Source organism: Vidua macroura, chromosome Z (genome assembly GCF_024509145.1).
Source record: "Vidua macroura isolate BioBank_ID:100142 chromosome Z, ASM2450914v1, whole genome shotgun sequence".
Lineage (NCBI taxonomy): Eukaryota > Metazoa > Chordata > Aves > Passeriformes > Viduidae > Vidua > Vidua macroura.
In genome coordinates, this window is record NC_071611.1 from 24,910,625 (window position 1) to 25,032,520 (window position 121,896).

Genomic DNA, 121,896 nt, shown 5'->3' on the forward strand with positions numbered 1-121,896 from the left:
GAGATGAAAACAAGGTTTGAAATACCAAACCTTAATCACTGAGCATCTCGAAAACAATAATATAGCCAAGCTGAAAGCAATCCCCCTTTCTGATGATCTAAAAGGTCAAATGGAATGTTCTGTCTCACCCCCCAATGTATGGTTCATCCCATACCTGTAACCCTCCCCTGAAGTATCCGATGTCTGTAACCCCATTGGCCCAAGTCCTGTCCCAGCCCACCTTGAAGCCCCCTGATAAGGTGTGGCCAAGGGACCGGACGCTCTCTTGGACCTTCCTGCTGGGACAACTACCTGGCACTCTCTCTCTCTCTCTCTCTCTCTCTCTCTCTCTCTCCCCACTCTCCCTGGGCCTGCCACGAGTTGCGGCTGGCAACTCTAAGCAGGGCCCTTCACCCTTTACAATAAACCATATGCTCTAAAGACCTGGCTTCAGAGATCCCTCCTCACCACCCATCCAGACCGTCCAGGAGCCCAGCAGTCCCCGCACCAGCCCACCCTGATGATCTCTCCTGCCCTGCCCTGACACAGTTCTGGTACACTTGCAGTCACACTGGTGCCCCAGTGTGAGTTCAAGTGTGAAAATGAAAACCGAGAAGGGCCAAGATACAACTTTAGGAGAAGGCACAAAGCCACAGACAATGGAGGGAGCACTTCCATCAGTAGGACATCCAGGGTTCACTGTGGTGGGTCACATTAAGTGAAGAACATCATCTGCACGGGATGCCAGCTCCAAGGACAACTCTTACATAATGATGGGATTATGGCTGGTATCTATGGTTCAGATAAGATCTTTTAGGGACATGTAGTCTGCTGCAAAAATGCAAAATTGTTTGGTCAAGCACAGGTTCTGACACTTTGCCATTGAATGAAAACCTGCTGTGGGCTTCAAAGGGAGCAGTAAAAGGTCCCTCCTGTCTTTCTCTTGCTTTGACCAAGGATGATAAAAAACACCCAAAGCAGCAGCAAAATTAACACATTAGGATGCTATCAGCAGAATGTGCAGTTCTGTGTTCTGTCTTCCAGGCAGAGCAGCAGGGTGCCAGTAGGGGTTTTCTGCATCACAAACATTGTGGAAAAATTTTCCCATCCTTTCTTTCCCAAAGCTGCCTGTTTTCCAAACAGTGATTGAGTGCTGGCAGTATGTTTCTGAGTGCTTGGATGTGAGCAGACCTGTTTGTGTTGATGCACTGCAAGGTGAAAACTATGTTTTGTTTTCAGAGGATGAAAATGACAGTTTCAGTTCTCACCTTCTCAGTCCGGAACTTCTTTTGCTGATAAGTGTTAAACAAACTGTGGGTATACCTGTAACTGTTGCAATTATTGCTGGGTCTTTCCAAAAGTCCTAGATTTTCTTCCTCCCACACGCCCATAGAATTACTGGGATTTTAAAATCTTTTTCAGTTTGCTATAAAATAGAATTTGGGAAAGTTTTGAACGCACTTGTACTGCTCTATAATCTGTGCCATTGCCCTTCTGCTGAATGGCTGTCCTCACCAAGTAACAAGCAGTTCAGTCACAGCATTTACATTATGCTTACCCTTGTCAGTGCCTGATAATAGCAATAGTTGTGGCTCCACATGATTTCAAGGCTGGGTGGAAAATGTTATAGCAGAGACAGGTCATATAACATCCCATGCTGCCACTGCAAAGCCATGTTCTCTCATGCCTCTAACATTTACCAAAATTTTGTTTCTGTCACTACATGTCTGGTGAGAATCTGGCCACACTATATCTCCATCATTGGAGTGGTTGTGAGGTCTGTGGGTTGTCTCAACAATCTGCTGTCCACAGCAATCTCCCTGCCTGTCCCTGAGAATCTTTAGCACACTGAAAAATTAAAGGACTCAGTTTATGCATTACATTTTGACAGCTGAAGATAAAAATTCTGCTACAGACTGAATGGTTTAATGTTTAGAGGCAGAAAAAAAACATAAAAAAATATAGCAGGAAAAATTTTTAAGGTAAATGTGAATTTCTTTTTAAAAGTTTGGTTTGATTTATTTGTTTGCTTGCTTTCCTGCTGTAGTGCCTTCACACTCCCAGAGGTTTTAGTACAACTTCTGAAATCTGCACTTTGGCCCTGCAATTAGAAGAAGGAAAAGATAATTTGAGTGGATGGATTTTTTATTTTAAATTTGATTGAAAGGCTCTGCTGTGCTGACTTAAACCAGAATATTTGGCCCAACAACTTAGTATAACATCACAGATGGCATATTATCTGTGATCTGACAGTCATTTGCTATTCCATTATGGTGCAAACCACAGTTTGTTAAATAAGATATAAAAGCTACAGTTTTCTCGAGTTCCAGAAAAATGAACAGATGAATTCTGAAAATAATGAAGTACAAGGATGAAGTGATTATGTTCAGCATTAATAATAATAAAAAAAGAATGTGCATCCTAAGCAGAACTTCTGTATGTCTTTCTGCTAGAGATTGATGGCACAGATAAAACCTAATGTCATAGAGAACAGGATTTCCTTGAGCAATACAAATGAGAAAGACATGCTATTAGAGCAGCATTGCATTCAGTCAGAAGGTCAAGATCAGTGTAATGTTTTCCATTGAACAAGATCAATCTTATATAATATATAGTATATATATCAATGATGTATAGTATATAGATATATAGTATATATTTTTTTTTATTTATATATATATATATATATTCCTGAGCCTGTACATTTCACAAACAACGTAGAACTTTGTTGGCATGCATTACCTATGCCTGTGTAGAGTGTACAGCCTGGAAACAGGACAAATGCAGATCTTAGGAGTCTGAGGGCTTTGTGGTAAAGCTTCTGAGATAGTGTCAAACCTGGCTCTTAGCCCAGGAGGTACCTGGATATAAAAGTGATGGAGATGTAACTACATGGAGAGACTCAAAAAATAAAAAAAAAAAAAAGAGAAAGGAGCTCAGGCACTCCAAGGCAGCCACATTTCACATCAGGTCACAACATAAGATAAGCAGTGGTAGAAAAAAAACAACCTCTGAGGAATCAGAAGCTACTGCTGTTCCTGTCCCAGGTCCCAGTAATGGTCCTAGTAACCATAATTGTTTTCAGGCAGGCAAACATAAAGTTCCCCTTTCTCACCTGGATGTTACAGAACACCTTGGTCAAAGAATCTCTGCTCAGAATTACAAAAAAAAGTTAAGACAACTGTAGAGGAGAATAAATGCGGTCCCTCTCAGAAGAAAATATCAGTGAGCAAAAGGATAAATAAAAAGTTAATTTGCTGAGAGCACCTCAGATCACAAATCCTTCTGCTTACTGGAACATATTTAGTGTAAGTCCATGTAGGTAGTAAAAAAAAAGTAAAAAAAAATTTGAAAAGTTATGTAGTCCATCAGTTTTGCTGAATGGGAAAGGAAGGGAAATTTTCCATGTTTCTTTTGCTTCTGTGGTTTTTTCTTCTTTTCTTTATGACTCTGCTGTTCTCTTCAGTTTTGCTTGTCCTTGCTTGGATCCTTTGAGCCTCTTCAGGTCCATACTCCAGGCACAAAATCTGAAATTTCACTCCCAGTGTGACAGAATGAGTGCTTGCTGAGGGAAGTATCTTCATCTTTCAGATCGCGTCTCCTGTAATCACAAAATATGACAGGCCTGAAACCATTCCATCAAAAAACCTAAGTGTGACTGTTATAAAATTAGCTACAGGAGGAATATATACCTGTACTTGGGTGTACATGTGTACATTTTAGACCAACAGAGAATTAACAGATTTGAAGCTGATATTGTTGATTATTGAACCTGTTTCATTACTTCTTATTGCTCTGAGAAAAGCACTGTATCTCAAGTGCAAGTCACAGAGGTAAATAATTGGATGTCAATGTCATCTTTCTACATTAAAGATACATTATCATTTTGTTATTTCATTATCACTTTTCCTCCTTTTTGTTATTCTCTTTTTTATAAGAATGTTAGGAAATATCTAAAGGAAACATTTCATTTTTTTCTTGATTAAAATTACCATAATCTTAGCTTTGCAGCTAAGTGAATGACTGTATTGATTGCAATATGTGCTGCGCTGCGCCAAGTCTGAAAGTCAATCCTTTAGCAGTCAGTGTTTAAAGATAATTTTTAAGGTAAATCTGAGGGGTTTTTTTAAAAAGATCTGAGGTAAGCATTCATCTTGAGTGAGGTGTAGAGCTGGGGGCACCTTCAAGGAGCATGAGGAGGTGGGTGAATACATAGCTTCTTGTCTACCCCTTCCCTTACAGACACCCACCTCTGACAATTACATGAAATTTACTTTAGAAACATCTTTGGAACAACAAGGTACAAAACCACAGGGGATGTCTTGTAATATTTTCTTAAGAATAGCTGCAGCTGGTTTTCTCTCTGATTGCCTGGGAAAGGTATCTAGAAAGACCTTCAGAAGGCAGTCTCCTCAAGCTCTCACAATCTCAAAGTTCTCTGATTCATGATTCATTATTTTCTTTCTGTAGCTTGTTGTTGTTGTTTGATTGGGGTTTTTTGATTTTTCTCATGCAAAGCACTCCAAGTGACCAAGTTCAGAAAATGTGCTTAGTGGTTAGAAAAAAAGCAAGAGCCCAAGTGTCCAGGTTCTGTGTCCCAGTCAGGCACTGACTCAACTTGGGTGATTCATATAATTCCTCATGTTTCATTTTCTTCCTTATACAACAAAATTACTTACTTCCAGACTGCTGTATTAATGCTTAATTTATTCATGACCATGAAGATCTTAAAATCATCAAACAAAGGGCATTAAGTAAATGCAACGTTACTGATGTTGTCCTTACTTATTATTCATTGTAACTGAGAATGGAATGAAAGCCAAATGTTAGGATTAAATTGTGTTGCTAAAAATAGCCAAGTAAGTGTATTTCTAAACTTATAATTTCAAGGTTATCTATTTTCCTTTAATACTAAGAACAGATTTGACCTGCAAGAATTAGGGCCTGACATAGTCAACCCTCCTGCACATAGGTAAATGCACTGTGATGGAGCAGTTACCTAGATGAGAAAGCCAAATTACATCTTCATTTTGAAGAAATGGTGACTGAAGGAAAACCCAGAGAGTGAGATCTGTACCATAGCTGTACAGAGGCGTTCCCAAGTTCAGGAACCCATCCAGCAGCCCCCAGATCTCATCACAACTCTGAAGCCATTGGGCAACAGAGGCAGCACAGTGAGGGCATGGCACAGCAGTGGGGGCATGGTACAGCAGCGAGGGCATGGCAGGGCAGTGAGGGTAGGGCAGGGCAGCTCCTGCAGGCAGGGCAGGCAGGAAAGGCTCCCCTCTGACCATCTAAGAGTAGCAAGTTGAGTCAGGAAACAGATCCAGTAGCTGGTAATAAAGAATAAAGAGGTCCTTTCAACCCCTGCCTTTTCAGCATACTAGACTAAGCTTCCTCAGATATGGTATTGACATGCCCTGAAGCTCAGTCCCATATACCTGTGAGGGCCACTGAACCAGCCATGTCAGAGGCCTGCAGACAGACAGACAAACCCGCTGATGGGTCTCCAGCTCTCCAGCAGCTCTCCAGATCACTGGCTGCCAGGAGTGCTGATGGCTCTCCGTGAGGCTGGGGCAGAAACTCTGCCATGATTGAGGAACTGTGGCACCAGGTTAAGGAACTACAGGAAGAAGTGAACAGGCTACATAGTATTCAAGTTGTTTTCAGAGACATAGCCTTAAGACTTTCAGGATTCTTGAACCTCCCTTTAGTGGAGAAGCAGATAGACAAAGAACTGCAGGGGTTCTTTGACTAATTAGTCAAAGGACTGTTAGCAAAGGGTCTGTTAAAGATGAAAGCTGGAAGCAGGTCATGGCACATACTGGGAAGAAGGTTCCTCCACAACAGGTTTGAGGCTCTGGAGCTAGAAGACAGCTGATTAGGAGGGTGAAGGTCCATCTGGAATTGTGGAGCCTCCTCAAATAATACCAACTGTACCCCACATCATGATCTCCTCTGTTAAGAGGAAAAGAAAGGTAGTTTTAATAAGAGATTCCCTTCTAAGGGGAACAAAGACATGCAGACCCTGAACTCACAGGGAAGTCTACTGTCTCCCAGGGGCTCAGATGAGGGACATCACTGGAGAACTCTCCAGTCTAAATAGGCCCTCTGATTACTATCTGCTATTGATTGTTCAAAATGGAAGTGACAAAATTACAAAGAGATGTCTGAGGGCAAAAAAAGAGACTTCAGGGCCCTGGGACGATTGGTAGAGGGATCAGGAGCACAGGTAGTGATTTCCTCATTTTTACAGTAACAATGAATAATATTGCTAGGACTAGGCAGATATATGAAGTCAATGCATGGCTCCAAGGTTGGTGTCAGGGGAAAAAGTTTGTGTTTGTTGACCACGGGATGATATACTCAACACCTGGTCCCAGATGGGACACACCTATTTTAGATGGGGAAAATTGTTGTAGAGGCTCTAATGGGGCTTGTTGGCAAAGCTTTAAACTAGGTTATAAGAGGGGAAGTGTCAGAACCAACAATGAACAATGGGATGGTGTGCCAAAACTTGAGGAAATGAGCACTAACGAGATGCCTTAATATGCTTCACCAGGCATTGACTGCAACATACCACACTTGAAAGGTTTCTGCAATAATGCACAGAGAATCAAGAACAAACAAGAGGAGCTCAAACTTTGGCCCAGTCCCAGAGATTTGACATCACTGGCATAAATGAAATCTGGTGGGATGATTCCTGTGGCTGGAATGCTCTGATGGATGGTTACAGGTTCTTCAGGAGGGGTAGGCAGGCAGGAGAGGTGGAGGGACAAAGGGGTGAGCTCCGTACATTCTAACCCTTCTAAAGTATATAGAAGACTTAGAATGTATGGAGCTCACAGTTGGGAATGGCACAGTTGAGAGCCTCTGGGTAATAATCAAGAGGCAAACAAATAATGCCATCATGGCAGTCTGCTATAGACCACCCAGCCTGGATGATGGTGCTGATGATTTATTCTTTGAGGAACTAAGGGATGCTTCCAAGTCAACTGTCCTTGTCTTTATAGGGGACTTCAACTCATCAGAAATTAACAAGGTGCATCACACAGCTGGTGCAACCTGGGCCAGAAGGTTCCTAAAACACCTGGATGACAACTCAATGGAACAGGTCCTCAGAGAGCAGGCTCAGAAAGATGTCCTTCTTGATTTACTGCTTGCCAAGAGCAAGGGTCTTGTTAGCGAAGTGGAGATTGGTGGCTATCTTTGCCACAGTGACCATAAAGGGGTCGAGTTTAAAATCTCTGTTGACAGAAGGAAAAGCACCAGCAAAACCTCAACTCTGGACGTAGGGAGGGCAGACTTCAGGCTGCTCAGGGAATCAGTCAGTAAGGTAACCTCGGAAAATGCTTTTGCAGATTCTGGGTCCCATCAGTCCTGGTCACTTTTTAAACATCACCTCCTAAGGGCAAAGGAGCAGGCAATTCCTAAATGTTGGAAGTTAAGCAGGCAAGGCAGGCCAGCTTGGCTGAACAAGGATCTTCCCTTGGAAATACAGCAAAAATGGAAGAAGGTATATGCCCAGTAGAAACAAGGTCAGGTGACATGGGAATAATACAAAAATGTTTCTCATCACTCTGGGAAGAAAATTTGTGCAGACAAATCTCAAGTGGCCATAACTGAGGAGGACAGTAAAAAGTTTTTAAAAATATATTTATGGCAATAGGCAGTGTAAAAATAGAAGCTTATTACAGGATGAAGATAGTCACATCACAGACAGTGACACAGCAGAGGTGTTTATGCATTTTTTTGCCTCTTCAACATAGAAGATGCATCAAGAGAGTCTGAGTGCCCCAAGCTGGAGGACCGTGACTGCAAGAATGATCAATTCCTGTGCAGGATCTGTTGCTCCAGCTGGATTCCTACAAATCTATGGGGGATAATGGGATTCATCCAAGAATATGCAAAGAGCTGCTGATGTCATTATAAAACCTCTCTCAATGATTTTTAAGCAGTCTTCAGAATCCAGAGAAGTTTCAGCTGACCAGAAGCTGGAGTGCATTGTCCCAGTTTTCAAGAAGGGAAAAAAGGAGGACCCTGGAAACTACAGGCCTGTTACAGTCTCACTTCAGTTCCTGGCAAAGTTATGGACAAAATTATTCTGGGAGGTATTGAAAAACAGGATAATGCAGGATAATGCAGTCATTGGTCACTGCTAAAACAGGTTCATGAGACAAAAGTTCTGCTTAGCAAACCTGATTTTCTTTTACAAACAAGGTAACACATCTAGTTGATTAAGGGAAGCTAGGTGATGTAATCTTCTTGGATTTCAGAGACTGTGTGCCACAGAATCTTTCTGGACAAAATGTCCGGCACACAGCTGAATAAACACATCAAGCATTGGGTGAGCAACTGGTTCATGGGTCAGCACAAGGATTTACAGTGAATGGGATAACATTAGACTGGGGACCTGTCACTAGTGGGGTTCCACAGGGCTCCTCTTTAGGCTTTGTGATCTTCAATATCTTCATTAATGATTTTGAATGCAGGACTGGAAGGGATACTAGGCAAGTTTGCAGACAATGCAAAACTAGGAGGAACTGTTGACTGTCTCAGAGGTAGAGAGCTCCTACAGAAAAACTAGACAAAGTGAAGGGCTGGACAATCACCAGCTCTGTGAAGGTGAACAAGATTCTGCATCTGGGTTGGGCAGCCCTGGATGTGCAGATAGACTGGGGAATGAGATGCTGGAAAGCAGTGTCACAGAAAGGGACCTGGGGGTCCTGGTCAATGGCAAGTTGAACATGGTCAGCAGTGCCCTGGCAGCCAGGAGGGCCACCCCTGACCTGGGGACATCAGGCACAGCACGGCCATCCAGGCAAGGGAGGGGATTGTCCTGCTGTGCTCTGCTCTGGGGCAGCCTCACCTCGAGTGCTGGGGCAGTTCTGGGTGCCACAATAGCCTAATGTAAGGCTAGAGAGTGTCCAAAGGAGGGCCATGAGGGGAACCCTTACAAGGAGCAGCTGAAGTCACTTGTTCTGTTCAGCCTGGAGACTGAGGGGACACCTAACAGCAATCCACATCTTCATCATGAGGGGAAGAGGAAGGGCAGGCACTGACCTCTTCTCTGTTATAGTACCCAAGGGAATGGTCTGAAGTTGTGTCAGGAAAGGTTTAAGTTGGATATTAGAAATAGGTTCTTCACCCAGAGGGTGTTTGGTCACCAGAACAGACTCCCCATGGAAGTGGTCACAGCACCAGCCTGAGAGAGTTCAAGAAGCATCTGGACAACATTCTAAGGCATGTTATGTGGCTACTGGGGATGTTGCTATGCAGGGCCAGGAGCTGGACTCAATGATTCCTCTTGGTCCCTTCCAGCTCAGGATATTCTGTGATTTTGTGATTCTGTGATTCTGAGTTGTACAAGACTCAGTGCTAACTTTAGCCATTGTTTTTGAAATAATATTTTAATGTGAATCCAAGTGTTCTTTTTTTTTTTTTTTCCTTTTTTTAAAGTTGCTTAAACTAGAAGACAAAGAAGAAGAAAAAAAAAAAAGCTGGAAATTGATTACTCACCTAGCTAAATCTTTTCAGCCATGTCACTGCTGGATCCTCCCTCTCTAAGACATAGGAGAGAAGTTATCTATCTCCCTTTTCACCAGCCTTCTATAGGCCTCTCTGTCTTCCATTCAGTAGGACAAGATCAACTTCCAGATCTGATCACTCACAATGATCCTACAGAGCTCCATGATGGATCTTCAACACAAGCCCTTTTCTGCTTGTTCTGGTCATCATTTAAACCCAGCTGGCAATTAAGACCAACTCATCTGCCCACTCACTCCCTCACTAGCAGGACTAGGGAGAGAATCAGAAGACTAAAACTGAGAAAACTCATGGGTAGAAGCAAAGACATTTTAATGGGTAACCAAAAGCCACACACACAAGCAAAGCAAAACAAGGAATTCAGTCACTATTTTCAATGGGCAGGCAGTATTCCCATTCCATTCCACACAATGGTGGTTTGGGAAATGGCATCTCTCCAAATGTGCTATCCTTCCTCCCTCTTTCCCCAGCTTTATTTGCTGAATATGATGTCATATAATATAGGAAATCCCTGTGGTGCGTTGAGCTCAGCTGTCCTGGCTGTGTTCTCTCCCAACTCTTTGTGCACCCCCAGCCTTCTTGCTGCCAGGGTGGTGTGAGGAGCAGAAAAAGCCTTGATGATGTGCAATGGCTGCTCAGCAATAACCAAAATATCCCTGTATTATCAACACTGTTTCAGCACAAATCCAAAACATGGCCCCATACATGCCACCATTATGATAATGAATTCTATGCCCAGAACTTGGACACTGCTTAATGTTTTGTTGCTCTTTACATCTCCTGCTCTGCCTCAAATCAGTCTCATCCCCTCTCTTCTTGACACCTACAAAAGCCTATCTCTTTCTTAGAGCTAAGTTACTAAGTCTTTAGCTCTTTAGGCAAGATCTTTGACCTTGTAATTCACTATCTGACAATATTATTTTGTTTATTTTGTCTTACATTAATTGTCAATTTTTTGTTAATGAAGTCTCTGTTTGTATGTAGCTGCAAGTTTTGGGACATCATTTGGTTTTGGTTCTCTAAACAGGAACATTACCTCTAGGCAAGAGAAGAGCACCACAGCTGAACAGATATCACTGCTATTATTTACAGCAAGGCTTTGGGAAAATCACTGTGGAATGCAAAAAAGAAATAAACAAGTTAATGGAAAAAAGAGAGAAATAGGAATAGGACAGAAGAAGACTAAGACAGTACAGGAAAAAGGAAGAAATATGAGACAAAAAGGAAAGAGCTAAGCTGAAATTGAAGTAAGAACAACAAGGAACCTGGGGAAAAGACAATATGAAAAAATCAAGTCTCTGGAAGCTCATTTCACTGATGCACCACTATATAATCAAGTTGAGCTGATGGCTGTTAGACATTTTGCCATGTTTTTTCTCTTCCCTGTAGAGACTCATAGAAGTATTTCCATCGGCTTATGAGCACAGCAGCCAACCTGGATCCTCTCTCACAGTAGCCTTGTCCTAGAAGACTGGTGGAGCTCGACACCAGAGCCTCCCATGTACCCCTGTGCTTCCATCCACACACTCCATTTACTTCTTGGCACAGCACAGCTATTTTTTATGACACTCTTTAGTTTGGATGTTCCCAGTCTTTCTTCCCCCAATTTTTCCTGTACAAACAACAGATTGCATTGCATCTGATATGTCGATTTGATCTACAAAAGGAAAAACAAACCCATAATCCAGCTTTTCTGATCCTTCTGTCAGGTCTCCCATGCCTCCTTTGCCAGATGTTTTTTCTTGGACTTCTTCCTAAAGATTTCTATTTCATTTTCAGTACAGCTATCTACCTTGGCTTTCTATTGGCTATCTGTGTTTCTTCTACATTTCTTTACAAACACCCTGCTAGCTCTTCCAGTCTGCTTAAAACAGTGAGACATTGCTCCCATTTCAAACACAGGGAAAATGAAGGAGAGAAATTGTGAAGTTCACAGAAAACACTGCCTGCACCAGAGCACAAAACCATAGTATGATCTCTTATTATTACTGTAACAAATGTTCTGTGTCAGCTTCTCATTCCCAGATTTCTCCCTCTGAGTATCATGCACACAAAGACTTCAGTGCCTATGTATTTTGGTCATAAACAACTTTGAGCCTGGAGTGCAGTGACATTCATAAGTTAGGAGACACTCAGTGAACTCCATATTGCCTGGCAATACGAGTACAAAATCAACTACAAGTACTGCACCCTGGGGAATTGAATAAATTGTGTTTTTTCACTCTGCCTTTTTGCAGGAACAATGCAGTCTTGAAGACGTGAAAGGCTCAGGTTGGTGGCTTGGGTTTTGGTTGTATTTTTGACCAAATGGAACTGGAGAGAATTTTCAACAAATAGCATGGCAGAGTAAAAGCTACTAATTCAGCTTAAAATACTTAAATATAGAGCTAATTTATATAGATGATTATTTGAAATATTAATACCTGTGGAAGTATGTATTTGTCAATCAAAAAACTTAAGTTCTTTTTTTGGCCAAGTTGTTTTCCAAAATGCTGTTGTGACTGCTACAGAATTAATTTGCTTCCACCCCTCTAAACAAAAAAACAAACAGTTCACACATATGCTCCCTTCTATCTGAAATAAAAAATTCTGCTATATGTTGATTTCAACTCAAAACTAAAGCCTACCAGTTTTTACACAGAATTCTCATTATATGAGCTATTCCCATGGTAGTTCATAAGTAAGATTGCCTTTTTGCATGCTGTCCGGTTTAGGGCAAATCTGGGAGGAAACCTCCAAAGAGGTCCATCTAAAAAACAGATTCAATTCAGGTGCTGGAAAAGTCTGCTTTTTCTCAACAAATATTACAAGCACTTGGAAAGCAAATTATTTGATCAGATGATGAGTAATGAAGTACATATTATGAGCAGGTTGGGGGATATTTGTCAGCAGTTGTTTTTTTGCTTGGACCTACAGTAAGTACTTTTGCATTATTAGAAAAGAAGCAGTTAAAGTTATCACCTGCCTGACAATATACAATTGAGTCAATTCTGTAGTAAAATCACCAGCGCTTGCAAATTCCCACCAATAATTTGACTGTATAACAACATTTATATATTTATTTAATGAGTATTCAGACTAGTTCAGTCCCGTAAAGTCATTGCTTTGTGATCAGCTTGTATTCACTCTACTGGAATTCATGTTTAGCCATATTCTCAGGTTGCTCCAAGAGAGAGTGATGCTTGCCTAGACAGCGAATGTCTTGAAATTGGTACTACAAATGGCATAGATAAAGACTTTTTGGCTAGGTTATTCACCAAATGCCTGTGTTCTGGTTCAAGAATCCAAACTTTCATTTCCTGATAAAGAACTGAAAAACATTTCCTATTGTTTTCTTCATTCTATTTTACTTAAGTTTAGAGTAAAAATCCCACCAATTACATGCAAATGTGGCCGATGGTACTTAATTCTTCAGAGCTGCACTGCTTAGCTGTTTGGTATTGATAAGCCAAAGCAAATTTTTGGCTGTTTGATTTGTCTTTGTAACGTGGGCTTGCACGTGGGTCAGCAGTCAGGTGGGAACATACCAGGATGGTCAAGGTGCTCCAAGAGGTAATGGTTTCATTGGCATCACATAATGGTGAGACACATGGCCAGAAGGCAGCAGTGAGACTCCTGTCTCCCCAGACCCTTCACAGTAAATCCTCTCCCAGGTTCATCTGAAAAAAGGGACCATAAAGGTTCTTCCCATACTTTATTTCCTTTGTTGTATTTACCCAAAACACGATAAATACACTCAGTATTTACATTCATCCATCAGTGAGTTGTATGGAGCACCCATGCTGAAGTATCTCTAGAGATCTAAATACACATTGCTCAAAGCTTTATTTCAAGACCAATATACATAATAAATACTTCAACTATTTTTTAATTTCTAAGTCCCTGTAAGGCAGCTGAAGTGAGGATCTCCTGTATTTGTACAAAGCCCCTCTCTCTCACAGTCAGTATTCCTCTTCCCTGAGGCTTCGAGTTGTGATTTTATTATTTATAAAGAAGCTCAAGGATCTCTCAAATGAACAGAAAGATAGTTCCTCACATCAGGAGTTCACAATCTAAATAATGAAGCCTTGGGGTCAAATCTACTGCTGACACAGACTGCACAGCTCCACTTCATTTAGCTGAGTTGTACTTGCACATTCTAGCAACAAAAGCTTAATCTTTGTGTTCATAAAATCAGGTGTTGCTACTGAAATACTTTTGAAACTGAATTTGATTAAATGGTTTTACAGCAAGAGGAAAAGACTGCTTATCTGTTGAAGTGTCCTCGTTTATTTCAATGAAGTTGCATAACTAAGATCTGAAATTACAATTTTAAAAGCTAAACAATTATAAGCCTGCTTCATCAGGGGCATATAAGTTAAAAAACAAAGTGTTTACATTGTTCTTCTTTAAGTGGAAAAGCCAGGGCTACAGATTTAAAAGATATAAGAAGATTAGGCTAAAGCAACACTCTATGGTTCCAAGTGCATATGTGAGCCAGATCACTCTTTGTGATGAAGTGAAACTTCAATTTCTCTTTAACAACTTCAACCATATTGATCTGTCTTTCAGCCTATCCTTTTGCCATTAACCTCAAATAAGTAAAAAGGCCTTACATTCCTTATATTCCATCAATTATCCTTATATACTTAGTACCACAAGTATAAGCACTAAACTTTGAAATGTGTTGTTAATCATGGGAATTAAAGTTTTCTCAGTATGCAGACCACAGACAAATAACAGATTTTAGGTATTTCATACTTGCAGTGAAGATACAAAACCATAACTCTCAGGACTGCTATCTCCATAAGGGAAATAATAGAATGTACGCAATATATTTTCCAGATCAAATTTTCACTGTTTGACCATTTTGGATAGTCCTTGGCTTGCTTAGTGATTAGTGTCTTTTTTCTGCAGTAAAATTTATATTTTTTTATTTCTCTTTACCAGATCTTCATGGGACATCACTGCTCAAAAGGACACATAAACCAGACTCTGAAGCTATGAAGTGTTAAAGGAGAACAGTCAACATCTGTCTCATTTTGGTGGAGTGGCCTTTGGCCCCTGTTGGGGGGACACAGTCAGGACCCAGACAGAAAGAACAGTGCTTATCTCTGTTCAGCCCTACCTCAACATGATGCAGTTGAGAAGTTCCTAGAAGTCACTACAGATGATATTTTGCAGAACAATTTCCCCATGTTTTGCTTTTTATTTCTTCACAGAGAGTAGGAAGGCTCTAACACACAGCCCTGCAGGAAATCCCACTGAGGAATGGCAGGATACAGTGTCAGAGGGAGTCACTTCCATGGGGAGCTGCTAGCTCTTTCTCTGAACAAAGGAAACAAAAATTATATAAGTCTCCCTTTTTCATTCTTAGTGCACTTAGAACCACTCTCAGAGAATAACAGTAGAATCAAAGCCACATAGCTCCTGCTCCTGTAATCTGTGTCCAGGTGATGGAGGCTTTTGCCTCTGAGTTCTGAGCTAGCATGACAAATGTAATGCTTGCATATAATGTGAATATTCTCAGCCATTTCTGAGATTTTCAATAATCTCAGAATATTGATATCATATCTTTTCCTCAACAGTCATACACTAAGTCAAGAATGACAAGCACAATCACCAAACTATTTTAGATTCTTCTATCATTTTCACATACAATAATCTTATTAATTTCCTTATTGACCACTGAAGTAGGATTTTTATTACTTAATGTTGCAAAATACACTAAATAAAATGAAAACCACCCTTAACAAGGCTTTTGTGAATTTATTTCAATTACAAAGAACATAAGTTTATTGCCCTGAGATCCACCTGCATATTTATATTGTCAGATGTTTTTATCAGAGGCTTAAACAGACTGCATAACAGCTGTGCCTCTCTCCCAGGCTGTGCTCTGGGGTGTGGCTTCTCCCAGACCCAACCACTTCCTACTCGGTTCATCGGACTGATCTCAGCGTGACAATTGTACTTTATCCATCAAATCTAATGAGATGCCAGGGTCCTAAAGAGCAAGAGTGAGATCAGCAAAACTTATCTCTGAGTAAACACAGCTTTGCTAGCTGGAGTATACTCACCAAGGACCTTTCTGCATCCTTGGTCCACTTCCATTTGATGAAATTAGTTCTGCACTCCCTCATGCCAAGTCTGAACTTGTCTGTGGTCAGATGAGTGCTTTGTCATATAGCTATGAACAGATTTCTACATCTGTAACTGTTTGTAGGCTCTGACCCACAGCTTGGTGGAATCACCACATTCCAGACAAGTTTTTAGATTGTTTGTTTTGAAGGGTTTAACATACTTGGCATCTCAGCTACAGTTTTTGGCTACATTAATTTAGATATCAGTTGCTGCCACCACTTGGTCACCATGATGTCATTTAAACTAGAATCTAATCTACTCACTACAAAGTCTCCAGAGTAATTCTAAATTGGTTCAAAGTGGCTTGGAATTGAGCAAAAACATGTTTATTCTCATTGACAGCTTTTGAAATAATTTTCAAACTCAATCCTCTTGCTCGTATACCTAATGTGACCTGTAAACACATTATGTTATTAGAATGTCATTGCAGATTTTGCTTTGATCTATACATTTCTTTTCCTGCAAGTTAGATCAAAGCCTACAGGATCAGAAACAAATCTGAAGGGAAAGAAAAATAAAGAGTGGACCATTTTTGTTAAGATATATTGCTACATTTAGTTTATTGTGGGGGGGGGAGAGGTAGTACTCTTGTGCAAACAGTGTATAGGTCCAACCCACCCACAGCTAATTGTCATGAAGCTCAAGAAAACAGCAACACATAAGGCCTCCACTTATTTTATGGGTAACATGTTGTACTTTCAGTCAACTTGTAAAAGAAAACAAATACTGTTTTTCTCTAGAAATCTAGATGGACTAGAAAAACAATGGAGAGATGAGCAGAAAAGCCAACAAGTTCTACCAAGTGGATATTGATTTTACCTCTCTCTGAACAGTGTCCAGGAATTAAATAACTGAACCATGAGGTTATAGCAAGCAGCTGAAACTTCTTAGATCTATATATAATCAAGTTTGTTTTCAAACTTTTTCTAACATATAGATGCAAATTAAAATGAATGAGAAGATGTAATAATTTGCAGAAATATATTTGCTATTGTGTTCTAGCAACACTTATAATCCATGCTTCTGGACCCTGGGGACCTGTAGACTATTTCTACAGTTCCCAAAAAATGGAATTAAGGATGTCATCTCTGCAGCCAATAGGCTTATTTACTCCCAACATTCTCTGCAAAATTTTGAGGGATCCTGAAACTGTGCCCAGTGAAATTGTAAGCCTCCATTTTATGCTACTTCAAAATTAGGGTATCTTAGACAAAGCATCAGAAATAAATACAGAAATAATTTAAAGTTTGAATTGCTGGAGGCCCCTTTTTTAAGGGACCAGATTTATACAGCGGTAAAACACACCCAAGTCCCCAGGGACTCTGTGTGAGCAGCATCCCTGCTTGCAGGCAGTGAGACAAGTTCTTCCCCTGTGGATCCTGCCAGGACCCCTGCCAGCCCCCAGGATGCAGCTTATGGTGTCTCCTGGGTCCCTAGCTCCTTTCTCAGGGCACCAAGCCCCTTCTGCCGGCAGCTCTGCTGTGGCTTCCCCCGGCTTCCCAAGTCCCGCTCTCGTCAGCAACACCCCGGAGAGCAGAAGAGGTGTGGGCACTGACGTGGGAGCTGCCACGCTGGGGCGGCCGCGGGTTAATGGGCTCTGAGTTCTCTGCTCGCACATGAGGCACACGGACGCCAGCTCGGAGCGTCTGAGTCTGTCGTGCTGAGCGTGCCAGCAGCATATGGTTTTTGTGTTTCACCTCAGCTGGGAGTTGCGTGGTCTGGCCAAATGTCAGAAACTGTGTCAACAAATGTACGGATTATTTTTTTCTCTTACACAGCAGAGCTGTAACAGCTGTGTTCATGTTTACTCAGCATGAGCATAACTGCGTTGCAGTGACTAGAAAACTGGGGGAGTTGGTTCAATTTTTGGTTTACTTTCCACTTTTTTTTTTTTTTAATAGAGAGGAAAGAATGGCTTTAACCTCCCTAGGAACACAAACGCTCTTCTCCATTCCTGATGACAATTCATCACTGCTAGATTTTTTTTTAAGCTGCTTGAAGCACATAATCAGATTTCTAAGAATAGAGCATTATTACATCTTATGCACTTATCCAAAATACAGGAGGTTTTCCGAGTGTCAAAGGATGGGATCAGTTGCTAGAAAATGTGATGCTTTTAGAGTCATTGTTTTTTACATGGAAATAGAGCATTCTGTCATGCACAGAAGAATTGGTGTAAAGCTTATGCACCGGTGCTACAACTTCATTGATATTATTTTTCAAATGTTTTCTTGCTATACTCTATTTTTTTTATCTTGAAAGAGAAAGAAGAATCCACACCACTCACATTTTGACACAGAGAAATATTAAGTTATATGCCCATTCCCAAAAGCCTCATTTTTATGAGCATAAAATAACTATTATCTATTTTATAACATATAATTGTATATATAAATAATACTATAATATGTAATAACTATGTGTTCCTAGAGTATTTATTTTAAATAGAATTTCTATTATTCTCATAATTCTAGCAAATTTTTTTATTACAGTCACTGTGAATCTCTAATTGTGTTTGTAGAATTTGTCCAAGCTGGTTTTATTCAACTTTTTAAAAGTAATTATTACTTATTATATGAAAGAAAATTTTGTGAGTATTTAAAGTAATATCACATTATGTATATTACTGGCTATATGATAAGTGAATGACATAGGAACAGTAGCATCAGTTTCTCTATTCATTCCAGTGCTTGGAGACACTGATTGGTTTTGCCCTTTGCATTGTACAAAATATGAGTACCTCCAAAGAATGAATCCTCATAATCTAATCTGATCTCATGGAAAGGTGTTCAGTCATACAGACCTTTTAAGAAATACTGAATTAATACAAAAATGTGTCAGATAAACAACTATTTCATCTGAATATCACACACAGAGGAATATTTTTGATATTACATTACATCCATTAGATCCCATTAGAGGGACACTTTATTAAACCCAAATATTGTAAAAGTGATAAATTTATTATTCTATTGTGAAAAAAGATGGAAAACAAAAAAGTGTTTCAACTAGAGGAGGGAAAATTCATTTTTCTGTTTTTATGTGCAGTGAAAAACTGCAATATTTCAAAGTAATCCGATCATTTGATGAAAAGTAGTGGGTGAAAAAAATAATAAAGCAATTTCCTATAAAGTAGTGATTAATTTCTTTAAAAGATATTTTCACTATTTGAGTTCAGAATAGGTTTACAAGAGGAAAGCCATTGTCAGTAAATAGTGATATTCCAGCTAAGAGAATGACCCTCAATAGTCTATCACACAGCAAAATCTAGGACAGCTTTGAGTCCTAGAAAGTATTTTTTTGAATTTTTTTTCAGAATTTCAGCTTATATATAACTGATTTGTGTTGTCATAAGAATGGTGTTAAGTACCTCCAACCCTAAATTTCCAAGAAATAATTTTATTTGTGAATTTTGTTTTAGACTATGAACTGCCTTAGCAAAATGTGCCAAGTCTGGCTAATCCACTAAATACTAATCTGCAGAGAAAATACTTTCTCTTGTTACTCATGCTACAGTTTGTATCTGGTGAGTTAGATCTCCACACGCTCCACTTCTGTGCTTCATACAGAGCTAGTCCAGATAACTTGCTCTTCTTGAGAAGACACTGTGATTTCCAGTCCCCACTGGCAGAACGAGTTAACTCACCTAAAGGTAAAACTTCTTGGTGCAATATAAACTCGGTCATAAGAGTAGCTGGAACATAGAAGCTGCTCAACTACAATCATGTTGGACTGTTTTCCTTAGCAATGCATCAGACAGAGCCTTACAGTTGTACAAGCCAACACAGGAGGTGTACTGCACCTTTCCATGGTGAGGATGACCAAAAGGAGATGAGCAGGGTTCTGCACAATGGTTGATCTGAAAGCTTTGCCAGTGGATTATCCACAAAGTGGGTGGGGAACTTAGAATCAAATCACCGGCAGGCAGCTTTGAAAGCACTCTGGCTTTGAAGTAGGTGGCATGGTTATGTTACCATTCTACCTACTTTTGTTGTTGTCTGAGACACACATGGTTGGGCACTAGGCTGTGCTCCTGCTTCTGTGCCAGATCCCAAGCTGAATTAAACATCATCACCATTGAGGGTATTGGTGGATAGCAATGACAAAACTCCTACTGGCCTTCGCATTACAACCATTTACATTGTCTAAATCCTGGAAACATGGGAGTATTGTGATCTTTATGGGCATTAGCAAGACAGGAGAATGGGGAGACTGGAGGACATGGGGTTAATAGGAATATGAAGATGATTCAGTAGCAGCTTTGTCAGAGCTGCTACAGCTGTTCATATCATTGCTTCTTCTCTTTAGCTGGAGAAGAGCTTTCATGATTAAAGCTCTTCATTCTTCCCTGCTGGTGTAGTCAGCCTAAAAGATATTCTTTCATAACATTCCAAGACTTAGAGCAGCAGCAGCCTTGCCTATAATTGGACTAAATCCAGAAAACAGCTCTTAAACCACTCCATGTAACAGCAGCCAATTACACATACCAGTTAGAAAATTCACACAACGTAGAGATCATCCAAGTGCTTGAGTGTTCTGCTACTGACAAATATATTCAGTTGTTCCATTTTAATTTGCTGCAAAATCTTGGCAGAGCTTAAAATGTATTCACTTTCAGACTTGGAGTCACTACAGCCTGGGGTGGGCAGCAGATAAGGCTCCTTTCACAGGATACCTTTCAACACCATCAGTGCTTTTCTTTGGGATGTTGAGATATGACAACAGTTTGAGGACAGTCTATTGTTTTTAAGTATTTATTAGGTTGTTTATTATGTTAGGAGTAAGACAGATTTTTCTGCTCTTATTTCACTGTTTTCATAAATTTAAAAAAAAATCACTGCTGATATGAAGTCAACCTTAATCAGAATTTCATTTAATACCAAAACTATACTTTTAATTCACTGATTTCCTGACAATTTCCTTAAACTAGAAGCACAGTAGGTGTCTTCCTATTTCACTCTAGGTGAAATGCTTATGTCTAGCAATTACAGAGAATTCTGAGGCTATGATTTGCAATAGTTGTTCTGCAGGAGGACTCACAGTAGCTGTTAAAGACTTAAATGTTCACATTTCATTACTAAGACTTTTTTATTATTTTTATGTTTTCTTGACCATGCAATGCAGTCTCTGATTCAACAGGCAAAATACTATTCATTTCAAATCAGATCTGTGCATTAGATGTTTTAAAAAAGAAAATGGTTAGTCAAACCTTTGCCATGTAACAGTTGATGGAAAGACTTTATTGCATCCTTGTATTTGTTAAGACCAGAGGAAAAAACTGTGCTATGGAGCTGTGTACTTGGGAACCAGGGTGTTTAAATGATAACTCAGATGAAACCATTTAACTAAGCAGTCACCACAAGTACAGCCTAAGGATCTTGGTGTTCTTTTTTACTATATGAAATACTATACTGCCACTTAAAATCCTCATTTAAAAAGAACTGTGTGTTGTAGCATCATAGGAGTCACCTATTGAGGCCCATTACATTACAGCAAATATGGGGAATGTGACTTATAGACTTAGACTTAGACTTACATATAAATAGATAGATGGATTGATAGATGGATAGATAGATGGATAGATAGATATGATATGCAATCATAGTCACAAAAGAAAAATGCTACCTTCTTAAGCTCCTGATAAGAAATCTAAGACCATGAAAGTTAAGAAAAGCCATTGAGATGGAGGGGATTTGACAAAATATCAAATAATTTCCTCATCTATTTTCCACAACCGTACATTCAGCTATTTTGAAAGCTATGTCCCATTACAAACAATCTGTGCTTCCAGCCTGTTGGTGTCTTCCTGATTTATTCAGCTCAGTGAGAGACAACCAAGATGCTGGCATTTATTTCCAAAGTCACTCCATTCCCTTCAGAGCTGTGAAAGCCAAGGCATTGCTGCTGAATCACAAAATGGTTGAGATTGGAAGGGGCCTCTTGCTCAAAGCAGGGTCACCAAGAGGAACCTGCTGAGACCATGCAGAGTTTGGGTTGTGTTTATCCAGAAATAGAGAATCCACAACCTTCCTGAGCAATCTGTCCACTGACTTGTGTATCCCCTGCAGCCTTTATTCAGATTAGAAGTTTCACGGAAGTCACCAGAATATTCACTTCTAGTCCCATAGACCTGAGATGGGAAAATATGATGTCAGCAAGTAATTTTGGGGTAGTGAGCAGTCAGCTAGACAGACAGCATAGTCTCAGGCAGATATACTACTGACAAAACACAGGAACCAACTGGCAACATTAAGTGTCTAGTATTAGAAAGTTTTTTAAAGACTTTTAAGTCGTGTGGGAAGAAGCTACAATATATGAAGGAAAAGTATATTATTACTATTATCTCACTTGACTGATAGTTGCATTACAGTTGACCTATAGCACTGGCTTTAACCCTTTAATCACTGTATTTAATTGCTATATACTTTCAGAGCTGTTTCATCCTCAGTCCAGCTGGTCCTTGGTAAGAGATCTACAAGGCAAAAATATGAACTGTTTCCTACTAAAAACTGTGTAATATGATGTCTAAATACTCAATCTCTGGGTAAACATTCAGCTTCTATAGCTGTAAAAGGGATCTTCTTGACCATACAAGTGGTTGCATTCTTAAACTGTCTGTCTATAAAAGCTTTTCAAACCAATTTTTTTCTATTTTTATCATCCTGGAATTTCATAGTGCTTTGCAACAGTTGCAGCAGAACTTGACATCTATTTCTCAGAATTAGGAAAGAAAGGTCTGTAAGCCATCACTGTAACTCCTGATAACAACAGCTTAGTAGAAAATACCAGGATTTGCTCTACATATGTAGTGCTTTAAAAACAAAACAAAACAAAAAAAAAACAAACAAAAAACAAACAAACAAACAAACAAACAAAAAAGCTAGTAATTTTAAAGTGTCATTAAAATTGTCTTTCTGATTTTTTGTTTGAGGTTTTAATGTCCATTTTTAGTGTCATTCCCAGTTATGGACCAGTTACTTTTGCTACAGCTGTTTTAAAATAAAATTTAAACAAAATAAACTATCACCTGCTATAGATACCAGAAAATAATCCCATTGTAGTAAAATGGAATTTTAATGTGATTCAGAAGAAAATGTATTTTTTCATGAAAAAAAAGTGTGAAAGATTGCTGACATTTTCTGAAAAACATAACTTTGACCTAAAATTCTCAGATGGCTGAGCTAATTAACAATTCCTGATAATGTTTTCTAAATCTGAAAATGACAGCACAAGAAGCATCAACTTTCCTTTTAAGCAAAATATGTAATACTGGTATCTAAATCCACTTTAGCTGGAGATATAACTGAATTCGTATATACCTGTATCTAGATCAGAGCACAAATATTTCTCTACAATAAGCTACTCCCACATGAAATGTTTTCAACTGTATTAGAAATATGATCAACACTGTGTCTATCTTTTGCTGAGGATTGCAACAGCCTCTTGTGGAAGGTTTACTTGTCTCTGCAGAACAGACCTCTCAGATACAGAAGGCAGCAGTACCTCAAAAGCAGAAGGCATCATCCATAAGTCACATAAGTCATAAACCATGTGGCGTTAAGTCACACTCGCTAAATCTAAATAGCAGGAGTTTCAGTATAATACTATTTCAGTCCACATTTCCACTCCTTGAGGGGCTGGAGCGTGGCCTTTGGAGCATGTGTTTATGTGGGTGTGATATTCAAACTCAGCTTTTACACCAGGAGTTTCAGTGCTCATGTCCATTTTAATCATTTATGGTCATTTGCTATTGCTTCAAAAAGCCTCACAGGTCTTTCATTTTTTGTCAGCTTCAGAATATGGTGAGGTGTCAAACCCAATTCTTCTCACAGCTCCTGCATGTCTGTAGTTTGCCATCAGAAGAGATACTGAACTTAATCACTATGCAATTTCCATCACCAAAATTTAAAAAAAAAATGCTGTAGGGATTCTTATCTTCAAATAGATGGCAAAGAAATGCAAAACAGTGTCCTTCAGCAGCACAGGGTGCTGCAGAGTTTCATGGTAATTGCTATGTTTTGTGCTGGGAAGCTGTACTTTATGGTAATTGATTACATAAAAATTCCTCAAAATTTGAAGTCAGGTTGAAACACAACAGAAGCTTGCTTTGTACATGGCTTCAATTTGCTGATTACATGTAAAATTCTACAAGCAATTGTGGTAGGTGTTGGCTACTTTACTGCCGACACTTCCATCTGAACACCAGTACTTCGAAGTTGGTGAGACCCACAGCAACAGGAAGAATTCATGAGAAAAATGCTCATTTGGTGGAGACCCACAGCAACAGAAAGAATTCATGAGAAAATGCTCTGGATGCACACCTGAGTATGTGCACATGCACATGCTAGCAATCAGGGCTCCCTGAGCATGAATCTCCTAAGAGGTGGCTTGGCATCTCCTCCCATGGGTTTTGGCAGACCTGGCCTAGCTCTCTTACAGCCCGGTAGATTGTTGGTTGTCATCAGTGGTAGAGAGCCACACCAACCCGCATCCCTGCTGATGGTACTGCAGGTGGCAAGTCTCTGGTGCAGGGACAGAGTTGCATGGCTCAGGGCATAAAAATCTGACATTTTTCTGGAGATTGTTGTGGTGGACCACATCTGCAGGATCCCTGCTTCTAAACATCTCTCTGGAAAAGGAAAGAAGTTGTCAAAGTTATTTGGAGAAGAGTAAGACCTCTAAAAATGCAGGCCTTTGGTCTCACCTTGGGGATGTGCTAATAGGAAAAACAATCTTAAACAGTTCTTGATGATATAGCAATGGGAAATTACATTAATGCTTAAACACTTAATAGAGCATAATATTGAATCGTTGAACAAACATGCTCTGTAGCTGAGGGAGTCTATGCACTTTCAGCTCATCAGTATCTATGTGGGCCCCAGAACCGGTATGTACAAATCCACCTTTGCTCAAACTCAGGTGAAGGATGAGGGTCAGGATGAGAAGCTGAGATGAGAGAGAAGAGATGGAAGGGGACCAAGAATGTCACTATCCTTACAAAAAAGATGAAAATAGTTTTCCTGTCATCACACACCAAACAGATCTCTGGTGATGGCTTGAACATCCAGAACTAAGGATTACATAAGTAATTGCATCAGGACAGATGTGAAGTTTCTATACTGACTGTCCCAGTTTTAAGAATACTAGGCATTGTTCCCTTAATGTAAATAACTGCATATATGAATTGTCAAATTATATATTGTATTTTATGTATTACAGAAATTATGTATTGATATCTCATAATTGGAGCTTTAAGGTATATATTGTCCAAACATGCAAATAGATATCTGATTTTCTTACCATTTTCAAAAAGTAGTGTAGGTATTCACACGCCTGTATACCTTGGCAAGGGCAGTGATGTAACCTCTGTTTGTGTAAATAATTGTAGTGGTTTGAGCCTGTGTAACATAGTTGAAAAAAAACAGAGATCACAGTAAGATAAAAATCACACAGCACAGCTTGGTGGCACCAAGTTTGCCCTTGAAGTGCTGCTGTTTAGATTGCTTTTTTCTTTACTATTTTACAGACAACAAAAAGATCAGTGAAGTTACTGAAGCAGTAAATAAACAAGAAATAGAAAGGATTAAAAAAACCTCATAATTTCTAATGAAAGGAGATAGTCAATATATTTGTGTTTCTCATTAAGCCAAAACTTATGGACAAAACAACTCATCTAAACAAAAAAATTTTAAAAGTTTGTGTGGACATATGTAGATATGTGTCTGCATACCTCCACATGCACACAGGGACAGATACATATAAAGTACGTGGAAGTTTCATGTGACAGGCTTAATCTGCTTGTATTGATGAGATCAAGTGGGAGATGAAGTCACAGAAAACAAATTGGAATAACAGGTTTCTCATTCACAGACCTGCTACAAGGTGTTTTGAAAGTCATTGTGTTTTCCTCTTCCTCTTTCTTTTCTATTTAGATGCTAACATAAGCCCCAAGCTCTTGACAGAACTTGCTGCATAGCTACAGAATGCTTTACTCTGTGGAATCTCAAACTAGTTGGAATCTCTTGGCTTTCATGTAATAACAATAACAGATAAACCCATGTTACTATTTTCATAAATACAAGTGCATTTTCAATAACTGAATGTCACACTGTCCTGGATATTTTGCAGATGAGTTGCACTATGCCATGTGAATTTAACGTTATGTCAAATTATGGATCTTTGCAAGACTGCTCACGTACTGTGAAAGGTTCAACCAAATGAACAATTAAGGTCCCTTCCAAAACAGGCTGATTTATGATGCCATGATTTAGCAAATGAAATTTGGATCCCTATATGGTGAGTGACCGCAAAGATTGAAGCAGTTGGCCAAGTTCATTCCTCAGGCGATGGATTTCGGACTGTAGAACAAGTTATTTCATCCAATGTCTGCGGATATAAGTTTACCTATTCTGTTTTACAAAATGTTCACTAAGAGCAACTAGAGGATTTCACAGAGTAACATGAAATGATGAGCAATGATGGGAAACAGAATGGAGGTTGTCATACTGGGTTAAATTTTTCATGAAATGCAGCTTCTATATAAATGTTATTTCTCCTATTGGTCTCAGTAAACATAGTGATAAAGATAAAATTGAAAACCTGAATGGATTTCTGGGCCTTTCATTTTCTGAATTAATTTAATTTTCTGAATTAATACTGAAGAGGAAATGTGTTTGAAAGTTCTTGTTGCCCCTAAACAGGACATTTGGAAAGCTAAACAAGACAATGGGATGAAGTAGCAGACTGAATAAAAAGGAGCCAAATAAATTTAACTGATGGAATGAAGAAAAAATGACATAGTAGGAATTCCTCTGTGCCTGGATCGTCTCAATCTTCCTGGATCTCTGAGTCTAATTTGAGATATTGGTAGTAAACCTCAATCATCCTCAGGAAACATCTTCAAGTTGGTGAAAAGTACTGTAAAAGAGCTGTCCAACAGTTTAAATAGCAGACTGTTTAAAAACAAAATCCAGATGTGTAATTAGGTGACCTGACAAACTATTTGTCTTATTTTTCAGGTGCATTGAAAAAGTACATAACCTTTCACAAGAGTTAGCAACCAAGATAGTTTCAACAATTAGCTTAAGTGAAGGTATCTACATCTGTGCAGTCATTTCATTAATCAGGTTTAACATGTTATCTGCAAATCAGGATTCAAGCAGTTTGTGTTTACATTATCTCTTTGCATGGGTTCTCTCTCTGAAAAAAAACATGTTTCACAAAATGTTGAAGACGGCTTCTGTTTACGGTTTTGTGATTTGGGTGAGTGCTTGGAAAGCTAAGAATGCCAGACTTCCTCAAAAAGAAATGCATTTTCACAGACAAAACCAATGACTAGGTTTTCAGGAAGAAGCAAGAAGGAATAATGGAGGAAATTTTTCCACATGCTGTCTCTAACATGAGACCTTTCTCACATCCCTCTCTACTATTACTAGGCAAAACCAAAACTTATCATCACTGCACCTAACAGCTTGACAAATATTCTTTCTTCTTCTTTGCCAGTAATACCTTACCTGGCTGCAGACACACGATCCATTGCTCATACTGTCTCTTTGCTACCTAAAAAGGTACATTTGTTTCATCCACAGTTTCAAGTAACGCAGAGCACAAGTCTGTCCACTTGTTAAGACCAAGCAAGGCTGAGAGCTGCTTCTGTCTGTAGAGTCCCTGGGAAGTTGTGTAAACTGGTACCTAGTCAGGATTCTGGCCTCCAGACAGAACACTGGTCATGTGTCACTGCCCAAATGCAAGGCATTTTTCTATCTTTCTACATTTCTGTATGATGCTATAGAGCACTGCTTGCCACCAAGATACTGCTCCAGTTGGTTTCGTTCTGCAGAGGTTATCCTGCATGAAAATTGTACTTCAAGCTGTGCCCTATGTGGGTGACTTTGAGCACACCCATTTGTGTTCAAAGGGTGTGTTCATGGGTTCAAGTATTAAAAAAGGTTTCTATTTCTATTCTTCTGGTCTACAACACCACAAGCTTTCTTTGAGAAGCTCACTTAGATGATATATTGAACTCCAGGAGTTGCAAGTGCCCTGAGCAGATGTCACCCCTTGCCCCATAAACTAAGGTCAAAAGTTAATATGATGGATAGATAAATTTCCAGGTCTGAGCCATACAGTGAAGATTCTATTGGCCTCAGAAGTTCAGAGACCATAAATGTCTCTGACAGCCATTAGGAAACACCTGGCACAGGGAATTAAATGTAGGCTGGGTAAGCAAGGTATTCAGGAAAATTCAGACAGGCCAAAGTTCCCTGTACTTACAAAAAGTGAACATGGCTGTTGTCCATGATAGTGATAGAATTAACTGAGACAATTTGCTGTTTTAAGTAATTTACTGATAGTTGCAATGATTCTTCACTGACATTGCATTACCAGATAAATTATTCCTCATTTACAGTAGGAGCAACTGGCTGTTCAAGCCACTCTTCCAAGTGGGTAGAAAGCCAGCCAGCTGCTTTGACAGGCATGCTGTAGTCTCTGACTCCTGGATCAGCATATCACCCTAGGAACCTCTAGCTGAAATATGATGAGCACAATCTGCTTCATGTTAGTCCCAATTACAGATAACCTGCCATTACATTTTTATTATGCAACTCAGAGAAGTTTGCTCCTCTACAGCACTTTGTCTGATACATGAGTCTTTCAGAGCACAAACTGCCTATTGAGGTAAAGGTCGAAATAAAGAATTGGTCACAGCTGTACCTTTCACCTCTGAATGAAATGTGGGACATTTCCAACCTCAAAGCTCTACTAGGTTGCATGTTGTCGTGATGTGCTACTGTTGGCAAGGCTTGGTGATCAGTGTAGCGTAGGCCTCTGTAAATGCCAAGGCTGCAAGCTGATTACAGTGCTGGAGCTGTTGAACTGTTGCCAAAAAAGCCATGTCTCTACAGCTATTGCACTGCTGTGCACTTGTTAAAAGGTTTGGGGTCAACTAGACAAACTGTTCATTTCTTTTACTCACATATTACTCAGCTAAATAGCAGTTTTTTCTGAAATGATTCTAATGTTTTCAAGGGTCTACTCAAGGAGTAACTACTACTGAAGATGACTAATAGCAGTACAGTTTGGGGCTTTGCTCTTAGTGGTATTTTGCAGCTTTAGAGATTTCTCTTCTTAAAATCATGTGGACATTTTGTAGCCAGTTTCAACATGACTGTGTGAGTATTAAATAATTAAAAATGAATGCAGTGATATAGAAAATTATCCATTTATGCCCTGACTATTTAAGAACTCTGTTCATCACAACACAAGAATTTTCTACAAGAATATTGCCCAAGGGTGTTAAAAATTTTATCTTTAGAGAGTGTTACCATGTATGTTTTGTGAGCTACTTTAGTCAGCTGCTTCTTGTACCAGTTTTGACAGACATATGGCAAAATTTGTCCTTCTGCCCAGAATGCAAAATAAGTCCCACTTCACAGACTGGCTTTTCTCTCAATCCTTAAAGATTTTTCTCTTAATGGTTGCTGTTATAGTACTGTACATAACTTTCATGTGTATCTATCATATGGAAGGCTTCAAATCAAGTTTTTAATTTGTAATATTGTTGGTCTGCTTCAATAGAAATTAAACAGGTATTCTACCATTAGAAGGTGTTTCATATGTTTCTCTGCTCTCAAAAATAATCTCCTAAACAGGTCCCTGTATCTCCACATTAAGTACTACCACTGTAAATGTCATTGTTTGTAAGAGCAATTGCAAAAGGAAAATATATAAGCTGTGACAGGGAGGGCAGTTGTTTTGTTGCTTAACTTAAAATAGAGTGACAAAACTTTCTAAGCCCTTCCAAAAAGCCCTTTAGCAGAGGATTTATTTCACAATATTTTATTTCTTTGGGTAAAATAAACCTGTGTTATGTGCTTTTAGATTAAATAATTCCACATTAAAATGCTATAAACTGACCTGCTGTTGACTCAACTGCAGGAAATCAGATTTTTAAAGTGACATTCACAAAACTGTTAATAAGCAGAATAGCAGTTAGAACTTCAGCACTTACACTGAGAGACTGAAATTCATTTCTGTCAGAACCCAAGGTGTCCCTCAGACACTCTTGGATGTTCCGGGTCCAGGTCAGAAGCATCTGAGACCCTGGCAGGCAGCCGGAAACCCCTGTGGTTTTGAATTTGATCCATGGAACAATTTACCAACCTTGCAGGAAGAACAAGAAATCACAAAAGTTTAGATATTATAGTAGAAATAGTCTCAAAGTGAAAGGAAGGATTTTTGAGTGCTATACAGGGGGGGTTTAGGCCTTGTACAGAGGGGTCTGAGTTTTGTACATGGGGGTCAGAAGTTCTAAGATGGAGGGATTTGGGCGTGCCCTGTCCTCCTTCTTTCTCCTTCCTATCCTCCATGTTCTTGGTGATGTTGGCACTCACAGATTGGTTTAGAGTAGAAAGTCACTGCTCAATATAGGTAATAGGCATTGGGGAAAAACTATAAACATTTAATACACAATGTGTGATATAAAAGATGGCACCAGCCCTTGGGTGGGAGAGACGAAGGGAGACAGAGACGGAGAGAGAGACAGGGAGAGATGAATGGAGACAGAGATGGGGAGAGAGACGGATAGAGACGCAGAGGGAGAAGGAGTCAGAGAGAATGTCAGGGAGTGTGTGTGCCTTGAGATAACATGCAATAAACTAAACTACCTTGAGACCGGACGACTGAAGACTACTGAGTCTTTCTTTGAAGGCCCGGGTTGGAGGAGAGACTTTACCACCTCCCGGGGTCACCCCAATCTGGGGGTGAGCCCCGTCACATTTCTAGTTTTAGAAGGGAGGCTTGAGGTACAAAAATACACAATTTCTGATGACAATTGGTATGAAAGCATACTCTTACATTCATGTATAATTCTTCTTTTTGCTGAAGACATGTACCATACTAAAAAATTCTAATCCGTTCAAAATACTGGGGCCCTACAGTGGTTCTTCTTGTATACATTAATAGCTTATATATGGAGAATTTTACATTTCTGTTTTGATCTTCATGGGTACTGCCATGAAATAAATCATAACAAAGTGAATTCAGCTGGGCAAATTCTGTGAAACTATGGGACTGGGGCACAAAGATGAGTGAACAGAGGTTTTCATGTCCAGTTTGTACCTGGCTAACTGTGCATATGCAGAATCTCTTTGGCTCAGACTCTAAGCATTGCAGCAATACAAATCAACAAGACTAGTGGATGCACTATCTTTTCTGTCTGTATTTCAGGAATAAGCATGATATTCAGGAAGCTTTTATGTGCTGGTCAGATGCCTTACTGTATCCAGAGTCAGGATGAAAATCGTGTTAATCAGCGACACAGAGAAAATAATCAAATTGTGGCAACAGAAGGTCAGTTTTACTTTCCTGCTAGATGAAGTGAGAAACACAAAGGAAGCATTATCCTTGGTACATTCTCAATCTCTTCCTTATTCTGACTCTTAACTTTCAAAAGCCATAAATCATTGTCAGAGATTCTGAGGTATTTTTCTTTTAAAAAGTCTCCTTTAAATACTCATAAAATATTTAATAAATCTTCAGTCTGGGCAGTGAGCCAAGAAAATGTCACTAGGCAATGCTGCAATCCAGTTCAAGACCGCAGCACAACTCCAGTAGATCATTAGACTATGGTGATACAGAAACTGAGCAAATGGCTGCAGACAGGAGTCTCTGTCCCGGAGGAGGAAGGGACGCTGTACCTTTGCAAGCATGTAAGCAAAATTCAAAGGACATGACTGAACCACAACCCATGATGCAGATTTCTAGTAGTCGCTAATAACACGTGTTTTCTGCATAGGTATACCTTTCACTATATTCCTGTGCAAAAATTGTTCTAAATGACCAAATTATTTCTAATTTGTTAATGCCACATACATAACATACCATCCCACAGATAAAACATAGCTTTGGATTAACTTCCTAATGCATTTCCCAAACTACATTTGAACATTTAATCTTTTATTCAGCCCCATCTTGTGTTGCATTCAATCTTCCCCACTCTCAGTACAGAGTTGTCAAATATGGCAGTGTAGCATCAGATTATTTCCTCTCCAGTTTTCTGATTTTGTCTCTGTTCATACTGCCTTCTTGCCTTCTTTCTATTTAGATCTTTTTCAGAGACCCAGTTTATTTATGATCTCACAGACACAGTAATCAGCTGTCTTCACCGCCCACATATTTAAGATGAAAAAAGTAAAAAGAAAAATGGTGACATTTTCTAAGGGAGTGTCAGAACATTCTAACTTGTCTACATTTATTTCCTAAATAGCTCAGACAGAGACACTTAGGTTTCATTTGGTTTGTTTTTTTTTATTATTTTTGTGTTGTTTGTAGGGGTTTTTAATACAGAAGTAATTTTAAAAACATAATAATAATAGAATTATTATTCAGAAGAATACAGTCTAAAAATTTGTGTGTTCTATACAGCAGTCATGTTGCATTTATATATGTTGCATAAAATATATATGTTTATAGCCTGTGAATATATAAAGAAATTTTTGTCATGAAAGTCCCTGCCTTAGAGAGTTTATAGTATGAGGCTTATGAATGTGTATTTTTCTGTTCTTTATCAATACACATAAAATCCATTGCTTTGATGCCAGTCTAAGAAGGTTTTTCTGGGAAATAAGATATGTTGAACTAGTTGAGACAGCGAGGACTCCCTCATCTAAGCCCTTAAAGAGTCTGAGGACCTCTGTGTATTCAAAGCCTGCAAATCATAGAAAACCTCTTCAGTGAATGGCAGCATAATTTGTCTTTTTCCAGAGAATGTTATCACAGTTTCTAAGCACCTGCTGGGAAGATTACCAGCTGGGAAAATAAACCAAATGCTGCCATGAGAGTATATTTGTGACACATTTTGCACCTCTCTGCAACTTTATTTCATTGTTTCATCACCCTTTCTCATCTGCTGGGGATGACGTGAGCCCTTTGGAGCCAGCTGCTTCTTCTGACAATAAGGAGGACCATTAATACGTAACTCCTGCTGCACAACTCCAGTTATGACTGCAAAGACAAGTCATCCAGAGTTTTAAACCATGGAGTTGCTAACACTGTAACTTTCTGCTATAGCAAGAACACAGTGTTCTATTCTGGGAGATGACTGTTTCCCCAAAGAGTTCTCATTTGCCTAATGCATTTGCTGAAAGATAGGACATTATCAACCTACTCAGAAAATGCAGGAGTGGTGTTATTTCTCCAATATGCATTATTCATTCAGAAGGAGAAAGCTTTTCTTGTTGAAAGGAAGTTTGTTGGACTGAGTTGATGTGCCTATTACTAATAAATAACTGAAACATTATTTTAGTCATCTAAACAGAGAACAATGCATTTTATTTGTTTAAAAGCCAGAGCCAAGAGAATAACCAAAGGTTAATTTTGGTAAAAAAAAAAGAATACAGTAAATTCTACAGAAATACAAGTTTGTTGCAGCACATTTTTATCTGTAGAAAGGGAAGGGAGGAAAAAAAAGAAACTGTGTTCTGACAGTTTAGAGTACCGAAATTCTACTTTTGAAACTACTCTTTGTGAAAACAACAGGGCATAAAAGCCAGGCAAGAGAAGGCCAGGATCAACCAGAACAGCATCATAAAATGGTTTGAGTTGGATGGGACATTAAAGGTTGTCTAATTCCAAGCCCTGCCATGGGCAGAGATGCCATTCACTAGATCAGATTGCCCAAAGTCCCATCCAACCTGGCCTTGAACAATTCTGGGAAGGGGCATTCATGGCTTCTGTGGGCAATCTCTTCCAGTCTTTCATCACCCTTTGAGTAAAGAATTTCTTCCTAACATCTAATCTAAACATATTTGAGTTTCAAACCATTACCTCTTGTCCTGTTGCTATCTGCTCATATAAAAAGTCTCTGTCCCTTGTTTTTATAAGCCCCCTTAAGGTACTGAAAGGCTACAACCGAGGCCTCCCCAGAGCCTTCTCCAGGTGGAACAATCCAGAGAGTCTCAGCCTGTCTTCATAGGAGATATGTTCCATCCTTTGGATCATCTTTCTTGCCATCTTCTGGACCTACCCCAACAGGTCCATGTCTTCATTCTGCTAAGGACCCCACAGGTGGATGCAGCATTCCAGATATGGCCTCATGAGAGCAGAGTAGAGGGGGAGAATCCCCTCCCTCTCCCTGCTGGCCACTCCCTTATGGTGCAGCTCAGGACAGGATTGTCTTCTGGGCTGTGAGCACACACTGCTGGGTCACATCCACGTTTTGCCCAGGAGAGTCCCCAGGCCCTTCTCCACAGAGCCACTCTCAATGAGTTCTTCCCCCAGTCTGTACTCATATCTAGGACTGCCCTGGCCCAGGGGCAGCACTTTACACTTGCATTTGTTGAACCACATGAGATTCCCATGGACCCACTTCTCAAACTTGTCCAGGTCCCTCTGGAGAGGATCCTGCCTTTTGAGTGTCTCAGCTTTGTGTCATCTATAAACCTGCTGAGGGTGCACTTGATGTCACTGTTGATGTCATTGATAAAGAGCACCAGACCCCAGACCTCTGTCTGCCCTGAGAAACACCACTCTTCACCGGCCTCCACCTGGATGGTTCACAAGAGCCATTGACCACAACTCTCTGGCTGTGTCCATCCAGCCAATTCCTCATTCACTGAGTAGTACATCCATCAAGGCCATTTGTCTCCAGTTTGGAGACAGCATGTCCAGTGGGGACTGCATCAAAGGCCTTCAGAGGCATAGGTAGATGACATTGGTCAGTCTTCCCTTGTCAAAAGTTGCAGCCATTCCCTCACAGAAGACCACCAGATTGGACAAGTGAAATCATACTGGCTGCCTCAGATCATGCCCTTCTATGTGCCTTAATATATCTTCTAGGAGGATCTGCTCCATGATCTTCCCAGACACAGAGAGGCTATAGTTCCTTGGATCTTCTTTTCCTCCCTTTTTAAATATGGAAAAGCTGTTTCCCTTTTTCCAGTCATCAGGGACTTCATCTGACCACCATGACTTTTCAACTACAATGGAGAGTGGCTTGGCAAAAATATCAGCCAGTTTGCCAAGGTCCCTGATACATCCCATTGAGTCCCATTGACTTGTGGCTATCAAAGATTATCAGAGCCAGGCAATGGGCTGCAGAACAGGCTCTCAAGTGTTCATTGTTACATCCCTTCATGCTGGATGGCAGCAGGAGCCAGAAGTTCAATAGATCTATTATGGTTTAGAAACAGCAATACAGCTGCCCTTTCCCCCACAGTCGAGACAGACAAAAGGCAGAGATTAAGGGTTGAGATAAGAACAATTTACTGAAATCAACAATAAGATGAGAAAATGAACTGAAAAAGCATAATATTATCCAAAAAAAGTGTACAAAGAGAGGGTGATTTACATGCAAAATATGCTCACCCTGACCCACTGTAGTGCATCCTCAAGACAATGCTCAAAATAGTGACCCAATCCTCCCTGCCCACGATTTTCTTTCCAAATGCAATTGACACACCCCACCTTCTTGGAAATGAGTCTCTCAGTTCCACCCCAGCCGGTGTGTTCATGGCATAGAATAACAACCTAGACATGCCCACATGGCTGCAGGCTACATCCTCGCACGGCTAATATGGAAAAATTAACTCTGCCCTGGAAAAAACAGGACAGTATCTCACAGGACTGTGATTTGGCACTGACGGGTTTAACATGTGAAGTATTTTTTTCACATTTTACAGAAGCATAAATTTGGTATCACTTCCCCTGTCACAGGAAACCAACTGCATAGAAATTAAATGCTTTTCTTTTTGTCATGCTATCTTAACAGCTTTTTACTATTCTGCTTTTCTTAATTAATTCATAGGTAGAGCTTGAAAGTGTGGGAAGAAATATTTGAAAATACAAAGTGAATCTCTTCTCCAACATTATTTAGCTGAGGCTTTGATGGGAGTTCAGAGAGACTGGAAAGGCTTTTGTTCCCTCACTTTTACACGTTCAGGTAGTACAAACCTCCTCTCTGTTTTGTGCTACTTTGAAGAGTGCAACATAAATCTATCTCTCTGTCAGTTTCCCTTCAGTAGTATTAAAATATTTGTGATAATTTTTGATATTTAAATACATAAGAGAGCTAGATGAAGTAAATAAAATTATGATTTGATACTTTATAAATATTATTTGATATTTAAACATGTGAGTTTAAGATAAACTGTGTTGGCCAAGAATTTTGTTCCTAACATGTCTACCTGCTGTATTTCCTACAATCTGCTGCACATATGTGTTTCTGTAGTTATGGCAGTAGTGACATGTTGCAAGTTAACAAGTTGTTGTGTCAGTTTTGCATGACACACATGACAGTAAATGAATGGATAGCTGAACATTCTGCCTAGGCCTACTTGCACAGCTTTCCAGTGGGAAGTCCCTTCTGTTTGGCACTAATGCCACAGTGATGTATCATGGGTTTGATTGTAGCTGTGAATATTCATGTGATATTATGTATTTGTACTTCAGAAAGTGCTGAACTCATGGACTGTGAGGATTACAGATAACTACACTTTATTTCTTTGGGAAATCTGGGAAATCTATTAAGAGACAGAACAAAATACATAATACATTCAAAGATATTCTGCAGAGTATGACCAATGTAAGTAATGGCTTAAACAAACAAAACTGAAGTGCATTCAGGGGTTACACACTCACCCTAAAAACTAAGTATAGACAGGTTGGTATTTGACATTTAATACTTTTTTATGAGATGCTTAAATTAGTGTGTTTTTTATTATTCCCGGAGCACACATACTTTCAAGGCATCAAGTGGAAATAAGTTACTAAAAAGTAACTTATTTTAAGAAAACAGCATAGAAGAGTACAGTACAACCATCTTACAGTCTGCACATTCCAACACACATAGTCAATGGCAACTGTAGTGGTAGGATTAACTCTAAGGTACACATAGCCCATTCCTTCTAAGAAAAAACAGCCAAGACAAACATGGATGTGTGAGAACTCATTCTTACAGTAAAGTACAGGTAAGCTTTTCCATCTCAGCAGAGGAAACACTTGTGTAGGGTTAGTTTCTGTGGCATCATGGAGTTTCCCACTTCACAGCTGGTAATTTCAGAGGACAAGAGAGCATGTTTACTTGAGAGAAGTCTCTCTGCACACCACAGGAAAGCCACTATAAAATAAACTTTTAAACTTTTTTTTTTACCTTGTGGTTTAGGGTTTGGTGTTTTTTTGTTTGTTTCTATGTGTTTCTGACTTGGTTTGGTTTGATTTGGTTTGGAGTTTTGTGGAAGAGATTTCTTCAGAGTCCCAATTCCAAAAATTCACACATACTTTTCATGTTTTAGACAGAGCTTCACTTGTCTGTAACAATCTTGAGTACCCTTGAGGTCTGCATATTAGGTTTTTTAAAATTTAATTGTGTATTAATACATCTGCCTGGGCAACTGACAGGGTAGCTACCCCCATTGTAGGAACACCCCACTATATGTGATTAATAAGACCTGAAAACCCAGACCTGGCTGAAGAAGAAGAAAATGCTGGCCATGAACTGTATGCTCTTCTCCCTCATAATTGTGTTATTTGGGTATTGCTGATCTTTTCCTCCTCCTTCTATTTCATTAGCCTTGGTATCTCCTTATGTCTTCCTGACTTCACTGATGTCTTTTCTTTCATCATGGTGATTGTTTTGCACAGCTTTATAGCTTGCCTGATCTTCAGCCTTACCTCTGACCGCAGCTCCCACAAAAATTCTTGGAAAGGCACAAATTTTTCCATTTCTTTTCCTACTGGCTTCTGGAGATCCCTTGTCTTACTGAGCATGTCACTTGTCACTAGCCATGTCTTCCCATATCAAAATAAATATTTTCCTGCAACAGCAAGAAGGTAATAGTGTTATATTTTCCATGTTGAAAATAAAATGCTGAAAGTGCTGTCTGTAGTGAGTGCTTTAACTCATTCCTTTTTCTTACATAAACTTCTAGCTCAGTGTAGCCAAAGGAGTCAAGCTGGAGCATCAGACACAATGTGAAACTAAATGTGATTTTTGACAGGCCATAGAATTGTCTGAATAAACATGTTTTATAATACACCTCCATAGTCGTCAAGACAGAGTGGAAGTTGACATGCCTTTCATCAGCATCAAAGATCAAAATCCTAAAATGGTAGTAGAAACAGATCCCTAGTTGCTGCACCAACTACTACCCTTCACTGCCTTTTCAACCCTTTCACACATTTTTGGTGGGAAAGAGACTAACAGAGTGAGAAAAGAAGGTCAATAAGGGTGGTAATTCTGGCACCAAGTGAGCAAGCAGACTTTCACTTGCCTGTGAGCATAATTTTTGCAGGGTCTCTAGAACAAAATTAGGTTCCAAGAACTTTTGGAAGGTGACCTTGCATGTCAAATGATAGATCCTTTCTTTTTACCTGCTCTCTGTTCTCCCTCACTTAATTGTACTGATCCTTGTCCATTAAGCTGTGAATTCTTAAAGTACTGAATACAGTGAAATACAGTGAATATAATTCTTGAAGCATTTTGTTATAGTGGGTGTAAGAGACCAGAGTCTTATGAATTTTTTCTTCACTTCTTCTCTCTTCAAAGGAGCAGAGCAAGTCTATGTCCGAACAATTTCTGGGATCAGAATCGCATTTACCCAGTATGAGACAAACTTGCCTGACTAATGACTTAAACAGCTATAGCCAGGGTTAGGCTAATTCTTTATTCTTTAATTTGAATAGATAAAAGTCATGTGTCTTGTAAATGCTCGAGTTGCTCCATCAAACAGAAGACTAATAAACCCAAAGAGGTCCTATGATTTATTAATAGGGTTTAGTAAAGCCAGTTTAGTGCTGAGAATGGAGGGAAGGCTGAAAAGTACAAGTCTTCCTCTTCTAGCCATCTTATGTAATGCAACCCTGTACATGAAGAGGAAGTAAAAATTCACACTGCTGGCAATCTCATACACCATTGATGTGTCATTGTTGACATTCCTAGAGAATTAATTTTCCCAGCTTGGGTGTGTCAGCTGTAAGGAAATAAAATTTGGATTTGCTATTCTGGTTATTGCAAATAGAGATCTTTACTATTGGAAGCTAGCCTCCTAAATACCCACCATTTGAAATAGTGCCTCCTTTTCATTCACAAACTAGACTTTTTGTGTTCTTCAGCACTCTTAATTATGATTTTTTGGGATATTTTGGAAATTTTTTGTAGGATGGCTTCCCCAGCATTATGCTGCACATATGCTGCCTCAGAATTGACCTCTTGAAGTTCCAAAGGACAGAGAGAATAGAGGAGATACATGGAGGACGTAGAATGGGCATAGGTATGTATGAGGAAGAGGAAAAGGAAAAGAAGCGGAAATAATTCTAGGGGAAACTAATTATACTTGTAGACTTAGTCAGACCCTGGTGTGTCATTCTCCCAGGAATGCAAATACATATCTTTTTGTTCTATTGAGTCAATGTAATTCTGTATACCTGTGGCACAGTCTGTCTAATACTATTCTCAACCATTTATTTTCAGATGGAACTTCCCACAGTTGAATGGTCCTTAACTTTAAAATTTTCACTCTGGTTTCATTCAAAACCTCATCAGCTCATTCTTGATTGCTTCAAAGCCTGAAATAATCCTTTAGCACAGAGCCAATGTAAACTTTTTAAGCAAAGTAACTGGGGGAAAAAAGTCAATTTGCCAATTTGTCTAAAACGGCTTTTTCCTTTTTATATTCCCTAGAAACACCTGCAGGAGATACTGAATTATAATTTTAATAATTACTAGGTCATTTTGTCATACAAGCTTCCTTTGGTTGCCACATTAATTACCAGATAGCTACAAATTAGGAAAAAATTGCTCTTAAAAGCATTTACCATTTCAGCAAACAATGACATTATCAGCACTGCAATTTTATACTCTCAAATTAATAACTGGAATTATATGCTATTTATGCCATAAAAGTATGCCAGTGTTCAGGTAAACTGCGTCCTAAATTTTTATGGTTTTTTTATTATACTGATTTCCAAAATATATTTAGGAATTTGCAAATCCTAATATCATTTTTAGTGTCTCAGATTCGTTGAAAAAACAGTTGAACTATTGACCTAAGAAACAAACCACAGAACAAATTTGTCAGATTTGATGAAATAACTCAGATATTTACTTGCAGGCAAACAGCAGAGTACTTAGCAGGATAAATTAGTTATTTAATTTTAATTTCTTTATGCATAAAATAATGCAAATTAATTATACTAAATAAATGGTGGTTCTTCTCTTTCTTTAAATGTTTATGTCCATTACCCTGTTCCTAAATACAGTCTAAAAAGTTACTTTTAGAATTTAAATCTCATCCATTCCATTACTAGGGGCTAAAAGGTATCCAAGCAATTAGGTAAATGTGTTCATATGTGCTAAAACAAGTCAATCTTTAGAAAGTGATGCTATTTTTTATCCCATGGCCAAACATTCTCTTTATTGACTCAAAAATTAGAAGAATCAGTAAGAAAAAGATACTTAAATAGGCATTTTTTACATGATAAAATGGGACAAGGTGCTCTGTCATAAATAAAAGGCATCATATGTTGCTGTCATCTGGCTTTCCTGATAGGCTACTTTTAGCCTTTATTGCATTAATTTATTACCAGTATAATTTTTTTTTAATTCTGATGTGGAGCTATGCCTTTTTATTTATAGTAAAGACTGTTCTCTTAATTACATTGTTAAAAATAGCTTTATGAATGGACAGGAGCACAGAGTATAACACAGTGCAGTCTGGGTTAGGGTCATCAACAGATTATCTCCAGATCATCAGGATTATGTGATTACCCCTGTGAAATGTAGGTGTGTTACAAATTAAAAATTAATCAGATTTTTACAAAAACTATTATTAAGTCAAGATAACAAATGTTGGCCTACATATATTTAAGCCATTATGTATTTTAGGATGGATTTGATCAATAATACAGCGAAGTACAAAAAGAAAGCTCAAATTTTTAAAAGGTCTTGCACTGACTATACTGAGTAGTCTTGGTATAGGGTTTTGCTGTTATTACCCTTTCCATTCCCAAGTGAATTTCAAATATGTCTTTATCATGACCATTTTTCCCTCCTACAACACTCTTTCAACACTTTGAACAAAGCCAACTTCATTTTTTCTTGGCAAGTTGGAGATTTGATTCTCCTTGGACTATAGAACAGCAAAAGGCTCCAGCATTTCCCCAGCTATGTGAAATTCAGTGTAATGGAGCAAAAATGTTGTTAAGGCAAAGAACTCCTTTGGAGTTCTTGTGAACGAAAATGCCCATTCCTAAAGATCTCATGCTCTGACCAGATGAATCAAGTCCATTTCAAGGGATTCTCCAAGAAGTCTGGCTCATAAAAAAACTCTATTCTGCAGCAGCTGAGTGCAAAATTCACTGATTCCTCTTCTTGGGAGGAAATTACTTGATGAAATTGTGGTGAAGACAGAATTCTTCACTGTGCACATTTATACACACAGACACAAACTCTTTCTGCACCTATCATGTAACAGGAATTACCTTTTTAATGAGGGACTGGAAAATAAATCTAAACACCTTCAAAATTACAATTTCCTTGCACTCTTCACTAGGAAAACAATCCATGTTACAATGGTATTGCTAACCTCACTTATTTAAATAGGATATGTACTGGAAAAAGGAGGCACAGAGATGTTTAATACTGCTCTGACTGTGCAGTATGGGACGTCAGCCAACAAAAGGAATTACATGAAAATACTGACTTAGATATGAAGGTCAAATTTAGTTCAGTCAGATTTACAATGAAACAAATGTGAAATCAATGGAACCATTCAGAAGAGACAGTTGAATGACATGAAAATATATGAAAATAATATATTTCTGTTCTTAATCATTACATATACTCCATGTGAAGGGAATTATATTTCTCTTGCCCAAATAATTGGGCCCAAAGTCTGTCAGTTAGCAAGGTTAATAGAGAAACACATGAATGGACCATAATGGAGTCAACTTGAAAGCTCTTTTGGACATGCTTAAAAACTACTCGCTATTTGTAACTTACCTATGTGTGATTTATTCATTATTTCACTATTTTTAATGCAATCTAATTACTATTCACATATCTATCACTGAAGATTTTTTCTATTATTTGTTTTAATTTGCATGCTACCTGTGTTTTTGGCAAAATAATTTTGACATACTCAGATATCATCTTTAGGAAGCACTCTGTCAAAGTCAACAGCTGTCAGAGCAACGTCAGAAGTCCTGGGAGAGACTGAGGGGTCACACGTGATTCAGGATTTGCTCCTGTAATAGCCTGTTAACAGTGGTCATGAAATTCTGAATTATTTGTCCATAATGACCGGGCCTGAAAACTTAAGTTTTTTGGCTCATGGCCTTGCTAAAATCAGGCTGCAATTTTCTAGCTGTTTAAGCTAGAAAATCTTATGTGGACTTTGATAAGTTAAGAGCCTTCAATCTGCAGTGTATACTACCAGCCGTTAGATACTACTACAGAATTTGAGAATGCCAGCACATCAATGGATATATATGCAGAATCTTCCATGCCTGCTTCCATGCATAAAAGGCTTAGTGGCCTGGACTTCACTGCCATATATTCACATTTCAGATTTTACAGGGAGTCATAGGCAGTCATATATTTCACTATTGTGATATATTATTAACTGGAAAGAGAACATCATTGCTATATAAAAATTTATATCTCTTACCTTGTTGTTTTCATTATTAGAATTTTTATTAAAAGGAAAAGTATTGGCAGACTACTGCTGTGATATTTTGGTTGCTACTCTGGATAGGATTACTGATACCATTTCATGGCACCAGCATACATATCTACAGGATTTATTACTCAGCCCATGTCCGCTCTTTTATGGATTTCATCCAAGAGATATTTGAATACCAAGCTCTTGAAATGTCTCCCTTGTGATGATTCAACTGCACTGAGCTGCATCAGCAAATAGCAGTAACACGAGGCAGCAACTGTTACATTCCACCATAGTTTGATTCAGAGCAGAATTTTTTTAGATGTGTTCCACTGTAACCCTTTTCTACCCATTAGCTAATGCAAGTCAAGTCAAAATATCCGTTTAATGGCTTTAAAAAGATTCTGGTATTCCTCTGAAATTTCATCTTACAAATATGAAAAAAATAGCATTGGTGTGATTCATCATGTGAAGGATAATCCAAATGCACTATATTTTTTTCAAGTCATGTTTAAGTACTTAAAGAAAAATAGTTTAAGAAATCTTAATTATCAGAATATTTTTAAAGGTACTTCAAGATATGTAAAATCTAGAATGTGAGGCACAGAATCTCTATGCAACTAGCATTTTTATTTACGTATTCTGTTTCAATTATGAACTGAGGATATCGAATAACATTCAGTAAGCCTGCTGCATGCATAAAAGTACTTGTGAGTGAAAATTTGGACGTGGAATAATTGACACATCATTAAATATTTGGCTCTAAGCTTTACACTGGTAGGTCAACATGCAGTGAATATAAAGCAGGTTAAAGGAGGAGGTCAGTATACTGCTAGTTCACTAATCATCCACTGGCCTTTTACCAGAAACAGCACGTAAATCTCATTAAACTGCTCTTTATCTAAGTGGGGGAAGAATGTACCTCAGCTGCCTTCATTGAAGGACAAATGGCATACAAGCGCTAAAACTCTTACTGCTCACAGTGGTAGAGGCAAAGAACAAAAATAGAAATACAAATAGCATCTGCCAGGTGTCATATTGTAATTTTTAAATAATGGAAAACACTGGAACAAGAAAGGACAGTGGCTAAAACCTGGTGACAGATATGAATGAATCATTCTCAGTTTTGTAATTATAAAGTGCAAGTCTCAGAGCTGATAGATTAAAGTCAGTTTTACCATGGTACAAGTTTCCACAGCACTGTATGAACTTCAACACTAAATTCTGTATGTCAATAGTAATTAATTTATAGATCTTGTTCTAGGAAATTATTAGCTGTTCTGAGCTACAAAACTGATACACTAGAGGTGGGGTATTACTTGGAAACGCTCTCTAATTATGTACTACAGCTTAAAGAGTGAAGTAAATCCTGTTTATGGTTGTTTTTTGAAAAATTACTATCATTACATTGTCTCTGAGAAAAGTACAGGAATAACAAAAAGAATATCTTAAATGCTGTGGGGGGGAAAGCTCATTTTCTACAAGCAAGCCTCTCATTAAAAAACCAAAACAGTACAAGAATGTGATTTCTTATGTAAAGACATTGCTGCAAGGAAGGCTAATGATACCCTGGGCTATATTAGAAGTATTTTCACATATTCTTTCCAGAGAAAGGGTGTGAAAATGATGAGGGGAGAAGAGAATGCTCAAGGGTAATGTCATCAATATATATAAGTATATGAAGGAAGGGAAGAGGTGTCCAGGCTCTTTCCAATGGTGCCCAGTGACAGGACCAGAGGCAGAGCCAGAGAAGATTCCTCGTGAATGTAAGGAACAACTCTCTTTATTGTGAGAATGACTGAGCAGTGGCCCAGGTTGCCCAGAGAAGTAGTGGAATCTCCATCCCTGGAGATTGTCAAAAGCCATCTGGACATGGTCCCAGGGAACCAGCACAATATGACTCCGCTTGAGCACAGAGGTTGTATCAGATGTCTTCCAGAACTGCCTTCTAACATCAACTATTCTACCTATGAAATACATTAGAATTTGAAAAATATCTCAAAAAGAAAATAAAGCCATTTCTGTAGTTTATATGGAATCATATGCTGTTACGCGTTTAGAAATGAAAATTTTCTCACCTAGAACTGCTATAGCCATATGCTTCTTCTCTTGACAGCAAATTATTTACTTCATCAGTTCTAAAATCAAGCATACCAAAGGAATGAATGGGAATGAATGAAACATATTAAATTGACTTATTGTACCTAAACACATTTTCTGGTTTATAACTTTTTTTTTTTTCTAATTGGTATGTTGAGGGAGGTTTTATTACTTTTCAGAAAGGATGTAGTACAAAGTTACAAACATGGGAAATCAGTCTTGAAGAATTACATCCATGAAGAAAATACTAAACATAGGTTTTAAAGAAGAAAAAAGAAGCCCTTCTCCAACTGGACAGAAATGCAAATCTTGTGAGAAGAAACTTCAGTAACTATTTCATTTTTAATTGCAAGGGAAGTAAATATATTTATATTTGATGACTATAAATTCAATTTAAAGATGACAGGCAGAAAGGATGCTCACCTCCCTGAGCAGAGAAACAAATAGGTTCACTAGAAGGTAGTATTTCCTATGGAGTAAGCACACTGTCTGTTGAGCTCTGCAGCAAGCTGATGTGTAGGGAAATTATTTCCATCATGAAACCACTGGTGATCCATGTGGTCATGATAACTGATCACAGACATATAGGGAAGAAACAATGTAAGCCAGCAAAAACAAAGATATGGCATTAAAAAATGTAATGTTAAATTGTGCAAAAAAGGGGGGAAAAGGCCACATGAAAAATAGAGAGGTGATAGAAGTCAGTCAAAGTCTGTAGGAAAGAGTTTGTAGTAATGCCAGGAAATAATAGAGTCTTAGGTCTGCAAAATTATTACAAGCTCCCCTTATTACAAGAGGATCTACATATAAACTAAATTCACAATCTAAATATGTCAAGGGATGAGACATGAAAGAGTATCTCAAGATACCTAAAGAATCTTCTTAAAGAACAGAGAACTGCTTGGGACTTAAATCTACCACGTTGGTAACTTGGAGAAGAAAAATATGTTTTCACAGCATTGAAAGATTTCAAACTAGAAATGTTAGTGGCTAAAATTTTTATGCTTATATTGATTTTTAACAGAAACAAAAATTCCAGTATTCTAAAATTTTGTCCACTGTGGCTGCTCTTCCTTTCAACAACCAAAATTAGAAAATAGCACTGGATGAAGGTCATGGGAGCCTTTTACTGTAGGCCAGGGAAAGAGAGCCACTGACATTGCATAAGAATAGGTTAAGCATATAGATTTTCTCTTTTGTAAATGAAAACATTGCCTAATAACAGTGCTATGAAAATTGAAAGATACAGACAACTGATTTTCATCCCTGATAGGGCACATTCCTTTCCTCAGCTCCCACATCTTCAAGGGAAATGTGCCTGGTGCAGAATGAAATACCACCCTGAGGGCGCTTGTGTGTCTTCCTGGAAGTATCCTTTCCGAAGTCCAGGCTCTCAGAGACATTGAAAAGGCATGTGGGATGGGGCCACAGCTGCCATGTCCTCTTCACTCCTTTACCTTTGGGATGGAAGTGAAAACCAGCCATATTAAATGTCCAAATATATGCAAAGGGAATGAAAGGCTATCGTGTAACCTCCATCCTTCCTTTTATATCTACAATACGATCAGGCACAATTTGCTCACAAACAGTGAAATTATCTTTGCTTTCCAACTTCCACAGTAAGTTCAAGGGAGATTGTGCAAAAAATGTCCTCAGTAATCTCTGGAATGGTTCTGGACAGCAGTCAGAATGCCTCTGGAGATCATGATGAAATATATGTCAAATCAAGAGCTTTGCTGCCATTCAACCAAACTTAATGTCTCTTATATTGCAAATTAACTTAGCTCGGTTAATATCTGTTAAGAACTATGATATTTTATAAAAGGCTATTTTGCAAAGGAAAGGTCAGTAAATCTATTTCCAAATATGTTTCCTTAGCAAGAATGTTGATAGCTTTTACTGGAATGCTTTCCAAGGATGCTTGTCCTTTGACAAAGTTCCAATATTCAAGTAAACTTAAGTCAAATTACTCATTCGTTCTTTTGGGGGCTTAGGGAGAAGGAAAGATTTTTTTCTCTCATGCCTAACATGTTCATAATTCTGTCTTCTTTTTTTTAAATCAGATTTTAATCCCATGTTTCAACAGTCATTTTTACTGGGATGAAAAGAGAGTGATGCTTTTCAATTACAGTGATTCTCTCTTGCTAAAGAGATGCAATTAGACTTATCAAAGGTGATTGCCACGGCAGTACTGTGATAACACAGAGTTCTTTTGGAATTGTTTTTCTGACTTAAACATAAGAATTTTATTAAATACTTGACCTCATTATGATATCTAGGTGCATATTCCCACATTCAAAAACTTGATGCCCTTGAGAAATTAAATTCTTTGGCCTCTTGATCTACACTGGGCACTGAGTGAAATCCTGGTATCACATAAAATATGGGAATGATGCCAATGCCTTTGACTGAGTCAGAATTATTTAGGGACTAGGTCATAATTTTATATTTACTATACAACTGTCCTGACTATCTAGACACATCTGTGACTTGAATGCTGTAATATATTTTAGAGACTTGGCAATACTTCTCTTCCCTTTCTCTGAGTCCTTGTTATTCCCAGCTTCACTGCTCACAAATCTTAGACACCTACCTGACATCTTCACTAATTAACTCTAGTTAATTTCTATCTTTTTTTTTTCATTTTTCTCAAATTAGCCAATCTCCAACCTCTCATAATATTTTCTTTCAATCTCCTGAACTACTATCTTGGAGATGACTCAAATCCTGACTTTCACCATTGGTTAATGTAGTCATCAGCACTGCTCCTGAAAAGAGGAAAAGGTGCTTTCAGCACTCTTACTGCTGTTGCCTCCATTCCCTGTAAAGACAAAAGCAATAGGACTATGCCTGTGTCTGTACACCACTCTGAAAATGTTGTCATCCCCACAAAACAAATCTTTGACCGATAAGCACTTACATATCTTCTGCTGGTTCTACTACTCTACACTCATGGCAAAGGAGTTGGAAAATAATGCAGTCATTTTGACAATAGATTACATTCTTAATGCAGCTCATTCTGCTCCTTCAAATATCTCCAAAGATTTCTTCTCAGAATTCCTGCTACTTCCAGATGGCCAAACTAACTTTATGAAACATGAATCAAAGATTTCAGTGTTCCATTGAAAAAACTTCAGTGGCCAACCAAGAACAACATGACAATTTCAGAAAATGTTCATAAAGAATTTTCTGTTAGAAAAGGTACTTAGTCAGATGATAACAGTTCTTTTATGTCTGCAACTCCTAATGACCTTGATTTATGTGTTGATGGCCTGTTTCACAAATTTTTCCCATTCATTTACTTAACATGCTAGCTTTCAACCCTTCTGACCTTCAGCCAGCCCAATGAAACTATATGCTTAAAACATATATTTAATTTGTTTTAAGGTTTAAACACATTATAATCAATAAAATTTGACATTTATTCCAGAACACTTATATTTTAAATTCCACTTAACATGTACTTGGCATGCTATGATTAATCTCAGAGAAATGGCTAGTGTAGGTTGCTTCAGGCAATAACAGCTTTAGTTGCTACAGCTAAATTTATCTTCAATTGTAAAACAAAACATTTAGGAAAGCAGCTTATTCCTTTGTAGTGATACAAAATAGAAACTAAGTTGAAAAATGTCTCAATAGCTAACACTAAACACTATCTTGCCAGTATGTAGTTGAAAAAATATTTTTAGATTAAAAAGTGGATCAAATTCCTATAAGCAATGACATAAACACAAAAAATTGATATGTAAATTCTCTTAACAGTGAGTCCCCGTATGAATAGATAGTTCATGAACTTGACTAAAAAGAAATTCTCTTTGAATAGGCAAAATAGCAGTGATATTTTCAGATTCTTGCAAATTAGGAAATAATTAAGTTTGTAACTGCACATACTGAAAATCTATTCAAATTTTTGTCTATAACATTAATTAATGCTGCCTATGAAATCAATTAAGTAATTTATGTTATTTCTGTCTGACCAGCAAAGCTGGTTAATACTGTATTTCTCACATTTAGTGACTAGGTCTTGGCCAAGATTATCATCTTACTTTGTCTTCATATATAATGCTTCCAAAATATGTAAACTGCATATTGTTGAACAAATCCTGCTTTATTTTATGACAGGAATTTACTGTACATGAATATATATATTTTAATTTACTAAAATCTTCCTTCCTTCCTTCCTTCCTTCCTTCCTTCCTTCCAAAATTCCTTCCTTCCTTCCTTCCTTCCTTCCGCAACTTCCTTCCTTCCGCAACTTCCGCAACTTCCTTCCGCAACTTCTGCAACTTCCGCAACTTCCGCAACTTCCTTCATTCCGCAACTTCCTTCCTTCCGCAACTTCCTTCCGCAACTTCCTTCCGCAACTTCCTTCCTTCCGCAACTTCCTTCCTTCCTTCCGCAACTTCCTTCCTTCCTTCCGCAACTTCCTTCCGCAACTTCCGCAACTTCCGCAACTTCCGCAACTTCCTTCCGCAACTTCCTTCCGCAACTTCCTTCCTTCCGCAACTTCCTTCCGCAACTTCCTTCCTTCCTTCCTTCCTGCCTTCCTGCCTGCCTTCCGCAACTTCCTTCCGCAACTTCCTTCCGCAACTTCCCTCCTTCCGCAACTTCCTTCCGCAACTTCCTTCCGCAACTTCCTGCCTTCCTGCCTTCCTTCCTGCCTTCCGAACTGCCTGCCTTCCTTCCGAACTGCCTGCCTTCTTCCCTTCCTTCCTGCCTGCCTGCCTGCCTTCTTCCCTTCCTTCCTGCCTGCCTACCTGCCTGCCTCTCACCTTCCCACACTCAGGCTATAAAAAAGCCTTGGAGACACAATTTAGCACCATTCACACTGGTATAGAGTACACATTTCCCTACAGTTCTTTGTCTCTACAGTCTAGCAGCCATAAACCAGAGGTGCCACACTAGGTAGCACTTCTTCATTTTGCCCTCAGAAAGGGCCTTTGAAAAGTGCCCACAGAGCTTCAGCTGTAGCACAATCACTGGATACTTTGGAAAAAGTGTCAGAAACTAAAGGGCAGAAAGTGTACAGCAGCTGGAGACCGATTGAAAAAAAAAAAATCATACTCTTTTCAAATTAATCTTGACACAGAATATCAGGCTTCCAGAAGAAATAGTTCTATTATCAGACCTAACAAGGTAAGAAACATCACAATACAAGGAAGAATATGCAAAAATGCCTTTTCTTCATATTTTGTGAAGATTCACACATTTTACCACATTAGATGCCCAGCCTTCACCTGTAAACATATTAAGTAATTTCAGTACTACAGTATCTTAATCAGACATCAGAGTCCGTGAGCATACTTAACTGAGCAAGACAACCAAGATCGGAACAAATGCTGGATTTACTTTCCCATCTAAGTAGATGCAATAACTGCAGGTAAAACTGCTGTCAAATGGCCATTTTGCAAAAACACCAAAAAACTTGGTGGATACTTTTTCAATTTCCACATGTTGCAGATCTTCATTGTGACACTAAATTCAAATATAGTGCCCAAAGCCACATTTTTGTCCACCTCTGACCTGAATAAGGCTAACAATCCTGCTCTCCTAACTTCATGCATGTTAGAAGATGAAAACACAACCTCTTGGCTTTGATGATCAACAAAACAGTGATATTATCATTGAAACATGGCCCATGACTATGTAAATTGTATCTCGCTGATATGTATTTGGCAGTAATACCTTGTCCACCTGCTGCTTTCAAAACTGCAAACTCATGCAAATACCAAAACACCTTTACATTAATTTCTAGGTGTTATTCAATCCTAACTTTATGCTTACTTATAAATGGAAGAGAAAATTGGAAAAATTACAGGACACATTATCAGCATCTGTAAAGCACCTCAGGTTGTTTCCAATTCCTCTGTACAACAACTCAAAAATCCAATTAAGTCATTCTTTATAAGCTGGAGGGCAAATTTTCATGGCAACTGCACAGCTTCCTTTATTACTAAGAAATTATGTATCTCCATGCTTTTAGATGATGAATCTCTCCATGCTTGATCCTGTTAAGAAAAATCAGGTACTTAAAAACCAACAAATGATGAGAAATTATAGTGAAATAATTAAGTATGCTCCTAAAAACAATTTGCAGTCACACGGACAGACTTGCAGTCTAAAATTAAAAAAAAAATAAATGTATATCTGTATAATGCATCATCAGCACAATGTAGAATTAAGCTGGTTCCAAATAAATTTAGGAATTGTTTAGCACAGACCTTTGGCTTTCTTAGTCAAAATTATTATACTCAGAAAACAGATAAATTAGCGCTGGCTTGCTATGTGCTATCATGACTAGGCTGCATCTAATAGCCATGTACCTCACTATCCCAAAAGACTTCAGTGACTTGGAGACAATGCTAATTTTGCAATAACCTCTGAGAATAGCAGAGGATTGGGCATCCAGACCATGATCATACAGAATATTTTGAGAAGGAAAACAGGCCAGGACTTTGCCAGCAGATTGCTTACAAAAGTGGAAGTAAGCTATAGGACATATGTTCTGTACTCAGGAAGGCTGAACTGGAAGATATAGCCCTACATACCTACTTTCCTGTTAGCAAAGAGATTTTATTATGAAATAACAAATTTACAGTGATTGTTGCAGATGTAAGTATTAAGGTATAAATCACAGTTCAGTATATAACTATACAATCTGCTCAGAACAATTCACAGTAAAATATTACTCAAGGAAAATAACAAGTATTTAATTTGACTGTGGACAGGAGTTTCAATAGAGAGAAGAAGGCTGTAGAATGTGTACATTCCTGCACGAGATCTTCCTTCAGGAGTACTGAAGTGTTAGTATTTACAAGATTACCAGACAGATTCTATGAAAACAAACAAACCTATTGGAGTAATCTGGTGTTCAGACCAGTTGTGTTCTCAAGTTTTCCTCTGCAATAATTAGGAAATGTAGTGTGGCGCAATACTAGAGCTGAACTTACTCAGCAACATTTGAGTGCTGACTTAGACAAGTGGCTGGGAAACCCCATTTATGGAAGATACTGTCAAAAGCTTTTGGTTGTTGTGAAATCATAGTAGTATGTGGGGTTATGGAAGGGTTATGTCAAAGAGGCATATGCCGAAGAGGCAGACTGAGAGAATTGTTTAAATGAGGATTGAGAGAAGACCATGAGTTTCTAGGAGCAGAAGACACACAATGGGACCATAAGCAGAGTTACCAACTGAGTTTGTCTCAAGAATGTGCTTTTCTAAATGGTCTGTAAGCTTTAGAAATTGGGTGAAAATTATCAGCTTTCACTGTTTAATAAAAAAGTAGCTAGTGCTTACAGTCAAGGAGATAGGACTGCAGCACAATTAGAGATTGCTACTGCAACTTGTTGGGGTGCTCACAGCCATGAACGAATGCACAGTGGTCTTCTTGCCACAACAGCTGGCCACACATCAAAGAATTATAGAATACAATGGTTTGAGTTGGAAGTACTCTCCTCTGGACCTGTTCCAAAAGGTCCATGCCTTTCTGGCATAAGGGCTCCAGAGCTAGATATAGAAGCCAGAGGGGAAGAATCACCTTCCTCAACCTGCTGACCTCATGTTTTTTGATGCAGTCCAGTATGCAATTGTCTCTCTGGGCTGCAAAAGCACCTTGCCAGATCACGTCCTGCTTTTCATACACCAGTACCACCAAGTCCTTTTTCACAGGGCTGCTCTCAATCCATTCACTCACTCCATTGGGAGGACCCTGCGTGTGCACTTACACTAACTCGCTAAGATGAAAGCCAGAATGCTGTACTTTAGCTGTCTAGCCCTCAGCCTCATTTTTTATTTTCTTGGCACATGTGTGAGACACCTCCTGTAGAGCGGCTGCGGCCGGACGGCTGCGGGCGTGAGGGGGTGCGGGGAGAGGAGGCTGGCCTGGGGAGCCTGGCGGGGCCCAGGCTTAAGGATTCCTGCGAGAAGCCCGTTAGTGCTGGGGGGGGCGACGGCCGAGACCCTGAGACGCCGGTCGGGGCCGGCCGGCCATTTTACCACCGCCTCCATCCCGCCCGCCGTTGCCGGGGTGACCGGGACAGCGGCGCCCCCGCCCCCGGCCCCGCCCCGCGGCCAATCGAGGGGCGGCGGCGGCCGAGCGAGGTTCCCTTTGTTCAGCCATTTCGGGGGCCGGAGCGGCGCCGCGCGGAGCTGTGGAGGGAGAGGTCGGGCCGCTCCCTCGCCACGCCCCTGCCGCCTGGCTCTGGGATGGTGTGGGTATGTGTCCGGGTTGAGAGGGGCGGGGTGGGACGGGGCAGGGTGGGACGTCCCATCCCCGGTAGTCGCCGGCACCGCCGCGTGCCCCGGCCGATGTCAGAGGCCTCCGCGCTGCTGTTGGGCGGGGAGCCTTGGGGTGTCGGCCGCGGGGTCTCGGCCGTAGGCTGCCTCTTCCGCTCTTATTATGGATGGGTGGATGGATGGGTGGATGGATGGGTGGATGGATGGGTGGATGGATGGATGGATGGATGGATGGATGGATGGATGGATGGATGGATGGATGGATGGATGGATGGATGGATGGATACGGTGCAGGCAGCGGCTGGAACCTGAGGATCTGGGCAGACCCCCGAGATACCCCCTCCAACCCCCCTTTCCGCCGGCTCCTCCCGGTGTCACAGCTGGCGCCGTCTCTGCAACATTGTGCCAGAAAGTGAAAGTTGCTGCAGGATAGAGGAACGTGGCCCTCTTTCCTACCGCGGTTTCTGACGTGTGTGGAGTCCATGTACAGATTTGCCTAGGTGGGGTTTTAAATTTTTATTCCGAAATATTAGAAAGGCGAGAAATCTCATGATTGTCTAATACTTTCGTTTGCATAGGAAGGTTGTTAATTTAGGTACTCGGTGAAAATTAACAGTGGAACTTATGAACGTTCTGTGGGGTGACTGTACAAAGCTGTCTGGGTTGATTAGTCTGCGAGATATTTGTCTCCTTGCTGTGAAGGTTTATAATTCCTCTCGACTTTCTGCTCAAGATCCGAGAAATCCTCCTACTACTGTGAGGATTGTTCTGCGATGAATTCAGCTTCTTAACCTGTTTGCTTGTCCTCTTGCATAGTTAAGTTGTCCTTAATGTGGCATTCGAATGCATCAAAGGTGTGGTTAAATCCTTACAACACACATTGAACAAAAAGTTGACTTTTGTTCCTTCTGTAAATGAGTAATTGAACAGAAAAAAATAGTCATATACCCGAACTCTTAAAAGGAGCCTTTGATAGAATTGGAAACTGAGCCCATAAGTCTTCATTCTACATCTGCTGTGTGAACTGTAGTTATTTTTGAGTAGTATGTGGGAGGATGGAGGAAAGGTGCCTACAGTTGGGAAGAATAGTTTCTGTATGATAAAAATTACTTAAGAATGCATTTTTCAAGATTTAGCTAGCTTACACTCAAAGCAGGATAAGACAAAAGAATAGTTATGATGGTGCACAAACAGATTACAAAAGCAGTTTATTGACTGTGTTAAAGGAGGAAAGCTCAGGTTAGAATGAATATTGACTAAGGACCATGATTACTGTTGGATACAGGCAATGACATGTTTCATTGACTAATACAGGTGCAAGCACAGCTGCTAAATTGAGCTATGCCTTGTGACAGGGAGGTTAAAACAACATAATAATGGCTTTATGAATGTAGGTTTTTACTGGATTATCTGACACACTTTTCTGTTATATTTATTTAGAATCCAATTTAGGAGTCCTTGTATGTGGATATTCAATAAAGCAGGCATGTGTGCTTAATTTTTAGCTTCAGGGATGGGGCCTGAAACCTTTTATAGTTAGGTGATAGGTATGCACAGAACTGTTCAGCAGACTGGCAGAACTGTGGTAGAGTATATCCTGTTCATACTTCAGGCACACCAAGATGCTATGGCTACAAAGGAGAGGGGAGGGACGGCCAAGTACAATCCTCCTCCACCAAAGCTTGTGTTCAGAATCTTTCTAGTTAAAGATCGGGGCCAAAATAGAGACTGATTTTATCTTTTAAATGTCATAATAATAAAGATCTTCTGTCATGGACCCAATGTTGTTGGTGTCATAAAGAAGGTTTTTGTCATAAAAAAAATTACAGCAGTTTTATGAACTTGATATGCACTGATCAGTGCATTATCATCAAGTTGTGCTAGTAACATGAAACAGGGAGGATTTTTTTTGTTTTGTGTTTGATAGGCTAGGACTGCTTTTCCATTACTTTCCTGCCTTAATATGTTGTGATCAGTTTTGCTCACAGAAATTAATTTTACCCATTAATTTGGTTCCAAATTCTACAAGCATTTAAGTACATGTAACAGTAGTATGTTTCAATCACTGAATCCACTGCTTTCCACTCACTGTTTTACAGTATTGATTTAGATAATTGATATAGCTTTTCTACATACATTTATAGATTTCAGATATATATTATACAATGTTTTTATTGATTGTATTGTACATAATAAATAATAATATATTCATATACAGAAATATACTAATATAGCTATATTATACAAATCATACTGAAATTATTTTACATTTCTCATTGAAAGAGATAGTTGTGTAGATCCACTGTTTGGTTTATGTATGTGACCTGTCATGTGCATGATAAAACACTGTACATATTTATGCATGTATACATGGATGCCTTGGAATATGGCTTTTTCTAGTAACAATATGAAATAAACCTCCAAATGTCACTTCTAGCCTTTAGGGGGTTTTCTTTTCCAAACCAGGCTCCAGAGAGAAATTTAAACTATTTAAAGACAATTGTTTGTTAATTTCCTGTGTACTGAATGCATTTGAAATTTTGAGTTTGTGTATATGTCTGCATCTAGTGTGTATGTCCTTGTCTATGTGAGTCAAATCTCAAGGCATAAAATTAAATAAAATTTGTGTTTAAAGAAAATTTTTGTTTTTTAAACCTTGACTCAGAGTCATACTCTAAATTATTTTCCTATTAAGTAATTTAATTTTGTAGAGCATTTTCTACAAGTCATTGTGAGATACCCTTAAACACTGAAAAAGTGCTGCTTATGGTGAGCCTTCACTAATTGCATCATTTTAAATATTAGGTCAGTGCTATATATGAAAGAAGAAAAGATAAGAGGTAGGTATATGATCATCATCAGTCACTTCTGGCATCCAGGGTCATGCTTTTCCAACCATGCCAAACCAGAGCCTCATCTATGGCTCTTCTCCCACCTTCCGTAGTGCATGTTCCTATCATTCAAGCTAGGATTGCAGTCCAATGCTCACATTTAAGCTTTTTTTATCTGTTCTTGCACCCATAAAAGTTTTTTTTATTTCAGACTTGAGTCACATAATTTCTCCTCCATATACCCATATCATCAACCTTCACTTCCAGGAAGAAAAAGTGGAACCTTGGCTTCTCCTGCCTTCTTGTACCTCCTTAATCTTGTTCTTCCTACTTTACCATGTCTTGGTCCTCTTCTTCTGTCCTGAACCAGAAGCGCACTCTGCATGGGGACTGCAGAGTTATTCATTATGTTGAATGTGCGTGTTGGCTGCAGTAGTTCCTAACTGTTCCCACAGGTTTTATGGAGGCCAGAGGGCCATTGCTGTGCTAGCTGTATAGGAGCAGTGAGACCCAGAATCTGTGGCTCAGTTCAGTTTTGAATGTAGCATGGAAACAGACATAAGTGGCGTTTATGCTACACTTTGGCCACCTTTTTTATAGACAAGGAAGAAAAATCAGTAGCAGACAAGCATGGAAAGGCAAGAGTAATTTTCGTCAGAGACTAAAAAGCACACATTTGCTGCTTCTACTAGATAAGCTAAATCAGTGCAAAAATCCAAACAGATATTTCAGTCCGTTTTACATCCGTTTTGCTTGAGTCAATTCATCAGGAAAAAAAGCCAACCTTAAAATAAATTATTCTTTCTTGTGCAGATAGGCCCCAAGCCATGTCTTTGGAAATCAGAAGTGACTGCAGTCCATTAATGTAATGCAAATAGATGAATTTTGTCTAAGAGGCAGAAGCTTCAGTTGTTGAATCTGGCCCATGAAAAGTAAAAACCAAGCAAGATGAGCTTTGAATGGGAGCTTTTGAACAAATGGGAATCACATTAACAAGAACACAAGACTCACGTAATTGCATTCTTTGCTTGTATGTGAGAAAACAGACTCCACATTGGTGTCTGGAGCAGAGAGGCTTTTGGAGCCCCTTGGAAAAGGAATGGAAGTAGGTCAGTTGATGAGGGGAAACAGTTGGTTTAAAAAAACTTAATGTTGTTCCATTATTCTCTGTAACATAGACAGCATGTATGCCCTAAGTGCAAATATATTTCAGATATCTTCCTGTCTTAATATTTTTTAACCTAATATTTTTTAACCTTCCATAAGTAAGAATTTATTTGGTCATATAATTACATTGACAAATGACTTCAGACACCCTCCTTCTGAAATCTTCCGTGTATCTGTAGAAGATTTTGTATAGTCTCCTTCTGTTTCTCCATTAAAAACACTGTAACTTCACTATTCTTTGCTTCTGGAGAATCCCTATTCTCCCAGGAGATAACTGTTGGTTTTCTGAGCCAATGAGTACTTCAAATATATTTTACAATCTGTGACGATAGTATGCTTTCCAGTTTAGCAAGGAATCCTATCTTAAGCATTGTCCATTCCAGTGGTTCTCTTAATGTCTTTATGATTACACAGAATCAAAATAGTAAACAAAAATACAGCACAATCGGCAATATTCAAGCATCCCTCCTTTGCATTGTGCATTTCAAGGTATGCTGTGCTTTGGTTGCTACTTCCATTTGCAGTCTTTTCAGATGTGGTGTGGAAAAGATGATGCTGATAAGGGAGTTCTAGGTTAGTCTTGCATATAAACACCAATGAGTTCAGCTGTTGGGTGGATTGCTTTGTTTGTTGTTTTTATTTTTAGTAATTGTTGTATAATGTTTTAAAGATGAAATATTTATTTTAGATATGAGAAAATTAATAGAATATATGAAGTTGCATTTTTAAATATTTTAAATATTTTAAATAGTTAATAATATGAATTTTTATATCAGCAAATGAGATTGAGAATCTCCAGACACTGAGGATACTGTCCTTACCGTGTTTCTTTTGTTCTGCATAAAATGGCTAATGGATCATAGTGAGGCTTTGATAATTTTAGCTACATTGGGCAATGGGGTGGGATTCTCTCTCTCTTTTTTTTTTCTTCTTTTTTTTTAAGGTTAAATGAGATAGCAGAGGCTGCCTTTTGATGATCTCTTTGTAGGTCTTGTTTTGGGTAATAATGCCAATGTAATTGAACATAAGGACAATTTCTTAACTACAGATATTTCTTGGAGCTTAGGAGAAAGAGTATATCCCTGGAAACAAATAACTATCCTGAATTGTATGAGGCCATATAAGTTGAACCTAAACCGTGGTGGAAATTTTAAATGTTGGCCTGTGAATTATTCATAATCTGACTTGTTATTTTTGCAAATAAAAGGTGATATTTCTATATATTTGGTTCTAAAATTTTACAGGTAAGAAGAACAATAATAGAAAATAATATTTACATTTTTCTTCACATTTTCTTCTTGCTCTTGTTTTATCAGAGATAATATCAAAAATCCTAAGTCTTAGAATTAAGTGTGATAAAGTGATAAATAAGGTGAGACATTAAAAATTAATTTGAGAATTTGATATCTCTGATAAAATATTACATGTCAGAAGGAATTCTAGAAAAGGTGCTGTAGTACATTGTTCTGAGCTCTGCAACATCCCTTCTAGTGTCTTCTGTGGAGCTTACAAAGAGGTACCTCAAGTTCAATGTGGTTAGATATAGTGTAATATTTTCATTGCAATTTAATCCTTGGGTCCTCCAGAAGATGATATCAATGTAAGATATAAATTCTTTACTCCATTGCAACAGTAGTATGTAGATTAATTACTTCAGCCCTGTTATAGGTAGGTCTGAAAGAAAGCAAACAAATTTTTACCTTGGTGAAGTTCAGCTGTCCTGTTCACACTTTCAGTAAGTTTTAAATAGAGAAAACTATTTATTATACAAACATCCTTTAAGATTATGCTAATTTAGTTGTAAATGTGTTTGAAACCTCTGATTTCCTTAGTTAGACTTTTATGTTTGATTTTGAAATTCTGAAAAAATGCTAAAATCAATATTGGTCTTACCCATGCTGAACAGCTTTAACACTCTCTGTGTTAGTCATCAGACAAGACCAAGTTTTATAGAAGTGTTTTAATTTGTATATAAGACACCATGTATATAAGACATTCAGTACATTGTCAAACAATCCGTTTTTATTGAAGATAATTTGAAAGAAGATAAAAAATCTTGGCTGCCATATTATGCAGAAAATAGGGTTTTTTTCAACTTAATACATAATTTTATGTTTAATTTTTACTTATGGTAGTGCCCAGAAGCCCTACATATGAGGCTCTAACATGTCAGGTGTGTAACAAAACAGCTTTTTCTTCATATGGTTTACAACTGAATTACAAAACAGAATATAAATGTTTTCCAGTAGGCAAATACAGGGAGAATAAGCAGTATAAGAGAGACTTAAGACCTCTGTGAATATTTCACCTAAGGAGAATTTCCACATACAATGTGAGAAAGGGCAGAAGGTATCTTGGAATGCCTTTTGTATTACACATTTTCAAGGGTATCATGTGAGAAAGCATGGTGCAGGTCAATAAATTGATCCTCAAGGTGAAGATCATAAAATCACTAGCAGGAAAAAAAGCCCAGCATTATGATAAAGTATAAGAACTGTTATATCAGGGAGAGATGTTAATTTATTCTCTTGGCTATAGACAGTTTGGCCTGTGACTGTAGTTTAAACTCTTCATAGGTTTATGTTTCATGTACTGAATGCATTACTTTTTAAAGACAAAGATGATATGTAGAATGCCAGCAAGTTTATTTAGTGGAGTTTGTGATTTGCAACTGGTTTTTATTAAAACTGTATTTAAGTGGCCTTCAATTTATTATATGACCTATGCATTAAGGCAGATTGAATTATTTTAAATTTAGTATCTCTGCTAATTATTTTTTTTTATCTTTGGGCAAGGGAAAAAGGAAACCAAACCTTTAAAAACCTTGAATTTTTTGTTTTGTATTGGTTGTCTTGTTTAATACTGTTTATAGTATTTTAAGGAAATTAATTTACATGTGTCATTTAGACTAAAGAACTGATCACAGCAACTAGTCTCTGATTCAAATACATTTTAATATCCTCCACAAAGCAACATAAAAGTATTTAAGTTACTAAAATATAAAAAACTTATAACTTAAGTAAGAATTACAATTAAATTCCTCATCTACTTACATTTTTATATGTTCAGATTCTTTAAGCCTATATTGCTTTTCTAACCAGAATGCATAATGTACTTCTAATTTAATTTTTGGTTTCTAATGTTCCTTCCTTCATGAAATGCTGCATTTTAACCAGAAAGGTAAAAGAATTGCTAAGGAGACTGGTAGCAAGTTGATTAAGGCTGCATTAAACTGCCCAAGGAATTTTATGGGATCATTCATCTGTACAGTAACAATCTCTATCTGTGGAGAAACAGCTTTGTAGCCACTTCAGCACAGAAGCTTTAGGTAAGGTGAATTGCTTGTCTTCAGACTTGCTTGCAATTTCCTTTACACTGGTTCAACATTGCTTCAAAACTGATCTCACAGCTACAGTTGTGAGAATACTTTTTAATAAAAACAAGGCTAGAAATGAGAGAATACAGTAATAACTAAACTGTTATACTTTTGTTTTTAAATTGCTTCCTGTATTTGTGTCTTTTTTTAACTAGACAATATAAGTCCACAGTCTGCCTGTAATTAGTGATCTCTTAACACTCATTGCTGAAAAGGGCCATGAAGATGTGTGTAGAGGAACTCCTAAGGTTTTCTTCCGTGATGTCTGTTGGCTTCAAACTATAGCAACTTGAATATCTTGTTTAATTGGAAGTCTGAGACCTCTCTAAAGCCTTATCTTCACATGTCATATCCAAGAGCATTTAGAATATGACTGAATATGCTTAAACTGAAAAAGTTGAAATATTTTTCCACTGGCCATTTCTATTAGATATTCACTGCACATCTATTAATTGAAATAGTCTTCACTCCTAAGATTATGCTGCTTTCCTTGCCATAATATCTAGTCAGTTTTATTGCTTTGGTCAGATGAAAACTGGAAATTTTCTTTAGGAATTTTTAATACTGTTTTAATTTGCATCAGTAATCTGTCTTTGATAAGACAGACATTTCTCTGTTCTTTTGTAGTTGTCTCACAAAATTCCTGCCAAGTTAATCTTGAAGCACTTGGATTGTAACTATTTGTTGTATTAAACAATCATACATTCAACTCATATAATTTCTTACCATCTGAAAATACTGATATTCAGAGAAGGCAAAAACATTGCTTTTGATGTATCTACAAATTCCACTGTGTATATAGATGCAGGAACATTTTGGGGTACTTCTGCCTTTATCTATCATTGTTTTTTACTCCCTTGTTCATCTGAGGCTTGAAAAGGAATGTGCAGTCATTCTTTAGCATTCTCATTAAGATCAATAAGTCCTATTTCCTTGTTTACCTTAAAAGTTTTGCTTCTTTGATTAGGGTAGGTGGTGTATCATCCTTTTGGTTATGTGTATGATTGGAGCAGTTGACTGCTCTCACTGATGAACACATTCTCCTTGGGAAGGAGCTCCATTCCAGATCAGTTATTATTTCCTCACTCTTTTCCACAAGGATGTAATTTTGGAATATTTATCTGACATTAAATATTAGAGAACACCCTGTACTCAGGCTTACTGGATAAGATTGAATTCCAGTTTCTTTCTGAAGGTTTGTAGATCTTCCACTTGTGTACCTGCTAGCTCATATATGACTCCACCCATTTATTCCTATGCAGGACAGATAACTGCTCACTGGAGACATATAAGGACTAATAGAAACTGAAATACTGCCATTTCCTTGAGGCAACAGTATCTTAAGAACCTTAGATAAGCCACTTACTGCAGTAAGGAAATTCATCAGCTATGCAGGGAAAAATACACTAGCATTCTATTATAATGACCAGTGATGATGTTTTAGCCAGCACTATTGCTGTCAGTATTGCAAGTATCACCAAAGCACCAATGTTGTCACCAATGACAGATCATACAGTGGTAGTGTCACTGACAGGTGCATATCATAGTGCATGTTCTGTGTGTAAAGGTTTTAAAACACATAGAGTGTTCAGAAAAAGACTGGGAGGAAAGTAGATGAGGGTGTGGTTCTGAATTCTCTGTAAGAATACCTGGGATGCAAGGTATTTTGCCAAGAAGTAAAAATAAAACCTAATCCTGATTAATCAGGTCTTAAGGCTCCCAATATCACTTTTGCCTTGAACCCTGTACTGAATTCCAAATTATGCATCATGGGCTTTCCAGAGGAGACTTCTCAGTATTTTGAGTTTTCTTTACAGTTGGTTTCTTTACAGTGGGTGCATACTATGAAAAGACAGTGGTATGATTTAAACAGTGTAAAAGAACTAATTTTAATAATTTAAATTGGAAGGCCAAAAAATTTATTTTTTTGTATTTGGTTTTCATTTAGCTTTTCTTTTCCACAATAGATCGTTTTTACCTCATTTATGCATCAAAACATCCTTACAAATACATATGCCATTTGACTTGTATTTGTTACTTCTTTCTACTAGCAAAAGGTCTTCAGCACCTTTACAAGTTCTCTTTCTTATTTTGTGAGATTTCTAATTTTTATCCTCTAATGTATTTTTTATGATTGTTAAGATAGTGTTGTACAAAAAGGAATTTAAATTAGTGAACTGTTTCATGAGGGATATATCAGTGCTTTATATATATTTTGCACAAAACTTGGTTGGTTTATAAGCACTTATATATTGACAACAGTTGGGAGAACTATGATGTGTTTTGGTTTATCATGGTGCAGATTTTTTTCAACATTAGCTTAAAACCAGATCACCATTACTTAGATTAAGGTGTTTTTTGTTTTTTTTTTTTAATTATGGTGAATAACTTAATTTTAAATAAACAATGAATTCTTTTCAGGGCCAAGAACTTCCCCAAATTTGACACTGTCCCATGATGAGGTGTAAACTCCTTTACATTTTCTGTATTTAGTAGCAGGAATGATTTTATCTGCAAACGTTATTATAAAAGAAGAGCAACAGATGTTTATCATGTGCCTATGCCACCAGGGCTCACACACAGGCCCTGTCTGTCTTGGCTGAGCCATTGTGAGAGGAACAGGCACCATGGAGTCTCTTACTGTATGACTTTCCTTCCAGGATGTGCAGGGTCCACCTCCTCAAGAGGAATCATGCATCTGTTAGTGTCTTTATTTTTATTAATTTCTGTTAGTTGATAAGAATGAATGTATGACTGAAAGAAAATGAATGCTAGAATTTCAGGGACTGCATCTCTTTTTTTCACAGCCTTATACCCATCCATGTATATGGGTTTTTTTCAGCTGTAACTTCATTTTTAACTTAAATCTGCTACTTTCCTCAGATGTTTTCAAAAGTCTGCATTCTGATGTATCACAGGGAACAGGTTCAAAAGCTGTGTATCATTTTGATTTTTATCTGCATCTTGGGGAAGCCTGAATTACTAATTAGAAAAACTGAAGTTCAGCAAAAATCCTCCAGCAGATACAGTTGCTTTGCCTCCTACTGCTCAGAGAAAGAAATCTTCCTGTATACTTTAAGTAGGGAGTAGAATAGGTTTCATATGCACTTGACACTAATAATGCTTAAAAGAATTTTAAGCAGACAAAAAGCGCATGCTGGATTTCAGACATAAAATTTGACAGTAGAGGTTTAAATAAGACTGGACTCTCAAGAATGATGCCTTTCATCCTTTGTACACCCACTTACTCCCTTTACCATTTAAGATTTCAGCTGATTGATCTGGTATTTTTTGTCACAAATTCATGAGGTGATGTTTTTCTCAAACAGCTCTCCATTGAGTTTTAGATTGTTTTTTGACTGCCAGCATTAAAAGTATGTATTGCTGAAGAGGGTCCCACAGAGAGCCAGCCAGAGTAATGACACTCAAACCAATATGGCTAGATGTCATCCTCCTTTATTGGCTAATTTATCCATATTTTATATCTTATTGCCTTACATAATACAATAGCTAATTAACATTCATTGGCTAATATAATATAATTACATATACAAGTCACTTATTGATTGGCTGTTATACTACAAGCGTCTGATCAGGTTATAGTATATATATAGATATAGTATATATGACAGTTTTCGGCATCCAGCATTGACTATTGTATTTGTACAAAGATTATTGTCTTCTCAAGGACGTCCTAAATACTTCTAAAGTAACTAAAGTATCTCTGTAATCTGCAGGCCAGGGTTGTCCAGTTCCTGCAAAGAAATACCATCAAGGATATCGTGCCCTTGTTCCATGAGAAATTCCTCTACATATTGCCATTTTAGTATCCAACATGTGTGATTACACTGGGGCAAATCATTAGCCACACACTATTTTTCCACTTGGTATCTCTAGCTGTGGAAATGAAATGATCATAGAATCACAGAATCATCAGGATTGGAAGGGACCTAAAAGAGCATCAGTCCAACCATCCATCCAGCACAACCAGTGTCTCCTCTAAACCACTAAACTACATCACTCAGTGCCAAGTCCAGATGCCTGTTGAACACCTTCAGGGATAGTGACTCCACCACCTTCTTGGGCAACCTGTAACAATGCTTGACACCCTAACAGTGAAATTTTTTTTCTAATATCAGAATCTCACCTGTCTCTGATTGTCATTTCCTCTTGTCTTCTCCTACTGGTACATTTGAAGAGATGGTGAGTCCTTGTCTAGATTAGTTGATCAAAGGCATTTTAAGTCTAGAGATCTTTGCAGTTTTGCACTGTCTACTACTTTATTCAGCTGGACATTTCATTAATGATAAGAATGGTGTTTCATCCTGTCAAAGCAGAATTCAAAATCAAAATGCTTGTGATGATGTTGCAATTGGTGAAAACTTGGCAGGTTTTTGTCCCTGTAGCTGAGAATGTTATGTGTCTAATTGAACCCTTGAATAGCAAGAGATTTGGGTTTCAGTTCTGACCTGTAATAAGTTTGTGCTATATATTGGTGCTTGTTATCCTAATTTGAATAAAGTCTTAATTGTTCTACAAAACAAGAAATATTAGTGCATGCTGGGGCCAGTCATCCATTTTATCTGCAATGGTGTGATGGTTTTGTACCTTCATATATCAAGTGTATTGCTGTGCTCTTTCCTCTATGCTCATTTGATGCATGAGAAGCAGAGGTATTCATTAAATAAAGAGGGAATGTACTTCTGTCAGTAGAGTGAAATTACAGGCTGTCAAGTTTTCCTGAGTACAATTTCATCTGTTCAATGTGATTCCACAGTGCAGGCTTTTACAGACCTTATCTGCAAAAAGAAATACTGCTCCTCACCTTTGAGAACAGAAGCCGTGAAATCATGGGCAGTGACTGCAACAATAATGAGCCGTAACAGCTCTCCCTTTCACACCCACAACAGTGTAACAGATTTCACGAGCAGATATGTTATTGTAACTGTAGATACCCTCAGAAAAAGTCTATCATCAAATTGATGGTGTTCTACAGACAGCAAATCACATAACAGATTTATTTGCCTCGAATATTGAAATGCCAGTGCTCCAGGAAATTTGAGTTTAGCTTCATTACCAGGTGTTGTTGTATGGGAACATTTGTACACATACACAATTTCTAGTTTCATACACAACATAAGACAAAATGAACTCTATCTAGAATTATCTCAGGAGGGTAGAAAGCTAACATTTCTCTCCGTTTCTTCAGCTTATTCTGCTCCTAGACCTACTGACCAGAGAGAATGAATAACAGTAGGAAACGAAGGTCAGTTAATAAATTTGAAGTTATATTACACAATAGGTACACAAATCTGAAGTTATATTACCTCAAAGCCCATACATTTGCTGCCTTGAATGTTGTTGTCAAATTGCTCCTCAGAGGTAGAAGAAATTCTGTCTGTAGATAAGAAAAAAGTTATTTTTTAAGATAGTCTTAACCCTACAAATGAAGCACATTCTTAGTTTGGTACATTTCACAAAACTTTTTTCTTTAGACCAAGGCTTATGATTATATGATGCATCATGTTGAATTTGGTTTATCTTTTGCTAGGTGGTTTTCCTCTTGGTCTTTTGTCACCCAGTGTTACATTGAAGAGCTCTTAAAAATGAGGGGTTTTTTGCAACCTTAGTTACCAGGAAGAGATTCCACTTCATTTGGCAAGTTAATATCCTTTGTGCCAGTCTTAACCACAAAATTCTACCTTCAACAGAATTATACTTGCAATAGTGGAATTGGTTAGTGTTGCATTAGAAAACAGTAAGCCTACAGCTTCTTCTGTCTCCGGTTTCTATACAGCTCAACACAAATTAAAGTAATGTTTAGACTCCATCTTAAAAATATTTTTCTAAAGTTTGCTTTGTTTCTGTTTAAAACAATCCTTCTATCATAACCAATCAGCCCTGGAAGAGTAAAAAATTAATTTCATAGACATTTCAGTCAGGAACACAAAATCCTTTCAAACTATCTTCATAGCATCTCCTTAGTAACCTCTCTGGTGCTTCACAGAGTCAAACTGTCTTCTTCCTAAGACTATTCAAATTAATTGTGTAATAAATGTTACTCTTGTTAATAATACGGCTGAACTCAGACTGTATCAAATGTTTCAGAATGGATGCTCATTTGATATGTTGGATGTTATGAGGACTACCAGTATTCTTTTGAAGTGAAAGTTTAGGGCATTTCTCCAGGCACAAAGCATTGCAAAATAGTATAGCAGTAGCTATTCTGCATGAGCTCCTTCACATAAACACATTTATTCTGTGTTATGAGAGCTTTTTGTCTGCTTTTCTTAATCTACATCACTCTTAGCTTGACATAAGAGGCTTTACACAGAAAAACTATTATGAAATATGTGTCATTTCCTCTGTGCATACAATCCTTTGCAGAAAAATACTGTAAGCAGTTTGTGTGGAAATTCAGAAGGCTGGATTTTAGCAATTGATTGAATGATTGATTACCATTATTAAATACCAATATTATGGGTTCAATGCCTGAATTTTATGGCAAGAAGAATGCTATTAGAATTCTCTCAAAATTAAAAAAAAAAAATCCCAGTATTACCAATGGAGTAAAACAAAAGAATGGGAACATTTTTCTGAAGGGTTAAGTGGCTGAAACTGTCTTAACACTTCTGAAAATATAACTATTTTGAGAATTAATTTCTACTAGAGAATAATTACTTGAAACTAGTTTCAAAACCACTGGGAGTGAAAAGTTGTAGTTTCCAAATGTACAGCTTGGAGTCTATGGCATTTGAGGGATGGGACATCTTCCTAGCAGTACAGATCTCAGTCTCTTTTCTGGTTGGTTGTTGGGAGGGATTTGCACCAGTTTCCTGTTTCATTTGTAAGTGCACTGAGACTATGGAGGTATGGGGTGGGTATTCTATTACGAATCTCCTATTTGTTCTGGCTGTATGTGCTTTGAGTGTCAATTAATACTTGTTTCTGATCAGAAACCAGATTCTAATCCAAGTTCCTGTTAGTATCTGTTTATAACATAATGAAAAGCAACAGGAGAAATTAAAAAGACCTAGCACCAAATGCACCCTAATGTAATGGTGCATTTTTTTCTGCAAAGAACACTTTGCAGAAAAAAAGTTGGGTTAATCATCTTGGGAAGAAGAAAGAAACAAAGTCTGTCTCACACATTCACAGCTAGTACTCTAAAAAAAATGGATTTTGAATCATTTAGCAGCAGTACATATTGTAGTCATTTTTTTTGTTTCCTTGTACACCAGGTATGTGTCATTTCAGCCTTAATGGAGAATTCTGAGGAGGAAATGGAAGAGGTCAAGAAAACAGAAGAAAAAAAATTTATGGACAATTTTTGTGGACACTTAAGTAGAAAATTGCAAGATCTGTGAACAGAGAAATATCTTAAAGATAAAGGTGTTTGGGCATATAATTGTTTTGTTTGTTTTCAGTATTACACATTGTGATAACAGTGGATTATGGCGAGTGCATGACACCCTGAAATCTGGATAACAGAGAAATCAAATATTCCTCAGCATTTATAAGGCTTCTCTCTTTGGAGAACTTCTGTAATCTTAAATTATATAGATGAAGTGTGCCAAATTTAGTTCTGCTGCATTTTGCTGTTCGAGTGGGATGAACCAGGTATTCATGCCTTGGGTACTTTGTTTAACACTGATTCTGATTTCCTTTCTATACAAGAAGATTCTTGCTTGGAGAAAACAGGTAGTAGAAAAAAAAAAACGCATAGCATACAGATATATAAATGCAATACAGAAATAAACAATTTTCTCCTTTTTTTTTTTTTTTTGTAATGCTTTTAACCTGAAGGTTTTTTCCTTGTCTCAGTCAAATTATTTTGACTTCTGCTTCCTTTCATAATTTGGAGGACTAGAGATAGGTTCCTCCTCAGGTTTAATACAGGTTTCATATATAGAAGCTGAAGGAGGTACCTCGTCTTGCAGAATATCTTCTCATCTTGACAATGTCTCAAATTATTCTTACCTGTCTTGGAAGATGATCATGTAAAGCACTTAGACATCTTCACTAGAAGTCTTCTGTAGATGCTCCATTCATACTTCCATTTGTAGGCTTTTTTCTGTCCTTTCCACTGCAGAAGTGGAAATTCTTACCAGGAGTGAATTCTAGTTACATTCTTGGAAAGGAAACTTACATTCTTCTTAGTTATGGATCCATGCCATGCTGCTCTTCCCTGTTCTGTCTCTCAATCTTCCTTTCTTTCCCTTGTTTCCCATCTTTAATGTTGTTCTTCTTTAGCACGCTTGGTTTCCAGATAATATTAGACAGATATAATCCTTGTGTCAAAAATTCTGAATAGTTATTTTTGAAGCTCTAATCAAGTTCAAACAAACTTGACAGATGTGGGACAGAAGTCTCAAAGAAAAATCAAATTTCTACAACCTTACTGCTAAGGCACAGTTAGGTGAATGGGGCCCAAATTAGCTCTTCCTTGATTTGTTTGCCTTCAGCTATTATCTGTTCCAGCTATGCATGCATCCCAGAAAGATCTCTCCTGCCCATACAGTGGGAGCCATTAACATCAATTTTAATGGTCTGGATCAAAATCCTTTTCTTTTGACATGTTACTATACGCAAGGGAAATGAGTGGAGATTCACCCTCATCAGAAAAATCTCATGTAAATCTTGTGCCTATTCTTTCCTACTAATTAGTGGCATGTTGTTATGTACCTAATTTACTGACTTCATCTTGTTTAGGTGCTGCAAACTCTCAAGAGGTGTTCAGCTTTTGTAGTCTCCCAAAAAGTTCTATGATAACTACAGCAGTAGTTGCAATACTGATTTTGTCTTTTTCAAGAAAAGCATCACATAGTAATAGAAGAAAAGTTAGCTGAGGACACTTCTTAGCACCTTGGACTGGACAGTCAGTGTTGGGGAAGTGAGACAAAGACCCATATAGCGAATTATCTGGGATGCATCCTTAGGAATCAGTATTGTTTCCTGCCCTCAGTGCCTCTGAACAGTTGTTAAGGCTGAGATTGCAATATTTCAACTGACGTCTGTACTGCAGCAGAAGCAGCAGAAATTAGTTTTCATGTCAAGTGAGGTGCTTACACAGTGACTAAAAGTAAGATTATAAAAACCAGATAATTACTGGCTTTCACTTTCACATTTTAGACCAGTTTTAAACAGAATTCGGTTAGTATAATACATAAAAATAACTACATACATACATGTGTAATGCATATTTTACATATATATATATATGTATCTAAATTATCAATTTTAACCCGAAATCTCCCGTGATATATTTTGGGGTTCAGTTTAAGATACAGTAAGTATTCAAAGCAGTTTCTTTGGAGTTTGCACGCCCCAGCCTCCCCCTATTTCCATGCGTACTTCGTCTTGTTTTCTCTTTACACGTGGAATTGGGAACTTACGAGATCCGTTCAGCGCTCAGCCAAATGACGTAGAAGTGCAGCAGGTACCACGTTCCTGACCCCGGAGTCTGATTTCGCGCCCGCACTGCTGTTTCGCGGGAAGGCGGGAGCCTCGCACTCGATGCCGGGCGCTATCCCAGGGGGCTGGGCCGAGCCCGGGGCGCCCCTTCGCTCCTCGCCTGTCGCGTTCGCTGTAGGTTTCTGTCTGTTCTCGGGTGGGTGGCGTGGGCTTCCCGTTTCCCTTCGTCCAGGATTGAGGTGCTCGCGTTCTGTCGCCCGCAGGCTTCTGGCAGTGTGGGACGCACCGCGGAAAGGCGGACGGCGGCGCCGGCGGCCCCGAGGCGGCCCGGGCGGGCGGAGCCGTGCCCGGCGCTAGGACCCAGCAGGACGCGAGGCGGCTCCTCGGGCCGGATCACAAATTCGTCGTGACTCAGTCTCTGCTCAGCGCGGAGGCAGCGGGAGCAGGTCGGTGTCCTACGTCTATCCAGCGGCTGCTGGAGTGCGTGGGGGCACGAGAGTCGAAGGGGAACGGGCACTGCCGCGCCGCTTCCCTGGCCCGGCCTTCCTTCATCTCCGCCCGCCCCCGCCCGGGCCCTGCCGCGCCGCCAACCGCGGCCGCCTGTTGTCTGCTGTTTTCCAGACAGCCAAGATGGAGTACGAGTGGAAGCCCGACGAGCAGGGGCTCCAACAGATCCTGCAGCTGCTCAAGGAGTCCCAGTCCCCGGACACCACCACGCAGAGAGCCGTGCAACAAGTATCCTTGGCCGAGGCTGGCGGGGCCCCAAGAGTGGGCCGGGGGCGGGCGGGGGGAGCGTGGCCTGCGCGGCAGCGGGGCCGGCCCTGCGGCAGCCGGGCCTGCCCGGCTCGACCCGGCCGGGGAGCCGCCGCAACGCGGAGGGCCGAGCCCTGGCCGGAGCGGACAGCCGTGGCGCGGCGTTTGAACCGCCGAGGTGGCCTATGGGCCCCACCTGGGGCCGCCTTCACCCGGCTGGCACTGGGCACCTGTTGCTAGCCCAGAGACAAGGGCCGCTTTGGGTTTGACCGTAGGGGGCCTTTTTTATTTTTTAATTAATTAATTTATTTTCAAAGCTTGCACTCGAGCGCGTCTCCGCCGATATCCGCCGCTCTTTCAGGTTCCCCCGCCCAGCCCCCAGGGCGGCCAGGCGGGAACGGGGCCCTCGGCCCGGTGGGTCCCGACGAGGGGGCCGGGAGTGTCCCGCGAGGTGTGCCCGCTCTCCCCGCGGCAGAGAGGGGGCGAGCAGGGGCCTCTCGAAGTAATCTGGCGCCGGGATTCGAGGAGAAAGCCTCGTAGCTGGTGGGGGTAGTGCCGCTGGCAGAGCCGCTGCCTGCGCGCCCTCGTGGGCCTGCTGGTTCTGACACTGCGCATTTTGGTGCGTGGTGAGGATGTTTTTATTTGTCTGGAAGCTTGATCCTGAAATTCGGCTCGTTAAAATTCACGAAAATAGGGAGCTCTACAGTATGTAGCTTGTACTGCTTGTACTGCTTTGATTTGGTGTTGGTGTTGTGGATTGATGGTTTTTTCACTCCGTCCCTCCTCTTCTCCTTCCCCCTGCGCCCCCCCCCAATCGCTCTTCATTGTAGAAATAATAAGGAATAGCAAGGTTTTAAGGAGTAAGGATTGAGAAAGCAAAACTTTAAATTAAGACTGATAGAAGCATAAGCCTTAAAAAATGCCTCATCTATTGTTTCCTGCTCATTGAGCTAGCCATAAGTGCTATGAAATTTATTGATGTGCTGAAATTGTATGAGGAGTTTGTTATCTGGATCTCTTTTTATTTAAGGCATTTTCTTGAAGGTCTCCACAGAAGGCAACAGAATTTATTTAAGTAGGTAACAACATATGTGTGTCTGTATACATTTGTATTAAGAGTTTAGCTTTAAGCCAGATTTGCTCCACTTCTAGACTTTTGTAGCAAATGCAGTGAATATCAGGAAAGCTTCTGCTCCTGTCTGAAAGGTGAAGGTCAACTGCATCTTGATCATCTTGTTCTTTTATCTGTGTTTTAATTTTTTAAAATATGATTGCTTTCTTTGAAAAATCCTAAACAGAAGAGTCTAAAGAAGTAGTTGTCTGATAATGCCCCAAGCTTAAACCGGTGCTCTTTAGTATTTAGCATATCAAAGTGTTTATAGGAACAGTGTTTATAATGTAGCTTTAGTGTAAAATTACACTTTAAAGCTTTGCTTCAAATAATTTAATTACTTCTTGTTTGTTTATTGAGCTATGGCATCATATATGCAGGATGGGTTGTATAAGTGATGCTGTCTGTCTTGATGATGTATAGAACTTGACTGAACAAAAGTCCTTTCAACTAATGCTTGAAATTCTTTTTAAGTGATAGTGAAAACTCCCTGCTGTGTTGATGTTGGCTAGTAAAGGTTAGAGGTAAAAGGTTTTGTGCATATATAAAGGTTCCACACGCATACAAAAGGAATTGTGATGTTTGTTGTGTTCTAGGATGCTGTTTAATAGCATGTCTAAGCAGGGTTGTGATTAATGGTTTCAAATTTAAAGTACTTAGTCCACAATTTTTTGTAGAAAAATCAAAAATATGTGTATTTATTCTGCAATGCTGTTTCTTTATGATACTGTTTTAGCAAACTTGGGTGTTTAGGTGTCTTCTTAGTGGGAAGAATAGGTCAGCTAAAACCCTTTGTTAAGTAAAGTTATAAGAACTAGTATGGTTTCAGATATTTTTCAATTCAATTTATTGTATGTTTCATGGAATGAAAAAGGAAAAGTTAAGTGGGTGAAGAAGTTGTTAAGAAAATTAGTCTAAGAACTAGTCTTCATTTCTTAGACCAATTAAGTGTTTTCTCATTAAGTTTCTGTTAAATACAGTTCTTTCTTCTCCTTTCCGTTACTTTTTGATCCATTTGACCACACAGTTGTTGGTAGTGTTCAGCTGCCTGTTCCGGTGACACAGCTTTACAGATATATTTAAGGATCTGTTAATTTTTATGTCCGTCCATGGATTATCTTTTAGACTTCCCCATAACTAAAAGCTATTGCTTCAGTAAGAAAATTACAGAAACTGTTTTTAGGCTGTTCATGCTCTGTATGTCATGAGCTTATAGTCACAGCTGATTGAAGTGATGTAGCAATACATAACAAACATAACAATCTTTGTATCCAGAAAGTTATAAATGTTGTATGTAAAGATTCAAAACTTTCCTTAACAGTTTTTCTCTTCAGAAACTGGAACAACTCAATCAGTATCCAGATTTCAACAACTACCTGATCTTTGTTCTTACAAAGTTGAAGTCTGAAGGTAAGTTCTTGAGATAGTGACTTTTATTTTACTTTTTTTAGCCTTTAGAAAGAAATGTATTATTTTGCTTCAAAGAAATAGAAAGCTGACTCTAGTTAATTTGCTGGTTGGTTGAGCTGTCTGTAGTCATGTAGAATTCACTTACGCACTCAGTGTGGTCTTTATGAGGAAAAAAAGTCTGATTACTTATTGGTACTTGCAGTATCAGCCTTAGAGTGGAATCCATTCTAAATGGCCTATGAAATCTCCTGAGAATGTTAGAGCTTCATACCTCTATTGGACTGCAGTAAAGTTGTGGAATAACTGTGATGAATCATGACTATATACATTCTAAAACATACTGCTAAGTTCAATTATGATAATTATCTCTGTAGTAATGAGACTGGTAAATACTTTGAAGACTACATATTTAGAGTTGTCCAAAGATGTCTGTCATAATCGTCATTCTGAAGATTTAATTGTAGTAAAATACAGTTAGAAATCAATCATGCTGTTTTATTGTTATGGACATTACAGTACAGATTGTATATGGCATAGTGTATAGTCTTTACCAGTTGGTAAATTCAGCCAATTACTTTGTGATCAGGATGTGTGAAAGATTGTCTTCTCAGTGGACTACAGCTATTGTTTTGAGATGTCTTTGATAGAGAAAGGAAAATTTGTTTGAAGATCTGCTTTAGCACATTTGTTTCTTTACATATGTTTGTAATCGTATTTGGTTGTTTGGGTAGTTTTCTAGGTTTTTTTCCTTTAGTGTTTTGCTCCTAGTGCTTTTTCTGCCATTTGATGTTTCACGTCTTTGTTTGTGAATGCTTGCTTTTTTCCTTTGAATTAGATTTACTTATGTGTGGCCCTTGACAAAGAATTGTCATGAATGTTTGTCTACATTTTAGGTAGTGTTTTGGTTGTATCAGCTTGCTTCAGGAGGAGGGAAACACAGAGGAGTATGAAAGTATATTTTCCTGTTTGAAGGCTAGAGTATATATAAAAGCTTTTGTGTGTTCTGTGTAGGAAGTCACCTAATAATCTGTAAAGTCTCTTAAGTCTGAGAGCATTTTCAAGACTTGAGTCAGCCAGGATATTGAATCTTTGAATAAGGTGTCAGTGTAGATACTATGTCCTTTATACCATTGCCAGAAAAATTTTAAGCAAAGCAGTTCCAGTAGTGGGATATGGAATCTGTACAAAGGATGTGACAAGAAGGATGTTTCACTCTTTTTTTGTCCACAAATTTGTTTTCTGACACTTACACGACTTCCTGATTTCGCTTTCTTCAGTCACCATTTGAGCCTGAGGTTCTAGATTGTCATAGATGTTTGGTGTTTAGTTTTGTGTCAAGATCTACCTTCCTAACAGAACTATTTTGGTTATTCAGTAGTCATCTTTTCCCTTCCTTATGTTTAATCACATCAGCCTCTATAGAATTTGATAAAGAGTAGGAGATGCTAGCTGTTGCAAAATGGTTGTGTAAAGCTGTTTTATCTGAGAGAAAAACAGCAGGTTGAGGGGCCAAGCAAGCTGGGAAGAAGTAGCAAGTTAACTTCCAGGGAGCAGTGTTTTGGATCAGATTGCACTGATATGTCTCACAAATACATCAGGTCTATTGTGAGACTGTTGAAGAGCAACTGTTACTTTGGTGATGCTCTTGTCCTGCATCATGACATTTTTAGGGTCATAACCTTTTGTCCAAAGCAACTATTTTTTCATCTTTGTATCTCTATTTCTAGAAATTTGCGAAATTTGAAGGTACTGTAACCAAGTCTGGTGTTGGTATTTCTCATAGTGTTTGCCAAGTTCTAAATATTCAAATTCTGTCATCTTGCTTAGGTAGGACTATTGAAGAATGGCAGGAGACTGTTGATTGGATTTGCTTTGAATCCAACCAACAGCCCTTCACCTTCCCTCATGCTCAAGTAGGGTAATGAGACTGTTAGAACTGCTGGTCAGCAGCTACAATACTTGGATGGACTCATCCCAGTAGATACCTGACTTCAGTACGATTGAGAAAGCATTCTGATTTCTTCCCTCCTGAAGCGGGTTGTATTAGCTGTCTGTCTCTACCGCTCTGCCACAGACCAAAGCATGAATATTCATACTGTTAGAAGTTCATGTCTTTATTGAGTCCATACTATTCCAGCAGAAGAAGCAATGGAAATAGGCTTATAAAATATCTGACAGCTTATTAAATAAAAATTAAGGTGTTTTCATAGTCCACGAGAAAAAGATTTTGGCTTGGTAGCAGATAGGAGCTGAGCTTTGATTCCGTTTTTGCTACTGTTAAAACTTCTGCAGAGAAAATGGTGCTTAAGGATACATTTGGGTGACAGCTCCTGAGTGTGGGAATTCTGTTATTTGTTAGTTGAAATGTGTGTTAAATAGTATCATTCTACTGCAGTGAAGATTGCACCAATTTGTCTGTGACCGGCGTCTTACGCCTCTGTGGACTCTTAACTTTGCAAGAAAACTTCTTCTACAACCTATCATACCAGCCATTTACAAAACTGGCTTTCACTGGGCCTTGCCTTTAAGATACTAAGGTATTCTTACTGTTACTACCTTCTTTTCCTCTAGTCTTAGTTCCATCAGGCTTCTGTTTCTGAATGCTTGTGACTTACTGGTTTAAGACCTATTGTGATAATCCTACACGTAAGCAGGGGTTTTCTTGGTTTTGTTTTTAAATTTTTCTGGGCCCTGTCAAAGCTTGTTAAGCTTGGGTCATCCTGGAAGCAGGAATGCCCTGCTGCCATTTCATCAGTGAAAATATATGGCCTACTTTGCTGCTACAGCATGTAGCCCAAGGTTTAAGTACTTAATTTCTTTCTTCTTGGTTTTTTGGGTTTGGTTTTTTTGGGTTTGGTTGATGGTTTTTTGTTTTTTTTTTTTTTTTTTTTTTTTGGTGGGTTTTTTTTTTGGTGGTTTTTTTTTTCCTTTGTTTATTTTGGTTTTGTTTGTTTGTGGGGTTTTTGTTTGGTTTTTTTGTTTGGGGCTTTTTAGTTTTTGTTGAGGGTTTGTTTGTTTGTTTTGATTATTCTAAAATTAATGTGCATTTCTAAAGATAGAGTTGGGAATCTGAATGAACCCCAGTGTTAAAAATATCACAATATAAAACTTGTTAAGGAAACAGCATTCAGTTAGACAGTAGGCAGGCTGATGAAATGAAATAAGATCCCAAGCCATTCAAATTTAAGATATAGATCTCTAGAATGTACTTCCCACAAAGTATGGTGCTTAAAGATCTTCCTTGGGTAAGTAAGATGGAGTCCAGATTAACTGAAAAGTAGTCTGAATGAAAAAGAGTTATTTTGCTAATTTATCTGTAAATGAAAATATTACTTGTAGGCACTGTTAGTGTAGTTGTTCCTTCTTGGACTGGAAGGTAAAAAAACTCTCAGATAATGTAATGACACTGCCCTGTCTGTAGTGTTGGGTTTGTGGTTTTATTTTTCCAGTGTCCCCTGAGGTAAGCTCAGAATCCTTCAGTCTTCTGTATTCTGTTAATAATTTGTTTTCTGGAGTGTTGTGTGCATGTTGCTTCTGCTTCTCAGGTAATTTTCTGGTTTTTGTTTGACTGAAACAGTCCAGTGCTACATGGAAGCATCAGTTCTGCTTGTTGCTTTTTTCATTTAATTGCAGCTTCCCTTCTTTGATCCAAGTCATGCATCTATATCCCCCTTTCCTTGTTTGCATCATTGCATCCCTAGTCCAGGTATCTTTCTTTGAAGAGAAGTATGAGAATGTATTTTCCTAATTTCAGTCTCTTTGCTGTCTTGCTGAGGCCCATTCTAGTCTCTGCCTAAGGTGTGTTGAGGCAGTTCACCAGGATATATGAAGTCTGAGGCAGGTCAGAACCTCTAGATGTCATAATACAGACATTCATACTGCAAGCAGAAGTACTGAGTTTGTTTCAGACCTTGTTGACTGCAATGATGAAATTTCCAAAGTTGCCTGTATGAAAACTTGCTTTGTTTATGCCTTTTGTAAATCAAGGTTTGTAAGATATTTCCTTCTCCTTCTACTCTAAAGTAGATAGACAGAAATAGCACCCTTCTTAATTTGCATTGTCCTGTTGTAGGACGACTACACCAATTTCCTGGTGTTTTCTGCTTAGTTTCAGTCCAGAATTACACCATAATTTATTTCAGACAGCATCCTGAACATTGTGAATGGGAGATGGATGTGGCTTGCACTAAACTATCAAAAGATGATGTCCATTGTTATTTAATGGGACATGGTTAGTTTTGCATTATTTCTGTAAAGTTCTCTGTTCACCCCCCCCCCCTTTGTCTGCTGGGCTCTCAGCAGGTACTTACACTAATGGGAAAATATAGAGAGAAGTGCACAATGGTCCTGATACTTTCTGCTGGTTTGTATAACTGCAGTTGTCTATTCTGTTGCAGTTACACAACTGTGATCTTGTGAAGGTGCTTTAGTGACTGACTTTTCACCCCATCCAAACATGAGAACTCTACTATTTATTCTCCACAGAGTGTTATCTGTGTGGATTGATTGGTCATAGTCAGTGGTGTAAGGCTATTGCAGTCAAGGATCAGAGTCCTTAAAATAATCTTTTACTCTGAAGGTGAATGAGCTGAAACAGAGAACACTGCTCTACTACTGTTTTTGTCACAAGCTTTAAGGGTGGTCTTTTGAGCTTATTTCCAAAATACTTTGGATTTTTATAAACCAGTTGGAGATAGAAGAGCATGGTCTCTGCAGTTCTTGGTCTTGATCATGTGATGACCTAGTCATTAGGAGTACTTTACTTTTATCTGGAACATTACCATGGAGACAGGTCCTGTCCCCACCCTACTCTCTCCCCTCTCTCCCCCTCCAAGTTTTTGTTTCAACAGAGCTTTTCACAGGTAGTAATTTATGTTCTGGTAATCATGACACTAATAATTAATCTAGTTTTGCACATATAATTCAAAACAGCTTTTTATCAGATATTGCTGAAATCTAAAATGGTCATGCGGGTTTGATGTGAATGTTTCCTGATGAGTTGTGAAATTTAAACTTGATCCAGAGAGCAGTTTTCATGAATCCATTCCATTAGGATCTTTCTTGGCATGTTGCTGTTGAAAGATAATTGAAACTGAGCAGGAAAAAGACCGTAATGTGAGATTATGTGTCAATTTGCCAGTTACCCATTTCAAGAAGGTATCTTTGATGAGAATGATTAATCCAGAAAAGTGATTCAGGAGTTTTAATTGTTAAATTAAAACAGAAGCTGCCCTCCCCTACCACTTCCCCCCAGTACAGTGACCCTACATATCACTATTAAATATACAGAAATAATTATCAAGTAGTGAAACTGTTTGCATTACCATTCAGAAACCAAGTCAGATTAATCTGCCTTTACAGTTTAAAATGCTGCATACCCTATATGTAAGGTATACGTATTGCATACCCTATAGGGTATAGGTATATGCATGCCCTGTAAGCAGGACACCCTATAGTGTCCTACTTAACAACAGCAAAGCATTTTCTTCTCTGAAGTTCAGATACATGAAGAATTACAAAAATTCTAACTTCTACTGAGTACATAAATCTAATAGTTGAGTTCCCTAAATATCTTAAGGGAAAGAGTAGAATCATGGAATATCCTGAGTGGGAAGGGACTCATTCACAAAGTCACAAGTCCAACTCCTGGCTCTGCACGAAATACCCCCAAAAGTCATACCATGTGCCTGACAGCACTGTCCAAAGGCTTCTTGAACTCTGTCAGGCTGGTGCTGTGACCACTTCCCTGGGGGAGCCTCTACCAGTGCTCAGCCACCCTCTGGTTGAAGAACCTTTCCCTACTATCCAACCTAAACCTCCCCTGACACAAATTTAGGCCATTCCCTCGGGACCTGTCACTGGTCACCACAGAGAAGAGATCAATGTCTGGCCATCCTCTTCCTCTACTGCAGATGTAGACTGCAATGAGGTCTCTCCTCTGTCCTCCAGGCTGAACAGACCAGGTGACCTCAGCTGCTCCTCATACAGCTTCCCCTCACGGCCTTTCACCATCCTCATGGCCCTCCTTTGGAAACTCTCTAGCCTTACATTAGGCTATTGTGGCACCCAGAACTGCCCCAGCACTTGAGGTGAGGCTGCCGCAGAGCAGAGCACAGCAGGACAATCCCCTCCCTTGCCTGGATGGCCGTGCTGTGCCTGATGTCCCCAGGCCAGGGGTGGCCCTCCTGGCTGCCAGGGCACTGCTGACCATGTTCAACTTGCCATTGACCAGGACCCCCAGGTCCCTTTCTGTGGCACTGCTTTCCAGCATCTCATTTCCCAGTCTGTCTGCACATCCAATGTTGCCCCATTCCCCAGTGCAGAATCCAGCACTCGTTAGAACTTCATACAGTTGGTGATTGTCCAACCCTCCAGTTTATTGAGGTCTCTCTGCAGGGCCTTTCTGCCTTTGAAGAAGTCAGCAGCTCCTCCCAGTTTAGTATCATTGGCAGACTTACTTAGTATATGTATTATCAGATAATTACTTTTGTAAGGTTAGTAAGAATTCCATGGCTTTCCCCAATGTGCTCGCTAATTATTCCTTTCCGTGCTTCTTTAGAGATTTTGTAGTGCAGGTTTAAGTAAAGTCTTCTAATAGATTATTTATTTAGAGTTTTGAAAGACACTGAATTTGATTGTGGATTTGTTATGTGATTCAATACTTCAGGAACACGTTCCTGGAGCTCATTATTTTGAACATCCAGAATCAAGAATATGAAATCTCCATTGTTATTTCTTTCCTTGTTCCTGAGACCATTCAAGGAAAGAATTGCTATGTTGTTGTCTGAAGTTCAAGTAGTCTTGGATAAGATATGTTTTGGCCTAAAATAAATCTTTAGGTGTAAGGTGTAAGTACTTAATGAGCTGTTTCAAGCTTTTCCTTAATGTTTCTTTAAAAGCTCCAATGAGTATTTCTTTGTATGCTATTATAAAAAGCATACTCTCATACTCAGTGATGTTTGGTTGTTTTTTTTTTACATCCAACCTAAGTGTACTTAAAATGTCAGTATCAAGCATTCCTATGGGGTATTAGAAACACCGGCAACGCTTTCTCCTACAGAAAGCAAAAGTGTTGCTGGTATTTCTAAAGGGATTCTGTTCACCAAGCAGTATTTTATTCAATGCAGTTCAGAGGTGCCTCCTATTTGGAAGGCTATGTACTGGTGTCTGATTTAGGCTCTTAGGAAGCAATATCACCACCTCTTTCAAGATTTTCAGAAAGCATACTTACTGTGAGGCACTGGGATGATAAAGCTTTTCAGCATGTATGTTACCTTGCAGTGCTGGGCCAGGTGCAATTGGATAGCCAACCATTTTTATTAAGCCAAATCTGTTTTAGTAAAGGAGTGCCTATTACCACTGTTCATGTACAAGTTAAACATCTTTCCTTTAATGTCACAAGAGAGTGGAACCTAGAAGGAAAAAACCCAAATACTGTTAATACTACAAATAATAATATCCACAGTATGTTTTACGGGTTCCAGAATTGAATATCTTTACTGTCCATAGAAAAGGCACATCTTGACTTCACAGTTTCATGCTAATACCAGTAATAGGATAAGCATTACTACTGCTTTTGCAAAATATTTTAAACTCCTTTCTTCTCCTTCTATAATAACATAATACGCACTCTTCAGAACACCCATGAAGCTCATGCCTTCTGCTTTCAACAGGCATTCAGGAGCAACTGTGCCATGACAGAGCTACATAATCATCAAAGAATGACAGAATGGTTTCAGTTGAAAGGGGCAGTGAAGATTAATTCCAACTCCCCTGTCATGGGCAGGGATGCCACCCACTATATTAGATTACTCAAGACCCTGTCTAACCCTTGAAAAATTTCAGGGATGAGGCATCCACTACTTCTCTGGGCAACCTGTTCTTGTGCCTCACCACCCGCTGAGTAAAGAATTTCTTCCTAACATCTAATCTAAATCTCTCCTCTTTTAGTTTAAAAATCTTCTCCCTTGTCCTACCACTATCTGTCAATGAAAAAAAGTTGCTTTCCCTCTTTTAAGTACTGAGAGGCAGCAATTGTGGTCTCCCCAAAGTGTTCTTTTCTCCAGACTTTACAACCTCAGGTCTCAGGCCGTCTTCACACGAGAGGTGTTCCAGCCCTCTGATCATCTTTGTGGCCCTCCTCTGGACTTGCTCCAACAGGTTATTGTCCTTCCTGTGCTGGAGACAACAGAGCTGGATGCAGCACTGAAGGTGGGGTCTCACCAGCATAGAGTAGAGGGGCACGCCTCTCCCTCACCCTGGTGGCCACACTGCTTTAGATGCAGCCCAGGATGCGGTTGGCTTTATGGGCTGTAAGCACACATTGTTGACTCATGTCCAGCTTTTCATCCTCTAGTTCTACACAGAGCTGCTCTCACTGCTTTCTTCTCCCAGTCTGTACTCCTATCCGGGATTGCCCTGGCCTAGGGGCAGCACCTCCACTTGGACTTGTTGAGCCTCATGAGATTCTCATGGACTCATTTCTCAAACTTGTCCAGGTCCCTCTGGATGGCATCCCTTCCTTCTGTTGTGTGCTGTTCAACTGTGCTGCTCAACTTTGTCATGTGCAGATCTGCTAAGGGAGCACTCAGTCCCAGGTAACAATGACTGCAGTCTGTACTCAGACTGTGTAGGGAGTTGATAACCGCTTTGCATTACAGCAGTTGTCTGCTTCATCTAAAGTGTCACACTGGCAGTTCAAGCAAGTGTAGATTCAACAGGACAAATTTTTAGTTTGGTATCTCCAAGGAAAAAGCATTCACGTAACTTTAAGTGATGGATGTTTTTCTCTGAATCAGATATACTTCTGATCAGAGAAAATTCTGACTGGCAAGCTGTCAGTCTCAGGAGCTTTGAACATTGCAAAATGATGAGAGTGGGCAGCCGTGGCGTGGCGTTTGAACCGCCGAGGTGGCCTATGGGCCCCACCTGGGGCCGCCTTCACCCGGCTGGCACTGGGCACCTGTTGCTAGCCCAGAGACAAGGGCCGCTTTGGGTTTGACCGTAGGGGGCCTTTTTTATTTTTTAATTAATTAATTTATTTTCAAAGCTTGCACTCGAGCGCGTCTCCGCCGATATCCGCCGCTCTTTCAGGTTCCCCCGCCCAGCCCCCAGGGCGGCCAGGCGGGAACGGGGCCCTCGGCCCGGTGGGTCCCGACGAGGGGGCCGGGAGTGTCCCGCGAGGTGTGCCCGCTCTCCCCGCGGCAGAGAGGGGGCGAGCAGGGGCCTCTCGAAGTAATCTGGCGCCGGGATTCGAGGAGAAAGCCTCGTAGCTGGTGGGGGTAGTGCCGCTGGCAGAGCCGCTGCCTGCGCGCCCTTGTGGGCCTGCTGGTTCTGACACTGCGCATTTTGGTGCGTGGTGCACATAACTTTAAGTGATGGATGTTTTTCTGTGAATCAGTAGATATACTTCTGATCAGAGAAAGTTATGACTGGCAAGCTGTCACTGTGCACCCTGTACAACACCAATGTTTTATGTATTTTGTGTTTCCCAATACTCAGCAGTTTGAATAGGATTCTGAATTACCCTTTTTGATAACATAGTCTTAGTTTAGTCATTCAAGTAATCCTTGTGTACCAACAGCTATTCAAATGACAGATTATCACATATTTTAAAGATTCACTTTTGATATATTCAGAGAGTGCCAAAACCTCTAGTCATCTGACAAGGCAATTTCTTCGGATAGTGACTCTAAATCTGTATTCATTCACTGCCAGGTGCTGTCTAAGCAAGTTCCATTGGGAAGATCATAATTTCCTTTTCCTGTGCACTTGACTAAGCACAAAAGTCCATGTTCTCATCTTCCTCCTCACCCTCAAAAAGTAAATGCCAGAGACATGACATTACTTTTAACATGTTCTCAAACTACAGCAGTGTCCTGAATTTGTTGTACAGTTTGGGACCTTGCAGTGAATCATGTTCTCATCATGCTAAATCCCAATTTCTTATTCTGATGATTATTCTGCTCTTGACAGAATTCTGGGGCTGGTTTAGCTGCTGAATCAGGAGACAACACGAGACTACACGAGAGAGGAAAAGTGCTGGGTCAACCAGGTTTTGGAGATTTGATAGAGAAGCTGAAAGTAGAAGTGAAACCAGAAGATGAATTATTTAACCTTGTCTTGGTTTTGCAAGTCTGTAGAGGTATACAGAATTTGGCATTTTGATTGACATGTGGTAATTATTAATTAGAATACAAAACCTTCCAAAACTAATTGTAGTGGGTTGACCTGGCTGGATGCCAGATCCCTGCCAAAGCTGCTCTGTGTTTCTCCCCATCTCATCTGGACATGGGAGAGAGGATATAACACAAGTCCCTAGCTTGAGATAAGGGCAGGGAGAGATCACTTGCTGATTACTGTCACAGGCTTGGGGAAATAGTTTTTTCTATGACCAATCAAATCAGATTAGGGTTATTACAAATAAAGCCAAATCTTAAAACACCTCCCTTCCACCAGGGCCTAACTTTACTCCTATTTTTCTCTACCTCCTCTCCCCCAGTGGTGCAGGGGGACAGGAAATGGGGTCTGGTGTTAGTTCTCTCTTGCCAGTTGTTCCTCCTCAGGGGGAGCACTCCTCATACTTTCCCCGTGTTCCAGTGACAGGTTCCCTCCCACAGAAGAAAATTTGCCACAAGCTTTTACATCATGAGTCCTTTCAACAGTTTGCAGTTCTTGCCATACTGCTCCAGTGTGGATCCCTTTCATGGAATGCAGTCCTTCAGGAGCAGACTGCTCCATTGTAGGCTTCCCATAGGGTCACAGCCTCCTTTGGGCATCCATCTGCTCTAGTGTGGGATCCTGCATTGGCTGCAGATGGCTATCTCCTCCACCATGAACCTCCATGGGCTGCATCTCCTTCAGTTACCTTAATGTCTGCAGGGCTGTTTTTCATACATATTCTCATACTTCTCTCTACTCTGACTGCAATCTTGCATAGTAATTTTTTTCCTTTCTTAAATCAGAGAATCATAGAATGTGCTGAATTGGTGTGGACCTATCAGGATCATTGTGTCTAGCTAGCCCTGCACAGGACACCCCAAGAATCATACCGTGTGCCTGAAACTGTTACCTAAATGCTTCTTGAACTCTCTTAGACTTCCCTGGAAAGCCTCTTCCAGTGCTCAGCCACCCTATGGGTGAAAATCCTTGTCCTGATATCCAACCTAAACCGTGCCTGTCTCAGATTCATGCCATTTCCTCAAATCCTGTCTTGAGAATGAAGAGGTAGGCACCTCCTCCTCTGCTGTTTTCCCACCATCACTGATGTGCTCAGCCTTGGCCAGCAGCCAGATCTATCTTGGAGCTATTTGACACTTGTTCTGTTGAACGTGGGAGACACTTTTTGAAGCTTCTCAGGGAAGTCACCTCTGCAGGTCCCACTCTGCTACCAAAACCTTGCCACATAGACTCAAATGTACTAACCAACAAGTTTATTTTTGGTAAGCAGTTCAATACTTCTCCCATATTGTCCACAGCTCCATTTTATTTACACCATCATCTTAAGAAGCATAACTTATTATTCAATAAGTATGCAAAACTCAGTATCAGTAGAAAATTTCCAGCTTAGTTTTGGTCTCTTACAGACGTTCCTAAGCTTAGGCAATTGAGTTAAATTATTTTCCATGACTCACATAAGTCAATGGAGAGCACTGATTAACTTCAGTTTAGTCACTACATTTCAAGGTCATTTATGTGTTGACATACACTGAACGTTTTGAAATACCGTCACTCCACTCCTGATGTGATGGAAACCATATTAATTTAAGACAAAAGTGTTACACTTAAGGCATAGTCCAGTATCAAAAAAAAAAAGCAGGATTTTTTTTTTTTTTTTCTGCTAGGAAGTTTGTGAAGCTGTTTTTGTGCTGTATTCTTATATATTAGGACAAAAGAAATTGTTCATTTTCTGCTTCCCATATTACACAGTTACGGTGGGATTCTTTTTTTTTTTTTTTTTTTTTTGTTTTATCTGTTTTAACAGTCAGTTTTATTAATAAATCAGGAATTTTCATGTGCAACAGTGACACTAGTCATTGTCAGTACACATTTTGTATATGTACATAGTAAATCCATATTGATAGTTAAAACACAGAATGACAGCTTATTTCTGAAAAAGACTTTACAGCTTTAAGATGAAGATTGACAGACAGGCAGTTCTGCCTTAGAAAAAGTCTCACCCTCACATCTAATGTTGCCAATATCACAAGATATCACAGCAAAAAAATCGCCATGCTCATAAATCATTATATCACAGCTTGTGAATGGACAAATGTTCTCATCCCAGTCACTCAGTTCTTTTAGCAATCCTAGCAAGTTATGTTTGACCTGCTCATCAAACTTAAAGGCAGGAAGGAAATGCAGAGACAGTGGAAGTAGGGGCACAGCATGGGAAAGACATGGAACAGATGTAGAGGAGGACCACGAAGACCATCAGGGAGTTGGGACCTCTACAGGAAGGAAAGGCTGAGAGAGCTGGTGTGGTCCAGCATGGAAAGAATAAGGCTTTCAGGAGATCTTATTGCAGCTTTTCAATACCTGAAAGAGGGCCTATAGGACAGGGAAAAACTTCTTAGCCAGGCTTATTGTGATAGAACAAGGTGTAATGATTTTAAGAAAGAAGGTTGGTTTAGATTAGATGTACAGAAGTCTTTTACAGTGCAGGTGGTAGAACACTGGAACAGGTTGCCTAGAAAGTAGTGAGTACCTCATCCCTTTAAACATTCCAAGTAAGATTGGTTGGGGCTCTGAGCAGCCTGATTTAATTGAAGATGTTCTTGCCCATGGTGAGGACGTTGGATGAGATAACCTTTTTCAGGTACCTTCCAACTCAAATCATTCTATGATTCTAAAAGGCGTGGTGAAGCATATGCTTACCTGGGCTTGCAGGTAAGCTACAAAAAGCTTTTTACTTCCACATATGCAACCTTTGTCATACAAACCCTCAGTAGAGGAAATGTGACTGTTTGAAGACACACTTTGGTTCTTAAAAGCACTGCAGTAACCCTAAAATAATTTGTGTAATGTGGCTATGCATCCATTTGCTCTGTCTATTACTAAAATTTGGAACTAGTATCAGAATCTTAAAATAGAATTGAAAATTTACTGAGAAACAAATTATAATTGTTCTGAGGTTTTATTTTAAAGCGAGGCAGTGTGAGAGAGAAATCTTCAGCTGATGAACTGATTTGGCACCAAAGATGATACCAAATACCAGAGGTCTGCTTCTTCTTTTTCTTGTACTATATGTTCTTGTCAACTCTGTACTTCCAAGTTAACCGAGACAAAAGGAGACAAGACTGTGAGCTTTTGTGATGGGAGAAGCATATGGCTGACAGAACTAATCGCAAAATCTATGAAGACAGAGGGGTGTCTTACTGAGCTCTTAAGCCATCTGCCTGTAATTTTGGTGTTACAGCAAGAATTTCATCCAGACCTATATTACTATCTTCTGACAGTATAGCTGTTAAGTTGTTGAACAACCTGGATTCCATACATAACCTTGTCCAGTCATATCTGAAATTTTTTTCTTAAACAAAGACTTTAAGATGCAGTGTTATATGTTTATGTGTTTTAATGCTTGGATATCAGATTCTGGGCTGCTTCTCTGTCTCAAGTGGTTGGTGTTTGTTTAGCACAAAGTCCTTTGTGATTTCTGCTTGTCACTTCTCAAACTGTTGATAATTGATTTTGCTTTTTTTAAAAAAATTATTCTTTTCCTCATTTTGTTATTTCTTCTTCATTTATCAGAGATATCACTTCCATTATGAATCCCATGGAATCTTTATTGCAGATATGTGGGATAATCACTTTCTATGAAGAATAGTTTTTCTGTTCTCTTGCCTAAAAGAATGGATTAAAGATATGTCATACTGCTGCATATCACAGAATAGTTTGTGAAGAAAAAAAATGGTCTTGAAGTTTCACCTGCATGTGATCTTTGTTTTTACCTAAACTGGTTGATTAATCCATCTGGTTTTGACAAACTTAATAATGTGTGTATCTCTGCGTGGTTAAATTGAGGCTGTTGCTTTGTCCCTTTTGTGGCTGTAGCCAAGCATTCTAATGGATTAATGTTTTTCCATAATGCAGTGTTTAGTATTTTCATTCTAGAGTTTATCCTAGTAGTGACTAGCCTACTATATTCTAATCAGACTTTGGTTGTCACTGATTTCTTTCACGCCAAGAAGATGGTGCTAGATGATAAAGAGTTACAGTAACTATTGTATTTGGTGTCTGTGGCTGTTAAAGGTAATGGTTTTTTGTGGTTTGCAGAAGTTTTAAAACATGGAAATTAAAGGAGGATTCCTTTGGCTTCTTTTCTCCCCAGGCACAATTTTAAATCATCATAATAATATATGAATGACTGAATTTCTTAAAGGTGTGTGTACCTACCAATGGATGACACTTATGTAAAGCAATCAGAGTTCAGCATACTTTATTGGGGCAAGAATTGATGTGAAAATTTTACTTTTAATTTAGAGACTATCTCAAAATTACTTGATTTGACTTGCCAAGTAACTGTAGTAATACTTGTGATGGCTCACAAGTAAGTTATGAGGTTGAGAGAAGTTTCTCCACACACACAATCTTTAGTTTTTTATTTAAAATAACAAACCCTCTTTTCCCCTCCTTCTCCCAGAAAAGATGCTGGCAAATGTAGTACTCTGCAAGTGAAATGAGTTTTGTTTTTTATGTTGTTTAGAAGTTGGCATTTAAATCATATAGTGTAGGTAAAGTTGTGGAATTGTCTCAAATATATAATCATTGGATGGCTTCCTGGTTTATAAAATTACTGAATTCTAAAGGACGTGTTTGTTTCTATATCAATACCTTTGTAGTTCCGTGGCATTCTAACTCTTTAGAACTGAGATATGTACATAAAAGACAAGATTAAAAAGTCTAGGAAGGCACTCTGGTTTTGGTTCTCAAAATCAGTTGATTAAAATGAATTTTAATTTCTAATCAGCAAAACAATCCCCTATCTTCTGAAAAGCTCTGTTTCTCTTCTGATATAAAGTGTCCAGTGTCTGTCAGTCAGACATTGCGGTGTTGTGAGAGTCTTGGTTTTGTGATGCAGTAGCTTTAGTTTGAAATTACTTTATATTTGAAAGTTGTATCTTTTATTTTACTTATTTCTGTTAGGTTAATAATAGTTTTAAAGGGCTGGAATAAATCCATGTGTAGACTACTTCATGGCACAAATGAATTACTTATTTTGCCCAAATTAGGACTTCATAGAAAAAATTCAACAAGTGGCTAAAATGCTGATTAAAATTAGCTTCTACTGCTATTAGGGTTTCTGTAAACTAAATTTAAATTTGTTTATACTGTAAACTAAGCCTTTCTATATAGAACATTCAGATCTTTCAGAATATGTCAGATGTAATACCAAGTTACTCATGCCCTGGTTAAGAACGAAACATGAATCTACTCCACTATAAATGAAAAATCTAGACTGTTCTTTTTCCATTCCTCTACTTGGTCCAGTAACTTAGAGAAAGCTCAGTGAACAGAACTCATACTGTTACTTGAACTTGAGGTCAGTTCTGTTTGCATTTATTTTTTAGCTCATACTATGTAACACTTTCCTGTTAACATTGCTCAAGATTTTTTTTGCTGCTTCCTCTAATTATTAATTTAATAGATCAGCATTTTGCATTTCTCAAGGGATTGAAGTCCCTTACTGCATAGAAAAATTGAATATCCATGGGAAATAGGGGTAGAGGTTTTACTGCACATTCCCTACATAATTTCCATATCCTACTGTGGTGAAACCGGGTTTGTCACCAGTTCCTTACAGTAACAGTATTGCAGCAAGCCTGTCAGTATAATCAGAATGTCTGAATGTCTTTGCCTGACAAACATCTTTAATAGAGTTTCTTGTATTGTGTGACTTCAGATCTATTCCTTGATTATATGTCTATCCAAACCTTTCTCTTAAAATGTAAAGTTTGTAATCCAATATTCTAACTTTGAATAAACAGAAATAATATATCACAGAATCACACAATATGTTGAGTTGGAAGGGACCAACAAGGATCACCAAGTCCTGGCCCTGCACAGGACACCGCAAGAATCACACAGAGATCAGTGCCTGTCCTTCCTCTTCCCCTCACAAGAAGAAGATGTAGACTGCAATGAGGTCTCTCCTCAGTGTCCTCCAGGCTGAACAGACCGGGTGACCTCAGCTGCTCCTCATACAGCTTCCCCTCACAGCCTTTCACCATCCTCATGGCCCTCCTTTGGACACTCTCTAGCCTTACATTAGGCTATTGTGGCACCCAGAACTGCCCCAGCACTCGAGGTGAGGCTGCCGCAGAGCAGAGCACAGCAGGACAATCCCCTCCCTTGCCTGGATGGCCGTGCTGTGCCTGATGTCCCCAGGCCAGGGGTGGCCCTCCTGGCTGCCAGGGCACTGCTGACCATGTTCAACTTGCCATTGACCAGGACCCCCAGGTCCCTTTCTGTGGCACTGCTTTCCAGCATCTCATTTCCCAGTCTATCTGCACATCCACGTTTGCCCCATCCTCAACCGGAGAATCTGGCACTACCCTTGTTGAACTTTATATGCTTGGTGATTAATTTGTGTACTCTGAACCTGAAAAGGTTTCCTAGATGAATTGATGGGTGTAGCTGGAAGGAGAGATAAGGAAATTAAAATTAATATCTGCATATAAGCGTTGATCTTATGGCATTATTCTGGAAATCTGTCTTTTTTCTGTGAGCTGATTGAAGATTAACTGTAATTACTTTCTGTTGCAGATGAGCCAACACGTTCCTTGAGTGGTCTTATCTTGAAGAATAATGTAAAAGCACATTTTCACAACTTTCCAAATGGGGTAACTGACTTCATTAAAAGTGAATGTCTGAACAACATTGGTGATTCCTCCCCCTTAATTAGAGCTACTGTAGGTAAGTTTGTTCTTAATAATGTCCTCTGCATACTGAAGATGTTTCTGGGTGAAAGCTGTACTAGGGAGATAAAGAGTTACTAAATTAGTAAAAGTTTTTGTTTCTCATATGTGTCACAACCTCACCATGCTTCAATGAATTTTTTCTTTATTGTGAATATAAAGATGTCATACTTTAGATTCCTGTTATCTTAGAAGTGGTATAGCAATTCAGTTCATATTTCTTGAAATGTAAGATTTGAATCTTCCTAAATTGAGCTTGCTGCCAGCTTATATACCTAAAAACAGGAACACGATAAAGGCCTGATTTAAGAACTGTTGCAGTGCTCTGATTGCATCAATGAAATGCTTCTGTTAGCTGATTTTCTATACCCCACCCCCTATATGCACACATATGCACATCATCATACCCATGCATAAGGCATTCACGTAAAAAGCTTCTGTTAGAAAACAGTAGGTAAGTGTGGTGTACAGAACTTCATAGTATCATAAAATCTTGAAATGGTCTCAGAAGATACCTTAAAGATGATGTAGTTCCAGTGAGAAGTTTTATTTGTTACATGAATTTTTGATTTCGTAAATACCTTGTCTTGATATATATCTTTCATAAAATATGTATACTTGTATGTTTTTTTTACTTAGTTCAAGGTAAAGTTGCTTTTCTGTGAGTTCTTTGATAATACAATTTCCTCCACTGTTGTAGTAATTTTCCTGGTCTGCTTAAAAATGAGGAAAATGTAATATGTATTTGAATACTGAAAATGGGTATGGGTGTCAGTTCAGAAAGGAGTTCAGCTTCTTTCAAATTACTCCTCTTATAAAATAATCTACCAGTTACTATTTAGAATAATTTGCTTTTTCTATAGGAATGATTCCTTCTCCAGGCATTCAGGTTACAGATTAAAGACTACAGAATATTACTTATTTCTTTGAGTAGTTCCCTGCTGTCTTGCCAGTTGTGAAGCTGCTTTACTATGAATTCTATTAATGACCAATGTTCCTAATGAGAGTAGAAATAAGTCTTTGAGTGGCCCATACTCTTTGAATTTCAGGTTGTAGAAGTCATGCTTACTTCTTTGTTCATAGGAGTTCTCAGTGGAGTATAATGGAATTAGCTAAGGAACATATTCCAGCTCCATTTGGTTTGCTATCTTAGGGTTGTTTGGTGATGGTCTGTGGAGTATTTTTTTGAGGGAGTTGTTTGTTTTCAAGCAGTTATTTAAATTTTCCTGATAGAAGATGCTTGTAGATTAGTAGCTTAATTATTGTTCAGCTTTAAGTGATCTTTGCAGGGATTATTAGGCATATATGAACTCTGAAGATGAGTAGCAGCTGATGAACTACATGCTTGTATAAGTGTTGCTGTTTCGCATGTGTTTGGCACCTTTCTGTTTGAATTGCTGGATCCTTGTAGCTGTCTGACCTTGGTCCGGTACCCACTGGATTCTTGGTACTAGTGAGGTGTAAAGAGGTTACTATCTACCTGGACTGCCTTCTTAGCATGAGTTGGCAGGTGGAGATTGGAGCTGCTCTTTCTGATGAGTACATGTTTTTGCAGTTCAAGCACTATCAATTTAATGAGTCAATTGCAAATAATATCTCAGGAATTCTGAGGGCAAGAACATCAAAAATGGCATCAGAGAAGATTTAATGCAGTATTCACTCTCCTTTGTGGTCTCTAACATCTAGTGCTAATCAGACAGAAGGTACCTTTTGGCCCACATGGAGGCAAGCTGGTTAATCCCATCTTCAGAAGTCACCTTGCTGAGGAGAATGAGCACATGACTTAAGGCCCAATGATAACTGTACATTGTTTTATCCTTACTTAGCTTATCTTTATTCTAATCTCCAAATGAGTAACACAGTGTATCTTCTCTGTGCTGTTAACCAGTGGTATAGGTTTTAAAATCTCATGTGCTAATTTGGAAATGTAGATTCAAGCTGCCTTTGTCAAGGACCCACAAATCTACCAGGATAAAAATACATCTCTTAAGAAAGTGTCTGCAGCTGTTAAAACTCTCTAGGGACTCTAGTCTGAGTAGGACCTTAGTATAGCTCCTTGATTGAAAGCAAGGAGGGGAATATAGTTTAACTATTTGAAAGTAGTGGAGGAACTGGAGAGATTCACCGCAGGAGGAGATTGAAAGCTAACGATTGCCCTTTAAGGGGGAATTTTGTTATGAACTTTAGCTTTTAAAAGTTAAAGAGTTCAGAAATCAGCTTCAGAAGTTACAGAGGCAAAGCACCATCTGTACAAAATGACATGTATGGTCTGAATTGCATGCGAGACCATTTCATCCTCTGAAACCAGTTCTAGGACCTTGAAAAGATCCAGCATATTGCATCAAAGGAATAATGCAAAATATTTATTAGTTTCTGTGTGTCCTGTCCAGGATGTCCTTTGCTCTGTAATGTTGTCCTTTATTCTTTTGTATTTAACAAGAATTTTAGCATTTTATTCCAAAGAAAAATTATATATTGTGAATAGCTCAAGGAAAAAGCTTGGGAAAATTTTTCCATCACTTTTTGCTTGGGAGATTACTAGTTGTAGTAGTGTTGAGTTCTTCTGTGTTTATACTTATTAGAAGTAACTGCCAATTGCATAAAGGATTATGCTAGCTGTTACATTTTGCATTGAGGCAAAATGGACTCATACAAATTCAGTCCTAGTTTATAAGTAGCTTTCTCTGTCCTTGTCACTTAATTAGTTTTTCCCAGGATTTCTGTATGTGCTGGAAACAGAATTAGTGATTCTGACCTGTCTGTTTGCTGGCTCTCACAGCTCCTAACCGGATGACCTACCATAGTGTTTAAGCTCTTAGAGGTATCTTGGTCTTACAATAGGTCCTTAATGTTTTGTGTAAACACAGTAAAGTTGTGATCATGTAACTTACCACTAGGTTGTAAGTTTATTGAAGGACAGATTCCCACATTCATGCTTTTGTATCATAGTAAAAAAAGATGTGACTTGGGGTGAATACTCTGTATTTATTAGAAGTCCAAATTTGTACAGTGATTAGTAAATTTAGAGCCAAAGCTGCTCTGCTGTGTTATTAATTATAAATTATACAGTTATATAAATGTTATAATTTATAATTTCCTTAAGTGAAGTTACTTGGTGCTTGATTTCTAATACTTGAACCCCTCATGGCAGCAGGAAGGAGCAACCCACCTTTGCCGTTCAAAGCCCTTCAAATAACATTTGCAATTAAATGTACTTCCTCTTTTTATGCATAGCAGTCCTTAACAAAACCATTTCTTTCTTAAACTTTCTTAGCTCTTTAGATATTTGAGAAGAGAAAAATACGAAAAATATATATGAAAGAAGTGAAAGCATATGAGATCTCATTTTTCTCCATTCTTCTGTTTCTTTTAGGCATTCTGATAACAACCATTGCCTCAAAAGGGGAGTTACAGAATTGGCCTGAACTCTTGCCAAAGCTTTGCAGCCTGTTGGATTCTGAAGATTACAATACCTGTGAGGTAAGGAGATTGATAGAAAATAGAAGAGGATCATCTGAATTTCATTATTTTTTTCTCTCTTCAGAGACACTAGGTATATGTATTGTGTGTATGTCTGTATTTATACATGCCCATGTGTTCTCCTTGCAGAACAGTGGCTCAAATTTGATACTTTTTCTTCTACTTGTGGTCCATGTTCTTACTGTTCATTCAAGCAAACTGATTTTCTTTGCATAAAAGTGGAATAAGATTGCAGATGGATAATCATCGTATCTCAGCTCAGAAGTCTCCTGAAATTACTGCTGTGTGATGCCTAATCTTTTAGGCACCAGTGGCATCATTAAGCTGATGTTGAATTTTGTCTTACATAAAAGTAGTGTTCATTCTTCTTGTAACTTAACCTGGAAGAGTGATCAATTCCTATATCAAAGTGAAATGAACTGTTTTGTTTAGTCTGTATGAAGGGAAATAAGTAAATAACAGTTTTAAACTAACAGAAAAAATATAACAGAAAAAATATAAAGCTATGTCTGAGGTAAAAAAATAAAGATTGTGATCACACCATTTGAAGTACTTCCTAACGTCTCCATGGAAGTGTGAAACATGTTGTATAAAGTGAACCTCAGAGACGACTAATGATCCAAGATGGCACCTTGTTGTATAGGGTTTTGTGCTTCTTTCTCTCGGGGAAAAAAACCCCATATTTGAAAATGAAACTCAAATTGACAATCATCCCTGTTTTGTCCCATAGTGAATTATTAAAAGAAATACAATTATATATGCAATTAATTTGGATACTTCTGCTCATTCTACTTCTCAAATAAAAATTAGCTTTTGATTGTTCTTTGAAATATATTTAGATAAATGAACATCAAATCAAACTAAAATTATCACTTAGTCATTGCTGACTCTCCCAGCTTGAGAGCTGACAGATGCTCAGATTCTGGTTTAACTAAAATGCCTTTTAGACTATTTCAGTATAATCATTAATGAGTTAGCTGCATTTACACTATTAACTAGCTACATTTACTGTGTTGTGCTGGAATTACCCATTCTATATGAAGTCTTAAATTTTGTTTTCTTCAGAATGTGAAAGAAGATACTTGCTTGTTTATTCATTTTTAAACAGGGTGCTTTTGGTGCTCTTCAGAAGATATGTGAAGATTCTGCTGAAATTTTAGATAGTGATGTGTTGGACCGGCCACTCAATATCATGATACCTAAGTTCTTGCAGTTCTTCAAGCACAGCAGTCCAAAAATACGGTAGGTTTATGAGTTGTACTTACAGTTACCTGCTAAAATTCTATTTACATTAGCAGCAAGGCTGCTATTTTGTAGATCTGTTTAAAACCTGCTTAGGTTTTTCAAATGATCCTGCAGAGACCCACAGGTATTCCAAACATCAGTAATTTTCATGTTTATCTTCATAGTTAATACAAGAATCTCACCTCTTCATGCAATCAGTCAATGACTGAAAATCAAATAGCTTCTTTTAAGTTTTTGCATATTATTACAAAAAATTCAGTTCTGTGCTTAGAACTTATTATTCTGATTAGAAATAACAATTTTACATTACTTTTGTAATGGCTGCAGCAATGGAAGAGTGAAAATTCTTTTGCTGACAAAAGATTCTGAGTTCTGACAGAAGAAAAAATTCTGCCTTTAACTGAACTTCCAGCAGAATCAAATTAAATGGATTCATCATCTCTTCACTGTAAAACTGTATTAATATCTCCAAAATAACAATATAAAATAAAAATTCCGGAATTAAATTTTTACTGCTAGTATTCATTACAAAGATCAGTAGCTTTTACCCTGAATTGGCCAACAGAGTGCTCCTGCCACAAAGAAGGCTAATGGTATCCTGGGCTTGAGTATTGCCAGCTGGTTTAAGGGAGTTGATCCTTCCCTTCATCTTCCAGGTGAGATCACACCTGAAGTACTGTGTCCAGTTCTGGACTGTTTAGTGTAAGAGTGGCATGGATATACTGGAAAGACTCCAGCAAAGAGCCATATTAGGAAAGGCCAAGAGAGTTGGGACTTACCAACTTATGTAAATTAAGAGAAGGATTTAAAAAAAGGCACAGGCTCTTTCCAGTGGTGCCTAGTGACAGAACCAGAGGCAGTAGCCACAAACAGAAACTCAGAATGTTCCTTCTGAATATCAGAAAACAGCTTTTTTACTGGGAGGATGACCAGTCACTGGCACAGGTTACCCAGAGAGGTGATGGAGTCTCCATCCTTGGAGATACTCAGTAGGCAGCTGGACATGGTCATGGGCAACTGGCTGTAGGTGGCCCTGCTTGAGCACAGGCATCAACCAGATGACTTTCAGAGGTGCTTTCCAACCTCAGTCATTCTATGATTCTTTGTGACTCTGTGAAATGTGTTTTATCTTCTCTTTGAAAATTATATTTGATAGCTTTAAAGTGTCTTTAATTCTTTATTGCCAAGAGTAGTAGATAGTGAAGACCCCAAGACGAATGATGGGATTCTAATACAGTTTAGAAAATCATCTATAAAAGATGCTTGCTAAGAAAATTATGAAATTAAGTGTGAACTTGGTTTTGTGGAAAGATAATAATTCTCTGGAGTTGGGAGAGAGGCAGAAAAACATGCTTTTTTCCTTACCACACTGTCAGTCTTTCACTTTTTTCCTGTGTTGCTATGTCCATGGCTTTGACACTTACATCAGTTTCAAGTTTAAAGGCTATCTGCCTACCCACAGCCTAATTTCAATACATAGTGCTGAGGTGTGAAAAGGACTAGTCATGTCAGTGCAATACTTTATATCTATCAAAAGACAATTTTTGAGCAATGTTTTATGACAGAGTCTTCCAAGAAATGTCATAATGGAAATTTGAAGTTACAGTAGCAAAAATACTGTAATGAATCTTCAAAGGGTTCTACAGATAGTTTTGCCTTGTGCCTCTGCCTTGAGAATTTGTCTTTTGTGTCTGAGAATGAAAAAGACCTGTAAGTAATGGCTTTGCATGAAATGGAATAGAAGAACAGTACTTCATTTCTTAGAATGTTTCTTCCACAAGTGTTTTAGTATGTATCCAACTACAAGTGTGTTTTTGTTCTAAGCTACATCTATATTGTGAACACATTCTGGTCTCTGTAAATTGTAAACATATTGCAAAGATGGTTGCATACTTAAACAACTAAGGTCAAGCTAAAATACCGCCATATTTGTATTTGACTTGTATGGAATTATTACTATCTGAGAAGATCACAGTCATAAAATGCTCAAAAAGGAACATAAATGTTCAGAAAAATATGCCAGCTGTAGTCATTTTAGCCTATTTACTGAATACTTTATTTTAAAATATTTATTAGGTATATCAGAGTATAAGGCAGTACTTAAAATATAGTTTAATAATTTTTTGTTGGTAATGCTACAGATGCATAGATTTGTTCTCTCTTGCCTTTGAAGATACTTGGTTTATGCTTTTGATGCCTCAGTACACTTTAAAAATGTTTTTAACTCATGAAATGTATATATTTTAACTGTTTCTGTTGTAGGTCTCATGCAGTAGCATGTGTCAATCAATTTATCATCAGCAGAACTCAAGCTCTTATGTTGCACATAGATTCTTTTATTGAGGTGGGTGTGTATTCTTGGTGGGAGGTTTAAGTCAAATTACCTATCTGATTTATCAAGAGGTTTGAACTATGTTTTACAACCACCTCTACCCCTAAACTCTCCATTTCTCATTGCCCATTCTTAGCTTCGGCCACCATGGATTGAAGTTCACTCTGTATGCTTGTGCTCAGAGCTAACCATACTGTAAGCAAAATAAGTAGGTGTATTTCAAAAGATGTTTCCTTTTCCTAAGTAGGGAGAACTCTTGTTGTACAAAGGTGCAAAAGTAATGGCAGTAGTCTGTCCCTTACCTGTCCTGAGAAGTGCATGTCACTGGGCCTATCTGCCTGTCTGAATACTGTTACTGAACTTGGATGAGAAGGTTCTGGTTTGTCTAGAGTATTTTATTTGCTCCTCTTATGTACTGACACAATTTATATTAGGAGCAAATATAATCCAGAAGTACTGTTCTTGTACCAGTGTTAATATACAGTGTCATATTTATGTATAAAATACACACTGAGAGACTGAAGAGTCAATTTGCTAACCCATATGTCTTTAAAAAATAGAATAGTATTCTGACGTGTGCATTGGGCAAGTACTATCTCCTTTAGTGAGCCAGTAATATCAATTCTAATACAAGTTGAACTTGATGAATTGAAGTCTTTCAACTGTTACTACTTTCCAACAGAATCTTTTTGCACTGGCTGGTGATGAGGAGCCTGAAGTACGCAAAAATGTTTGCCGTGCTCTTGTAATGTTGCTGGAAGTTCGAATGGATCGCCTGCTTCCTCACATGATTAGTATAGTAGAGGTGAGTCTCATTTCCTAGATGTTGCACAGATTCCCCTGTTTGACACTGCAGACATAATAAATATAAAGCATTCATCAGAACAGGTGTGTTGCTCTTGCACTTGCTAGCTCTTTGTTTCCCTTTAAGACTGAGATTGCAAAACATTATTCTCATCTAATTGCAAATTGACATTGTGTTTGACAGGCAGTGCATATGGCAGTTGTTTATTCTTCATTAAATCAATTATCCCGAAATGGCTGGGATCACAGCCAGGCATTGCTTGACCCTAAGTGCGAAGATAATGTTAAAAATCTAGCACCAGTGCTGAAACTGCTCCAGTTTACACATTGAAGCTGTCACTTCTTCCGGTGTGTTGACCATAATCAGGATAAAGCATATTATTTTACATTCCCGAGATGCTCTTTGAGCTGCTAATGAAGAAGTTCTAACATAAATGTTCTATTTTATACAACTAATTTATTTTTATATTGTGTAGTACATGCTTCAAAGGACCCAGGACCAAGATGAAAATGTGGCTTTGGAGGCATGTGAATTTTGGCTGACTTTGGCTGAACAGCCAATTTGTAAAGAGGTATTGTGTCGGCATCTTACTAAGTAAGTATCAAGAATTGCAATTCATACTTATTTTCAGACGGTCGTCTTAAAATTTCAATTGACTTGTTCATGGATACTCTCAGAGACAGCGTATATGGCATGCAGTATGCTTAGAAGAATTCCATAGCTAGTTCTTGTGCATAGTAAAATTGAAAAGACTTCTGAGGGTTTTAGACCCAGTGAACTGCAGAAACAATTTTAACTGTGTCACTGTAGTGCTTACCTCGAATTTAACAAGCTTTTACACTTCACATGAATGCAAAGATTAGGTAAAACGCACTTAAGTGAACAACTCCACGTGACATTACCCATAATATCTGGTCGTCTTGACTACTGCTATGTAGGCATCTCTGTGCAGGGCTTCCATGTGCATTGTCATGCAAAGCGTTCTTCATTTTAAAAAGAGTATAAAACAAAATGACACGTCTTGGATGTAGGAATTAATTTTGTATCAATTACTCTTACAAGTTAAGTTGAAGAAAGCCTGTACAATTTGTTCCTTCATACTTCTGCAGCCTGATAGTAGTTTAAGTTTCAAAACCTACTTCTTCAAAGTTTCAAAAAGTATTCCTATGCCTCAAGAGATAGATCTTTGATTGAATGGGATAAATATCCATGTGTGTGATGTAAATATCTTTTTCTGCAACAGTGCTTGCAACTTCCTCCAGACTAATTTGAAATCTTTTACAACAGGAAATTAGTTCTTCAGTGTTGCCATCAAATGAATACTCTCTTTTCATTTATGCTTTGAAGATTTTTTAAATATGGACAGAGTTCTCTCAAGATTTTGAGTGGAAGAACTGAATGACAAGGAGACACATCCTTCTTAGCAAAAAATAGCATTATAGGTGTGAAGTAATTAAAATAGAAAGCAAATTTTTGGTTTCCCTAACCAATTAAAAAGTAGAAAATTGAGATTAAAACATGTACTGTTGCAGAGAAAGACTAGGAGTTAAAACCAAGAGAATGTGTTACAAGAAATTATTTTTAAATTTCAAAATGGTCTGATTTAATTACTATTTTTGTAGTTCAAAAGGCAAAAGAATGATACTACATAATAGAAGTTCCCAACACACACCACATAGTTAACAACTACTAGTATTCAGTCTCTTTCGGCCTACGTGAACCTTGACATTGCAACAGCATCATACTAATTGAAAAAAGCTTTTAAATTTCTAGAAAAATTAATTATTAAGAGTCACATCATGTTTTTCCCATGATCTTTCAATGTCATATGTGTTTAAGGCAACTTATTTGTTGGTGAGTCCTGTTTGACTAGGAAGCTATATAAACTTGTCAGTACTTGATAATCTTAAAATTTCATATGTTAAATTAAAAGTGAGATAATATCTTAAAACTTTTCATGTGGTTTCTAATATCTGTTCCATTTTATGCCTGTGGGTTTTTTTATAAAATGTATACTTCACAAAGTATGCTGCGGAAATGCCACTGAATTGGTGATTGTTTATACTTACTATTCCTTCATTTAAAGTTTAGAACACAATGTGACGCTGCAGGGTGTGATTATTAGAGCAAGCCTGATACTTTCAAAAACAATACTCACGTGCAGAATATAGCAAGATTGAGTCTGTCACTGTTGCTGCGTCATCCATGGTTATTAGTTTCATTTGGCTTATATATACTTATGCATTTTTTATTTTGTTGTGGTGAACATGTTTTATAATGGGAACTATTTGACTTTTTTCCTTAGTAATATGCATAAATATTTCTTTGTAGGCTGATACCTGTGCTTGTAAATGGTATGAAATATTCAGAGATTGATATTATTCTGTTGAAGGTGAGCATCAGTTTCTTTTACTCTGTTGGAATAGTTGGTTAGGTTTTGACCTATAAATCAGAATGATTCAGGTCAGAGTGGGCAGACGTAGCCTACCATCTCTTTAGTGGAGAATGAACTTTCTGGGGCAAAGTATGCTGTTCCAAATACTAAATGCAACTGATGCTGTGTTTGTTGGAAAATAATCTGTGGCTCTCCTGCTTTGTCCCAGTCCCCTCCCACACAATTTAGGCAAAGCTGGCATACTATTACCATGAACTACTGCAAGAATTCAGCATTAAAAGAATGTTCAGAACTAATTCTAATGCCTTCTAGGTTGAATACATAGCTTTTTCCATCACTATGTCTGTGTATCAAAATTTCTCAATGATCTCTTTCTATTTCATTCCCATTGAGTAATTTCTTAACAAAAAGGTTACTTTGGGGGTGAGCATACCTCTCTTCCTTGTATCTTTCTATTGCTTTTCTGGTAAAGACAGCAGTAGAACACAGAAACAGTGGCATTTTTTTGGTTGAGCAGCTCAGGTACACTGACAAAATCTTGAACTTTATACACTTAAAAAATCTTGAACTAAAACTACATTGTTAACTTTCTTAAGCAATACAGTTGGACTAATTTATCTAATAAAACAATTTGGTGACAGGGGGATGTTGAAGAAGATGAAGCTATTCCAGATAGTGAGCAGGATATAAGGCCTCGTTTCCATCGTTCGAAGACAGTGGCTCAGCAACATGAAGAAGATGGTATTGAAGATGATGACGATGATGATGATGAACTTGATGATGATGATACTATTTCTGACTGGAATTTAAGTAGGTCAAAGTAACGTGTGAAATGCTTTGAACAAGAGCTACTTGCATAATGCAAGAAACACAGTAAAAAGACAAGTTTGTGTATAAGGAATACCAAGGCTTTTTTTTTTTTTTTACTAGAAAAATAACTATCTACTGACATAATTGATGGGTTTGTTGGAGGGGGGAGCCTTTGAGATGACACTTTGACTTTGTATTGGCAAAAGTTGTCCATCTGTAAGCTTATTTTGAATATGGCAGATTGAGTTACAAATATTTATTTGATACAATTCAATGGAGCTTTCAGACTTAATATTTTAATTCTATGAAATAATAAAAATCCTGTATCACTTGTTTAAATTCAGTTTAAAAAGAGAAAAAAAACCTTTGCACATTGATTACTGGAGCAAGCTTAATAATGCTTTCTTTCATTATTAAAGAATGAAAGAAAGTCTTACCTCTAAAATCAGGTTGTGTTTGGTTTGGATTGCTTTTTATTCCCATGTGAACATTCTACTACCTGTGGCCCTTACAGGCATTTTTTTTCTCAGTGAGGAATTTGCTTCTCAATAGAGTACTTTAGTTGTGAAGGTAGGAGATGGCTCTGAGGAAACCAGAGTTCGGATGTCCTACTGGGGGGTTCATAGGACCTTTAGGTTAATAGGTTATGTTATAAGGAAAGAAAATACCACAAACTGTTTTTTAAGTTCAGTGACAGAAAATAGCTAGTGAAATTCTGACAAATCTGATTTGAATTTGCTTTGCAAACAAACTCATTGTGGAATAATGCTTTGAGATGTGGGCATAGCCACATAAGGTCTTTTTACCCAAGGCCACAAGTTTTCACAACAGGTGAATTTAACTTCAAGCTTATCACTGAACAATTTTGAGATGTACCTAAAGAATTATTACTGTTGAAAATATGTGTGCAAATATGCTTGTTTCTGTAAAGCTGCATCTTGGAAAAAAAGTGTAGTTTTATATTCTTAATATTCTTTTTGTCAGTGCTGTGCGTAGAGATTGTAGCATTAAATATGCGTTTTCTGAGAAAGAGCTCAAATGACATAAGGTGCCCTGTGATGCACAGTTGTGAATAAAACAGTGAGAAAGACGAAGTTGTTCAGGAATGGTGGCCTAAAAGAGAAAGAGTAGAACACTTCAGAAATCTGTAATGACATATGTTATTTGGATTTGAGAAAATTTGTATTATCTGAAAGTCAGAATTGTGTGCCCTATTTCATATCTAATGTTCCATATTTGACTTCCAATTTGAACAGAGACAAAGCACCAGCATAGCTTGACAGTTAGCAGTATTGCTTACTAATGAGACCAGTGCAATTCTTTATGGCAGATTAAGAAGGAATTTATATTAAAATGGTTTTCTAAGAGCTGTGGCCTCTCCCAGGAGCACAGTGTACACTCTGTAGTGTCATGGAGTGGAAGTATGTTCCCTCCTGGTGCACTGAGAATCCACTGGCAGCTCAGAGTTAAAAACAGGATTCTGTTGCCTAACTATAACTATTTGTATAATAAACAGAGATGAACACTGGTAATTCCTTTCAGGGAAATGTTCTGCTGCTGCTCTAGATGTCCTAGCTAATGTATTTCGTGATGAACTTCTACCACACATCTTGCCACTGTTGAAGGAATTGCTCTTCCACCCCGAGTGGGTAGTTAAAGAATCTGGTATCCTTGTTCTTGGTGCAATTGCTGAAGGTAAGGCAACAGTTCGTATCAGGTTGCTGATTTTTAAATTGGTTCTAAAGTAGCTTGGGTGAACTTACTAATGCAAGCAAGTATATGTCCTTAGCTGGTTTGGTTTTGGTGATTAATATCTTCATCTACTGATAGGTGACTGCAGTTGTTTTATTTTTAATTTTCAAATCTGTGCACGTTTGGGAGGCTAAACAGATTACACAATTTCTTTTATTTCTCCTTTTCTAAGCTTTGCAGTATATAGGTGTTGATGTCTCTCAAAATATTAGCTTGATTTCATAGAAGATAAATATTTAATAAATTGTAGCCTTAATGTGTTTCCAGAAAAGGAGAAGACCACTTCTGTGACTTCAGTACACTAAGATGCCTTTTGTACATGGTCCTCCAATTAAAATAGGCTCACTTCCATTCTTTTTTACTTACTCACAGTCCTGCTTGGCTTTTGCCTGAAGTTCCAGCATCTCTGTCCCTTTTGCAAGATGAAGAAGTAGATTTGGGTTCATGCCCAGATTATCATTTTTTCCCTCACCGTCTAATGAACATAATTCTTTTTACTGTTATTAGAAAAGTTTTAGCTGGTTTTGATTTGAAGCCTGGCAAGGTGGAAGTTAGTACTTCTGGCAAATCTCAGTGTCTTATTGCCCTTGCTGACTTGAAGGATGCAGATTTTATTCCTGGTCGATATTGGTATAATTTTAGGAAAACAAAGAAATCTCAATTTCTTAAGGAATCCTTTCTCATGTGATGATTTGTTGTCAAGTATTCTTCTTGGTATTTTCTTGCTTACTCTGAGTAGACTGAAGTAGGAGCTTCAGGCTTTAGAAACTTTACTTGGATGTACTTGCTCTACTGCATTCAATAAAGCATTTCTGGAAATTGGGGGAGCACTGAAGTAGAAACATAATTGAAAATAATGTAACTTTCATTAATGATTTAATTATTATATAATAATTTAATAATTTAATTATTATGTGATATTATAATAATTATCCTTATTATTTATGTAAGAGGTTTTTTTAGAACTTTATACAAATTAATTAGACTTGCTTTGTTAAAATATTTGTATTTTTAACTGCATGTTGTGTTCCTATGTGATAGAGAATGAAAATGTGTCTCTCCTAGGAAACAGAAAACAGTGGAATTTTTCATTAATTCTGGTACTGCAATAGCTATATTTTTCTTTCCAGGCTGCATGCAGGGTATGATTCCATATCTTCCAGAGCTAATCCCTCACCTTATTCAGTGCCTCTCTGACAAAAAGGCTCTTGTGCGCTCCATTACATGCTGGACTCTTAGTCGCTATGCACACTGGGTAGTTAGTCAACCCCCAGACACATACTTGAAGCCATTAATGACTGAGTTGCTAAAGCGTATCTTGGACAGCAACAAGAGAGTACAAGAAGCTGCCTGCAGGTAAGCCAAAGCTTAAGCAAACATCACTATCCATTGCACTGCATTTTTTTTACCATGAGAACCTATTTTCATGCCCTTATCAGTCAACAAGTGACTCCATTTCTAGCTCTTAACTTATTCTTCCTCTTAAATTAGAGTAGATGCAACTTTCTCCCAAATTGTAATAACATGAAAAAAGTTAACATCAATTTCTCTTGTGCAGTTTGTTTTCAGAGTATGTAAAACACCAGCTTAAATAATTTATTGCACTAAATTAGTTGCCGGCAACACTTACTTTCAATATATGCTGTTTCATTGACCAGAAATTTGGCCTTTTTTAAAATGTCTGTGAACACAGTCAGAACTGAATACAGTGGAAAGCTGTCCTATCATTGAATTACTGAAAATGTTTGTACTTAGCATTACCTTTGCTTATGGTTATTTCAAGGGATATTATCTTTCTTTTGAAGTGACATGCTGGGAGGTAAGAATCCCTTCTCCCCCCCCTTCCCTTCTCCCCCTCTACTTCTTTAAACAAAAAAAATTAATTGTTTAATTAGTGGACACAACATTAATGGAGTGGGGATGTGTGCACTCCCTATTGCATCAAAAAAAATTTTACATGTCAGTTTTTGTCAGACTGGAGTGTACACAGCTAGCTTTCAATGGTTCTTCAAGAAGCAGTTATATCTGCCTCTGAACACCTGAAACATAATAATAGTAGTAGTAATAATAATAATAATAATAGCTACCCCCAAATGTCAATAGTGCCTAAGGAGAGTGATGAGTTCAGGGTTCCTGGGCTAAGCTTTCCTCAAAAGGAATATATATTCTTGTGTGAGAACAGATAAAATGACTTTATGAAATGTACTTAGTAAGATTTAGGAATTAAACACTGTTTCCTTTTTGTCTCCAAATGTCTGCAAAAATTTGGATAGCAAGTTTGGGTAGCTTTAACGTCTTTTCTATTTATTCTATTAAAAAAGCCCCAAATGCAAAACCCAAAAAACCAAACAAAACAAACAAGGAACCAAAAAAAAAAAATCCCCAAAGGAAAATCTTCCACTTCTCTTCAAGCTTTCCTTGTCCAACACATGGCTGAAAATCTGCATTTAGCTGAACACAGCTGTGTTGTGGTGTAGTTAAATAACCGCACCTGGTACTTATGACAGATACGCAATAGGTCATGGAAACGAGGAAATCCAGAATGGAAATATTAAAAACTACAGTACACCTGATTTCTTTATTATTATTATAAGTCCATTGTCAGACTTGGAGCAAGTTTTGAGATACTTTCTTTAGGGCCAGAGATTCACTAAAATTATTGTTGCGACTAAAAATAAGCTGGGAAACTTCACTGTAAAGAAAATGTAGAGTTGTTCCAAGTCAAAACATATTTACTAGCTTCTTTAATTGTAAGGAAATACAATTAACCTTCTTGGGCAACGACAAAGAGCTTCATCCTGACACTGAGTAGTTGCATACATTGTTTATGTCTACCAAATTGAAGATTGGTCACAGGATACTGTATGTTTTTGTTCCTAAATTCTGTATGGTAGCAGATGTCTAACATTCACTTCTGTACTTTCAAGAAACTGCTCCTTTAGTTGGTGACACACAGAATGATATTTTACTGAAATACATTTTCCTGCTCAAGTTGTATGCCTTTCTGAAAGAATGCTTCATAATAATAAAAAAAAATTAAATAAATAAAGTAAGAATGATAGCTATATAGAGTTCACAGTTCTCTTGTTCTCACAGAACTCTTGTTCACAGTTCTCTCTAAAAAACTGCATTTCTGTATTTGGTAGCACACAGTGGAGTGTTCACCTCATGCAGTGATGCATGCATTTTAGTGCAGAGATAAGCTAATAATAATCTTGTTGAGAAAGCTAGGCCAGTATATCTTCAATAGCTCCATAATTTTTTCCTTTCCTTAATGTTTCTCTGAAGCAATGTCTCTGGTGTGGGGGGATTTTTTTGATTTTGTTCCATTTTGGATGGGTTTCCTTAACGCTGCTGTTGAAACACTGGATAGACAAGGTGAAAAGTTTCCATGATGTCATGATGTGTGCTTTGACTAGGTGCAGCTAAAACTGTTCATCCTCTGTATTTGCTTTTAGTTTTCCATTTCTTTCTATATATTTTTCTATGTAGCAAACAGCTGACAGTACCAGGTGATGTTTACATTGTACCGGCACAGCAGCATCAAAATGTCTAGGTGCAGCTACTGTGTACATTAAAGACAGTGGTCCATTTTTAACTTAAATAATTAGCTTTTGTTGTGGTTCCTTCTCTTTTAGTTAGTATATTGTAACTTTTTGGTTAATGCTTTTATTTTTAGTGGGGGACTCCCTAAGGAGTTTTATGGCAATACTTTAAAATTTTGTCCTTCATAATGTAAAACCTGGATCCTTATGGGTAATTATGTGTTCAGTTAAAAAAGATCAAAGTTATTTAAGTATTAATTTTTTGGAAGTTTATAATACATTAGTTTGAGGACTTAAATACAGCTTTATGTTTAAACAGAAATAGGTTAAGTAGGGCATTTTGGGGTTGTCTTGTTTCCTTGTTTCCAAGGTACTAACCTGTTTTATTGTCCTTCAGTGCCTTTGCTACTCTAGAAGAGGAGGCTTGTACAGAACTTGTTCCTTATCTTGCATATATACTTGACACTTTGGTCTTCGCATTTAGTAAATACCAGCATAAAAACCTGCTCATTCTTTATGATGCTATAGGAACTCTAGCAGATTCTGTAGGACATCATCTAAATAAACCAGTGAGTATACCTTATGTTCTGTAGAAGGACTTACTATATTTGAAAAACTTGTTCAGTGTTTTTTGTAGTGTGCTTTACGTGTTATAAACTAGAAATGCTGGTAGTTCCGTGTACCTTTTATTAGTGCGGCATGCTTACAGATAAAATAGACTGCACATAATTTTCCCAACTACACAAATATTTGCCATTTTGAGTAAAAAGCAAAAGTATGTGATTTGTTGTGAAATGTGCTGTTCATCATGGTTTTCTTTATGCTTCAAGTTTTTTTAGCTCAAAGAAGATAACACTATAGATACCCCATTTGGACAAAGCACACAGATAACACACAGGCAAATGTGGTAGGGTTATTTTTAGTGTACATGTATTAATAAATAGAAGATGTACATGTCATATGTTGGCATCTTATGACGGTTATTGAAACTCGTTTTATTTCTCTATAGTGCTTCAAATTACATATACGCCCTAGAAAAAAATTTTTTAATTGTTTCCATTTTACTTGCCATCTGGAACCCCACACCATCAAAGGACCTGTTTTTCAGTCTCTCTCTGAGCCTGGCCACCTTGACATTTTAAAGTACCAGGAGGAAGCTAAATGGCAGCTCCTGATGAGGGTGGGACTTTCTTTAGTCAGTTAGAATTTTGTACCTAATTTTGTACATAGCAAAACCAGTTGGCTCTTTGGATACCTTCTGCAGGCAATAGTACTTTAGAGGTGCCTTGCTTAATGTCCTTGTGACTGTGGCTGTGCAGTGGCAAGAAATTCAACTTTATATAGAAGGACTAAGTGCCTCCTTCTGGAGGGATAGGAAATTACTTTCTTTGTGGATGGTTAGTTTGAGGAAGAAGTTTCAGAACTTGTGGTCATGGATATAGGGTTGTAACATCAGGACAGTAGAAAATGGTTGAGAAAAGCAGGTGGCACATGTAGAGCCATAATGTAAATATAAAAATGTTTTCTGTACGCCTTGTGGCAGTCAGATAGATAACCTGGGCAGCTATGCTAAAACCAAACTTAGAGGAAGAGATTCCCTTTGTAAAGATACTTAGGTGCTTTAGGAAAAAATATCAAACACAAATTGTAAAATCTAGTATTAAAATATTTCTGTGAATTGCAACAGTGATTGAATTATAGTACACCTGTTTGTTCCTTTATTTAAAAAAGTATAATATATCTCAGTTATTTTTTAACTTTGAAATAGAGTGGTAAGCAGTAAAGTGTTTTAGCAACATTTTCATCCTAAACAGGAATATATTCAGATGCTAATGCCTCCATTGATCCAGAAGTGGAACATGCTGAAGGATGAAGATAAAGATCTCTTCCCTTTATTAGAGGTAAATGTTAAAATGTGAATATTTTTATCAACTTTATTTAGATTTTTTTTTTTTACTAAAGGCATTCCTCCTAGGAAATATGACTATAAAAGCTGACATTTTTAGCTATTTTCTATTAGGGAAAAAATATTCTGACCGTGGTAAGAAAATTTTATGACTGAATAAATGTCCTTAGGTTTAGCAGAAATAATTTAGAATTTTTTCTATTTTTTCTGCCATCTTTGAGTGTTTTCTTGGATAGGATTCTTTTACAAAAAAAAAGGGTTCTACCCTTCTTTTATTCTTGTCTTCTTTCTCTTTGCTCTCCCTTCATCCCTCCATTAAAACTATTGTCAGACAAGCTGAAGGTATGAACCAGGCCATGTAGTCTAATGCTCTTTACTTGCTGAGTGTGAAGCACCTCTAGAGGAAAACACCTCCAGAAAAATTAGTTTTGTAACTCTTACGTTATATTAGGGCTTGTTCATGGTCAAGATACTGCAGCTTAGTGTAAGTGCTGTCTGAATTATTGTAACTGGTTTTGTATGCATTTTCTTGGCTAACTCTTAAGAAGATGCTGCTGCTGAGAAATTTTCTCAACTGGCGTATGCAGGAGCAAGTAACAACTTGCTGATAGTTGCCTTGGCTCAGCTAAATCGGTACCGCCTTTCTAGGTTGTATTTACTTAATCAGTTACATGTTGGTGTACTTAAAATCCTAAGTTCCAAATTGCCTCTCCCAAGTAAAAGACACTTCAGGCATGTGAAGAAAAGTAGTGACTGTTTTATCTCTTTCCTTTTTTTTTAATTCCAGTGCCTGTCATCAGTTGCTACTGCCTTGCAATCTGGCTTTCTTCCATACTGTGAACCTGTGTACCAGCGCTGTGTAAATCTGGTGCAGAAGACACTTGCACAAGCCATGGTATTTTGCTATAACTATTCCAATGTTACTTCACTAAACCAAAGTGTTAACTATGTGAAATTAGAGGTGTGCAAGGAAATTGAATATCTACATGAACGTGCAGTTCTGCAGCTTTTTTATCATACTCCTGAGAAAATCTAGTATAATTTTGAAAATGTGTACTTATTTGTTGCAGTTGCATAATGCTCAGCCAGACCAATATGAGGCTCCAGATAAAGATTTCATGATCGTGGCTCTTGATTTACTCAGTGGTTTAGCTGAAGGACTTGGAGGCAACATTGAACAGCTAGTGGCTCGCAGCAATATCCTGACACTAATGTATCAATGCATGCAGGTGAGATGAGCAAGGTGTTTGATCTACACATCCTTTATTCAGAGAATCAGAAACTCATCTAGAATTGTAATTTTTTTCTTCCTCTCTTTAGGACAAAATGCCTGAGGTACGGCAGAGTTCTTTTGCATTGTTAGGTGACCTGACAAAGGCATGTTTTCAGCATGTTAAACCTTGCATCGGTATGTTTCTTTTACATGTTTAATAACTTGTTTTCCAAATATCTAAGAGGTTGTATTAGCCATTGTTATGCTCCTTGTTCTGTGGGTTGCCTTTTTAAGGTGTGATACATGGTAATTTTCTGCAAAAGTCTCTAGTCTTTTGTTCCTTTAAAGAAAATATGTTGTTCATATTTTGGTGGACAGTGCAAAAGTTGATTTTTTCTTTATTTTTATCACTCTTTTTATTCTACTAGAATTTATTGATAAGTAAAAATATGTCTAATATATAAATCCAAAAATGAGGTAGAGGATAAGGTTTTACTTTGTTTTTCTGCTTTGTTTTTTATTTCTGTGGAAAGTAGTATCAGTGATATACTTCTACAATGTTTGGTCTCTCTTCCTACAGATACTGTTGAGATGCACTTGCCAAATTAATGTGTGGATAGGCTTGGAATTAAAAATTATTTGGCAGATGTTATAATGACCTTTTTGACTCACTTTTCTCTAAAGTTTAATCAAAGATGTAGTTGCCTTCTAGTCTTGGTTGTTTTTTCAGGGGTAGCTGAATACATGGTTATCTAGGTGATTTGGGGGATGTTCAGCCATATGATAAAACTAGTGCTTGTAGCTGTGTTTTTTTTTTCTCTTCCTCTCTCTCCTCTCACCTGGGAAAGGGAAGGAGAGAAGATTTCTACATAAAAGTTACATAAAGATAAACCCTTTTAGGAAGATTCTAAAAGCATAATATGAAAATATTTGCATTTATCTGCTTCGGTTCTAAATTCCAGGTTAATCTGATAAATAGCTGGAATATAGCTCTTGTTAATCTAAATGTAACATTTTTTAAGTATTTAAATAGGCTTCCATTATATTTTTCTTAAGCATCCCTTTTTTTCCCCCCCCACAATCCTAAAGAAAGGGACAACATGGTTGTATTGTGTGATGAGTTTTTAAAATGTTGTTCTTTCTAGCTGATTTCATGCCAATTTTGGGAACCAACCTAAACCCGGAATTCATTTCTGTGTGTAACAATGCCACCTGGGCAATTGGAGAAATCTCTATCCAGATGGGTAAGATTTATTTTTTTTTTTAAATCTCTGTTCATTTAGAATTATTTGTCTGGGTGTTTTGGGTGAATTTTTTTAAGTGATACCTTTATGTTAATATTTAAATTACATTTGTGATCCTTGTCCTTGTGAGTAAGTTACATGTACATGTTCTGTTTACATTGTACATATTAATGGTCATTTTCTTCTGATTTTTTAATTGTTGTTTCAGGTATAGAAATGCAGCCTTATATTCCAATGGTCTTGCACCAGCTTGTAGAAATAATTAACAGACCCAACACACCAAAGACGTTGTTAGAGAACACAGGTACCCAAAAAATAACCTGTACATGGTGAAGGGAATTAAAAAGATTTTTTTTTTTAATAATTATTTTTGAAATTGCATAGGGGAACCACACGAGAACTGATTTTGTTATGTACTTGGCTTTTATAAGCAAAAGCAACTCTTCCGCACAAGCTCTTACAAGTCTCAGTCTTGCAGCAAATCATATATCTAGATTCTAATTGCTTTCTCCTTTTATAACATTTATTATATCTATTTATCATCTATTTAGTCATTCTTCTAGTTTTATTTATGTATGAAATATGACAAATATATGCAGTAACACTTAAGACTTAATTTCTCACTGATTTTGATGTATGCATGTCTTTACATGTGTACTGTATATATATGTCTAGTGTTGGAAAAAAGGTAATTGGCCTATATAAAACAATGAATTCTCTGAATTTAGAAAAAAGTGCCCTTTTTTCTAGGATAAACTTAAAATATCATACACAAAAATCTAGATCTGTGATGGCAGTTTTACCACGACATAACAGAAATTATGATTAATTTCTGTTACCTGGTCACTTAAAAACAAATTCCTGAAAAGAATTCTAATTATGGCATGCATATTTTATGTTCTGACTTTGCATTCCAAAATGGGAGTAATTCCCAAATGCCTTACTGAATTGGAATTTCTGGGGCTTGTTTCTTTTGCATTTATAGAGGCCTTGTTCTGGTATGAAAAGCACCTTCCATACTTGAGCAAAAATTTATAGATAATACGATGGGTTTATTGTTTACTATTTTACTAATTGACTTTTTTTTTCCTTCTGTTTGAAAACTGTCCTGTAAGAAAATGACAGTTTAGTTGCTATATCTGACATGATTGAATATGATGCAAGTACAAAGATACGGTTATACTTTTTGAGCAAAGTAAGAGATAATTTGGAGAGAGATTTTTCAAAGCATTTTTTTCCTTCTGTATTCTCTAAACTTAAAAGCTGAACCACTTTCTCTGCCCCTCTATCTCATTTAGTATGGAAGGTGAACTTGAAGGAAAATTTATCTAATTTTATGGCATATTATAGGGACTACTTTTTGAAAAGAAGATTTTGAATCAAAGACGTAGATGTGAAATATACCGTGGAATAGTGTAACAGTATAATAGTGTAATAGTCTAACAATATAAGTTTTTCTTACCCCTGCCCTGATTCCCCTCCTCTGCACTGATGGATGTGTAATACCTGTAACTGAGAGGCATCCAATAGTTAAATATATGTATGCTTCCATCATTAAGAGAATTTTTGGAAGCATCCAAACACTGATTTTTTTTTTTTCCAATTCTCTTAATAGTTATTTTAAATGTGGATGGGTAACTGCAAATAAATGTTGAGTGTGGTGTACTTATAATAAGTTTGTTGTGGGATATTTTGTTGTGTGCCACTAATATGTGCAAGAATATTACTGGTTTTGCTGTAGCTTGCTGTGTAATTAATTATGAAAACAATTGTGAAAACACACTTTGATAGAGATTTCTGTTTCTTGTTCAGGCTGTAGCTGTAAGAATTTACAGATTAAACTTAAAATTGTATTTTCATTTGAACTTCAGTGAAGTTTTGTAAGATACTAAAAAACTTTAGACACTGTATATGGAAATTGAGTAATACCAATGTGAGCTGCATCACATGAAGTTAATATGTTAGAGACTGCTAGGATATCCTACACCAAACTTTTATTTGAGAAAGCATCATCTGCTTTATTGCATGTTTCATGATACTGTTCACAAATGCCTGTTTAAATTACAGTGTTGCATAGTATGTCCCTTGAACATAGGTTTCCTTTTTCTGCTTCATACAAATCTGCTGGATTTTAGTATTATTCATGTATTTTGCTTCAAGTAATTCTGATACATTATTCCCCACCCTCTCCTTTTTCTAAAGATTAATCTTTTGTGAGTTGAGCAAACACCATTAAAACACATTTGCATAATGATACTTTCTTTGGTCTGTCCCTTGGAACAAAGAGCCAAACTACCTAATCATGCAGTGTAGCAATTTTGCTTTTCATGTGTCCTCATGCTTTGGTATCAGAAGTCAGATTCTTGTACATTTTATGAGGAAAACTTTTGTGAGAAGGAGAAATACTAGGATTAAAGAATTAATGTTCTACAGTCAGTTGCTTTGGGATAGCAACCATTTTGAATTATTTTCTCTGTGAGATTATGAAGAAGATAAACATTTGAGAAGTGTTCTATTTAGGATTTTCAGACAGACCATAATATATCCTATGTAGAAGTATTTGGAAATGTATTTTTACTGATAGATTAGGTCTACAGAAACCTTGAATTCTAAACATTGGATAAAATAAAATGTTTATAGTACTTGATACTAATACTGAAAATAATTAATTTCCTTTTTTAAAAAATATCCATTATAGTACATTTCAATAAAAACTTCAAATGTATAGAGGTTAATTTACTGTAAATTATTACTCAAAAGAGAGACAGAATGGCTGCTTGCATCAGAAAGCCTTTGAAATTAAAATTGTGTTTTTGGTGTTCTCTCATACTTCTTTAATTTTTTCTTTTATCTTCGAGAGTATACCATATATGTTGCTGCCTCTTATTTAGGGGGTGGTAATAAACAGCACTGGTGAAATCTTATGTTTATTATCATACACAGATTCTGTTGGTTTCTGTTTCTGAGTTATTTGTTGTTTTTTCTTTATTTTTTCTCCTCCCCCCTCATTTGCTCATGTCTTGGTTGGCGTTTGGTGGTGTATAACCGTGATTGCGTTACCTTAGCAATAACAATTGGTCGTCTTGGTTACGTTTGTCCTCAAGAGGTGGCCCCCATGCTACAGCAGTTTATAAGACCCTGGTGTGTATTATTCAATCTTTTTTTTTTAATTCATTTTTCTTCACTCTCTTTCTTTCTTTCTTTCTTTCTTCTCTCTATCTCACTTTTAGATATATTTTCAGTTGGTTACAAAATCTCAATCCTTAATCATTGCCAACCATGTGACTAATCTTGTCCTATCAGGTTTGTGAGTTTTTAGTAGCACCGTCATGTATTCTTTATGTTGTGGCTAACGACTACTTTATGCATGGGATAAGATTGTCACATGCTTGCTGTGTTAAAGCTTGACTATGAAAGAGCATTTTAAAATCCACCAGAATGATAATACAATGCATGCAAATATTGTAAAATTTAAACTGTGCATTACCTAAAATTCAGTCTGAGGCTTGAAATGCTGTAAGGAATATATGTTTATAGATTTGTTATGTATAAAATAGCTTGCTTGCTGCTGTTAAAAGTTCAGTAACTGTTCTGTAAGTGGTATCTGACATAATTCATACTGTGACAGTATTTTATGTTCCGCTTCTAATAATGATAGTTTCTATAAGTATTTCAGATTCATGTTTATTTTGTATTTAATGGAATAGAGGTCACACTTTCTGACTACAGTATAACAAAAAGCCAGATTCTGGAGGTGATGCCTAATGGTATTATGCTAGTAAAACTGTGTGCCACAAGTATTTTTCTAAGTGTTCAAAATTGTGTTTCAGATCATCTTATCAGTGTGACTTATTCCATCAGATACTGTCATTTAGTTTTGACTTGGTTGAAGAAAAGTAATAGTTATGTAAGTTTTGCTTTCCAATTTGTTAGGTGCACCTCTCTGCGAAACATAAGAGACAATGAGGAAAAGGATTCAGCGTTCCGTGGGATATGTACCATGATTACTGTCAACCCCAGTGGAGTAGTCCAAGTAAGATACATTAGTAGATGCTTACTTTCCTTTAGTCATGTGAAATTTAGTGAAAGCTGTATGTGGAGTATGAAACAGTTTACCTTGAAGAGATTCCCTGCAGTACATGATGTAGCTTTATTTTGAAGTCAAGAAGCACAAAATGTTAATATTGTTAATAATGTGTGTCATGATTCTTCAGTAATGGTCATCTAAAAAGGAAAGAGGAGAAGTATTGTTAAAATGAGTTTTTGTCTTTTACTGGCAATGAATATGTAAATAATGAACTTCGATTAACTGTATTTTGATACTTCTGTCAGGTTGTGGTCAGGATCTGTATGCAAATATAAGGTAAAAGTTGGCATTCTTAAACCCATTTTCCACATGTAACCTAGGTTTTTAAAACAAGAAACAGGACAAAACCAGTAACCACCCTTTTGTTCTTAACACTTGGGTAGGGAAGATTCTGTTTCAACTTTGGATAAATTTTTCAAGTAGTCAATGTGACAATGAACATGCATCTCTTTAAAATAAATGGTACAATTGAAGAATAGAATATGACTTAATCTTTAGTCTCCACACCTCTAAAGTAAAGCTGTATCAATGTAATATTTTTTAAGAGGAAAACAAAACTGATCTTTCCCTTTTCTTTGCTTGGAATTCTTCTTCCTGAAACACAAGAATTGAGCGTTTGCCTCATTTTGAAATGTTCAGCTCATTTCATTTAGGCCTTATTCCGTACTTTACATTTCAGTCTTCTGCTGTCTGTTCATTTGTGTAGCTTGCAGAGAGGGGTTAAATAAGGACCCATTTCATTAACTCATCTTTTCTCTCTAATCATCTTCAGTTCCTATTTCTTGCATTAGCAACATTATTTTTAAAGACTGATGTTCTGTTGGTGTAGGAGGAGGTAATGCATGATAGCAGATGAATGGAGTACAGGGGTTTTGAGGTGGCTTTAGTTTTGAACCTGTATGATAAATGTTCACTGTGTTCCAGAAAAAAAATTACTTAAATAAATAAAGCAGGTTTTTTTCCCTAACTGGAAATGTGTGAGAGATACATTTGTTGCTTGTGAGTAAAGGAAGTAGATATTGCATTTGTAGGTATACTGAAAGAATTAAAGTTATACTAGTGTGATGTAGAGGGGAGAGTTGTAGTTGGTTTCACTGTGGTTTAATTTAAGATGCTCAGCAATTTCTGTAGCTGAACATTTAGGCACACAATAACTTACCATTGTCTGAATTAAGTGGAAAATAAATACATAAAAGCAAAAGCAGTTGTAAATTAGGATCAAAGATCATCCACTTCACAGAATGAACATCAAGCATTGTTTTCAGATGTATAAATTGAGGTTTCTAACCTATATGATTGCTTAATCTTGTAGGACTTTATTTTTTTTTGTGATGCTGTTGCATCATGGATTAGCCCAAAAGATGATCTTCGAGACATGTTCTGTAAGGTAAGGTTGCTAAGATAATAGTATATCCTATTGGTGGTTGTTTTATATCTTCTGGTCTCATTCTGTTTCACTGCTAGTACTTACTGTGTGTGTGTGATCATGGAGACAAAGAAACATGAAAATCCTGATTTCTTCTTTTAACCTGTATCTTATATGCATTTGGATTATTCCAAACTTTTTAAAAGAGTTGCAAAGTTCACTTGAGGTGTTTTTTGAAGAGATAATGATCCTCAAACAGCTTTTCATAATATCCAGCCTGCTATGCTTTTCCTGCATTTGGAAGAACAGGGGAGTTTATATTACATGTAAGATTTTTTTGTCAGAAAATGAGATTTGTATGGTTCAAGACTATTTTTTGCCACATAGATGGCTACTTTATTTTGGAGACATACATAAGTTTCAAATTAAAAATATCCCAGTGGTATCTTATTTGTTTCTTGTAACTCCTGCTGAAATACGAGATTGCTTAATCCTCCTCAGAATCCCTCTTGGTTGAGTAAGTTTCAAGAAACTAAAATACAGTTATACCTAAGAATACATCCCTAGGGAAAGCGTCAGTAGAATTTAAACTATAGGACTGTTTGTCCTATATCCAAAATCTTAAATTTAAAAAAGAGAGAGAGAGAGAGAAAAGTGGTTTACCTCACAAGTTCTAAAGTGAAATCCCCATATTTAGGAAGTTCTATGTCAATAGTGAGGTTCATGATATTCTTAGAGCAAAAACTGAGCATATTCTTAAGTACTTTTTAGGATTGTGGGTTGGTATTGGCACTTTTTCTTCAATTAGTGACATGTGTGAGCATCAAATCAGAAGCTAGAACTTTTCTATTCCATCTTTAAGGGCAAAGGCAGAAATCTTGATGTCCTAGTTAGTCTCGCAGATAACCAGCCTCCTTCCAAGGAACATTAGATTTAGAAAAGGCTATGAATATTCTAACATCAGCAGAATGAAACACCAATCACAACTTAAAAGGGGATCCTGGATAGAGTCTGTGATTGCCCAAAGGAATCTGACTGCATGTTTTTGCACCAGTCCTTCAGCAGGTTAAGCTTCTCTTTTTCAAATTCTTTCCAAGTTATCCGTTTGGGAAACAATGTGTACAAACTAAATAGAGTGGTTCTTGGTCACTTGGCATAAGGACATTCTTGCTTTCTTAAGCAAGCAATTTTAAAGTAGTTTTGTGGGTTTTGCCTTGCAGGAAAGGAGACAAAGCTTTCTTCAGTGATAACACACAGGGTTTTTAGACAACTTCTTCAGGAATATGTGATTGCTGTAATCCAAGTAGATGTTTTTCCAACAGTAATTACGACTTTTCAGGAACAAGGGAAAGAAACTGGATTTGTCCAGGTTTTGGGGTTTTTTTAAATCTTTTTATTCTTTAGTACTAGAACGGGAAGAGAAGATACTTTCAAGAGCATGATAGATGAGCTGCCATTGTTAAAATCTGACTCATAACCTTTTGTCTGTCACTGAGCATTCTTAGATTTTCAGGAGTTTCTTAGCAACTGATTAATGTGACTCCTTGGGTTTAGGAAAGAGCCCGCTTTTGGGAGGGAGAAAAGCAGTAAGCTAACTGGTTGCATATAATGCCATTACCACTACATCTGTTTAAAAACAACTCTGCTTGACAGTCTTGTGTTGAACTTGTTACCATGAGCTTGAATTTTGACATTGCCTTTTATTTGAGGATGTGTTCATCACTGACTGTTCCACAGTTCAGTTACACTGAGTGTAAAAAGGAAAAAAAAACTTTAGATTTTCTTAGTATAATTTTCTATGTTGAACAGTAATTCTGTCTGGTTTTGTCCTTTCTAATGTTTTGCTTTTACTTGCTGTTTAAAGAGATAACACACTAAGATTTTTTTTTGATAGTGTAATTTCATTTTCAATTAGTTTATTACATCAAATGGTCCAGACGGAAACCTGTATATTATTTGTTTTCCTCTTTCACTGGCTTTTGATTGCCATTGACTGTGGATCCCTGTTATTTCAAAACAAAGAAGGTTTTAAGAGCTTAATTTTTAGTGAAGTTGTCTTAGAGGTTCTATGCAGAAAACAGAGTTCTCAAAGATTGTATATTTATGCTAGAAATTGACAGGTATTCATTCTGTCAAAACCTGGCTGCCATTTAATTCAACTTCCCACAACATACTTCACATCTATTAAAAAATAAATGTGAACACAGTAGTCTTAAAATATGTGTGGATGGATGGATGGATGGATGGATGGATGGATGGATGGATGGATGGATGGATGGATGGATGGATGGATGGATGAAAAATGAATTTTAAAAATTACAAATCAACATTCTGAAATGGCTTAACCCTGGGCTTTAAGTTACCTATTAAAATATATATATAAACACGTATACATGCACTAGTTTCTTTGGGTAGCTATATTCTTTGTGTCACCTTTAAAGAAACACATTAGAAAGATCTTGCTCTACTTCCTTTGCTTCTTTGTAGCATTTCAGTGTGATATTGGAGAATTCAAATTGCCAGATGTACAACTCGGCAGTTTGTGGCTTACTACATATGAAGCTAGTAAATAATGTAGCCTCTATTTTTTGCCTTTTTTTTTTTTTTCCCCTTTCTCATTTGTAGATTCTTCATGGATTTAAAAATCAAGTTGGGGATGAGAATTGGAGGCGTTTCTCTGACCAGTTTCCTCTTCCCTTAAAAGAGCGCCTTGCAGCTTACTATGGAGTTTAACCTCATGCACTGTAGCTGCAGTCCCATAATTAGAGGTAAGCACATGAGTCTTGCTTGCCAAAGAGAACTGGGACTTCCTCCCTGTTTGCATCGTATGAAATATAATTAATTCATCAGTCTAGAATTGCTGAGCTACTGCTTCCTATATGAAGGAAAGAATGGATGATAATATACCTAAATGATGGTGACTGTAGCAAAAGCATTTGTCTGATATTTTTTATTGTTACAGAAAGAAAGAAAAACTGAGTCTATGATACACACATTAGTTTATCAAGAAAGTTGAAAGTGTAGGTATAACAAAGTGCTGGTTCAAGTTTAATAAGCAAAGTAATGAATATGATCATCAAGTTATCGTGCTAAAGACACAGGCTACCTTATATGTTATAAATTAATAGATGGCAGATGTGGTCTAAGTGGGAATACTCTCCTAGGATAAGAAAGCAAGTTTGTTAGCACACTATAAGAAGTCTAATGGCCTCCTAACTACATGCTAAATGATCTTTCTACTGAATAAAGAATGATATGCTAATAACTACAGTAACTGTAAAGCTTGATATTGGGGGAGGCTGATGTATGTTTTTTATTGCCATGTTCCATTTGTGTGTGTCAGCTCAGAATTGTTAGACACTTCTGTGTGGAGAATGATTCAGCTTCGACAAAGAACAATGAAAGTGCATTCCAGAGTACCTCTATTATTATACCACCTTGCTTTGTATGCTACCTGTGTATGCTGTATAAAGCAAATTTCCCATACGTGATAACTATTATATTACCCAAGAAAGAAAGTGAATTAAATTTATTCTTTTTGTCATTATACAAATTTGATACTTCTAGTAGAATTTTTGTACTGAAATTACGAGAGTGAATCATGCAGTTCTGTTTAGTGTTGGAATGGACAACTATTTAAAATTCAGCCTAAGATTTTTTCAAAGTCAGTGTCATACAATTTTTGCATTACAAGTTTGATCGGAACAATGGATTAAAAATAAAACAGCTACATACTTATCAATGAGGGCATTTTAGTTCCGACATAAGAATGTTTTCTGTTCTTGATGAAAAAAGGAAACCAAAGTGATAAAATCTGCCATTGTTTTAGTTTTAACTGCAGAGAAGCTATGGCCATCTTGTTTAATCCACTCAAAAGGGAAGCTGCTAGGTCAATTGCAGATATGTTTAATACTTTTTGTCAATGTCATAGCTACCTCATAATTTTGTGCTAAAAATGGTAATACTGGTTAGAATGCTTTTATCTTAAATCTAGGTTTAACACAATAGTGGAACTGTCAATGTAGCTTCAAAGCATATATTGTTGTTTCATGAATAATAATTTATCCAATACAAATGGGCTGGTTTCTTAACAGATCTAAAAGGGAACATAAGGCACAAATCCATTTTTAAGTTAGAGGTTGGCATTTAGTGCTTGAAAAAGACTCTTTGTGTACCTATCTGCCAGAGGTTCCAGGTAAGATTTAATTTTACTGTTATCTTTTCTTTTTACAGGTCCTTCAGTCTGGGAGACTATGAGGGAGCCTCTGCACCCAGGGAAAATGTTACCCTTTACTGGGGGGAAGGGTAAACCAGTAGGGAATACAGTACAATCCCAACCCTACTGGGAGGGGCGGGAGGGAGGTGTTGCCGTCACTGTATTAAGTCGATGTTGGGAAATGTTTTAACATCTGGAGCCTTTGTGGGTGGAAATCTGTCTCCTATTACACCTCTGCACTGGATGTGAAGAAAAAAAAAAGAATCTAGTCACAAAACAGCACATTCTGGAATATTGTGGGGATTTGTATCAAAATAAGAAACCATATAATTGAACCATAGGGATACGTAAAGAGGAAAAATATTTTGCGCACAATAAAGGAAACCTAAGAATGGGGGTCACAAACAGTAAAAGGCTTTCTTTTTTGTTTTCTGTTTTTTTAAGTAAGGGTTTTCTACATTATTTCATCCTGCTTGATGGGATTCCTAGATATTTGCATGTTAATGAAGAACTACACAAACGAAGTTAGTACAGTTAAAATGCAGCTTGTGTCTGTATTAGGAACAGGCACTTGCAGTGTACAGTATAGAAACCCCATCGTAAAATAATAAAGGTTAACTTGGACAAAATGAAGCAACCTGCAAGCTGCCAAATAAGTCACTCCTTTCATTTTTGGGGTAAGGAGAGGGACACTGCAAAGGAAAGATTGACATCTTAATTTTTACATTAAGAAAAACAACCAAGGTAGTGGATACGATTTTATTATTGTACTTTGTTAGTTTTGATTTCTAGAGTAAGGCATTATTCTTAACTTGCAGTTTAAGGTTCAGGCATGCATTCTGGCTCATAGTGATCAGAAGTAATTTTAATTAGTGGGAAAGTAGCATGCTTGCATCACATAGAGTGAAATTGGTATACATTTACCTATGTTGCACCAGTTTTGTGTTGCAGTTTACCAATTCAATATAGCCCTGCATTTAAAATTCCTTTTTAAGATTCAGTGGAATTTATTTTTATTAAGAATATAGATATAAAGTACTGTAGTTAACAATTAGGCCTTGAAATACCTTTTTAGGATCTGTTAAGAATAAGATTGATATTGTATTGTGTGTAACCTGCACAATGTGGAAAGCTGATATAGCTGTGCAAAATATTTGCCTCTGTGCTGTCAGTGTGATGTGCTTTCTGCATGGTTATATACTAGTGATTTTATCAGAATCTCTAAAATGAATTACATGGTAAGACCCGTTAAAGGCTGCATAAATGTTAGTTGGCACGTAAAGACAATTGTAGAAGTTGATTACAAGATTGCTATATTTGTGTTTATTCCCACTCAACGTATTATCTTCTACGCTTTCTTTTTGTTCAAAGCATGATCTTAAAAGATGTTTAAGTTAATGGATGTAATGCAGGGTATCTACACTGTATCGGCGCATGTTGGTGGCCCTTTGTGATGTAGTTAAATGCACAGGGGTGCAAGTTTAAAGCTACAGAGTGAAAGTTGGTTTGGATCCTCTTCATTTCATTTGTTTAGCTTTTCTGTTGTGTTTTTTTTTTTCTCTACTTACATGTATTCCTGTGAATAAATCCTCGTTAAGTTAACGCTTTACTTTTCCTTCCATGTGTATTTTCTTATGTACTGTGAATGTGAAATCCTAACTGGTACACTTGATCTTGTGTCCATCTGAAAGTGGCAAGTCTTTATTAATTTAGATTGCCTAAAGAGTATCCCATGATGATAAAGGAAAATGGAGAGATTTTTAGCTCTGCTGGTCAGAGGTGAAGCCACACCTTTCCATTTTTCAAGTGCTGCATTATTAATCTGCAAAACAAAATTAAGCCATAACAGCCTTTTTGTAGATTTAGTTTCTCACCTTTGCATTGC

At 37.8% G+C, this 121,896-nt stretch overlaps 1 protein-coding gene and 1 long non-coding RNA gene across 4 annotated transcripts; one reads left to right on the plus strand and one right to left on the minus strand.

Moving 5' to 3' along the window:
- Positions 1 to 36,163: 36,163 nt before the first annotated feature.
- LOC128822073 (uncharacterized) lies at positions 36,164 to 45,012 on the minus strand. The gene is made up of 3 exons (XR_008441347.1): positions 44,826 to 45,012; positions 44,381 to 44,440; positions 36,164 to 37,457 (listed from the first exon to the last, which is right to left on the minus strand). It is a non-coding gene; the product is annotated as an uncharacterized LOC128822073 (long non-coding RNA).
- Positions 45,013 to 69,131: 24,119 nt separating this feature from the next.
- TNPO1 (transportin 1) lies at positions 69,132 to 121,620 on the plus strand. 3 transcript variants are annotated; one of them, XM_054002772.1, is made up of 26 exons: positions 69,132 to 69,871; positions 70,047 to 70,160; positions 72,624 to 72,699; positions 81,198 to 81,296; positions 89,464 to 89,613; positions 92,989 to 93,095; positions 94,204 to 94,337; positions 96,603 to 96,684; positions 97,355 to 97,477; positions 97,953 to 98,071; positions 99,809 to 99,869; positions 100,514 to 100,682; positions 102,225 to 102,377; positions 103,565 to 103,790; positions 106,377 to 106,548; positions 107,794 to 107,880; positions 108,673 to 108,780; positions 108,956 to 109,114; positions 109,206 to 109,293; positions 110,244 to 110,342; positions 110,551 to 110,646; positions 113,408 to 113,483; positions 114,276 to 114,375; positions 115,742 to 115,816; positions 118,421 to 118,563; positions 120,029 to 121,620. In XM_054002772.1, exons 2-25 carry the CDS (start codon positions 70,056 to 70,058, stop codon positions 118,526 to 118,528), a joined length of 2,772 nt encoding a protein of 923 aa, XP_053858747.1. In that variant the 5' UTR covers positions 69,132 to 69,871; positions 70,047 to 70,055; the 3' UTR covers positions 118,529 to 118,563; positions 120,029 to 121,620. The 3 variants fall into 3 exon arrangements, with proteins under 3 accessions (XP_053858747.1, XP_053858748.1, XP_053858749.1); XM_054002773.1 differs by lacking the exon at positions 69,132 to 69,871 and having other exon boundaries at positions 69,908 to 70,160; XM_054002774.1 differs by lacking the exons at positions 69,132 to 69,871; positions 81,198 to 81,296 and having other exon boundaries at positions 69,908 to 70,160.
- Positions 121,621 to 121,896: the final 276 nt, after the last annotated feature.

Excerpts from the sequence above, each read along its gene's own strand:
- TNPO1 (XM_054002772.1), top strand. The coding sequence starts at position 70,056 with ATGGAGTACGAGTGGAAGCCCGACGAGCAGGGGCTCCAACAGATCCTG. Across the intron at positions 89,614-92,988 it reads CTTAATTAGAGCTACTGTAG|GCATTCTGATAACAACCATT; the intron begins GTAAGTTTGTTC and ends TGTTTCTTTTAG. Across the intron at positions 108,781-108,955 it reads AGACACTTGCACAAGCCATG|TTGCATAATGCTCAGCCAGA; the intron begins GTATTTTGCTAT and ends TATTTGTTGCAG.